The sequence below is a fragment of the Notamacropus eugenii genome, chromosome 3, assembly GCF_028372415.1.
Source record: "Notamacropus eugenii isolate mMacEug1 chromosome 3, mMacEug1.pri_v2, whole genome shotgun sequence".
Classification (NCBI taxonomy): Eukaryota; Metazoa; Chordata; class Mammalia; order Diprotodontia; family Macropodidae; genus Notamacropus; species Notamacropus eugenii.
Genome location: NC_092874.1, coordinates 143,331,620 through 143,475,798, shown reverse-complemented (window position 1 = coordinate 143,475,798; position 144,179 = coordinate 143,331,620).

Genomic DNA, 144,179 nt, shown 5'->3' with positions numbered 1-144,179 from the left:
GTGGAGGATTATTTTTAAAAATTAAAACTGAAAGGTTGTATTTGTTCTCCTGATCTGTGTCATTTTTTCTAAATGTGTCTGAAATGTGATTGCAAGGAGCTGGGGTTTCAGCAGGGATGGGGATGGAGGGTGAATTTTGCTACTGACTTGCTAATATTCTGTTTCTCACTTTTGTTTCTAATGGAAATAAAATTTTAAAATTTTATCATTTAGAGGCTCTCTGGGGTATTGTATTAGCAAGCACCTCAGCATACCTAGGTTGGGCTGCTAGCACAGGTTTTTTGATTTGCTTTATAAAGGAAAAACAGCTTCAAAGGAGTTAACAATCCTTCTTTAACTAAACATATACATACATACATATAAATAGGTAGGTGTTGGGGATGGAAGCTCAATTCCATGTGGACAGTCTCGGGCGGGTAAAGGTGGGAACTTCTAAATCTTAGAGTTCTCATGAGGCCCCCCATGAAATACCAGGGAATCGAGGAGAGAGACCGAGCTATCTCGTGTATTTCCGCCTCTTCCCATGAGAAACGTGATGGGAGAGGCATCCCCGCCCTCGAGACTGTCCCGGATCTGGGCACACCTATTGTTATCTAACAGGCATGGTATTCAGGTGCAAACTACGCAGCCGGAGAGCTTAATTAGGGTCACGAAAGCCTGAAGGAGCTCTTAGCGCGGGAGGGGCCCTTACAGGACAGAAGGCGCCTCTTCCCTTTTCCTCTCTTCGCTCTCCCTTCCCCCTCTCTCCCCACTTCCACTTCTGCTTCCAATCTCTTACTGTAAGATCTTTGCCTCCTTGGGAGACTTCTCTCTCCCTCCTAAGGAAGAGTTTCCCCTGAACATGTAACCGAGATCCTGAATAAAGCCTAACCCTTGTTCGACTCCGGAAAGTCTCTTCTCTCATACGTTTATCCGGTTTGGCCAGCGGAAGACCTGCAAGGTAAGGTAAGACTCGGATAGCCCTCAGGCCTCTAGGCCTGGCAGGTAGGTAGATAGATAGATAGATAGATAGATAGATAGATAGATAGATAGATAGATAGATAGATAGATAGATAGATATAGATATTATTCACTAGTTCAGAGGAAAGGTCAACATCCTGAATGTGGGGAAAATACAAGGAGAGAGACACAGAGAAATTAGCACAGAGATTCAAGAGACAGGGCTCCAACTGTCTGACAAAGTAATATAATCCCAATATACACCACCAGATGGGGGAGCACCAACAACATTTGAGTACTGAGGGGGAAGGAGCTCTTAACAAAAGGCTACTCAGAGTCCCATTCAGGGAATCAAAAGGTAAAAGCATAAGCAAGGTGCCAAAGCAAAATACCAACCTCCCAGTATATATAACAAAGATTCAACTTCTTATTGGATCAAAGACAGTAGGCACTGAAACCAATGTGGCTCAGCACAGCCATAAGCATCAGGGTTCAAAGACAATCAATCCTTTCAATGTCTTCAAAGAGCCTGGGAAACTGAACTCCAAAAATAAAACAACAAAAATCTCATTTTACTTGCTCTCACAGATGTGCAGAGCTCTTTTTTTTTTTTTTTTTTGGCATTTAATAGTATTTTATTATCTTCCAATTCCATGTAAAGATAGTTGTCAACATTCAGTTTTTAAAAATTTATTGATTTGTTTGTTTTCAGTTTTCAACAATCACTTCCATGAGTTCTAAATTTTCTTCCCTTCCATCCCCAAGACAGCATGCTGTCTTATATGGTTCTACACATGCATTCCTATTAAACACATTTTCACATTAATCATGTCGCATAGAAGAATTAAAACAAATGGGAGAAACCATAAGAAAAACAAAACATAACAAAGGAGAAAACAGTCTGCTTCATTCTGTGTTCCAAATCCAAAGTTCTTTCTCTGGATGTTTATAGCATTTTGCATCATGAGTCCTTTGGAAATATTTTAGGTCCCTACATTTCTGTGAAGGGCTAAGTCCCTTGCCTACTGTGGCTGTTACTATGTATAATGTTCTTCTACCCCTTCTCACTTCACTCAGCATTAGTTCACATAAATTTTTCCAGATTTTTCTGAAGTCCATCTGTATGTCATTTTTTATAGTACAACAGTATTCCATTATATTCATATAGGGTAGTTTAGGTGGTTGTCCATCATTTTTGAAGAAGACTGAATGGTCCGATAAAGTGAAGTTGATTGATGGGCATTCCCTAGATTTCTAGTTCTCGGCCACCACAAAAAGAGCTGCTATAAACATTTTTGTACATGTGGGTCATTTTCTCATTTTTATGATCTCTTTAAGGTCAAGCCCCAGCTCCAAGTCCTGCTAAGAAGAGGGAAGAGGACAGCCTCATACTCTGGAGTTATGATGTCTAGGAGCTCACACACAGGAAGAGTGCCTTATCTAGAGCTAAGAGCTCAGGAGTGATTGTGAAGGGAACTACTCTGTTGGTTCATGATGATTTGTTTATATTATTCACTATTCAGCTTGTAAAGGAAAAGTTTAAAATTTTGTCTTCCTTCAACTTAAAAACACTGGTCTTAACTACATGGATAGCCCCAGGAAAACAGACTAGGAAGAAGAATGTGCTTCTTTTGTTCATTTCTTCTCTTTATCTTCTCTTCAGGACAGCAGTATTTACAGACATCACATTATATTTTCATTTTCTCAATAATGTAGAAGTCTACATTTTGGAGTAACAAATTCATTTAACAACCCACAGTATGCTACAATGAAAGTTATGTTGACATCCATCACAAAACTGGATCTATAAATTACTCTGATACAAAACAGATCCTCAAAGTCCTGACTTTCACAATGGATGATTACATCTACACAGATCAGTTAGTTCCCTCCCTCCCCCTTCTGACAATTGCTACATTAGTAATAAATTACACTTTGATTTTTTTTGAACTGAGACTGTATGATATCGTGGAGTAATGAAGCCAGAATCATGAAAGACAGGGATTAATTCCTGATTCTGAGACTTATAAGCATTGTGGCACTGGCAAAGTAAATAAGCCTTTTTGAACCTCCTTGCCCTTTCTGTAAAATGGGGATAATAATAACTACGTCTTACTCAGCATAAGGGAAGGGATTTACATATATTAAGCCCTAAGCCTTAAAAGACCATTGGAAATTTTTTAAGTCCTTGAATTGAAGTTCTAAGTCTACCAGAAAAAATCCTCACACACTGTGGTTGTTGCTGTGTACAAAGTTCTCCTGATTCTGCTCCTTTTGCTCAGCATCAGATCATATAGGTCTTTCCAGACCTCTTTGAAGTCTTCCTGTTCATTATTTCTCATGGCACAATAGTATTCCATTACATTCATATACCACAATTTATTCAGTCATCTCCAATTGATAGGTTTCCCCTTGATTTCCAGTTTTTGGCCATCACAAAGAGTGCTGCTATATTTTTGTACATGTGAAACCCTTTCCCATTTTTACAATCTCTTGGGGATATAATCCTAGAAGCAGTGTTGCTGGGTCAAAGAGTATGCACATTTTTGTAGCCCTTTGGGCATAGTTCCAAATAGCTCTTCAGAATGGTTGGATCAGCTCACAGCTCCACCAACAATGAATTAGTGTTTCAACTCTCCCACATCTTCTCCAACATTTATCATCTTGATCAGTCTATTTTTTAAGGTGTTATTTTCTTCAGTGTGTTTTGGGAAGTGGGCCCTCCTTTAGCAAGTAGTTGACTTATTTTTCATGATTTTATTACATCACTATCATTTCTCTTCCCAATTTTTCTTCTACTTCTCTTACTTGATTTTCAAAATTCTTTTAGAGCTCTTCCATGGCCTGTAACCAATTCATATTTTTCTTGGAGACTTTTGATGTAGAAGCTTTGACTTTGTTGTCTTCTTCTGCTTGAATATTTTGATCTTCTTTATCACCAAAGTAATATTCTGTGGTCCAAGTTTTTTTACACTATTTGACCTTTTTCCCAGTCAAATACTTGACTTTCTAATTCTTTGACTCTTTGACTAAGTAGGACTCTGCTTCCAGTTGGGGAGTGCAGGGTACTCTCCCAAACTTCAGGGGTTTTGTGCAGTTGTTTTCAGAGATATTTCTAGGGCCCTGTAAATTTTAAGTTTTTCCAAGGTGGTATGATCAAAGGAAAGGTGTTTACTCATCTCCTGGTCTGTTCTGTGGTCCACAAGTACTCTTTTCCACCCTGGAACTGTGAGGATAGTCCCCTTTCCACTGTACCACAAGCTCTATCACACCTCCTCTCCTCCCCACCCCAGGACCACCATCGAGGACTGTGACCCAGATCCAAACAGGGCAAAGCAAGAGAATCCTGCCTCAGCACTAGCAAAGAGATCCCCACAATCACCCTCTGATGAGCCATTCAATCACCATACTGTCTGTGGCAGGGAGCTCTGTAAGCAGAGCTACTGCTCCTGCTGCTGCCACTACTGCTGCCACCACCACCTATGAGGTCCCAGGGCTGGGGTCAGACTATGTTCCTCTCACCCAGGTCCAATAGAGTTTTCCCCCTGACCTATTCCATAATTTTCTAAGGGATTCTTGCCTACCAAAGTTAATAAAACTTTGATAAAGTAATTATCACCTGAACTAAATTTGCTTGTTCCCATCCATTTATGTTCACTGACATCCAAGATGTAGATGTTCAATCTTTCCATCTCCTGTTTGACTACATCCAGTTTATCTTGGTTCATAGGTCTTATATTCCAGGTTCCTAGTCAATGTAGATCTTTTACATCACTGGACTTTCTTTTGGTTATCAGACATATCCACTACTGAGATTCCCAGCTTTGTCCCAGCTGCTTCACTTCATTAGTACTAGAGCTTTTCATAGTTGACCTCTACTCTTCTGAATAAACATCTTCAGGTTTTCCAGGCAATCATTCCATGACATGATCTTAGCCCTCCCTTATTTAGGTTGCTGTACTCTATAGAGATGCTCTTCAGTTTATGTGTGTCCTTCCTAAAATGTATTACTCAGAACTGAACATAAGAATATAGATGTGATCTGGTGAGGCCACAATATAGCAGAGATGTTACCTCTCTAGTTCTAGATATTGTACTTCTCTTAAGGTAATCTAAGAAAGTATTATTTTTATTTTTTTTACTGCAACAAGTTTTAATTGTTGTTACTTTTGGCTGTTACACATTAAGCTTCAATATCTTATCGAAGACCCCTAAGACACCCTTCATAAGCAAACAAGAAAATATTTTCCTTGAAGGAAATTATATTCTAATAGAGAAAGAAAATACCTAAAGGGAAACTAAAATCTTTGGACTGGTGAGGTAATGGTGTGGAGATGTCTCAGAAGTATCATGAAGGTTTGATTCTATGAATAACAAGATCTATGTTTATTTGGAGAAGTATTAGGTTCTGGTGAAGGAATAGATGGAGATGAGGATGACAGCTTGGAGTGCATGGTTTTTCATGGTCAGCAAGATCAATATGAGGCAACAGTGTGATTAGGCAATGAAAAGAAAAAGCTAATATACTCTTATACCACCTTTAAAGAAGCATAGGGTCCAGTTCTAGAGATGCAGTTATTCTGTATTATGCCATGACCAGACCACATCTGAAGTATTGTGTTCAAATATGAATAGTACATGTTAGGAAGGACACAGATAAGCTGAAGAGCCTCAAGCGGTGGGTAACCAGAATAGGGAAGGAACTTGAGGTCATGAATTGCTTGAAAGAACTGCAGATGTTTATTCTGCAGAAGAGATGAGCCCCCAGGAGACAAGAGAGATGTCTGTGGACCTCTCATATTGAAAAATGTCAAATTTGATTTGATTTGTCCTAGAGTGTACAACTAAAAACACTGGATAAAAGCATCAGGAATGTAGATTTAGGTAAGATTCAATTAATTCCCTAAACAACTAGAGCTCTTCTAAATTCATAGGATTATAGATACTGAGTTGGAAGGGGCCCCAGAGGCCAACCAATCTAACCCTGTCATTTCACTGATGGGAAAACTAATACCATGGGATAAATGACTTATCCAATTAAAGACAGAATTCAAACACACATCTTATAACTTCAGAGTCAACATTTTTTTTCTTTCCCATTGAAGCTCTAGAGATCTTCAAACACTGACTAGAAAAACATTTCTTGGGTATGTTGCAAATAGCCTTCTAATTCAAGTATGTAATAACCTTGAAGTTCTTTTCACCTTTGAATTTCTGTGAAAGTTGGGAAGGAGGTTATTCAAACAGGTAAAGTCTAAGGTTAAGGCTGTGGCAGTTTAATAATAAATAATAGGGTACTGAAGTAGAGAAAGAGTTGCTTTGGGTTTTCATGAGCATGGATGATTTTTCACTCCTAGTCATCCTAATCAGGCAACCATGCCCTCTACTTTCTTCTATTGTTTCTTCAGTCAGAGTGATCCAGCATCATCATGGTAACAGCCAAATGGGAGACCCCTTATTCCATTCTTAAAATGTCAAATATTACCCAATTTAAAATTCTGGGGTTCACCATCTTGTACCACCTTCCAACATAAGTGATTACTCAGAACTGCTTGCTTTCTTATTGAATCCTGAATATAATGTAGTTTCATCAGACTGATTGTGGGAAATTTCATTTTACAAGAGTTCACAGAATTTGTAAACTGATGTATCATTCATTCATTTTTATATCTCTCTTTGTTTGGTATATTCAGCAATGAAACTGCCCACTACAAAATTGATTTTTCATTCCAAAACCTTGTCCTTTTAAGAACTTGGGCTATGGCTATTGATAGAGAAACAAGGACTTGCCTTGCTTTGCCTTTTATATACAGAGATCACATCCAATAACACTCATCATTTCTAATTCCTTAATTGCAATAAAGATTAGAAAGTATAAAAATATTTTCAATTTCCATAGATTATTAGGCATAAACATTTTAAAGAAAGTTTGAAGTTCTTGTGGCAAAACAGTAGAACAAAATTCTAATGATGAGGAGAAAAGAAGAAGAAGAAGAAGAAGAAGGAGAAGAAGAAGAAGAAGAAGGGAAGGGAAGGGAGGAAGGAAGGAAGAAAGGAAGGAAGGAAGGAAGGAAGGAAGGAAGGAAGGAAGGAAGGAAGGAAGGAAGGAAGGAAGGAAGGAAGGAAGGAAGGAGAAGGAGGAGGAGGAAGAAGAAGAAGAAACAGCTAATCACTATTCCTGAAGAGAATCTATCAAACTACTCTTCCAAACTCTACTCACAATTCTAATTTTCCAGATCAAAATTTCCCTCCCTGATCAAGACTCCCTTTTTTGTATATTCTCCACTCTCTGTAGGGTTAATGGAACATAAGATCTTCCTTGTCCATTAATAGGTCTATCTGACCACATGCGTTCCTTTTGCCTGGGCCATGTTCCCAGTTCTAAAGGCACACAGGTATTTCAATCATGGATGTCTCGCTCCTTTGAATTTCAGCCCAGTTCACAGCTGTGACACATCTCACGTTAAATCACGTAGAGTCAATCAGGCTCTGTGTCATGGGGATTTTCACAACTTTCCAATTAAGTGCAGAAGCAGATAGATTTTTGGGCTTCTCAGGGCAAGCCAATCAGTTGCTGAGTCTTTGTTAGAAAACCACATATATTCAAGGAAATTTATATTGATTGGAAGAAAAGGAACTGGTGGAGGGAGGAACTTGCCTAGGGGGACTTGCTTGTGGGGAGGCTTGCTTGCAGGGGAGACTGGACAAAAAGAAACAATTAATATGTAGCTGCTCCCTGGACTGATGATGTGTACAAATATTTCTATTACTTTAAATTTTGCTTTCTGGTATCTCAATAGTGATATTCCAAATAAAATCTTTATTTTGGCCTTGGATAAAGAGAACTTATTACATTTTACATTTCAACCCTGGAAATATGTGTGTATATTCATAGCAGCTGCTACGAATATCACATTGATGTTATACCTCTCCCTTAGAATTTAAGCTCCTGGGGCAGGTAGGTGGTATAGTGGGTAGTGCACTGTCCTTGGAGTCAGAAGGACCTGAGTTTAAATCCAGACTCAGATATTTATCAGCTTTGTGATAAAATCACTTAACCCTAACTCCCTCCCCACAAAAAAATACTCCCCTCCAAAAAAAAGAAAGAAAAAGAAAAAAATAACCATTAAGTTCCTTTAGTGTAGTAAGTCTGTTTACTTTCTCAATGTTTATCCTCAGCCCTTTACATAGTGTTTGGAACAGAGTAAAAGCTTTAAATGTTTTGTACTTTCATTCCTTATAGGATCATTTACTCCTCTAAATTTTTGTCTTAAAAATCATTTAAAGTACACACACACACACACACACACACACACACATACATACATACATACTCATTCACACATGTACATACATACATACGTGTATATATATATATATACATAAATCTTCAAATATTTAGTTGATATACTATCAAGTTTAGAACTATCTCTGCAAAGGAAAAAAATTAATAAAAAATAATGTGGGGAACAACAAAGTTGTCTGAAGAATGTGCTTTCGCAAAAAGAAATTTGAAAAAACATTGATTAGTCTTAACTTCCATGGAAAGACTTTGTTCTGTTTACATTTAGATATTTTTTATCAAAAACATTTTATCTTCATATGTTAACTTCTTTTCCAAAGCATCACTTAGACCACAGTTTATGTCAAATTAACTTTTATTTAAATGTGTCAATATCATCCCTTCATTATTCAATAAATGGTAAATAGTACACTATCAGAGTAATCACTTTTTTCTGTTTATAAGAAGATCAGTAATGTTAGCATGACCTAAGATATCAATCAAAAGAGCTACTTTCCTACTTTGAACATTATTTCTTATTACTCTCCAGCTATGTTCTCTATTTGAGTATCCTTTTGAGACAGACTGAAACTAATTTACTACAACTTAGGTTAATGAACATGTTACTCCCCAATTTACTTCAGGATTGTCTCAAATTTAGTTTCATTTGGTTAGATTGACATTAGAAGTGCAGCACATAATTGTGGGCAGAATTATTCCCCCTGGAATCACATGAGAAGCAGACACTCACCATTGGTTATTCTTCAGGGTCATATGTAGCTCACCTTTTCAATTTATATAGAGCTTGTCTAAATGGGTCTAATGTGTGACAAAGAAAATTATCACTTTCTTTTCTAGATGACTATTTCAAACTTTCTCACTTTGGGATGTAATACATGTGAACATGACCACATGGGAAAACATATTTTGTTGAATGAGGTAATTTCTCAAGGGCAATGTTTCCCGGTACATTTCAATCTTTTCTTTACATTATAAATCCATACATAGAGCAGGGCTATGAGATAAAGGAATTATCATCAAAAGAGAGAAAAATAGATGTTATGGGGTAATAAACCTGGAAGGTGTCTTAGAGATTATTTTATCCAATCACCTTATTTTAAGGATGAAGACACCAAGGAACCAATAGGTTCTTGCTGATTTGCCCAAGATCACAAAGCTAATTAGTGAAAGAATAAGAACTCAAACTGGAGTCTCATCTATTAATACACAACTGCAGGTCTCCAGTGGTTCTCCACTGTCTCATCATTCTTTTGGATCTTCCCCTTAATGCTTCTAGGTAAACCTTGGAGACTCAGAAAAGGGCTACCAGTATTCTACAGGGAAGATTTTTTTTTCAGATTCTGATTCTATAAGTGGACTCACCAAAGAACCTAGCAATGAGCTTCAGGAAACCCTGACTGACCATTCAGTTTTGTTTTGTTTTGTTTTTTTCTGTCCACTGGACAGGTAGAAATAGCTCCAGAATACCTCTCTCACTGTTAAGTCCTTACTCTCCCTCAAATCCGTCTGAGGCTATGACGTAGCCTAAACATATGACTTTGACTGTATTGAATAAAGTAAGTCAGTCAATGCAAATTTATTAAATGGCAACAATATGCAAGGCATCATGCTAAGTACTGAGTGTACCAAGAAAGGGGGGGAAAGCATGGAATCAGCCATTTACGAGCTCAGATTCACAAAAATGAATATTTCTAACAATTTTAGCTAATAATGTAATCATCTTGGTCTCATTAGGTAACTTCTCAAGCTAAGGGAAGATATAAGAAAAGAAATTTTCCATTCCTCATTTGTTTAATAGTCCTATGGCACTAAATGCAAATGTCCTTCAATAAGGGGTCAACAGGGATTTCCAAAAAAATGAAAGAAAGGCAACCTGAATGGTCCATGCTTTTATCTAAAGTAAACAGTTGTATTTCTGCATGTGATAATCAATAGGGAATAATTAGCATTGTGAGAATAATAGCAGTTGTTCATTTAATTACAATACTTTTTTTTATCAAATCATAATTCTTGAGAGTCCAAAAAGATAGGAGGAAAGTTACTGAGGTTGAAATAAATGAAAGGACCAAAGAAGCCTAAGTTGATGTTTTTATTTTTGTATTACTCATGAGATATTCAAACATATAAATAAAGAATCAGAGGAAAAACATATTTTGTTATGGCACTAAAAGAAGAAAAGGGAAGAAATATTTTTAGACAAGGGTTCCACTAGACTAACTCTAATTTTAATGTCACAGCTTCTCATGGTAGTATCATTGTTCTTTTTAGTACTAATAAGCTTGCAGAATTTTATAAAAATGTAAATAAAAAATGCACAAGTCCCATCAAATTTCCCTTTGTAGTACAATTGTAGATCACATAGTGTTTTTAAACTTTTTATTCAGTATTAAAATAGATCTATCAATATTTTATGTGCTCATCCTTATTTGTCGAAGAAGACCATGCCATCAGAGAAATGATGACATGATTTGCACTGGACTTTGTTTTGAGTGAGGGAGGGCTGTGCAGGTCACCAGCCTCACTTCTCCTCCAGAGACATCTGGCTCCAGTCACCAGGTATTCATCAGGATGACTGGAGATGACCCAGGATGAGGCAACTGGGATTAAGTGACTTGCCCAAGGTCACACAACTAGGGAGTGTCAAGTGTCTGAGGTGAGATTTGAACTCAGGTCCTCCTGACTCCTGCACTGATGCTCTATACACTGCACCACTTAGCTGTCCTTCCATCAATATTAGTTTTATAATAAAAGTAGATCTCATGACTTACTTAAGCTCTTAAGTTTTCCATATGATTTGCTTTAAATAAGGGGGGGGGGGGAAATAGATATGCAACTAACTATTCTTTGCCTTTATTAAATATGTAAATTCCTACTAGGTATGCAAGATTGTTTTCTATGTAATTATTTAATTGTAACCCTCTCATTGGACAGATCACACCTGCAAAATTACCTGTAAAACTACATGCCATGCATGAGTACCACTTACTGAAGAAAAATGAATTTAATCTGTTATCTTTTTTTTTAAACAGAGGACTATAAAATGAAGCATAGTCTGCCAGGTGATAGAATGTGGAATGTCAAACAAGATGACTTGGATTCAAATTCTAGTTCTGCCACTTACTATCTTTGTGACATGAAACAAGCAACCGAACTTCTGCCTCAGTCTTTTCATCTGTAAAAATATATAGAAGGTCCCTTTCAATCCTCAAACTATGATGCTATAATCTATCCTTCCCAAGCATTTTATATTCTTCTAGGGGCATTAAATATGAATAAATGAATGGATGAATTAGTGAATAATGATATATTTATGAACTACTTATTATGTTCTAAGAGGTATGCAAGGACTGGGGATACCAATATAAAAGAAAGACAAATGAGAACAACAACACATTACAGAGGAATTGTGGCAAAGGAAAAGAATTTTAGTCTGGAGAAATTATGAATTAATATATAGGTCAGTAAACTGATATAACCCCCCTTCTTTGAATAACAGTTTCTGTTTATTTGAAATACATAATGATGGGGGAGGGCAAAGAATGATTAGCAAGTGAAGAAATCAAGAAAGACCTTTTGAATGAAGTGGCATCTGAGCAGGATCCTGGAGGGAGCTGTATTTCCAAGAGACAAAGGTGTGAAGGGAGATCATTTCAGGCAGTTATAGTGTGACATGGAATACTAAGTTTGGCCAAGGGCAAGTCCACCAATTTGGTAGAAGTGTGAGGTGGATGCATAAGAAGGAGAGATAGTTTGGGGTCAAATTATGAAGAACTTTAAATGCCAAACAGAGGAGTCTATGTCTTATCCTTAAGCAATAGGGAGATACTAAAGTCTCTTAAGCAGAGAGCAACCTGTGCTTTGGGAATATCATTTTGGAAGGTGTGTCAAGAATGAATCAAATGGGAGACCGGAGGCAAAGAGATCAATTAGGAGGCTCTTGCAATAGTCTAGTTTAGAGATGATGAGGAAATTTTAGAGGATACAATGTAAGTGGAAAGAAGGGGACAGTTATGAGAGATGTCAAGGGAGGTAAAATCAACATAATTTGTCAACTGATTGGATATAATGGTGAGTATATATAAAGAGTGGAGAATGACTCTATGATGAAAACCTAGATGACTGGAAGGATACAGGTTCCCTTGACTGAGAAAAAGAGAAACAGATCTTTCATGGGAAAGATGGCAAAATCAGTTTCGGATACGATGAATTTCAGATGCTTATAGGATTATGAGGATGGGAAATCCAGCAATTAGACATATCTGACTAGAAGAGTTAAGTCAGAATATGAGGGTTAGATGTAAAGATTTGGGTATCATTCGTATAGAGATGATAATTGAGTTCAATAGAACTGATGAGATGATCAAAAGGAAGTATAGTGAAAGAAGAGGGTTAGAGAGTTCCCTGGAATACGCCCCTGCCGAGGGGGGTAGAATATAATTGATTATACAGCAAACGAGACTAAGGACTGGCCCTACAAGTAGGAGGAGAACCTCAAAATAACAGTGTCACAAAGGAGAGAATATCAACAAACAGGATGGTCCACCTTGTGAAATGCTAAAGAGAGGTCAAGAAAGATGATGTATAAAAGCCATTGAATTTGGCAATAAAGAAATACTGTAAATGGTGACCTTGAAAAGATTAATGTTAATTGAGTAAAAGAGACAGAAGCCAGATTGCAAGGGTCTGAGAAGTGAGTGGGAGGCAAGGAAATTGTGGCAACAGTTTAGACAGTTTTGTTTTTCTTTTCTTTTTTTAGCTTGGCTGTGAAAGAGAGGATAGAAATATAAATTTAACTTGATGAAATAGCAGGGTCAAGTGAACATTTTGAAGTTTAGGGGAGACACAGATGTTTGCAGTCAACATGGAAGGAGTCACTGAATAAGGAAACTTTGAAAAGTAGGGAAACAAAGCGTATGACCAAAAGAGAAAGCTCTTACTCTCTGGATACAGGATTACAGAAACAAATGGAAGAGTTGGCATTACCAAGGAAAATAGCCAACTCATCCTATCACTTTTTTACATATGTAGTTTTATAGTTTTATTATTTTATTTTTAATTTATTGGGGAAAATTTTGTAAGCAGTTTCTCAGATAAAGGTCTCATCTTAACACTTTTAAAGTTAAGAATATGGAACAGAAAAATGTTTCCACAATAAAACAAAGGATAAAAAAGATCAAGTTGGAAGTACTGGTACATAATTGATAAATGAATGGTATATTTTTTGTTGGTTTATTTGTTTTTTGGATTAGAAAGGACTGAATTGGAGATGTGAGGGTATAGACAACTCCCAATTTAAAAAATGTCATTGAGAAATGTAGGCCAGGTCGTTCTAACTCTATGGCTGGTTTTTTATTGTTAAAATACTGCTCACTCATTGTGCACTACAAAATCTTGTGATGCAAGACTATGAATGATAAAAAAGTGTTGAAAAAAAGATTAAAATTAAGTGTTCATCCAGTCTCTATTCAAGAACTTCTATTGATGGAGACCTCATTACCTGATATGGCAATCTATTCCATTTTTGGAAAGCTGAAATTAAAATATTTTCCTTACCTTAAAACAAAAACTACCTTCATATGACTTCCAATAATTGGTCTGTTTTCTGGTTCCACAAAGAATGAATTTATTTTCTCTTATTCATGAAAGTCCTTCAGATATTAAAAAATAGGTATTATTTTACCTTTTAACCTTCATTTTTGCAGGATAAATATTCCATTTTTTCAACCTTTCCTAATATGTCATATTGTCAAATTCCCTCACCATCATGGTTACACCTTTGTTGGCCATGTGCCCAGTTGTCAATATCTCTCTTAAAATATACTTTAACACACACACACACATACACACACATACACACATGCACCACAAACACATGATATAGATATCTATCTATTCAGGTATATCTATACATACCTAAATATATCTATACATATATGTGTAAATACACATATACATATGTGTATATGTATACAGGTGGGCACACACATGTGCACATATGTGTGTATATATAATCATATTGCATATGTTTGCATATACATCTACAATATAATACGTGTATATACACACATATACATAAGTACATGCATTCATGCATATACAAAGATGTGGGTGTGTCTGTGTGCATATGTGTGAGCCAATACAAAGGCACAGGAGCTAATGCTTAGACATCAACCTGGGAATCACTAAACAAATTATCTTCCATGAAGGTAATGGAATATTATCATTGTGTTGTAATAAACAGCAAACATGATGAATAATATAGAGAAGCATGAAAAGACTTTTACAAACTAATGGAAAGTAAAGTAAGCAGAGCCAAGGAAAATTATGCACAATGACTACAACAATGATGATGGAAAGAATATTACAGAAATGTAGAAACTGGATGTTGTCAAATTACAGGCAGAAGCTTGGCCCCAAGTAGAGGTAGAAGACCCAACCACATTTCATTTTAGAAGCCAGTATCCTTCAGCGTGCAGTGTTGCATATAATTTCAGCTTTATTTTTTGATATATTACTCAGATGAGTGACTTTTTCTTCTTTTTCTTTAAAAAATATATAATATGCATTTTCTTTAAAAAATATATAATAGATGAATCTCTGAGAGGGAGATAAAAAGGGAAATATAAGAAATGTAAAAGCAGAAAGTAGCAAAAAAGTTGCAGAAACTAGCAATAAAAATTCCATTTTTTAAAAAAAGACATGGTATCAGAAGATATGGATGAATAAAGGAAAAAACCATGAAAAATTCATGGAGCCAAATGAATAAGCAAACATCTATATCCTTAGTTTCCAAAGTTCCTAATCCTCATCTTGCAGACAATAACTCAGGTAGTGATTTAAGTATTCTAATTGACATGAAATCTACATGGATCTTTCATGATCTTTAGAATAGACCTGAATTTTGTTTTGTGATACTGCCTGCCATTCAGCCATAGTCTTTCTGGTTGATATCTTCATAATAGGAATCCCTTTGATCACAATTCTCAGATTAAATCCATTAAAATTCCATTGTGGGTTGTGACATTTTATTTGCTTCATATTCATCTACCCACCCTTCTCCAGTTTTGTTGTTATTGTTGTTGCTGCTGCTGCAGTTGTTGTTGACACAAGGATATTAGAGGATGATGAATTTCCATCTCAAGTCAATACATCAGCCTGGGGAATTCTTAACCTTATTTTACATATTTTCTTAGGGGCTGCTAATTTCTGGAAGAATGGTGCTAGCTGCATCATTGGTTCCAACAAATCTAAGATAGAAATCTCCCTCTTTCCCTCACACAATGCTGTCTCTACCCATATTCTCTCACTGAAAAATCTACCGGAAATTCTTATGAGTTAGATTTTGTTCTTCTGGGTTAGATATTATTATATTGTATGTGCAGTCTAAGAATTTTCTATCAAACAAGGGGCTGCTTTTTTTGGATATTCAGGTTCTCTCAATGGGCTGATTGAAAACAGTGCTGACTGAATTACAAAAAATACAACGAGGAAGTCAGCATATACTTGAAGATATATTGTCTCAGAAAACCATTAACAGACAAACTTATGAGCTGTGGCAAGGCATGCGATTAGTGTTAATGAATTTTGGAAAATGAGCTAGATTTTCCAGTGGAATAAGTAAGCCTTAGTGGAGCAATCCCAAGAGAGATTGTTGAGTTCTATCTGGGATAAGCTTTCCAGAATAGAAAGCACATCCCTCTCATATTTTATACAGCAGAATCTACATAGAGACGTACCTTCACTGTCATCAAAGGCAGGTCTCAGTCACCCACACAGACTAACAGAAGCTATCCGAAATGGAGAATCATTCAGATGAGACTGAATATGAATTCAATCTCATAGTTCCAATGTGAATGACAGAATGGGAAACATTCCAGTGACTTGCAAATCTAGGGTACTATCAGGAAAAAAAAATGTTCTTCCTAAGTAAGGCTTTTGGGATAAGAAGTAGCCCCTAGGAGGACCATGACAACTATAATCCATTTTTTTTCAGCCATAGGCCAATCAAATCAGACACTAACATTTGTTAGCTCTGATTAAGTTAATAATCTTTAAGTAATAACTGTCCTGTATTTCTTCTTTTACTGATTATATGACTTGGGAGTAATATCTTGAGCCTCAGATCAAAACAAAAGGAGAATACTGTCCCAAGCCAATCATACTGGCTGATAAGAGCTTTCAAATAAGATGGAAGTGCATCACACGACCTTACTGCTTGCACACATTTGTCTATATTACTTCTATTTCTAACAGGTAGTGAGTTAATGAGCATTTATTAAGCACCTATTTTGTTTCAGACACTGTACTGTATACTGGAGATGCAAAGAAAGACTATCATGAATATATAATATGATTTAGTCAAAGAAGGCAGAGCAAAGATAGCAGAGTAAAAGCAGGGACTTCCCTGAGGTCTCCCCCAAAACACTCCAAATATCTGTAAAAATTGACTCTAAACAAATTCTAGAGCTATACATTCCACAAAATGAAAGAGTGGAACAAATCGCCAGCCCAAGAAAACCTGGAAAGTTGACAGGAAGGGACTATTGCACCTACCAGCAAGTGGAACTCAGTCTGGCATGGGCTGCATTTGCAGAGATGGGCCAGAGAAGACTTCATGGGACTGAATCATTTGGCAGCTGTGGCAGTTTTCAGACTTGTCAACTTACAAACACCAAAAAGATCGGTGGGAAGACTCTGTGGCACCTAGGTAAAAGAGGAGCACTTGGCCAGGGTGGTGGGGGTGGTAGGGGTCACAGTCCAAATGTCAAAAGACATTCAAAAAGGCATTGAGGAGAAAAATGACTTAAAAAGAATTACCCAAATGGGAAAGGGGTCCAAATGCTCATGCAAGAAAATAATTCCTTCAGAACTAGAATAGAGCAAATGGAAGGTAATGAATCTATGAGAAATCAAGACATAATAAAACAGAATTAAAAGAATGAAAAATAGAAAGACAATGTGAAATACTTCATTGGAAAAAAAACACTGACCTGGAAAATGGATCCAGGAGAGAAAATCTTAAAATTATTGGACTATCTGAAATCCATGATCAGAAAAAGAGCCTAGATATAATCTTTCAAGAAATTATCAAGGAAAACTGCCCTGATATCTAGAACCAGAGAGTAAAATAGAAATGGAAAGAATCTACCAATCAACTCTCAAAAGAGATCTTAAAAGGAAAACTAGGAATATTGTAGGCAAATTCCAAATCCCTGGTCAAGGATAAAACATTGCAAGTAGCCAGAAAGAAACAATTCAAGAATTGTGGAACCACAATCAGGATGACAAAAGATCCAGTAACTATGACATTAGGAAACTGGAGGGCTTAAAGTAGTATATTCTAGAGGTCAGAGGAGCTAGGATTAAAACCAAGAATCACCCACCCAGAAAAATAGAGTGCAATCCATGAGGGGAAAATAATGATATTAAATGATGTAGAGGACTTTATTGCATTCTTGAGAAAAGACCAGAGCTAAACAGAAAAACTGGCTTTCAAATACGATACAAGAGAAGCATGAAAAGGTAAACAGGAAAGAAAAATCATAAGGGAATTATTAAAGTTGAATTGTTTACATTCCTACATGAAAAGATGATATTTGTAATTCATGAGACCTTTCTTAGTATTAGGTTAGTGGGAAGAAATAAAGAGATGATAGATAGATAGATGATAGATAGATAGATAGATAGATAGATAGATAGATAGATAGATAGATAGATAGATAGATAGATGGGTAGATGGATAGAAAGGCAGGCACAGGGCAAGTTGAATATGAAGGAATGATGCTTAAAAATAAATTAAGGGGTGAGAGAGGAATATATTAGGAGAAATAGAAAGGGAAAGATAGTATGTGGTAAATTATCTCACATAAAACAGGCAAGAAAAGGTTTCACAATGGAGAGGAAGAGAAGGGAGGTAAGAAGGAATGAGTGAGACTTACTCTCATTGAATTTGGCTTAAGGAGGGAATAACATACACACTCATTTGGAATAACATACACACTCATTACCCTACAGGAACGTAGGGAAAAACTAAAAATAAAGAAATAAATTTTTTTTAAAATATGATTTAGTCATAAAGAGTAACTTTTTCTTCCAGGTCAGATTCAGTTACTTATCAACTGTCTGTTGTTAGGCAAGCATCTAAGCTCCATGTGCCCCCATTTCCTCAGAATTATCATGAGTGTCAAACAAGATAATATACATATAGAACTTTATAAAACTTTATGCAAGCTATCATTATTTTAATTATTATGATCAAGTTGTCCCAAGAGATGCTGAGATCTATCAAAAGCTTTGTTGAAATGCATATCAATTCTATATAGGGTGTCCTCAAAGTTTTAGTATAGTTTTAGATTTTAATTGGCTTCTCTTTATTATTATTTTTATTATCATCATCATTATTATTATTCCATTCTGTTTGTGAATTCATCATCTTGCTTTAAAAAGTCGTAGAATAAAAAATGTTCAGTCATTTGTCTCACTCATTAAATAGTAATGTCTTTCTTATAATAATGTAGTGCTCATTCTACCTCTCACCTCTTGTCTCCTATGTTCCTATCCTGTGTCCCATTTCAACGGGGTCTTCTATGTTATATGTTAACTGGAAAAAATATTGAACATTTCTCTTCCTCCAAATTCCTATGTCTTAAATTAGGACTCTGGAAGAACAAAAAGCCAATTATTCTACTAGGTTCGACCCATCTACTGATACATGAATACTGTATTTATGTATAATAAGAATACTATTTTATATTTCATTGTGACTTGTAGTTTTCAAAGCTTTTATGCAAAGATCATGTGTACTGAACTTTCTTCCTTTAAAAAGTGCTTTTAAATAAGAACAGATTATTCAGAGATAGCACATTTCATTTTATCTGCACTGAAATGTTCATGCAAGAAGACTGACTTTTTGAACCTGATTTTACATTAATTCAACAAACTTCTCAACATTCTCTGCCTAAAGTGGCTCATGACTTAATAGATTCCAGGGAGCCAAATTACTATCCGTGACTGCCTTAAAAAAAAAAAAAAGATTAAATAACAAAAAGGATTGGAATTAACAAATCAGAAATGAGTCATTTTACAGTTTGATTCTTTCACATACTAAAGAAGCAGTGGAGAGGGTGCCCTTTACATAAAGAAACATCATGAAATTAATTACAAATTTCTACTAGTTCTAAATAATAAGAAAATGGCCACAGAAGGAAAATGAAAAAGAACAATTATTGCTAAATAATAGTCTGTTAAGATATAGAATCATCAGAGAATTAGTGGCAGACTTTGTCTTGGCTCTGGAGAAGTAATATGTTCAGGAACTAATCAGCATACTACTCTTAATCATTCCATTATACCATAGACACAGAACTCTAAATTAGAAACTCTGTTAAGTCAATATACCATCCCAGTACTATTTAACATGGTGCAATAATAATACATTTCATTATAGGAGACAGAGATTGGACTTGTTATTTCAAGGGTGAAGAAAATCCCTTTCTGCAGGAGACATTCTTTGCAAAATGTAGTCTTAAAGAGTTGTACAAGGCACTGAGAGGTAAATGTATTTGATCATAATACCTAGCCAGTATGCGTCAGAGGCAGGATTCAATCTTCTGCCATCTATCTATTCACTATAGCATGCTTCATTATTTTTCTAATAATTAATTAATTTTAGTTTTCAACATTCATTTTTTGAAGATTTAGACTTCTCAGCTTTTCTCCGTTTCTTGCCTCCCCCCAGCCCCAAGAAGGCATGCAATCTGATATAGGCTATACATATACAATGATATTGAATTGTTTCCTCATTAGTCATGTTATGAAAGAAGAATCAGAACAAAAGGGAAAAGACACCAGAAACAAACAAACAAAAAAGAAAACATTATGTTTTGATCTTCATCCATAGTTCCTTCTCTGGATTGTGGATAGCATTTTCCATCTTAAGTCTTTAGGAATTGTCGCTCTGCTTCATTATTTTCGAAAATTTTTCCTTCCTTGTATTTCAATGGTACTATCATGGGGGGAGGGCGGTTGAGGAGAGGGAAGTGCTTACTACCTTCTCTACTAAACAGGTTTGCTTATTATGATCAGTTAGAACTGAAACTCCTCCTAATACCATGGTTCCCACTGTGAGTACCTTTTGTTCTAAGGAGCAGCCCTTCAGCATTAGAAACCATTTTGTCCATACCGTTCATTTGCCCAATTAATTATTTACTCATTTAAAATTTCAGTTAATTATTTCATATAGTTCTGTTTTCTTTTCTCAACTATACTGAAAGTGATACAAAGGAAGGTAGAGACCTCTGTAGCTTCTCCACCCCACAAAATGAAGGAGCCCTAAAGAAGAGGTCACCATGCCAAAGTAAAACCAGCAGTAAGTGCTGAAAAGTTCTTTCCTTCTGGTGGAGAGTCTGAATAGAAATTAGGTAGTTCTCCAAAGATTTCCCCCAGAATGAATCAACACCAGCACTGAACCTTGACCTACACCCCACCTCTGCCTCATTCTTTGCCCCTAATCTTGATCCTATTTGAATGTGATAAGAACCCCACCAAAATCTACTGTTTCACCAGTTGGTAACAATCCACAGGACCCCAGTAGACTGTCCCACATCTATCCACCCTACTCCTTTATATTGTGTTTCTCCTTAGTAAAACCTGCTTCCTTCTCTCCAGTCTAACTATCAGCCTTTCCTCAGTACTCTGACTAAAATTTCAACAGCTGTATATACCTCCTAAGCATCAGTTTAAAGAATATACAAGGGAAGGGACAGAGTGGCAACCCTCATACCCTGCTGGTAGGACCTCTCTCTTTCTCTAGACACAAAACCACTCCTTAGGGATCCTGCTCCAAAGCCATTTCCCTCTTGACAACATAGTAATACATAGGGGAGAGAATCATCTTTCTAGGTACTGATTTTGGGAACCGTGAGACTTAATTTTTTTATAAATTATTTTGTTTTCAGTGTTCTACAATCACTTCCACATATCTTAGACTTTTTTCCTCTCCCTCTTCTTCCTTCCCCCCTCCCTCCCCACTCCCTCCCTGAGATGGCATGCTATCTTACATAGGTTCTATGCATATATTCCGATTAAATACATTTTCACCGTAGTCAAGTTGCATAGAAGAATTAAAATGAATGGGAGAAACCATAAAACAAAACAAAATATAATACAAAAGAAAATGATCTGCTTCATTCTGTGATCCAATTTCATAGTTCTTTCTCTGGATGTGAAAGGTATTTTGCCTCAAGAGTTCACTGGGAATTTTTTAAGTTCTTGCATTTCAATGAAGTACTAAGTCTACTAGAAAAATTTCTCACACACTGTGGTTGTTGCTGTGTACAAAGTTCTCCTGGTTCTGCTCCTTTTGCTCAGCATCAGTTCATATAAGTATTTCCAGGCCTCTCTGAAGTCTTCCTTTTCATCATTTCTTATGGCACAACAGTATTCTATTACATTCATATACCACAATTTGTTCAGCCAACTCCCAATTGATGAGCATCTCCTTGATTTCCAGTTTTTGACCACCACAAAAAGAGCTGCTATAAATATTTTTGTACATGTGGAAACCTTTTCCTTCTCTATGATCTCTTTGGGATATAGTCCCAGAAGTGATATTGCTGGGTCAAAGGGTATGCACATTTTTGTAGCCCTTTCGGCATAGTTCCAAATTGCTGTCCAGAATGGTTAGATCAGCTCACAGCTCCACCAACAATGAATTAGCGTTCCAACTCTTTCGCATCTTATCCAACATTTATCATCTTCCTGTTTTGTCATATTAGTCAATCTGATAGGTGTGATGTGGTACCTCAGAGTTGCTTTGATTTGCATTTCTCTAATCAATAGTGATTTAGAGCATTTTTTCATATGACTATAGATAGTTTTAATTTCTCTGAAAACTGGCTGTTCATATCCTTTGACCATTTATCAATTGGGGAAAGACTTGTATTCTTTGACTCAGTTCTCTATATATTTTAGAAATGAGGCCTTTATCACAGATACTAGTTATAGAAATTCTTTCTCAATGTTCTGTTTCCCTCCTAATCTTGGTTGCATTGGGTTTGTTTGTGCAACAACTTTTCAATTTAGTGTCATCAAAATTATCCATTTTGCACTTCATAATGCTTTCTACCTCTTGTTTTGTCAAAAATTTTTTCCATTCTCCATAAATCTGACAAATACACTATTCCTTGCTCCCTTATTTTGTTTATTGTATCAGTCTTTATACCTAGATCTTGTATGCATTTGAACTTTATTCTTGTGTACGGGGTCAATCATTTGTCTGTGACCAGTTTCTGCCACACTGTTATGCAGTTTTGCCAGTAGTTTTTGTCAAACAGTGAGTTCTTATTCCTATGATAAGGCTGGTGTTTAATACTTTCTTCCTCAGCACCTATATCAGTGCTATAAATGGAGGTAGATCAAGGAAGGACTCAAACATCCATTTACCATCTTTTCCAACTAGAGAGAGGGACCAAAAAAAAATGGTTCCTTGAATCTTGCTTCTGACTTTATGACCACAGGCAAGTCAGTCATCCTCTTTGAGTCCCAGGTTCTTCCTCTGTAAAATGTAGATAACAATACTACCTGACTCCCAGGTTGATGGCAAAGAAGAAATGAAAAAAATACATATAACTTATTTTGTAAATATTAAAAGCCTAGGTAAGTGCCAACTATTACCCTGTTCTACCTCCTGAAACTTTACAACTCCTTGATTCCAGTGAACAGGTACTAAGCTAATTGGAGGACAGAAGGGGATGAAGACGTCTTTTCTAAATCCCCTTAAAACCCAAGGGACTTTCTTGGCAGTTGATACAGCTGAAGAGCTGGGTGTTATAGAACAAAGTATATTTCCCTATACTTTGTAAAATTGGTACTTAATGCTTTTTTCCTAATCACATTCATTCCTCAGTAGGTATGATTCTCAACTTCCCAATCCCTCTCATCCCACCCCACCCATATTCAATCTGTTAACAAATTCTGTGGATTTAGATTTGTAACATCTTTCATATATCTTTATCACCTCTGACCACCACAACCCTGATGCAATCCCCTTCAACTACTTCAAGAGCCTGGCTGGTCTCCCTGCCATAAGTCCAGGATTATGCTCCATTGAATTGTCAAAGTTATCTTCCCAAATGTCAAGTCTGACCACATCTACCTCTCACCCCAACTCCTATCCCTAATCCCCCTCAATAAAAAACAGTGGCTTCCTATCATTTCAAAGATTATTATAAAATTGAAAACTCTTTATAACTTGTCACCCCATCCCACACCATACACACACATTTCCCAATTTTCTTAAAATCTCATATTTATCCAAATACTCTTTGATTCAGTGACACTGTTCCCCTTGTTGTTCCTCATACAAGACACTTCATCATTCCACTGGCTATCCCTAATGCTTGGAATGTTCTCCTTCCTCATCTCTGCCTCCTGGCTTCCCTAGTTTCCTTCAGGTCCTAGCTAAGGGCTCACCTTCTACAAGAAGGCTTTCTGTATGTCCATTTATTTTAGTGTGTTTCCTTTTTTGATCAGTTCCAATTTGTCCCATTATTAATTCCCAGTTATTTTCAATTTAACTAATTTGTACATTGCTGTTTGCATGTTGTCTTCTCTACTAAATTGTGAGCTTCTTGGAGACAGGGATATTCTTTTTTGTTTTGTGGTTTTGTTTTTGCTTTCCTTTTATCCTTAGCATTTACCACAGTACCTGGCTTATAGTATACACTTAGACATAAAGTTGTCATGAAGTTGGCCAAATCGTTTGACTTCCCAGGACCCTGGTTTTCTTAACTGTTAAAGGCAGGGATTAGATTGTCTCTCCAAGTTTCTTTCTAGCTCATAATCCTAGGATCTTCCTTGAGTACATAGGATTTACATTCTCTTCTTCCTTATGGGATTCTGAACTGAAACTCATTGTCACAAATAAGGACAAAAGATATAATTGAAAGGGTAGTCATAACAAATCTGTAGAGCTAACAGAATTTTCTAGCATGATATATTATTTTATGTGTCTTCTATAATAAGCCAAATCTGTGAAAATGTTATTTCAGAATATTACACAAAAGTAGAGTTGCTAATGTCTGCATTTTTGCCTCAGGGTTTTTAAGATTACTGTTACTGCACTTACTTATACAGTAATCACAAATAAAAAAAGTGTGAGAAAACTACAGCTAAATTAACTTTATTGTATAGTTTATGTATTCAGTGCACATGCAAACATTTCTTCATTTCCATAATGTGCTACATATAAGAAGACACCCAGAAATGAACGAAAAAATCCATTCACTTAGGGGGTTGTTAGCAAAGAGTCTGTGGATACTGGAATAAATGATCAGAGATACTTTAGGTACTTTAGGAAAAGGATAGAGCCCTCTTCTTAGAGATTTAGAAATGTTCCAGGCAGGGCAAACCTTCAGCCAAATAGTTTTTTTTTTCCTAATTAAATTATTTTTGTTTCCTATTTAACTTACAAATATTACCACCACTCCTATTGATAGAAAAAGAATAAGAGTCTTATAAAATATATGAGTAGTCAAAGAAAATACCCATATTAACTATGCCCCAAAACTTCTATTTCATTTTGCACAGTGAGCAAATCAATTCTCTCTCAGGAAATGGGTAACATTCTTCATTATTACTCCTCAAGAATCATGGCTGATTCATGCATTGATGCATTCATCACAGATCAAAATCAAAGTTTCTTTCAAAAGTAGTTTATCTTTAGAACTCTGGTTTTATTGTATAAATTGGTTTCACCTGATTTTGCTCTCACCATTCCATCAGGTCATACAAGTCTTAGGATTCTCTAAAATTCTTCCTTTTCTCACTTCTTACAGCACATTACATTCTGCAGAATAATCGCTAACAGTCTTTCTAATGATGTGCAAATGTCCATTTTACTTGTGTGGTGTGTGTCCAGAGATAGATGCAGAGAGAGGATATGATATATAAGGGGAATATGAGGACTTTGAAAGCTTTTTAGAGAAGGTCAGAGATACAACTGACAACCAACTTGAAGTAGTCTTGCTCGGCCTGAGGCATTTCAGAGAGTTTGCATCCCATTGTAATACAGTTCTCTAGCTGGTTTACATAGAAAAGAGAATTATGATTCTTATATTAATTGAAATGATATATGTAATGAATATAGTAATGATTTAGTTTTCTCAACAGATGACTCTCTGGCTTGGGAGTCAGAGCTCACAATGCAGTTTGCACTGATCAACAAAACTTTTGACAACTAACAATCACTGGCATACTTGTGCCTTATGTATATTAAATGAAAAAATCAAAGATTGTAGAATCACTCCCCAAAAGAGAAGTCTGGTTCTGTGTCCCAGGGGAGGTGATCATGATTCCCCAAAGATTTGACTCCCCAATTGTTGTATTGTGTGATTTCTGGGTTTCTCAAGGGAAACCACTAAATGATTATTTGCAATCCTCCTACCCCACTTGTGATTTAAATATATAACCTATGCTTTTACTTCAGTTTAGAGAGCATTTCTCACTCTGAAAATGATTAGTTAAACTGACCCTCCTATTTCTAGACCTGCTTTGTTTGGCTCTGAGCATTCTTAGGTTAGACACTGGCTCAGTAAAAATCCAGTATAACCACACTCTTCAGCTATCCAGTTTAGTTCTACAAAATATCAGCTCAGATAAGATCAGGTTTTCAGCATTTGAAAGGGCTGAATATTCTAGGACCTAGGAAGAATACATATTATTTCTAAGCCTTAGAAACCAGGAAGGAAACTGTCTCAAATCCAGCATACCAACACAGAGAAAGAGACATAAATTCAATGCAAATACTTGATAAAATTAGAGATTCTGGAACAGAGGTGTGATTGCTTGGGAGTGAGACTGAAATTGAATCTTGACCTGTTTGTGAAGAAACCTGGCTATTCTTTAGAAGAAACTAGAACATTCTGTATTCCTATGTCAAGAACTTGTACACTGATCTACTGAGAAAGCTTGCTGTGAGCAAAAAAGTGCTGTCCAAATCCTCTGGCAGGCTCCCCAGTGGGAGCAACTCCTGAGAATGAAACTCTTGGGCTTTCTGCCTTACCTACCTCTCAGAGGTTGATTCAAGGACTAGAAAAGGATCACTTAGATTGAGAATTGCTTGAATTCTGGGTACTTTACTGACACTTTGATGTGATTAATTTCTATCATTCTATTTTGAAAGGCTGCATGGATTCAGTGAAAGAATATGAATGAGATGAAGAAGCCAAGTTTAACTAGGGTGCAGACTAAAAACTATGCCTCTGATTGGTTGATAATCCACAAAAAGGCTAGAAATAGATGAACACAGTGAAACCACCTACAAAGGTCTGAATGTCAGGTTGTTAGATAAAGTCACATAGGGTTTGTCAATTACCTTAGAATATTCTGTTTTGAGGCGATGTGCATTTCAGATGAGGCTGAACACCTGATTGACAGCCTCTGGTTCTGACTCCAGAATACAACCAAAGACTGGTCCCACAGCCATCTCCCTTCCTCTCTTTCTACTCCCCACAGCCATGGTGTCACATGAAAAAGTAAGTAAAATATGTCATTGGTTTTTCTTAATCTTTATCCTCTTCTCCAAGAGATCATAAAAATGGGAAAGGGATCCCACATGTACAAAAATATCTATAGCAGCACTTTTGTAGTAGCTAAAAACTGGAAATCAAGGGGATGCCCATCAATTGGGGAATGGCTGAATAAATTATGGTATATGAATGGAATAGAATACTATTGCACCATAAGAAATGGTGAAAAGGAAGACTTCAGAGAGGCCCGGAAAGATTTATATGATCTGATGCTGAGCGAAAGGAGCAGAACCAGGAGAACTTTGTACACAGCAACAACCACAGTGTGTGAGGACTTTTTCTGATAGACTTAGAACTTCAATTCAAGGACTTAAAAAATTTCCAATGGTCTTTTAAGACAAAATGTCTTCCACATCCAGAGAAAGAACTGTGGAATTCAATCGCAGATTATAGCAGATCATTGTCTTCTGTATTACATTTTGGTTTGTTATATGATTTCTCCCATTCATTTTAATTCTTCTGTACAACATGACTATGGTGAACATTTATTTAATAGGAATGTATGTGTAGAACCTATATAAAATTGTATGCCATCTGAGGGAGGAAAGGGAAAGTAGGGGGTAGGGAGCGGAAGGGAGGGAAAGAAAAAATCTAGGTTGTATGGTAGTGATTGTGGAACACTGAAAATAAATAATAAATAAATAAAATAATAAAAAGAAAAGCCAAAAAAAAAATCTTTATCCTAGTTGACCATTCTATAGATTTTGTCATTGTTTATCTCTCTTTTGCCTCCTGGATGCTCTCTACTCTCTGGGTTTTCATGACACTGCTGTCTCTTGGAATTTCTCCTATCTCTCACAACTTTTTTCAGCCATCTTTCCTGGATGTTCATTCATGTTATTTCCCCCAAATTTTAGACCCTCTTCTCTTTCCTCCCTGTATTCTTTAACTTGGTGATTTCATCAGCTTACATGGTTCTAATTATCATCTTTACGCCAATGATTCCCAGATCCATCTACATATATGTGTGTGTAAGTATATATATATATATATTCAAACACATACACAGACATATGTATATATGTATCTGCATATATTTGTGTACATACACACACATACATGCACACACACATGTACCTAGCCTTACTCTCCTTCTTAACTTCCATTCTCACATTGGCAACTGCCTTTTTGAATTTTTTAAATTTTCTTGGACTTTTGAGAGAATCATTTCTATAATCTTTTTGGTTTCTAATTTATCTATTTCTCATCTAATTTTCAATACATCCTTTTTTGTGATTATTTTGAGCTTTTTTGTTGGTTTAAAAAAATTTAAGTGTATATTCAGTTAATCTCTTTTTCTGTCCCATTAACATATTTTATTGGGGACATATTTTTTCTTATGGAGACTGCTTTAGCTGCATCCTAGATATGTGGGTATGTTATATCATTATTATCATGACTGTTTTCCACAATTATTAATTGCTTCTTTGACTGGTTCTTTAAGCCACTCATTATTTGATTCCATTGTTGTTTGTGTGGATCTGTATTCTGTTTATGGTTCCTGAACTGATTACTACTTTCATTGCATTATAGTCAGTAAAATACATATTCATTATTTTTGCCTTGTTACATTTATGTGCAATACCTCTATTCTCATATAATACATGGTCACTTTTTAAAAAATTCTATGTGCTGCTAAGAAATAGACATATTTTTAAATCTCACATAAAAAGTGCCATAAGTTGTTTAGTTCTTTCTTTTGTTAATTTCTGTATTACTATTGAAATTAAACCTTATAAGGTAACCATTTTGTTTCCTCTTCTCCACAATGTCTTTCTTATTGCCTTGGAGATCTTACCCCCTTCTCCATGGTTTTTCCTTTGTGCTTCAATCTTAGAAATATAACTTTTTGTAAGATATGAGAAAGAATAGATGCCCCTGATTATTCCTGTGTTCCCATTTCATTATTACCCCCATCCCTTCCTATGTTTATTTTCCTCCATATGCCATGGAATTTTATCTCCAGATTCATATTCTTCCAACCTTCTAGATTCTAATTCACATATTGAGGTCTGATTCACTTATCCTGAGGCTGGAAGCTATTTGTGATGGCATAGCACTCTCAGAGGTAGTAGTCTAAGTACCAAATTCCTACACATTATACTCATTTGATTCCCATCTGCTATTGAACAATACTTCCATATTCTCCTTGAAAATATTCTTTTGTGGGACCCCCTTCCATCCTACCCTCATATTAAGATTCCCCTCTTCTCTTTATTTCAACTCTTTCTTTTGTCACCTCATTTATCTTCCTATAGGCTTGTACAGAGAGCTTTAAGAAGTGAAAAAATATAAGGATTAGTAAGTATCTAGAAATTATTGGGTCAGTAAGGCTCTAGAAAGAAAAAATGTCATCGCCTCCTCTGCACTCAGTCATCACTCTAGTTCTAGCCCTGATCATGTTTCCTGTACAATTGTACTTCATAGCTTCCTTTAATAATCAGCTCAAATGCTACCACCTAAAGGGGTCTTCCCAGACCTCCTGGCTGTCAGTAAGATACACTGCACTGAAGTTAGCTGTATCTATTTTATTTTATTTTGCATATGGTTATTTATGCCCACGTTATTTCACCCAATTGAATGTAAATTCCTTGAGGAGGACAGGAATTATTTTGCTTTTTCTTTGGATTTCTAGTGCTTAGCACAGTGCCTGGACACTTTGTGTTTGTTGATTAATGTTTGTTGATAAATTTTTTTTATGTTTGTTTTAACGTTTTTTAATGTTATTTTTTTAATGTTTGTTGATTAATTGAGAATTATTATTATAGATGAAGAACTATAAGGAACCTTAGAGGTCATCTTGTCAGTAAACATTTATCAAGTGCTTACTACATGCCAGTCACTAGGCTAGGGATAAAAAGAAATGTAAAAAACAGTCTCCACTCTCAAGCAGTTCACAGATGAATTGGAGAGACGACATGCAGACAAGCTACATATGGGATAAATTGGAGATAATAAACAGAAAGAAGGCACTAGCAATTATGAGGGATCCAAAAAGGCTTCCTGTAGCAGCTAGGGTATTACCTGGGCCTTGGAAGAAGCCAGGAAAGCTAGGATGTGGAAATGAGAAGGGAGAACATTACCAACAATGGGGATAGTCAGTATAAAAGCCCTGAGCTGGAAGATATTTGGTATTGTTCATCCTTCATTTTCAAAGGGGACCAATGACGTCACAATGTCGTGGGTGATATCTTGACTTGCACATGAATGGATTTAATTGAGACAGTTATGCAAAGTTATCTTGTATAAGGAAAAGTAGGGAGGCCAATGTCAGTGGATCATATTTTATATATTGGGTAAATTGGAAATGTGGGGAAAGGGCAGATTATTATGGGTTTTGAATGGCAAACAGATGATTTCATATTTGATTCTGAAGGTGATAGGGAGCCGCTGCAGTTTTTAGAGTAGCAGTAGAGAGTGAGCATGGTCAGACCAGCACTTTAGAAAGATTGCTTTGCCAGCTGAGGGAAGGAAATACTGAAATGGGAAGATTGTGGCAGGGATACCAACCAGCAGATTATTTCAATAATCTAAATACAAGTCCCTCATTTTATGCCAACTTCACTGAGTTCTTTCTTACTATAATTTCTACCATACACACATACATCAAATTCCCTAATGTAAACCACTGTATTTTCACTTAAAATTGTTAATAATAATTTTTTTTAAATACTGAAAGAATTATTGTGTTATTAGGAAACAGGAGAAAGATAGGAGAAGAAACTCCTGGGATCTTTCCCCTTAAAAGGCCCTATGAGCCCAGGAATCTAAAGTGTGTATCATCAAACTAAGGCCTTGATTTGCTGATGGAAAAAAAAATAATAGTGAGGTAACAGGAAATGAGATCCAATACACCTATACCAACACACTGAATCCAATGATGAAATTTAAGATATGACAGCCTGAAGAAGATATTTTTAGTTAGTAGTTGTTCCCAGTATATTTCTAATCCCAATATAATGACATCATTTATTTACTCTAGTTCTAATCTAGAGGTCCTTTTTTGACAAATTTTCTCCTATTCAGCCTTCCTTCCATATGTAAGGCATAGAAATAGTCAGCTGGTCCACTGGGCATCCAGCTGACCACTTCAATTAGGCAATGCAGCTGCTCCTTCCCTTCCTTGTCCTTTCCTTTTCCCTTTCCCTTCCCTTCCCTTCTTCATCTCTCTTGGTCCATATAGGGTATAATATCCTTATCCTCAGGTGTTCATCCCAAACATTTCTGTCATTGAAAGCTCACAAGATACCTTAAGGTTTAAGGCTAGATTTCTTTCTTAAGGACCATGCCTTAAACCCAAATCTCTCCAGCTGTCATTGATTGGCCAACAATAGATCCCAAACCAAGCCTACCTGATCTAGCAATTGTTTCTGGTTTTGGCCAGAAACCCTGAGGGTCTTCCCCTCACAGATTAAGATTTTCGTTTGGTTTGGTTTGGTTTTCTGACTAGGCAAAAGAGACCATTCTTTGCCTCATTTCTTATCTAGCCTTAATTACCAAATGGACATTGCCTCAGTCAAACTGAGACCTGGGGAAGACCTTAGTTTAGAAAGACCAAGGTCTCCCACTGTGTCCAAGACCATTTCCTGTCATCCTGATTTATATCTTGCCACTGCACCTAGATGGCTCTGGAGAAGAAAGTGAGACTGGTGACTTTGCACAACCCTCCTTCACTTAAATCCAATCCACTTGAAAGTCATGATATCACTTTCCACTGCCATCATCCTCTTCAAGGACAAAGGACAAATAACAACAATACAAATAGCCACAACTTAGACACATAGCTCAGAAACTGCTGATTATTTTTTCTGAACATACAAAGAAGAAGATTTCTTCTTAAGTTACTGATAGAGTATTTTTAACCTCAATTTCACCCCTGACTCCTGGGAAATTGAGGAAGGCATTTTCAGGTTATCTATCTTACTATCAAATACAGGTGAAAGTCGTCCGTGCCTCTTGGCCATAGATTCCAGAGCCAGCAGCTACAGCTGGAGTTTAACTCCTTTGTACTATTTATGGGAGTTAGTTGTCAGAGAATTGCTTTTAGGGAGACTGTGAAAGGATTCCTACCTACCACTTATATATTCATCTATAAAGTGGTTTGGTAACCTCAGGGTCAATTGCTGAGTCTAATTTGTACTGTTGAAAGCTGAAATTCAATGGGACTTTCACGTTGCCAGCTTAGGAAGAGAAAATTAATTTGCATGTGAAATGATCAAACATACATTGAGTCCATTTATCTTCCTGTTATCCTATCTTCTGCTAGCATCTAGATTTACATTTTAAGGATATTCCTCCTCTTAGATGACTATTAGAAATATTCCATTTTCTTTCTAATCAAGGTTCCCACAAGGCTTACTCAATCCTAATATATCAGTGCAAATGATATATATGCATATAAATGGATTTCAAAGAGAATGTTTGGAATTCTTGTAGTTCCTCTCAGAAAATTTGCCTAAAACTCACAAAAAGAGGTCACCTCATTTAGAAAGGTGCTTACTGAAAGCAGATTCTCAGCAAGAGAAATATACATATCACTTTGTAAATAGTCTGAAAGACTCTGGCAGTGGAGAAAGGAAGATTTAGATCCTGATTACCACTTACTACTCTTTGACCTTGGGGAAGCTGCTCTACCTCTGTAGGCTTCAGTATTTTTATTTGTATAATGAGATGCTATATAATATACCTTCCAGCTCTAAATATTACATCCTTTTTCATCCTTTCTTGATCTCTCATGGACTTTCTTGGCTTATAGGTCACATTCCAGAAAACAATGTCATATACTATTCAGTGAATACTATCATGTTACAAATAAAGCAATAAGAAATGTCAAAATCTGATTCTCTGTTATAGTGACATGAGTGGCAGGCCTATTCAATAAAAATTTCCCAGCATACTGTACACCAAAGACTGATTTAATGAAGATTTCTGTACTAACTAACTGTGTGACTGTGGACAAGTCATAACCTCTGTTGCCTCAACTCAACTGTGAAATGGGGATAATAATAGTTCTTACTATACAGCATTGTATATGTTCATCTTTCGTTGCCGAAGAAGACCATGCCATCAGAGAAATAATGACATGACTTGCACTTGACTTTGTTTTGAGTGAGGGAGGGCTGTGCAGGTCACCAGCCTCACTTCTCCTCCAGAGCCATCTGGATCCAGTGACCAGATATTCATCAGGATGATTGGAGATGACCCAGGATAAGGCACTTGGGATTAAGTGACTTGCCCAAGGTCACACAGCTAGTGAGTGTCAAGTGTCCGAGGTGAGATTTGAACTCAGGTCCTCCTGACTCCTGCACCACCTAGCTGCCCCTATACAGCATTATTGTGAACATCAAATGAGATAACATTTGTAAATGACTTAGCACACTATCTAGCACATAGTAGCCACCATATAAGTAACTTTATTATTATTGTTATTATTATTTATGTTTATTATAAAGCTCTGATTCATATTCTTTTGTTTTAACTATGGGGGTCTAAAATACCACTAAACATACTATTTGGTTGTCTACGGGTCTTAGGAACTTCAAAATGTAAGGGCAAAAGGGCACAGGTCTGCATTGAAAGAATTCAATCACTCAAGCCTTCTTTCAGTCCAAATAATTTCTTAAAGCAGGGGTAGCAGTGGGCAAGATTCCTAGTGAGTTTAGCCTATTTGTGACCCCAATACAAAGCAGTACATATTTTAAGAATCTGGGCAATTTAATGGGGTCAAGATGGACACTTTTATACAGAAAGCCGTAGGAAGATCTGGATATGGTCTAGCAGTGGGAAGTAACCTGGGGTGGGGCCAGGTGCAGACAATGGAAGGAATTAAGTGGAGTAAGAACCTCAGTGGAAGTGCTGGGTTGGGCCAGGTGCCTTAGGCAAATGCCAGAGATCTGAGTTCCAGAGTCCAGATCTCAAAGATATGGTGTTTTCTGTTTAGGGGTTCAGCTCCCATCCCCGTCAGTACCACATTTAGTCTTGGAAAAACAAAGTTCTTAGATTAAAGTTTGGAAACAAAATTTGCATCCTAGATCCTTGGCTAGGTTGTTATTGTATTACCTGTCAGTCCTGTCCAACACTCCACATTTGGGGCTTTCTAGACAAAGATGCTGCAGTAGCTTGTCATTTCCTTCTCTGGCTCATTTTGTGGATAAGAAAATTGAGGTAAACATGGTTAAGTGACTTGCCCAGAGTAACACAGCTTGAAAGAATCTGAGGCCAGATTTGAACTCAGGAAAATGAGTCCTTCTGACTCCAGATCTGGTCCTCTGTCCACTGAACCACCTAATTGCCTTAATTTACACAAGTCCTTCAATAGCTGGCTCTCCGTTTCCTTATCTATTAATGAGCACGTTTGAGCAGATTATTTGTGAGTTCCTTGCTGGAGACAGGCATACATTTATTTCACAAATGAATAGTTCTACTGTACTTGATCATAACCTGAATGCAAACGGAGAACTATGTCCACATAGGCATTATATTTTAGCTAAAGGAACGTTAAGATTGAGAACATCCAGAGTAAGGCTTATAATATGATGTTGCTGTTTAGTTGTTTTTAGTATTGTCTGACTGATCATGACCACTTTGGAGGGTTTTCATGGCAGAAATCCTGGAGTGGTTTGCCATTTCCTTCTCCACCTCGTTTTACAGATGAGGAAACTAAAACAAACAGGTTTAAATGACTTGCTTAGGATCACACACACAGCTATCAAGTAACAGACATCATATTTGAACTTAGGTTTTCTTCACTCCACTGTGCTACCTGGCTGAACTACTAGGATCATAAGGGTCTTTAAAATCAAGAAAGCTTATCTTTTGTTTAGTACTTTATAGTTTACAAATGTTTTTTTTCCCACAACAAGCCTTTGAAATGGTACAAACATCATTGTCCTCATGTCACAGATGAGTAAAGTAAGACTCAAAAGTCTAGTAAGTGGAAGAATTAGAAGTTAAAATGAGGTATTCTAACAAAACAAAAACAGTCCATACAACGATTACCAGAACAAACTTGGACCAGTTTGCCTGGAGGAAAAAAAAACCAAAAACTGAACATTTATGTAATGGTCACCATGTGTCCAGAAGTGTGTTAAATTCTTTACAATTATTAACGCTTCTATTCTGGGAGGTAGGTGCTATTATTATTATCCTCATTTTATAGATGAAGAAACTGAGTTGAACAGGGTTAAGTGACTTGTTCAGTCACATAGGTAGTAAGTTTCAGAGGTAAGATTTGAACTCAGTTTCCTGACTGCAAGCCAAACTTGGTGCTACCTGCTGTGCTACCTACCCTCCAGAGAAGAAAATATCAAGAAATAGTTGTCTTCAAACATTTGAAGAGTTATTAAATAGATGGGAAGTGAATTTCTTCTTCTTGTCCTACACAGGAAGTAGAAGGATTAGTGACCAGATGTTGAAGAGAAGCAGATAATCAGTTTCATATAAAGAAAACCTTCAGCCTTACATCAGGCTAATCTCATCCATCTAATCCATGCTAGGAAATTCAGAATTCCAGTTAATTCTCCTGAGAAGGAACTGCCTGGAGAAATAGAAAGAAGTCTACTTTTGCTTGACTTATCTCCTTTTCTCCTTCCTACTACCCCCACCCAGGTGGCCTCATAGGGTCAAGGAAACACCTCACAAGTTTTGTAGTACCCTGATGATTTCATGCTTCTTGTCTATCCATCAGTGTCTTAGTAGACACTGTAGTAGATAATAGATCAATTGGTGGCAGTATCTGCTTTGGAAACCAAGGTCACGTTGGATACTGATTACTCACTCCATAAAGAGCCCAGCAAAGAAGCAATGTGACTAAAGGAAATTCTTGAGCAGGACGTGAATAAGAGAAAAAGACTCCCAGAAACTATGCGCTATCAGTTGCCCCTTTGCCACATGTGTTCTTGAAGTATGACTCAATTTTCCCCAGGATTCTGTGTGCACATTTCAGAGACTGTATCAAAAAGGATGCTTTGGAAAAGACACTTCAACAAGCTTGGCACCAACTATTCTTGCCTTCTTAGTAAATACCCTTTTCTGAAAACTGCTAAAGCCTGGGTGCCCAAAAGGATTCTCAATGGACAATGTAAGAGGGAAGTGCCTCAGACAAGGTTACTCTATAAAATCATCCCCAAATCTTCAGGATTTCCCCTATAATCCTAAGGGAGAGATATTGCCTTGTTCTAAGCCTCACATGGGAGAGTGGGGGTTGAGGTAAAGACCTTCAGAGCTTATATGGGCTACAAAAGTAAGTTAGATATTGGGGAGACTTCAACCCTGAGACCAATGGGAAAGCATTTAGTAGGTGCCTAAGCACTTAACTAATTAACAGAGAAAATAATCACTACTCATTTTTAACTGCTTTTAGGTTTGCAAAATGTTATCCTTAAAACCCTGTGAAATAGGCAATAGAAACAATATTATGTCCATTTTTCAGAAATAATTTGTACTGTCCATTTATTAATATAGAGAACTTTTAACACCTGATCTGCAACTTGGAGTTCATAGCACTGAGAGGTTAGTTAAATTTTGTAGCATCATGCATTCAGTATGTCAGAGAAAGAGCATGAATCCAAGTTGTACTGATTCCCACATCAGTTCCCTAGGCCATGAGTAATATTATTTCTTAGAAAAATAAAATAGTAAAGAAAATATTGTGTTTCTGTGAAATTGGATTAGATTTAAAAATGTGTGGGCATAGAATGTCTTTATTGCTTTCCAACATGTCTGAAAGAGTCTCTTGTTTCTCCTAACGATTATGTCACATCCAAACACTCTACTTTGTGAAGGGAACTATGTCAATTAGTTACTTTAGGGGTCAAAACATCTGCATTGACAGCCATTCAGAATAACAGAAGAAATGGCTATTATGGAGAGTTAGATAGAGTCAGCATAATCAATGATAATACTGTCTCTAAAATTGAAGTCAGAACCTGAAATAAATTCACTATTCTAAGATAAATGCATTCCTTCGGACCAACCAAAGCTTCTCTCATCTCCAGTATAAGTGAAACATTTGATTTCATTCAGAAACCTACTGAGACATAAATTCTCTTTTCAGGGATGTCCTGTTGATGATGGCATTATGGCTCAATAATATATAAATTGAAACCCAACAAGACAACAGGCAATACAATTTAGGTTGCTGAATGTAATTTGTTTTTAAATCTGCACTTAATCACTAGCTACTGTGACTGTCTTGAAGAAGGACTGCTTGTCCCAAATCCCTCCTTCATCTCCCTCTCCCTCTCTCCCTCTTTCCCTCAATCCTTCTCTCCCTTTCCCTTCCCCTCTGTCTCTTCTCTCTCTCCCTCTTTGTTACAACTTAAAAAAAGAGATTCTGGAATACTATACATCTTTGTTTTTCCTGACAATGAAAACATTATGGCTGAAATTTTCATAATTTATTGCATACATTTATTATAATAGATCAGATTTTTATAGCACTCTAAGGCATAGAATCTATCTTATTACCTTCAATAATAAACTAGTCTTAACATATGTTTTCTGAATTGAATTGGACTATGGTTTGGAAAACATTTTCTTCCCAAAAGTAATTCAAGTACTATCTCCAATATATGGATGAGGAAAGTGATGGTGAGAATAAGTTTAGCAATTTAGCCATTCTAACTTAGCTTGTGCATAATTTGTGATTTATTCTACTTAAAAGAATAAAACAGCTAGCTCTTTGGTGAATAAGAAAGGAAGGGTTTGCATTTAAGTAACTACAATGAATCACAATTTGGTCTTAATAGCCATATTAGCTGGGAGATAACTTTCTTAATTTATGGGCTTTTATTCAAAGATTTTGTTTTGTTTTGTTCTATTTACCCTTGGCATACCTAAATCTTTATCATCTTGAGAAGATGTAATCTAAGATTTTGTATTTTCCAAAGGTAAAATAGACTTTTCTCTGTGTATATGTGAAAAAAGTGAACTCAAGGAAAATTGTGGATTCAGTTCATTAGCCAAATATTATAGTAAGTCTCTGATTCTGACACTGATACAGGGTACCCTAAGTCATTAGCTCAGATGGGAATTGCATCCATCTTTGGGTGCTGAAATCCATCACAGTGAAAGTTTATTTATCCACAGAGTCACGTGAACATTTTTTTAGGCCAATTATTGCACAGAGAATACCACAAAATCATGCCACCAATCATTCATTGAATTATTTAATAAATATTCCTTTGATTCACTTTGCAAAAAGCCATGCTTCCTATCAATGAAGATACAACTAAATATTGTTGACATTAAAAGAAATCTTATGTACATCAATTTAAATTGATTTTGAAATTAACATTTTTTAGACTCTAGATAAAATTTGATGGTGAGAATGTCAAGATTTGTTTTAGGAAATTTTTTCTAGTTTTGTTGAAGTCTTTAGCTTTTATAATATTTTGGGTTGAATAGCAGTTTGAAGTAGTAGAGAGGCCAGCCTCTAAGTCAAGATTTGGAAACAAGTGCTATCTCTGAAAAGGCACAGTTATAATAAAAGGTATCTAGGTGACTCAATGGAGGGAGTGCTGGGCCTAAAGTCAGGAAAGCCTGAGTTTAAATCTGAGCTCAGATACCTACTACCTGTGTGAATCTGTGCAAGTCAGTTAACTTCTGTTTTCCTTAATCCACTGGAGAAGGAAATGGCATGCCAGTTGGTATTTTTGCCAAGATAGCAGTGGTATGGTATGGTCTACCAGGTCATGAAGAATCAGACATAACTGAACAAAAATGATCTCTGACACATATACGACATTGAAACTTTTAAGTTATAGAGCAGGGGCTAGCCTGATTCTCCGTAAGGAGATTCTTACTAGCAGCTTCCTACACCAATGAAATGATATTGAGTATCCCACTATCCATTTTTTTAATATAAATCCTTCTCCTCTCTCTGAGCTTGTGTCCCCCTGTACCTTTCAGAGAGAGAGAAAATGTAGTTAAAAACAACATATAGAAACATACATAAAAACATTTCTGATATCATGGGTTATATTCCACATCCCTAGTATTCCATCTCTCTAATAAAAGAAGGGAAGTCTGTTTGCTCTTCAACTACCTTTTCTTTGTAATATTGAAATTGTCCTCACTATTAAAACAAGGTAGGAGATATCCATAAAGATGGTGAGTTTGGAAAAATCAGCACAGCCTCATTCATCCCACAAGTACAATAACAACAACCAAATAAATGAAAGATAAGAATTTTGAGAATATAATTTTTAAAAAGTGGAAAGAAATGTGGACTAGAGTACATCTCAAACTAAATTAAATATCAGCAAGTACTTTATGATTTGGTACTGGTTAACAATAGAGAAGTAAATCAGTGGGTCAGTTTGAGTACACCACAAAGGTAAAGGAATGTAATAGCTTACTGTTCTGTATACCCCAAGATGCCAATTATTGGGGTAGGACTCGCTAATGATAACAGAATTTGGAGAACCTTCAGAATGCTTGTGTTTAGAGTGAAGTGAGAAGAAGTGGGAGAAGAATTTATGTAATAGCAACAACATTTTCAAGACAAACAACTTCAAAAGACTTACGGACTCTGATGAATTCAATGACCAACCATTATTCTAGAATGAAGACTTTTGTTAAAGCATGCCTATAGAGAAATTAGAGACTCAGGGTATAGAATGAGATACACACAGACACACACAGACACACACACACATTTAAGTGTGTGTACATATATATGTATATATGAATGCGTAATGTTAATGAGGGCCAAAGATCTTTCCCATCCATTAATGGGCCTGCCCATTAAGTGAAGTTTGGTTAGGGGAGATTTGTTTTGTAGGAAGGCCCACAGCTTTTGCTAATTTGTAAAAATGAGGCACTAGTTCTCAAGGATCATGATGGGCTTTGGGTCTGAAAAGTCAGGTGAGGTTTTGTTTTGAAGTTAACTCATTAGAAGTATTTGTTTGGCCAAATGAGAGTCTTAGTTGCTGCTAAGGAGCCACTGCCTTAGAAAACCCAGGTGTTGGTGCTTCTCTCTCTTAGTTACTACGTCTGTATTGTCAGATAGTTGGATCTGTCTGTTGATGTGTGATGTATGTATTGCTTATGGTCAGTCTGTTGGTCTTCATTTCTCTTTATTTTCTCTGAAGTTCAGGGTACTGACTTTTTCCTTTGAACTAGGTGAATGATTTATGTGCTTGATTGAAGTAGATTGCTGACCCCCTTAAAAGTGGTTTTCCTTTTAGAAAAGCAGATCTAAAAACTGTATTGCAGGCCTTTCTGTGTATGCTGGGGTTCTTGCTGTTATAGCATGTATGTGTAGATGTGTATATGTGTGTATGTGTGTGATGTGTGTGTATGTGAATATATATGGTGTATAAAAACATGGCCACTGTGGAAATGGATTTGACTCTGTACATTCATTACAACATTTTTTTCTCTTTCTTTGTCCTTATCCATGATGGGGGGATGGCAGGTAAAGAAAATGCATGCTTATTAAGTGGAATAAGAAGATAAAATAAATTTTAAAAAACCCAAAGAATAATATAAAGAAATATTTTTCATGAAAACCAAGAGAGTGAGCAGAAATTGGTCATTTCAATTTGTGCATTGAAGTAGATATAGAGCAAATTTCATCTTCTTATACCTTATCCCACACCCCAGTCCTTCAACATACCAAATACACACACACACACACACACACACACACACACATATCACACTCATTTCCATTTACCAAAACTGGACTCCTTGAAGTTATATGAATAAGATGCTTCCTATCTGGGTTCTGGGCATTTTTACTGACTATCCTCCATGCCTGACATGTTCTCCCTCCTCATCTCTTCTTTCTAGCTTCTCTGATTCTTTCAATTTCCAATCTATCTTTTATATTAAAACTTTTCAAATCCCTCTTAATTCTAATATATTTGTCTGTTAACTATATCCTGTGTGTGTGTGTGGGAGGGGTGCATGTGTGTATGCACACACACACACACATGCACACATACTCTGTCTCTCTATCTCTGCCTTTGTCTCTTTCTCTCTCTCTCTCTGTATATATATATATATATATATATACATATATACATGTCTGTGTGTGTACATATGCATACACACACCTATACATATATGTGTATATATATATCTATACGTATATGTGCATATGTATGTGTGTATACATATCATATATATGTATATAAAATTTGTACATAGTTGTTTGTTTGTTGGCTCTCTCATTAGATTGCGAGGTCTTTGAGGGCAGGGTTTGTCTTTTGCCTCTAGATTGACTAATTAAATGGTTATAGTGATATTAAGTTTATGATAAATAATAAAGAAAATAACTTCTCCAGATTATAGAACTGCCTAGTGGTGATTGTTTTCAAAGGTCTTAGCTTCTTACGTTGTAGATTAAATTTATTGTTTAAATATTTTTATAGAATACTGTACTCATTTGATATCCAAAGAGTGATTTCACTACATTATTTTCATTAATGAATTACATTTAATTAGAAAGTGATATTTCTCTAAATAAATGTTAACTGCCTGAAGATCCTATATTTTCTGTTTAACTGCCTAGGAATCCTTGGCAATCAAATGCTGAGCCCAAATTGTAGAACAACTCATTAGGAAATATGCAATAGCAGTCTCAAAATTTACTACAAATATGGTAGAAGTGCTTTAAAATTAATATTAGACTGCAATGCTTAGTTTAATTAGCTTTCTTCTTCATTTAAAGAATATATCTGTCTAGTTTTTTGAAACTAGTCTCGTTTCCTTTTCTTACCAACCTGTTTAATTAAATTCTAACAGCTATGTATGCTTTAGAAAAACCAGAATGGTTTTGCTTTATCAAATTGCTAAATCTTTCTTTAAAATGTTATCCTTCTAAACATATAACAGAAGGGTAATGGACAAGGCATAATCCATAGTACCAGGAAAAAAAAAACACTCAAATAAATATCAGTGGTTCTTATCCAATGATTAATTCTCTGGATTTCTAGTCACATGCAGTTTACCTTCAAGCCAACAAGAGACTTGTGATTTATGCAGACTTTGCAAGGTCTAAATACTTTAAAATGCAGCTAAAAAGAGACTGCCTTATGACATATGTTGTTTGTGTTCCTGTGATATACATCAATGGAAATAAATAAATTCAAGGAATCATAGTTATAGATGGTGTGTGATTTAAAGGAATAAGAGAAGTGTTTATAGATAATTGATAATTAGTCAAATTATTTTCTAGTTTTATCCTAGTTAATAACAATAATAAACAGCTAACATTTATCTAGCACCTACTATGTACAGGCACTGTGTTAAGTACTTTGTAAATATCATCTTAGAACCTCACATAATAGCTCACATATCAATAGAGATTTAATGTATGCAAAATACTTTTCTGATATTATTTCATTTGATCCTCACAACAATGCATGTATTATTATAATCTCCATTTTACATAAGAGGACTCTAAGATTCAGACAGGATTAATAACATTGAGGGTCACTCTGTTAGCACATGTCAGAGGTAGAATTTGAACCAGGTATTTCCTGTTATAAGTCCAATGTTTTATCTATGTGGCATACTTTTCTACTAATGATGTGATCTCTAATAAAATTTTGAGACTAAAAAAATCTCAGAGTTTAAGAGCTAAGTAATGATAAAGACATATTCTATGTCAATACACCTATGTAACTGAGATCTAATGAAATAATGGTGGCAATTGAATCTAGACAACTGAGACTAGTGATTGTTAATTGTTAATAGAATGGTTTACTGGAATATAAACAGGAAAAAAAAATGGACTTGGCATCAGAAGACCTGGGCTCTAGTATTGGCTTGGCTAGTCATCAATAAACACATATTAATTGCTTTAAGAGCACAATCATCTGTGAACTCTAGCAGCAAAAAATGTGCACAAAATCTCCCTCCACTTTGGTCTTGGCTTGTAGCCTTTTCACGTTAAATAATTTACCATCAGTGTAGTAGTTGATCTCGGTGCCATTTTTTGTCCTCCTTAAAGGCATCAGACAACACTGTGAAAACATCATGCTAAAAAGCATGGGAGCAAGCATACTGCCCTTCATTTCATCGGTGTTTGGGAAAGTGGAAGAGTATATTATGTTATCCAGAATAAGCAGGACATCATGGAACTGGAATACAGTACTGATGAATTTCCCTCAGCAACCAAATTTCACCATGATCTCCCACAAGCCCCCACAACTGACAGCATCAAAGCTCTTGGTCAGATCAACAAATATTGTGTACAGACCTCTGTTCTGCCCCTGGCACTTCTCCTAGAGTTATCAGGCAGCAAACGCCATACCAGCTATTTCTCAGACCTTTTTGAAGACACACTAGCTCTTGTGGAGATGACCATTTTACAAGTGAAGGATGAGTCTATTTTGGCGAACTCTAGCAGGAATCATTTTGGCAACAACTAAAAGAGAGAGGAGACCTTGCCCCCTACAACTGCCCTAATTATCACAGGACAATCTATTTCCTTTTCCTTTATAGAGACAACAGAGGCATCTTTGATTTTTGGGGGGATAACTTCCTCTTGACAATAAACCAGGAATATTTCAATCAGCTTTTGCACAAAACAGGAGACTCACTGTCTTGTAAATCTCTGCTGGAATGGAATCACTACCAAGCACTTTGCCACATGAGAGAAATCTAAAGGCATTTAAAAACTCTTCTTCATTTGGAACTTCATCTAGAGAGGGACTTACCAGTCTGAGATATATAGTCAATGGCTTCAGCACTGATTGATGACAATCTGCTGAGAACACCATGGAAGTGTTCAGCCCATCTCTCCAGGATCATGTCCCTATCAAATATCAGTGTGGCTCTATCATTGCTAAGTAATTGAGATGTACCCAAGGTGTTTGACCCATAAAGAACCTTCAGGGCATCATAGAAGCTCTTTGGATTGTTACTATCAGTATAAAACTGAATTTCATCTGCCTTCTTACTAAGCCAAGAATTCTGTATATTTCTAAGTTTCACTTGCACTTTATTTTTAATAGAGTTGAATATTGCCTTGTTAAAGGCACATGAACTATCCTACTGGCAAACTCTGTGGAGTTCTTGTTTTTCATTTAGTAGATTCTGGATTTTCCCATAATTTTTATCAAACCAGTCTTGATATTTGCAACTATTCTGGCACAGATGAGTACATGTGGTGCTGTACACCAAATCTCTGAAAACTCCCACTTCTTTTCTGCTCCACTGTTGCCAACCACATATTGGCTCAGTTTTCCAAGTCAGTCCTGTTCACACAAATCATGTTCACACATGAAGAAGTACTCTAATCTGTGGGCATTAAGTCATCTGGAAGTCATCTTGCCTTATGGCTGTTGCTTTTGGTGAATGTGAATGCTCAGTTTGCAGAGAATAAGTCTATGAACAGTCTCATCACACTCCTCTGGGTGGTATTAGGCTTTGTAAACAACTGTGCTGACCTCATTGCTGTATGCCTGAGAAATCTGGTCAGAATACCAATGCCATGCCAGGAAACTGAATTGCTCCATTTAAATTGTCTTACAAAGATTCTGAAAATTACCTGGCAAGAGAAAGTACCAGACACTGAGGGACTTTCTCGATGTCAAGTTTTTAAACGCTACTGCAGAGAGGACAGCTCCAATGGGCTGGTCATTTTGTTCCAATATCAAATGCATGTTTGTCTAAAAATCTATTTTAATAAGAACTCACACAAAGAAGGCTCTATCATGCTCTAAAATTCTGAGTTACAAATTAATACCAAAGTATCATAATAGCCAGATTCATGTTGACCTTTACAGAAGTACTTTGTTGGTCTCCTTAAATGAGAGCCTTCCCTTCAAAGGTTACTTTCCATCTATTCTATGTATCTTTTATGCATCTAATTTTTACATACTGTTGTAAGCACCTTGTAAGCAAGTAGTGTTTTTGGCTTTCCTTGTATCTCCTCCCCACTTTTATTATGTAGTACCTGGTCTATTTTAAAGCAGTTAATAAATGAGTGTAAACTCACCGATTGAAGGCTGAATGGATTGCAGTGAAGAGAGGATAATGACAATAAGACTAATGATCTACTCTAGTTGGACTTTCCACCACTACCAAACTACTCCACCATTATCATTGCCAAGAAAACCTTGAATGGGGTCATAAAGTGTTGGCCATAACTGAGACAACTGAAGAACAATAACAAAGATTAAGGGGAAAGTAATCCCTCATTTTATGGATGAGAAAATTAAGTCCCAGAGGGATTAAGTGATTTGTTCATTGTCCCATAGCTGTGACTGTCACACAATAGCAGATCTGTGGAAGCATGCCAGGTGTACCATCCTACCACCATCACCCAATTCCTTCACCATTTAGGTGATATAAAATAATATTAGGATATTACTTTATTCTAGACTCTAGATTCTATTTTATTAAAAAACAATAATACCTTATCTCTCTTTAATTACCAATTACAAAACAACGTACAATACTGACATTCTTACTGTATGCCTAACCAGATCTTACCCCACCCTCCTAGATCCCCCTAAAGGCCAAGAGATATAACATGGTCAGTGAAGGAAGTACTCCACCCTGAAGTGATTAGGCCCCAGAGGTGGGCAACTGCTCTTTGACTGAATCCTTTAATAAAAGGATTTTTTCTGTAAAACTTTTGACTCCCTCAAAAGGGCACACCTAAGGATCTAGAAGGCCAAATGTTCTCCACCCCTGGACAATAATGATAAGAAGAAGAGAGGAAAGAAGTCTGATTTATGTTAGTGCAAAAATATCTTAAGTTTTTCTTTATGGAAAAGCAGAATCCCTGGAAAGAGGGATAAATGATTCTTGTTAAATGATTTTAGGTTACATCTCTATGGGACAATGACATGCTAAGATGCTCTTGTTCAGAGACCACAGTCTAAAGTTTTACCCTTAGCTTAATCTTTACTGTGGAATTTTTCTATGGTTTTAGAATATTGTAAATAATAACTCCAAAATGGCTAGTATTAGAGAGATTTTTAAAATTTATTTAAGATTTTATTATTCCCGAACTACATGCAAAAACAATTACCAACATTTCTTTATTAAAACCTTGATTTCTGTTTTCCCTCCCTCAATCTCTGCTCATTTGCTTCACCAAGAAAGCAAAGAACCCGATGAAGGTTATGCATGTGCAGTCATGCAAAACATATTTCTACATTAGTCATGTTGCGAAGGAAAAAAAAAAGAAAAAAATAAAGTATAAAAATATAAGCTTCCATCTGTATTCAGACTAATTCTGTTCTTTCTATGGATATAGAGAGCAGTTTTCATTGTGAGTCCTTTAGAATTGTCTTAGATCATTGTATTGCTGAGAATAGCTAAGTCATTCACACTAGATCATCATACAGTAGTGCTGTTACTGTGTACAATGTTCTTCAGGCTCTGTTCATTTCACTTTGCGTTGGTCCATGAAATCTTTCCAGGTTTTTCTGAAATGTGCCTGCTTATAATTTCTTGAAGTACAATAACAATATGTCACAATTACAGACCACATTTAGTTCAGTCATTCCCCAATTGATGGGCATCCCCTCACATTCCAGTTCTTTGTTACCACAAAAGAGCTAATATAAATATGTATATATCTATATAGGTCATTTTTCTTGTTTTTTTAAATCTCTTTGGGATATAGACCTAGTAGTGGTATTGCTGGACCAAAAGGTATATGTGGTTTTATAGCCCTTTAGGCATAGTTCCAAATTTCTCTACAGAATGCTTGAATCAGTTCATAATTCCATTAACATATATTAGCATCTTATTTTTTTCTATAAGCCCTCCAATATTGTTGTTTTCCACTCCTATCATATTAGCCCATCTGATAGGTACAGGGTGGTACCTCAGAGTTGTTTCAATTTACAATTCTTTAATCCATAGTGACTTAGAGTATTTATATATATATATGTATATATATGAATATAGATGTTTGTCAGAAAACTGTCTGTTAATATCCTTTGACTATCAATTGAAGAATGGCTCTTATTTTTATAAATTTGACTAAGTGCTCTATATATTTGAAAAATGAGGGCTTTTAGAAATGATTAACAGGAAGACTTCAGAGAGGCTTGGAAGGACCTAAATGTTCTGATGCTGAGTGAAAGAAGCAAACCAGAACTTTGTATACAGCAACAACCACAGTGTGCGAGGAGTTTTCTGGTAGACTGAGTCCTTCACAATAATACAAGGACCTAAAATATTTCCAGTGGACTCTTTCCCAATCCTCTCCGTTCTATCACCCCCCTCCCTACCTTGTCTTATCCTCTACCTCTCCTACTTTCCTATCAAAGAAGATAGATTTCTGTTCTGAACTGAGTATATTACTCTCTCTTTGAGCCAATTCTGATGAGAGCACGCCCCCATCTTCTTCTCCATTGAAAAGCTCTTTTGCACCTTGTATATCAGATAATTTATCCCATTCTACTGCTCTCTTTCCCCTTTTCCCAGTGCATTCCTCTTTCTCACCCCCTTATTTTTTAAGATAATTATCCCATCACTTTCCACCCATACCCATTATCTCTATCTATGTATACTCCTTCTAACTGCTCTAATACGGAGAAAGTTCGTAGGAGATACAAGTATTATCTTTATAGGTAGGAAGGTTAATGAATTATATAGAATCTTTTATGATTTCTCTTTCCTGTTTATTTTTTTATGTTTCTCTTGAGTCTTGTATTTGAAAATCAGATTTACTAATCAGCTCTGGCATTTTCATCACAAATGCTTGAAAGTACTCTATTTCATTGACTATTCATTTTTTTCCCCCTTGAAGAATTATACTGTTTTGCTGGGTAGGAAATTTTTAGTTGTAATCATAGTTTCTTTGCCCTTTAGAATATTACATGCAAAGCCCTCTGATGTTTAATGTAGAAGCTGCTAAATCTTCTGAGATCCTGACTGTGATTCTGAAAGTTTTAAATTATTTCTTTCTGACTGCTTGAAATATTTTCTACTTGACTAGAGACCTCTGGAATTTGACTATAACATTCACGACACTTTTCATTTGGGGATCTCTTTCAGGAAGTGATTGGTGGATCATTTCCACTTCTATTTTACCCTCTCATTCTAGAGTATCAGGGCAGCTTTCCTTGATAATTTCTTGAAAGATGTTGTCTAGGATCTTTTTTCTTAATCATGGCTTTCAGTTAATCCAATAAATCTTAAATTAGCTCTCCTCTATAACTTTTCAAGATTAGTGTTTTTAGTTGTTTTTTTAATGTGATAGTTCATATTTTTTTTTCATTATTTTGGTTTTGTTTTATTACTTTTGATGTTTCATGGAGTCATTATCTTCCAGTGGTCCAATTTGAATTTTGAAGAAATTATTTTTTTCACTGAACTTCTGTATCTCTTTTTCCATTTAATCAATACTACTTTTAAGAAGTTTTTCTTTTCTTCAATAAATTTTCTATATCCTTTCTATGTGGTCAATTGTACCTTGTAAGAAATTCTCTTCATTGGATTTTTGTGCTCCTTTTACCATTTGACCTATTAAATTTTGAAGATATTATTTTCTTCGTTATTTTTTGTGCCTTCTTTACCAAGTTATTGACTCTTTTCATGAGTTTCTTGAATCACTGTCATTTCTTTCCCTAATTTTTCTTCTCTCTCTTTTATTTGGTTGTTAAAGTACTTTTTGAGCTCTTTCAGGAATTATTTTTGGACCTGACATCAATTCATATTTTTCCCTTGAGGCTTTGGATGTAGCACTTTTTTCTTTGTTATCTTTTCTTCTGAGTTTGTGTTTTGATCTTCCCTGTCATCATTGTAACTTTCCATGTCTAGGTTACTTTTGGTGTTGTTGCTTGCCCATTTTTTCTAGCCCATCTCTTAACATTTACTTTTGTATTCAAGTTAGGCTCTGCTCCTGGGTTGGAGAGAGTGCTGTCCCACGATTTGGGAATTTTTTGTACAGGGTCCCCTTTCTGGGTCTATAAGCTTTCAGTTTTTCTAAGGTGATATCTAAGGAGAAGTGTATTTACTACTCTCCTGGCCTGTGCCCTGGAAGTATGAGCAGGGTCCCTGCTCCTGGGAGCAACCCAGATCCAACATAGGCAATGCAACAGAGTTTTCACTCAATACCAGCAAAGGGAGCCTTACCTGTAATATCCTTCTGATCACTTGTCTGATTCCCATTACCTTCTGAAGCAGTCTCTTCTCCTATTGATTCAACCTCCCCCAAGGCCTGCATCTTGTTTTGCTGGTACACGGCCTACACTGACATAGCCTGCCCTCTAGTCTCACCTCAGAATGACAGACTTTTCCTGCAGATCTTCTACTTTTGCTTGGGCTGGAAAATAGTTTCATTCTGTCCTTGTATTGGTTCTTTTGCTCCAGAATTCGTTTTGAGGCATTGATGTTGTTTGGAGGAGAATTTGGAAGAGCTCAAGCAAGTCCCTGCCTTTTCTTTGCCATCTTGGCTCCATTCATATTATAGAGATTTTCAAAGATGTGGGCAACTCCATTTTCAGATCTCTGTCTCTCTCTGTCTCTGTCTCTCTCTGTCTCTCTCTCTGTCTCTGTCTCTCTCTCTCTGTCTCTGTCTCTCTCTGTCTCTGTCTCTCTCTGTCTCTGTCTCTGTCTCTCTCTCTCTCTGTGTCTGCCTCTCTCTCTCTCTCTCTCTCTCTCCCTCCCTCTCATAATTTTGATATAGCTAATTTTTTTCAGGCAAGATTGTTTATTGAATGGAAGTTAGAACCTTTCTTTCCACAGGTAAGACCAGAACCTAGATCTCCTAATGCTAATTTCAGTATTTTTCCATTATACCACAAAGTTTTGCAAACCATTCTGAAACACACAAATTCCAAATTTTGAAGATCTACTTCACTGTTTTAAGGATCTAAAAACATTTGAGAGAATTTTTATATGATCTTTATGAAGAAATTGTAATTACTTTCTTTACATAAATAAAATTAGCTAAATTTTTCCTTCTTGAAATCCCTTACTTTGTCTCACCATCTGGAGGCAGAAATAGTAAAATAAAATTTTAGTAAAAATATTTTTTTGAAATTTTTATATGAATAAAGACATTTATGGCTCAGAAATAATCATAAAGTTATGAGTCATTTCCATTTTTTATCATATGGTAAGTGTTCTCTTGATTGTAAAGACAGTTTTACTACATTTAAAATTCTGGAAAAATTTAAAAATCTCTCATCTATAGCTCTTAAAATTCATTAGAAGTTATTTTACCTTTTCATACATATGCATACACATATGTATGCATGTATGTATGTATGTACAAACTTCTAATCTGCTCAATATTTCCTTTTCTGTTATTACATCTCATACTCTTATTTAACCCAAAGCTTATTATGTTTTCATCTCAAATAGAAGACCTCTGTACTTTGGCTTCTATCCTATTAAAATATATTTCAGAATGTGTCACTAGCTCCTCTTTATGTTATAACATTAAATAGTCACTTTTTTTTTTTTTTGGTATATGTAAAATTGAAATACAGTCCCTAGAAATGTTTCCTAGTAATCATGAATATACCTAGAGGTTTAGCAATGTTGGATACAAAATTTATCATTGCCTGTTTCAGGCTGAGTATTCAAATTGCTTCTTCCATAATGGCCAGTGAGTAGAACTTATTTGGGTAATAAGCATCAATCATGTATACCAAAGCAGAAAATCTCATTGGTTCCCCAGTGCAAGGATGCAGAAGTCCCAAGTTAATGACTTGCCACCCATCAAACCCAAAATATACTACAGTTTCATCACACAATTTACTCCACAGAAAAAGAATATCAACAATAGTCAGCTCCATAATAATGAAAACTGATATTAGTCATTTTTACTCCTATCCTCATTTGAATCTCATAACCACAAGGGTGATCAATTTCAAAACCTTATTAGTTCTGCTAGTGTGAACTATTCAGATTCTCATTTCAAGATCACTTTGCAGTGCAAAACTAGAGAGACAATCTTCTTAATGAACAATTTTCAATTAATATTTCTGCCAACATACATTTTCCAATTTTGTAAAACAGCAAACACAGACTTTAAACTTTCAGCAGTTAAAATATGGAAATAATTGCTGTTTCTGCCTAAGATACTACTGGGTTAGAGGTATACCTCATTATAAGATGGATGTTGACATATGGAATTTCTCCCTTGCTTAATTAGTAAAAATAGGGTATTAATCTGACTACATACAATATTCCCAATCACTCAGTTTTCAGATTTTTCAGCTCCTAGTATTACCTAGTGCTTCCTACTACTAGAACTTTGGAAGGACCTACAAACAGCCACCCCAAAAAGTGACTGAAGCACTATAGCTATAGGTTATTTGGGAATTAGATTATAACAGAATAAGATTAGCCAAAATACAAAATCTCTTCCATTGAACTACAATTTCTTTGTTTGTTTGGATGTTTAAGGGAAAACTTTTGATAAAAAAGAATGGCCATCCCACAGGACTTCATGGTAATTCTCTCAGTTATTGTTTAGTTTAGTTACTTATGAGTATTTCAATTGATTTTTTTAAAGTTCTTTTGTTGTAACAGAACCATTGTAAGTACTTACTTGGGGTTGTTATAATGGTAATTTAAATGGAAAAATCTTCCCCATTTATTAATAAGCCCATGTGACCTACTTAAATCAATGGAAGCTTAAGTCACATGTGGTGGGAGGAGCTTGCTGAAAGAGTAGAACAGGAAGGGTAAAGCAGAGCTTGGAAGAAGTTGATCAAGCCAGTCAGAGCTGGGAAGGTCACAGGCAAACAGGCACAGCTAGTCTCATGAGTGTTTGTTTGAAGGAAGGCCCCAATGGGGGAAGTAGGGGTGGGGAAGAAAGCTTGGAAATGCCTTTGTCCCCTGCAGTGCTAATGTATATTGACTTCTTGGTTACTAGAATTGATTTGGCTTTTTGGTTTGGAGATTTGACTTTCTAGTGTCTGAATAAATGTTTTCTTCTGCCTTCTGTATGGAGAGTCTGTTATACTTTGCATTTGAGAACTATGCTGGCATGCACATAGTCACCACGAGTGCTGTGAACATTGCCTTGGTGATACATTTGGTGTCACAAACAGAATTGCTGGGTATAAAATCTCTATTTAGAGGCAGAAAGGATGTAGATGAAGAAATGAATATCCCAGGATGGGAGAATTTACCACACTCCTCACTGGCAAGGGAATAGATTAAAAGCATTGGATCCTGTGAAACCTGGGAAGCAAGGTTAGAGGAGAGAGAACCTAGAGACCTGGAAAGGTGTTTGCAAGGTATACCAATAAGACCAGGAAGGAGCTGGCAGGGGTACATAGGAGAGGCTGGGTTTTAGTAACAAGTTACCATATTATGTGTGATAGCAGAGACAAGCTGCTGAAGGAAAAGAAATTCATTTGGAAAAAGAATGTTTGCATGGGAATTCTCAGCATTCAGACTCTCCTTTAAAACTTTGTGCAGACCCATCATAGTTGCCATGACGACGACTGCCTGGAGACTGCATGGGCAGAAAATGTACCTAAGTCAGAGCTGGAAAATGAAACAATATTGCAAAGGGAGACTTCTCAGGTGGAAGTTCACCCCATATTAACATGAAAACAAGAGAACCAAGCAAGGAACACAGTGGTTAGGGAGATAATTGAGGAGTTTACTCAGCAGGAGGTCACAGATATTTTGAATCTGTTCACCCAAAGGATAGAAGAATTATTAATATCTTGGAGGGTGAGAATCAGTGATGAAGAAGCTGGGGGAGTATCAATAGATGGCATGGATTGCTTGAAATGTATAGGTATCAGTCAGAATCCTTAAGTGCGATGCATCTTTACAGTATGCACAGAGGTGACAATAAGACTAATCTGTTGATTTTGGCTGCAGAAGGATGCAGTAAGCCATATATTACTGATTCTATGTGACCTAATGCTGATAGATCTTGGTATTCACTTAGGGACTGCATAAGAAAGTTAAAGGAGGTAATGAAGACTATTAAAATGATTGGAAACTCAAATACATAGCATGAAACCCCCTTAGCAGTTTTCCATAGGAATACAAGAGTGAAAACGACTCCTCCTGCTTACAAGCATGTACTTTTGACTCTAATAATTAGAGAAATAAGGCACCCTCTTTCAGAGGTGCTGGATAAGATTTTGAAGTTAGGGAAATGGGGAAAAGATAAATTTCCTGGGGAAAAGATAAATTTCCCTGAGAAAAGAGGAAATAATTGATTCAAAGTCAGAATGGATTGACAAGAAAAGAATTGTTTACTGCTCTATTGAGAGCAGGGATAGATTTTGAAAGCATAGATGGTATTGCAACTAATGAACTATACAAAATGAACTAAGAAAAGTACCTTGATACTAGACAAAATAGAGAAGTATGAACTGCCCCTATAGATCTCCTGAACCCTTGTTTCCAAGTTTGTCACATCTTCAGGGAGAATAAGAAATTGGCCAAGCCCTAGCTCAGATTAAAGAAATAGACAGGATCAGATCCCATATTGATTTGACCATATATTGGAAAAATGGATCAAGTCCTATAACCAGTGCACTAATAGATAATGGGGCAGAGGCCTCCCCTATGTACAGAAGCCCTGATAAATTTAACATAGATCTGCTATCACAGGACTGGGAGGGGCTGAAATATCAGCCAGACAAGTCAAACCAATGATGAAAATTGGACAATTACCTAAGAAAGAATATACCATGGCAATTGTACCCATTCTTAAATACATCATTGGAACAGATATAATATTGAGAGGTATGACTCTAACTTTACCCTGAAGGGAAATAACAATTTGTGGTAAGGAAGATAGGAATCAATAGAGTTTTAGTGGGCAAAATAAAAATAGACCCAATCAATTTACCCGAACCTTCTGAAGAAATTACTTTAAAGCACTATCCTGTCTCAGGTGTGCAAGATGAAATTACCAATGACTTAAAGGAATATGTTGAGGCAAGAGTGTTAGTCCTTACAACCACTCTATGGAATAATCCTGTCTGGCTAGTAAGAAAGTCAAATGGGACATGTATGATGACAGTGAATTATAGATAATTGAATAAGGTGACTCCTCCCTTGTATGCTGCTGTTCCAGATGCCATTATCTTAGTAGAAAGGATCCAGAAATATGATGAGACTTGGTAGGCAGTTATTAATTTAGTCAATGCTTTCTTTAGTATCCCACTAGATTCAAAACAATGGGACCAATTTTCTTTCACTTGGCAGGTCCAACAAAACACTTTAACATGCTTGACACAAGAATATTTGCATAGCCCCACTATTTGTCATAGAATTATGGTTGAACATTTAGATGAATTAGAGCTACCTGGTGTACAGCTTACCTATTACATAGATGATATTATGAGATAGGGGAAAAATATAAAAGAAGTAGAGAAGAGTTTGATGCTTTTAATGGAGTATATGAAAAGCAAGCATGGGAAATTTACCCTGCAATGATTCAAGGGCCAGTTCAAATCATAAAATTGTGGGTTATACAATGGAATAAGGGGCTGCAAGAGATTCTCCCACATGCCTGACAAAAGATTCAGGATTTTTTTATCCCCACCAATAAGAAAGAGACCAAAAATTTTATAGGGATGATTTGGATATTGGTACCACATCTAGGACAAATTTTGAAACTTTATAGAAAATTAGTAGGAAAAAAATATGATTTTGATTGGGGACTTGAGCAGAGTAAACCTTTTGAAGAAGCAAAGGCCACTATACAATTGGCCCTAGATTTATGGCCTATGCAAAGTGGCCTGATGAATTACAAGTGACTGAGCAGTATGAATATTCAAACTGGAGTTTATGACAAAAACAATAATATTGAAATGTACCGTTAGGATTTTGGTCTGGGAAACTCCTTTCATCTAGAATTCGATATATGCCTTTTGTTGTTAACAGCATATTGGGCTTTAATAGAGACTGAATAAGTGATTTTGGACCATGAGGTAATATTAAGGTCTGGAATCCCAATTATGACCTGGGTAATGAGTACTCCAGCTTCTCACAGAATTGGACATGTGAAAGAGGCTAGCATAATTAAATGGAAATAGTATATTCAAAATAGATCTAAAATAGGCAAAAGTGGATTTTCTGCTTTCCTTGAATGTATAGGGTTCTGGAGCAAACTTAGATACTAATGGAAATGAAACACCCCCTGAACAAAAGGAACAGTTAATACTGTCCTTGGTAAAACTGAATGAGGGATATGATAGCTAAACTGAAGAACAAAAGAGACATGCATGGTTTACTGATGTGACAGCAAAATTTCTGGGCCACAAAAGACTTTGGAAAGCAGTAGCCTATAAACCATGTACTAGGTGGACTTTGAAAAGCACTAGGATAGGTGGAAGTAGTCAATGTGCTGAGCTTATGACAGTATGTCAAACTTTCAAGGAGTATAGTGTCATATGTTCACAGATTCATAGGCAGTAGCTAATGGGTTAACTACATGGATGCTTATGTGGAAAACTCAAAATTGGGAAATTCATGGCAAACTTGTGTGGTGCAAAAAATTATGGGAAGATATATGGGACATGTCTTTGCTTACTAATTTGTCAGTTTTTAATGTAGATGCTCACATGGCCCTCACCACACCAGAACATAAGTACAAAGCACATGTTGATTGACTAGCAAAGATTGCTACTCAACATATTGTCCCTAATCTGACACCAACTGATGATTTTGTACTATCAAAATGGGTCCATCAAACAGCTGGCTATTTAGGAGCCCTGCCACATACCAGTGGGCACAAAACTGAGATAGTAGTAACTCTCATTCATTGTCAAAACAAGTAGCAGAAGCATTTAAATATGTCTTTTGGAAAAGGAACAAACTATAATAACTGGAGAGATAGCAAGCTGAAATCTGGAAAATAAATTATATTAGACTCTTACTCTAAGATAAAGGATGCAAATGTATGTTTACTTGTGTTGACACCTGTTCAGGTGTACCAGTGGCTTGTCCCTATAAGAATGTGATCCAGAAAAACACCTGTAAAACTCTAGATATCCTAAATTTATGTTATGGCATCCCAAAGCAGATCTAAAGTGACAATGGGTCACCTTTCAAAGGTAATGGAATAAAGAGATACTGTGTATGAAAGAATAGAAAGGAAATATCATATTCCACATTATCCACATGCATCTGGGTTAATTGAAGGAATGAATAGATTATTGAAAGAAGAGTTAAGGAAGTTAAGTTTTAATAATTCTTATCAACATTGGACAGTTAATTTGTTCATTGCTTTATGTAATTTGAATAATAGACTGTTGGGAGGTGGTACACCACTAGCCAGAATGATGACCCCAAATCTGAAAATTAGAAAACAACAAACACATAAGATCCGAAATGTTGAGTATTGGACTGTGAGACCAGATGTTCCAGCACCATATTCAGGGACACCTGGCTTGGCAGGATATGATTTACATTGATTAGAGAACATTTGGTTAGATAGGAAAGAAATAAGAACAATCTCTACTGGAATAGGTATGAGAATCCCCCAAAGTGATTTTAGACAGATATTACCTAAATCTGCAATAATATCTCAAGAACTCATGTATTGGCTGGAGTGATGGATTCTAATTATCAAGGAGAAATTATTGTGGCATTCCAAAACTTAGGTGAAGAATTCAAAATGATAGAATAATTTTTTTGTAAAACTGATAGAACAGTTTAAGTGATTATTATTCCTTGTGAAACAATACCCCTTGTGAAAACTGACCCTCCTTTCAAAATAATTAGCAGAGTAACTGAACGGTTGGGTTCTACTGATAGAATAAAATTGAGAGCTAAAGTGTGGGCAAAATGGAAGACAGATGATGTTCCAAAGGCTGTGGAAATTATAGCCCATGGGAAAGATAATTCTGCAAGTATTGTTTATTCAGGAAAAGATGATTACCAAAGTGCAACCCTAACTCATATATTCTGCCATGAATGAGGCTATGATAGTGGGTTCATGAACTCCAGAAGCATGGCTAACCCTACCTACCCTGCTTCTGGTTATTGTCTCCTTGTTTCTTTTTGTTTGTCAAACTTGTTTAGATTTGTTTTCTTTAGGCTTAGTACCCTCCATCTGCAGATGCCAGGTTGCTTGAGTTGGATGTCTCCATCTGTCCACAACTGTGAAGTGTCATTCTTGGACCTGGTGTGGACCAAGCTCCAGATGCCTGGTAAAGAACTGACCTCAAGAATCAGACATCTTGGAGCAGGGACAGCTGTACTTCCAATCTCAGCAGAAAGTAGCTAGAAAAGAAGAGATCTTCACTCCTTACCCAAAGATTTTGGGCCCCATTCATTCGAGGGGGAAATGATGCAGTGCATATGCTCAAACCCCACCCTAAGATATTGTTTTATGTGTTTATTTTGTGTGATCCCTGTTATATTTCTGTTGACACAAGTTGCCTAAGATGTTGTTTTACATGCTTTATAAATTTTCTGTTATTTCTGTTACAATTCTATTCATATCAGTTGCTCCACCAACCTGTGTAATGAATACAAAAGATCTTGGGGCCAAGTATGATAGTAATTCAAATGGAAAAATCTTTCCCATTCATTAGTAGACCCCTGTGACCTGCTTAAATCACATAGAAGCCTAAGTCATGAGGAGCTTGCTGAACAGGTAGAACAGGAAGGGTGGAGCAAAAATGGGAGGAAGGTGATCAGGCTAGTCAGAGCTTGGCAGGATACAAGCAAGCAGGCATGAGCAGGCTTATGAGTGTTTGTTTGTGTGAAGGCCCCAGAGGAGGTGGGGGAGGCTTGAAAATGCCTTTTTCCAGTGAGTGTTAATGTGTATTGACTTCTTGGTTACTATGACTGATGTGGCTTTGTAGTCTGGGGATTTGGCTTTCTGGTGTCTGAATAAATGTTTTTCTTCTGCCCTCTATATGGAGAGTCTGTTATATTTTGTAATTGAGAACTATGCTGGCATATTCATAGTCACTACCAGTGTTGTGACTATTGCCTTGGTGATACAAGTGTGGTTTCAGACATTCAACTCATGAAAGGTCTTCAGTTTAGCCATATGATTGTCATTTAAATAGTAATAATCTCATTTTACTAGAGGAGCCCAAATGCTTATTCTTCCGCTGATCTAGCTATGTAGTCAAGATACCCAAAGGCCCTCAATTCATTCTAAGAACTTTCAACACGCATGCATCAGACTTATTATTGCATTGTCAATACACAAATAATTTCTGTGACTTTCTAAATTAAGAAAGTGATGATGGAGGATAATAAGGAACAAACAACAGAAGCAGCTTTTAAGTGAAATTGAATACTAAAAAGTAAAACTTGGAACCATGAAGAAACTCAGAAGACTGAAATAATAATTGTAATACCAATGAATGTAGTTTTGGAAAATTTTTGAACTGGATTTTTTTCCTCCAAATTCATTTCAACAGAGTATGGAGACCTATTTTTCAGCACAAAGTGGACAGAGAGGATGAGAAATACACAATTTCATATTCCTACTATGTATACATATATATCTGTGTGAGTGTGTGTGTATATACATATATATATATATATATACACACACACACACACACACACACACACACAAAGTGTAGGCTTAAAAATTCTTTTTAAAGAACCCCTAAAGCATCTATTTTTGAGTAAGATTTCCTTACTTATAAGCTCCTTTTAAACAGTTTAAAAAACAATTAATGGTAAATGTCAAGTTATGGAAATATTGATGAAAACTCACAGAAAGAGATCTATATGTTCTTTCATTATTAAGTGATTATTCAGGTCTGAATTTTTTCTGTACCTTACTGACATATTGCTTAGTCTCATTTAAAAAGTATTTTATAAAGACAATTTTCAAGCTTCACATTAAAATAATGATGTGTATACATATATATTTTTTCTAAAACTCTTATAATCATACCTTATCTCAAAAAAGAACAAAATCAAAATTATCAATATGTTGAAGGATGATACAAGTATCTGTATCCATATATATGTGTATATATATGTATATGTATACACAGAAATAGAAATAGGAATACATAGACATCTTTCAAAATAAGACATGACTAGAATCCACAACTTGTCAAAAAAAAAATTCAACCAGAGATATAATGGAACCCTTTTGTTTATATCTCTTATTACCTAGATAACTTCATAACACAGAGCACAAAAATGTCTTCCTATAATATCTTAAGCTAAATTCATTAAAGACATATACCTTTATAGACTATGTTAAGGAAATTTGGAATCATGGATTCAAGAGTGCTATTTAGTACAGTGAAAACACAATTTAGTGGTGCTATGTCTGTCAGTCCATAAGCCATCTTCAGGCCCTTACAATGTTCCAGGCATTGTATTAGGGCAAAAAAAGAAACTAAAAGAAATGAAAATAATTCCTCTCTTCAACGAGTTTATATTCTGCTGATAATGTGTAAATTACTGGTACATTTAAGACATAAAGAGTATAGATGATTGGCAACCTCAGAGGAAAAGGCATCAGCAGGTCAGACCTGAATGTTGTATTTAAGCTGAGTCTTAAACAAAAAAGAGACATATAAGAGGAAGTACAGGCATTGAGCAAGATAAGGTACAAAGTCAGAATTAGGAAGAAGGAATGTCATATTCAAGAAATAGCAAGTAGGCTAGCATAGTTACAAGAACAAATAGATTGACCTTTTTGACAGAATTCAATAGCTCAACATTCAAACTTCAGCAACTTGTCATGTCCATGAACAAGAAGTCCTATTAGTTGTTTAGCAACTTTTTGGTTTTACTTAACCTGTCATTTCATTGGGAAGCAACTTCCAGTTCAAAAACTCTTAATATCGATAAAAATCAACACCATCTGGGCAACATATAGTTGACTATGGCACTGAAAATTTTAGTGACTTATTAAGAATTATACTGTCTTTTCTTGAACTGATTTCTTTCTGATTAAGACCAGATCTCAAAAACTTGATGCATTGTTTTGTTTTGTTTCCTTCAGTTAATTACATAAGTATTCATTTATATGCAGGGTCACCTTCTTTAAGGTGTCTACTATATGACAAGACAGAAATTGCACACTGAACAATTAGGAAAGGGTGCTAGACTAGTCTAAGTAAATGTAGATCAAGGATTCTTAACCTGAGGAAAGGAAGAAACAACAGAACAAGCATCAAGTAAGCACCTACTACATGCTAGGCATTTTACTTTATGAACAATATGAACCAAGGGTCCATGAATTTAAAAGCATATACATATACATATATATATGTATATGTGTGTATGTAATATATGTATGTGTAAATAATTACAAGTAAATCTCTCTCTCTCTATATATATATATATGTACTGACAACTATATTTCAGCAAAATGTGCTCTCTTTTTTGTAATATTTATTTTATCTGTTTAAAGACATTCCTATGAAGAGGGGTTTATAGACTTGACTGAAATAATACTTATAGAGGGTTTCACATACACAGTGCTAAAATCATATGTAGGCTTAAAATTAGTACTTATTCCCTCATTTCCCTTTTCTTCCAACATGTATTGCAACTCTCCAATTTAGCAAGCTGTCTTTGTGAGTTCTTGTGGTCTGACTTTAAGAATCAATATGATTTAGTTAACATGCCACCTGATAGAACCATTATGGATCAGGAAGACAAAGTATTGGATGCTCAGGACATATTGACAAGGATGCCACAGTGAGATTTTTCCACAAGATGACCCTTGACACTATCAGAGCAAACTATTGGGTTAGGCAAACCACTGAATGCAGTCAGTATTGTATTTCTCTTTTTCTTATGACTCTCCATTCAATTATTAGGTAATAATTAATAAGACTAAGTAACATTTATATAGAAGTTACTATGTGTCATGCACTGTGCTAAGCATTACAGAATTAATTCTTCATTTTATCTTCACAACTCTGAGAGGTAGGTACTATTATTATCTCCCTTTGACAGATGAGGAAACTGAAGCAAGGAGAAGTTAAGTGACTTACCTGAGGTCACAAATCTAATAAGTTTTTTGTAATAATTAAATTATTTTGAGTTTTCAACATTCATTTCCTAAAAATTTTGAATTTCAAATTTTCTCCCTATCTCCCCCCCCCCCACAACAGCATGTATTCTGATTACCCCTTCCTCCAATGTGCCCTCCCTTCCATCACCCACCCCCGTCCCCTTCCCTTCTATTTTCCTGCAGGTCAAGATAGGTTTCTGTACTCCATTGCCTTTATGTCTAATTTCCAAGTTTCATTCATTTTTAAAGCTTTGATTTCCACATTCTCTCCCTTGGCCCCTCACCACCCACCCTTACTGAGAAGGCAAGCAATTCAATATAGGTTATACATGTATAGTTATGCAAAACACTTCCATTAACAGTAATATTATGAAAGATTAACTATATATCCCTCTATACTCTCTCACCATCCATTTATTCAATTCTCTCCTCTGACCGGTCTCTCCACAAAAGCATTTGTTTTCAACCACTCCTTCCCTCAATGTGCCTTCCCTCCTATTACTCTCCCTCTCTTATCCCCTTCCTCTTTGATTTTCTGTAGAGTAATATGAACTTCCATATCCAATTGAAGGTATTTGTTATTCTCATCTGAAGCAAAATCTGATGCAGCTAAAGCTCACTTATTTCCTCTCACCTTCTCCCTGTTCCCCTCCCCTGTTAAAACTCATTCTTGACTCTTTCATGTGAGATGATTTACTGCATTCTTCCTCTCCCATTCTCTTTCTCCCAGTACATTCCTCTCAACACTGATTTTATTTTAGATATCATCTCTTAAAATTCAGCTCACCCTACGCTCTCTCTCCCTCCCTCCCTCCCTCTCTCTCTATATATAGATAGATAGATAGATAGATAGATAGATAGATATAGATATAGATAGATAGACAGACAGATATACAAATGTATGTATGTAACATACACACATATATATGTACACATACATATGCACTGATACACACACACACAAACACACACACACATAAACACACTGATCTCTTAGTGCAGAAGCTGTTAAATCTTATATTATCTTGGTTGTGTTTTCATAGAAATTGAATTGTTTCTTTCAGGCTGCTTATAATATTTTTCTTCTTGACCAGGGAAATCTGGAATTTGGCTACAATATTCTTAGGAATTTTCTCTTTGGTATCTCTTTCAGGAGGTGATCAGTGAATTCTTTCCATTTTTATTTTACCCTCTGCTTCTGGAATATCAGGGCAGTTTTCCTTGATGATTTCTTTTTTTTTTAATTAATATTTCAAAATTATTTTACTCGTTTTCAGTTTTCTTCAATCACTTCCATATATTTTAGATTTTTTCCCCTCCCTCCCAACTCCCCCCCCCAGAGACAGGGTGCAATCTTATAAAGGTTCTACATATACATTCTTATTGAATACATTTTCACCTTAGTCATGTTGCGAAGAAGAATTAAAATGAATGGGAGGAACCATAAAACAAAAGAAAACAAGGCATAACACAAGACAAAATGGTCTGCTTCATTCTGTGATCCAATTCCAGAGTTCTTTCTCTGGATATGCAAGGCACTTTGCCTCAATAGTCCATTGGGAATTTTTTATGTCCTTACATTGCTGTGAAGGACTAAGTCTACCAGAACAATTCCTCACACACTGTGGTTGTTGCTGTATACAAAGTTCTCCTGGTTCTGCTCCTTTCACTCAGTATCAGTTCATAGAAGTCCTTCCAGGCTTCTCTGAATTCTTCCTGTAAATCATTTCTTATAGCACAGTAGTAATCCATTATACTCATATACAACAATTTATTCAGCCTTCCCCCAACTGAAGGGCATCCCTTTGATTTCCAGTTTTTTGCAACTACAAAGAGTGCTGCTATAAATATTTTTGTACATGTGGGACCCTTTCCCATTTTTATGATCTCTTTGGGAAACAGCCCTGGGAGCAATGTTGCTGGATCAAAGGGAAAGCACATTTTTGTAACCCTTTGGGCATTGTTCCAAATTGTTCTCCAGAATGGTTGGATCAGCTCGCAGCTCCATCAACAATGAATTAGTGTTCCAACTCTGTCACATCTTCTCCAATATTTATCATATTCCTCTTTCATCATGTTAGCCAATGTAATAGATGTGATGTAATACCTCAGAGTTGTTTTGATTTGCATTGCTCTAATCAATAGTGATTTAAAGCATTTTTTCATATGACTATAGATAGCTTTAATATTTCCCTCTGAAAACTGCCTGGTCATATCCTTTGACCATTTATCAATAGGAGAATGACTTCTATTATTGTAAATTTGACTCAGTTCTCTATATATTTTAGAAATGAGGCCTTTATCATAGACGAGTTCTTTCCCAGTTTTCTGCTTCCCTCTTAAACTTGGTTGTATTGGGTTTGATTGTGCAAAAACTTTTTATTCTAATGTATTCAAAATTATCCATTTAGCACTTCATAATGTTCTCTATCTCTTGTTTGGTCATAAATTTCTCCATTCTCCATAAACCTGACAAATACAATATTTCTTGCTCCTGTATTTTGTTTCTAGTATCAGTCTTTATACCTAGATTAGGTATCCATTTGGACTTTATTCCTGGTTACAGTATCAGGCATTAGTCTATGGCCATTTTCTGCCACACTGTTATCCAGTTTTCCCAGCACTTTTTATCAAAAAGTGAGTTCTTATCCCAGAAACTGAGGTCCTTGGGTTTATCAAACAGTAGATTGCTATATTCATTTACTACTGTGTCTTGAATACTTAACCTATTCCACTTGTCTACTCCTCTATTTCTTAACTTGTACCAAGTGGTTTTGATGATTGCTGCTTTATAGTACAATTTGAGACCTGGTAGGGCTAGAGCACCTTCCCTAACATATCATTTTATTAGTTCTCTTAATATTCTGAACACTTTGTTCTTCCAGATGAATTTTGATATTACTTTTTCTGCCTCAAGAAAATAATTTTCTGGTAGGGTTAATTGGTATGACACTGAAGAAGTAAATTAATTTAGGTAGAATTGTCATTTTTATTATATTAGCTTGGCCTATCCAGGAGTAACTTATGTTTTTCCACTTACTTAAATTTGACTTTATTTGTGTGAAAAGTGTTTTGTAAATGTGTTCATATAATCCTTAGGTTTGTTTTGGCACGTAGACTCCCAGATATTTTAAAGTGTCTACCTTAGTTTTAAATGTGATTTACCTTTCTATCTCCTGCTGTCAGGCTTTGTTAGTGGTACATGAAAATGCAGATGATGTATCTGGGTTTATTTTGCAACTCACAACTTTGCCAAAGTTGTTTATCATTTCAAGTAGTTTTTCACTTGATTTTCTGGAATTCTCTAAGTATATCATCATATCATCTACAAAGAGTGATAACTTAATTTTTTCCTTGCCTATTCTAATTCCTTCAATTTCTTTTTCTTCTCTTATTGCTATAGTTAGCATTTCTAATACCATACTGAACAACAGTGGTGATAATGGGCATCTTTGTTTCACCCTTGATCTTATTGGAAATGCATCTAGCTTGTCCGCTTTGCATATAATGCTTGCTGGTGGTTTTAGGTAGATGCTACTTATTATTTTATGGAAAGTTCCATTTATTTCTATGCTCTCCATTGTCTTCAATAGGAATGGGTTCTGTATTTTCTCAAAAACTTTTTCTGCATCTATTGAGATAATCATGTGGTTTCTGACAGTTTTGTTGTTGATTTGATCAATAATACTGATAGTTTTCCTAATAGTGAGCCTTCCTGGTATAAATCCTACCTGATCATAATCTATTATTATCATGAAGAGTTGCAGTATTCTTTCTGCTAATATCTTATTTAAAATTTTGACATTTGCGTTCAATAGAGAAATTAGTCTATAATTTTCTTGCTCTGTTTTCGTGCTTCCTGGTTTAGGTATCAGAACCATATTTGTATCATAAAATGAATTTAGTAGGACTTTACCAATTTGCCCAAATAATCTATATAGTATTGAAATTAACTATTCTGTAAATGTTTGAAAGAATTCATTTGTGAATTGATCTGGTCCTGGGGAATTTTTCCTAGGGAGTTCATTGATGACTTGGTCATTTTTTTTTTTTCTGAGATGGGGTTATTTAAGTATTCAACTTCCTCACCTGTTAAGCTGAGCAATTTATATTTTTTAAAATATTCATCCTTCTCATTTAGATTGTCAAATTCATGGGCATATGTTTGGGCAAAGTAATTTCTAATTATTAATTTCATCCTTGTTGGAGGTGAGTTCACCTTTTTCATTTTTTATATTGGTAATTTGGTTTTTTCTTTCTTTTTTAAATCAAATTGACCAAAGATTTATCTATTAGTTTTTTCATAAAACCAACTCTTAGTTTTATTTATTAGTTCAATAGTTTTCTTAATTTATAATTTGGCATTTACTTGGGGATTTTTAATTTCTTCTTTTTCTAGCTTTTTCAGCTGCATGCCCAATTTATTGATCTCCTCTTTTTCTATTTTATTCATGCAGGCATTCAAAGAAATAAAACTTTCCCTATGAACTGCTTTTGCAGTATCACATAAAATTTGGTAGGTTGTCTCATCATTGTTATTGTCTTGAATGAACTTGTTGATTATTTCTATGATTTGTGGTTTAACCTACTCATTACTTATGATTAGATTATTTAGTTTCTAAATAATTTTTGGTTTATCTTTCCATGCTCTTTGGTTATATATAATTTTTTTATTGCATTATGAACTGAGTAGGAATCATTGACTATCTGCCTTTCTGCACTGGATTGTGAGGTTTTTGTGCTCTAGTACATGATCAATTTTCACATAAGTGCCATGTACTGCTGAGAAAAAGGTATATTCCTTTCTATCCTCATTCAATTTTGTCCAGAGATCTATCATATCTATTTTATCAAGAGTTTTATTCATTTCACTAACTTCTTTCTTGTTTATTTTGAGATTAGATTTATCAAATTCAGAGAGGGGGAGGTTGAGGTCCCCCACTAGTATAGTTTTGCTCTCTGTTTCTTCCTGTAACTCCCTTAAATTCTCCTCTAAGTATTTGGATACTATACCATAGTTCTTTTTCTGAATGTGGAAGGCATTTTGCCTTAAGGGACCATTGGGAATATTTTAAGTCTTTGCATTGCGATGAAGTTCCAAGTCTACCAGAAAAAAATACTCACTCTGTGGTTGTTACTATGTTTAAAGTTCTCCTGGTTCTGCTCCTTTTGTTCAACATCAGTTCATATGTCTTTCCAGGCCTCTCTGAAATCTTCCTGTTAATCATTTCTTACAGCACAATAATATTGCATTGCATTCATATACCACAATTTATTCAGCCATTCCACAATGGGTGGGCATCTCCTTTATTTCCAGTTTTTAGTCACCACAAAGAGTGCTGCTATAAATACTTTTGCACATATGGGAACCTTTCCCTTTTTTATGATCTCTTGGGGATACAGTTCTAGAATCTGTATTGCTGGGTCAAAGGGTATGCATATTTTTGTAGCCCTTTGGGCAGAGTTCCAAATTGCTTTCCAGAATGGCTGGATCAGCTCACAGCTCTACTAACAATGAATTAGTGCTCCTACATCTTCTCCAACATTTATCATCACCTTGTTTTGTCATGTTAGACAATCTGATAGGTGTGATGTGGTATCTCAGAGTTGTTTTGATTTGCATATCTCTAATCATTAGTGATTTACAGCATTTCTTCATATGACTATAAGTAGTTTTGATTTCTTTTTCTGAAAACTGTCTGTTCATATCCTTTGACCATTTACCAATTGGGGAATGACTTGTGTTCCTGTACATTTGACTCAGTTCTCTATATATTTTAGAAATGAGGCCTTTATCACAGACACTAGTCACAAAATTTCTTTCCCAGTTTTCTGCTTCCCTCCTAATCTTGGTTTCATTGGGCTTTTTTGTGCAAAATCTTTTCAATTTAATGTAATCAAAATTATCCATTTTACACTTTGTAATGTTTTCTGTCTCTTGTTTAGTCAAAAATTCTTCCCTTCTTCATATATCTGATAAATACACTATTCCTTGCTCCACTAATTTGCTTATGGTACCAGTCTTTATACCTAGATCATGTACCCATTTGGACTTTATTTTTGTTTATGGTATCAGGCATTGGTCTATGCCCAATATGGTACTAGAAATGTTAGCTGTAGCAATAAGAGAAGAAAAAGAAATTGAAGGAATTAGAATAGGCAAAGAGGAAACTAAGTTATCCCTCTTTGCTGATGATAAGATGAATATTTAAAGAATCCCAGAGAATCAAGTAAAAAACTACTTGAAATAATAAACAACTTTGGCAAAGTTGCAGGTTACAAAATAAACCCACATAAATCTTCTACATTTCTGTATATTGCTAACAAAGCCCAATAGGAAGAGATAGAAAGAGAAATCCCATTTAAAGCTATGGTAGACACTATAAAATATTTGGAAGTCTACGTGCCAGGGTCTATATGAATACAATTACATCACACTTTTCACAAAAATAAAGTCAGATCTAAGTAAGTAGAAAAGCCTCAGTTGCTCATGGGTTGACTGAGCCAATATAATAAAAATGACAATTTTCCCTGAATTAATTTACTTATTCAATGCCATACCAATCATACTATCAGAAAATTATTTTGTAGAACTAGAAAAAATAATTCAAAATTAATCAGGAAGAACAAAAGGTCTAGAATATTAAAGGAACTAATGAAAAGAAAAGCTAGGGTAGGTGACCTAGCTCTACCAGACCTCAGTTTGTATCATAAAGCAGCAATTATCAAATCTACTGTTTGATAAACCCATGGAATCCAGCTTCTGGGATAAGAACTCACAATTCAACAAAAGTTGTAGGGAAAACTTGATGATTTCATAGAAGATATTGTACAGGCTCTTTTTTTCATCATGACTTTCTGGTTGACCAATAATTCTTAGATTTTTCTCTCCTGGATCTATTTTTCATGTCAGTTGTTTTTCCAATTAGATATTCTACATTTTCTTCTACCTTTTCATTCTTTAGATACTGTTTGACTGATTCTTGATATCTCATAGAGGCATTAGCTTCTACTTGCTCAATTCTAATTTTTATCAAATTGTTTTCTTTGGTTAACATTTGCATCTCTTTTTTCATCTGTTCAATTTTTCCTTTTAGGGAACTATTTTCTCCAGTTAGTTTTTGTATTTCCTTTTCCATTTGTCCAATTTTCCCAGTTATGTTTTATATTTACTTTTCCATTCAATTTTCCTTTTTAATTCTTCCATGATTTCTGTTTTTCATATTTTTAAAATCTTTGGCCAGTTTTTCTTCTACTTCCCTAACTTGACTTTTAAAATCCTTCTTGAGTTCTTCCAAGAATTCTCTCTGGGCTTGACAACAGTTCATATTCCCTTCTGAACTTTTAGATGGGAATCCAGTCTCAAAGTTGACCTCTTTGGTATCCATGTTTTGATCCTTGTCCCCATAGAAAGATTTTATATTGTTATCTTTTCTGGTTTGCTTCTTGCTCATGATGATCACTGCTTTCCTGACTTTTAAAGTAGATCTCTGCTTCTGGGACACAGAGGACTCTGTCCCACTATTCTTGTGCTTAGAACTTGAGGCTTTGTGTGTTGTGGCCTCTGGTTCTTTAAGCCAGAAGCTAGAATGCTCTAATGAGGCAGCTAGGTGGTGCAGTGGATAGAGCACCAGTGCAGGTATCAGGAGGACCTGAGTTCAAACCTCACCTCAGACACTTGATACTCACTAGCTGTGTGACCTTGGGCAAGTCATTTAACTCTAATTTGCCTCATCGTTGATCATCTCTAGTCATCCTGATGAATATCTAGTCACTTGATTCAGATGGTTCTAGAGGAGAAGTGAGACAAGTGACCTGCACAGCCTTCCCTCTCTCAAAACAAAGTCAAGTGCAAGTCATGTCATCATTTCTCTGATGGCATGGTGTTTGTTGGCAATGAAGGATGGACACACACACAGAATGCTGTAGCTTATCTGGTGATGTGTCAAAACAGAGGCCAGGTGAAGTCTTTCTGAGTTTCCCTGGACTTACTCTGGTGCTATCAGCGTTAAGTGCAGGGGAAAGGTTGTCTGGCCACAGGAGGTCTCCTTTCCTGAGCACAAGCAGGCTCAGTGGTTGGTGAACCCCCTTTGCCCTAGTGTCTCCTGCATTCCCCTGGCTGTGCTGAAGCAAATCTGAGGTTCCTAGTGTTGGCAATTGCTGGCTCCACCCCCCTGGGGCTCAGTATCTCCTAATGGTTTTCTGAGGTGGGGCTCTCTGGGACAACTCTGGTCCTAAACTGGTCCCCTTCAGCCATAGAAAGAGGGACCCTCACCCCTCCTTTGCCATTTTCCTAGCCTCACAGGCTAAGAGACTGTTTATCCCTTTGGCTGATACCACTGTTCCAGGACTCATCCTGGGGAAACATTCTCTGGGTTTTTCAAGGTCAACAAGGGGAGGGATAGAACATTACTGATCACTGCCATCTTGGATCTTGGAAGTTCAAGTAGGTGACTTACAGTCACTTAATCTGTAGGCTGATAGTCTCAGGAGCGACCTCTTCAGTTACCTGGTGTTCTGTGGTTCTCTCTGGCTCAGTTCAACTGGACTCCCATCCTGGGTTGATATGTTTGAGATTCTGCAGTGCTGCTGCTTCTTCCTATTGCCTAGGGCTTCCTACTTGGCTTTGCTCTGGTAGGGTCTGTGCTGGTATAGCCTGTGCACTGTGTGCTGTGCACTCCTCCAGCCCCATGCAACACATCATTCCAGTCAACCTTCCAGTCTATCCTCAGTTGGATTCTGCCACTCTAAAATTTGTTCAAATTCTCTTTTTAGGGGTATCTGAAAGAGTTCGTCTTAGAGCTTAGATGAGTAGTTGCTCTCCCTCTGCCATCTTGGCTCTGCCCTCCAAATTCCCTTGATAATTTCTTGAAAGATTTCTCCTCTACCACCTTGACTTTGCCCCACCCAAAGGTAATAATATCATGGTGTTCAAGTTATACAATAATTTTTAAATTATCTCTCCTGGATCCATTTTCCAGATCAGTTGTTTTTCCAATGAGATTCTTCATATTTTCTTCTATTGTTTTCATTCTTTGGTCTTGTTTTATAATTTCTTGATTTCTCATAAAGTCATTAGCTTCCATTCATTCCATTCTAATTATTAAGGAACTATTTTCTTCAGTGAGATATTAGGCCTCTTTTTCCATTTGGCCCATTCTGCTTTTTAAGACACTCTTCTTTTCATTGGCATTTTGGACCACTTTTGCCATTTAGGTTAGTCTAATTTTAAAGGGGTTATTTTCTTCAGCATTTTTGGGTGTCTCCTTTAGTAAGCTGTTGACTCATTTTTCATGATTTCCTTGAATCACTCTCATTTCTCTTCCCAATTTTTCCTCTACTTACTTGATTTTCTCTTTTTCTGAGTTTTATTATTTTTAATTTTTTCCCAAAATTTGTTAAATTATTTGTTTTCAGTTTTCAATGATCACCTCCATAAATTCCAAATTTTCTCCTCCTCCCTCTCCACTTCCTTCCCAAGATGATATGCAATCTTATATGGGTTCTATACACACATTCTCGTTAAACACATTTTCACATTAGTTATGTTACATAGAATTAAAACAAATGAGAAAAACCATTCTGACTCAATAGTTTCTTCTGTGGATATGAATGGCATTCCTCTGGAAATGTTTTAGGTCCTTATATTGCTGTGAAAGGCTAATCTATCGAAAACAGACCTCACATACTGTTACTCTTGCTGTGTACAATGTTCTCCTGGTTCTGTTCACCTCACTCAACATCAGTTCACATAATCTTTCCAGGTTTTTATGAATTCTGCCTGCTTGTCATTTCTTATAGCACAATAGCATTCCATTACATTCATTTACCACAACTTATTCAGTCATTTCCCAATTGATGAATATCCCATTGACTTCCAGTTCTTGGTCACCACAAAAAGAACTGTCACAAATATTTTTGTACATGTGGGTCCTTTCTCCATTTTAATGATGTCTTTGGGCTACAACCCTAGAAGCTGTCTTGCTATATCAGAGGCTATGCAATTTTTTATAGCCCTTTGGGCATAGTTCCAAATTGCTCTCCAGAATAGTTGGATCAACTCATAGCTCCACCAACAATGAATTGGAGTTCCAGCTCTCCCACAACTTCTCTCTTTCTTGATTTTCACAATTCTTTTTGAGCTCTTCCATGGTCTGAGATCAATAAATATTTTTCTTGAAGGCTTTGGATGTAGGAGCTTTGACTTTGTCACCTTCTGGTGATATGTTTTGACCTTCCTCACCACCAATGATGTGAGAAAATACCTTTTCACCAAGATGGTAAGAATCTATAGCCTATCCTCCCCACTCACCCAGCAGTGGTTGGAACTTCCTTGGGGCTGGGGCAGGCCTGGGGCTGAACCACAATACCCTCTCAACCAGGTGAAAGACCCTTACCATTGACCTTCAAAGCTGTCTTTGGCTTCTGTGGGTTTAAAAATCTGGAAACTGCTGTAGCCACCAGCAATTCACCCTCCTAAGGCCTTCTCCACCTCTGTCCACACTGGCACATCCCATGCCCAACTGCGCTCTGTTGCCAGCCCAGTGCCATAAATATTTCCTGCTAACCCTCCAGATTGTCTTGGTCTATAAATTTGTTTCTGTCTGTCATATTGTGCCTTCTGCTGCTCTAGAATTTGTTTAGAGTCATTTTTACAGGTTTTTTGAAGGGTTTGGGGGAGACCTCAAGCTGGTCTCTGTTTCTACTCCACCCCATTGGCTCTGCCCCCCAAAGCTAATTAGTTTTGAAGTAGGATTTGAACTCATGTCTTCCTAATCACAGATCCAGCATTTTATCCGCTGGTCAACCTAGTTGTCCTATGTGTTCACACATCCTCAGAGAAAACCAGAATGTAGTGCTTACTATTCTATGACTATTGAACAAGTGAATGCATTGCAAAGTGGATTTTTTTGAAAAAAATTCAAGGCTGAAACAAAAAGGGCAACAGAGAACCCTCTGACCTAGAGGTAGACATGTCCCCACAGCTGTCATGTTTGAGGTCATTCCTATTACATTTTGCTATGCTCCCAAGTAACTATCCATACTACCATTTGCCCACAGGAACCTGTGAAATAAGTCAAGGCTCTATGGGTCTCATGTTAAAATATACGGGACCCTGTGTACCAATCTCTTATAATGCTCCTGGACAGGAGTTAATTTTAACACTAAATTCCTTTGAGGGACACAGACAAACACTAAATCTTAAGCCACCAACAGTACTTTAAATCAAAGCATCATCTTCACAGACAGAAAGCTTGAAGTATTAGGCTTCTGTTATGCAGAGCTGCTGAACCAATGATAAAGGGGGAAGGAGAGTTATTAAACAAACATTCTTCCATGTTTTACTGGGAAAAATCTAATTTTACTTCTGTTTTTCTTTCTATAAAGCATCATCATTTGGTGGTACATAATATGACTCAACCATCTGTTATAATCTACTATTGATTTTTGTATCTTCAATAACACATTTAAAATTGAGGGAAGCTAAAACGTTTTAATTTCTAGTGATTCACTCTTTTCCTCACAATCTCCAAAGTTATTTTTTTAAATAAATTATAAAGTGCTGACATTTTAAAATGAAGCCTCTCCTCTTTTAGAAGAATTATCATTTAATCGGCAGAGCAAGGATCTTTCATATTTCCAATCTTCTAGATTGCTGTGTCATATTGATAAATGGTGAACATAGTCTTGAAATAAATTTATCATTGGTATAATGACCTCAATATGAGAGACACATAATTGCCACAATTGAAATTAACTATGAATTCTCCTAATACTTCTCCAGAGCCAGGAGGTGACTTGGCGTTCATTGCTCTCCTTCTTGGAATTCACCTGAAACAGGAATATCTGCTAACTTCAGGGAGTCAAATTACCTGTGATGAGTTTGTGATACAGTGTACTGAAAAGATTTCACTTCACTTCATTGGGGTTGCCAACTAGACTGGAACCAAGGTCCCAGAAGAGGAATGCCAGGAATCTCTCCACCAAAAGTACAACATATTTCAATCTGTAACAGCCAGCTTTAAGAGAGGAGAAATGATGCTGTGCCTCATTTCTAGCTTGGCAGAGAAAAGTCTGTGAAAGAGAAATATATTGGTCCCAAAGCAAATTGTTGATCCATTGTGATCACTGTGAACTGCAAATGTGATTGAGGAATTCAAAACTGCATTGGTATAATGTTTTACTTTCATTTTATATTTTTCCATGAAATGAATTTCAAACAGCTTTTAAACACAGTGCAAATCAAAAACATTAACAAAATATACCACAGACAGTCATGATTTTTAGGTGGAATTAATAGGACTGACTAAATACTAGTTTCATTATCGATGGCACTTAACAACTAGTCAAATACTACATATACTTCTTTTTTGGTTAATAATATGAAAATAACCTTGTTTCATTGGTATCCAAAATAAAAAAAAAACTCTGAGAATGTTGCCTAGTGAATTTAACCATGATTGAAATCAAGATGACCAATTTAGGCAGAAATGCCCCCTATTTTCCTAAATAGCAGTACAAGTATTGCCTTAGTTATTTGGATAACCATTCTGATGTTTGATGTCATTTTGAATCTGTACATAAAGTCTAACTGATTACCTTTCCTGAGCAGAACACCTCAAAACTGTCAAAATATATCTGATAAATAAAAACAGGAAAAAAAATTACTGAATGTTTTAAGAAAAAAATTGTTAGCTGCCCTTTTCCCTTCCATGTTTCCCTTGAACTAGCATTGGCAACTTTCCAGACAACAACTGTATGGCACATATAATGGTATGTTGACTGATCATAATGTAATCTCTGATAATCTACTTAGAATTTCTTTTTGTCTTCCTAACCTGAGATCTACTATAGTACTTCCTTCCATGTGTGGATTTCAGATTCTTACCCTACCCTCACTCCCATGATGCCATGGAGAATTAACCAACAAGATTTATTAAATGTAATCTATATGCCAGATTCTGTGTTAAACTGTGAGGATATAAAGAAAGGCAAAACCTCAATACTCTCCCTTAAGGAGTTTATATTCTAATGCTGCAAAAGTAATCACTGAGGAGAAACGTTAAACTGAGAAAAGCAAAGAAGACATGAAGCAGATGTACATATTTCCCCTTTCATAAGTTAGAGCTTTAAAAGCATACAGTATAAAAACTGATATCTTTCAAAAACAGGTAATCTATTGGACAGAGGAAAAAATGAATTTCTCCCACTGTTTTCATAAATCCTAGCATTTCGCAAAGCAGATCATAGACAAAGAAGGGAGGTAGCACAGTAGAAAATTGCAAAATTAATGCCTCTCCCACAGAAACAATTGCAATATACCATTAATGCCAAAATTTGACCACTTAAATTTTCCTTACATAGTAAGAACCATCAAACCAGAAATTAGTATAAAACATATTTAAATAGCTGTTAAATTGTTGTGTATAAAAATTAATAGTAAAAGTCTCTGCAGTGAGAAATTTACATTCTAGGATTGAAACAACATGTAGATGTGTCAATAGATTAACTAGATTTTCTGTTTATTCATACATGGGTTTATGCATATATAATACACATGGATTTCCAAAATGCAATCCATTATTTTCCAAAAGATAACAGCATAACAATCCATATAGGAAAAAAAAAAACAGATAAATGAAAACAAAACCTATTTAACAGATTATAACATGCAGTTAGATTACCAGTCCTTTATACTAGGAGATCATTGGTATAGTGTGAAAATTGTACTAAACACAAAAGTAAATAGACAATCTTGTTTTCATTTGGGAATATGTCTGTCTGAACTGGTCCTATGATTAAATTAAAGTAGGGAGCTCTTGGGGGAGAATTTCATTTCCCAATGTCAGTCTACTGACAGAACTGCTCAAAGCATTGGATGCTTAAAAGATTTGGTAAGGTCATACTATCTTATATGTCAGAGATAAGTCTTCTATCTACCCTCTAAACAGTGCTGCTTCTCAGATACAAAAAAATTAAAGTTGCAAGTAGCTATGTGAACACATGATCAGGGAAGGTTTCAGATAGTAACTCAATGTTACTTGGAACAGTCCATTTCAGCTCTCATTTTTATAGATATGTTCTTATGTCTAACCAAAATCTGTCTCTCTCTATTTCTTACCTGAAGCAAGTAAAATCAGTCATGGAATCACAAATCTAAAGTTGGAAGGAGTCACAGAGGCCATCTAGCTCAACCCTATCATTTAAGTCTAATGCTCTTTTCACTTAAGAACCTCTTAAGTTATTGAAGACAGCTATCAAGTGAATCATAAGCCTCTTATTTGGGCTAAACATTCCTATTTCTTAAATTATATACTCTATACCATGGGTTTCAGTCTCTGAACCATTCTGGTCCCACACGTCTGAATAAACTCTACATTCTTTCCTAAAATGAACACAAAACTCAAAAATGCTGTTTATTGAAAGCAAAATATCACATTTATTACCACCCTCATTCTGGGCACTATGCCTTTTAGAATGAACTCTAGGATAGCATCAGATTTTTTGTTTTCCATATTATACTCTTCACTAGCTTTAGGTTTGCAGATCACTAATCCTCCCCTCAAAGTTCTCTGTTCATATGAATTTTTAATTTCTGCCATCAATGAATAGCTTAGGGGAAGAGATACAGACTGAACCTATGTTTTCATTGGGTAATGTAGTATTCTCTGGGGAGGAAACTGTCTTCACCAATAAAAGTTGGCCCCTTCTTTGTCATTTGCACTCATAGAGTCTTTCCCAGTACACTGAGTTTAAGCAACCTGTTCTTTGTTCATACGAGTTTTTTAGTTTAATTTCATTCAAGACTTAAAAAAAAAAAAATGAACAACTTAAAAAGAGTTGCATAGAACACTAAGAGTTTAAATGACTTACCAGTTATCACATAGCCAGTATATTTCATTTAATACTGCTATTTAAAGGTTCATTTTAGCCCCATATATTTTTTACAAATCTATGTTTTTATGTGAAATTGAAAAATAATCCAAAGATATTTTTGTTTATTTTTGATTGCTGATTTATTCAACCACTATTGACTCATAGATCATCTAATAAAACAAAACAAAGGATGATTAAATTTTAGATGAAAAAGCTTTTTGACTACCACATGTATGTCCCTAGCCATAATGTGCTATTAATTAATCATGAAGTCAAATTGATGCCTACATTGTATAGTCCCTTAAAATTCGTTTTCAATTTATTAACTGGTAAAGGAAATGAGAAACTATATGGCTAGCCTAGGCACAACTGACATATTGTCACATTTTTATACCTACTATTCCACAAACTATACCTGCCCTTTCCAGATCATCCTGAGTAGAAATTATAAATGGAAACATTTCCTTTTTTTAAAAAATTCTCTTCTAAAATGGTAACTGGCTCTTAAATTTCTCTGGAGAATGAAAATTGTCCTTATTAAAACAGTAGTACATGTTTTGATCTTAGAAAACTATTTACTCTGAGATCAATTCAGAAGTTATGGCTCATTTACTCTTAATCTATATTTTCACTGTAACATAATTAAGGGAAAATAAGTGATGTCAATGAAATGTTTCTACGAAAAAAAGTTTTTAATTGTTCTGATATATAAGGGGTTTTCTCTTGATGAAGTGGGGACATTAAAACTAACAGAAGTGTAAGAGTCACTGGAAAGTCATATTTTTAAAATAAATAAATGGGACAGAAATGGAGACTGGAGCTGTGAATTCCTTGCTGGTGTTCGTTGTCAGTGTTAGTCCTTCATTCTCAAAGAGGACCAGAGGCATCAGGAGGTTGATGGCTTGACTTACAAGTAAATTGGATTTGTGTAAGACAAAAATGTGCAAAATAATCAGCCTCATTCTCTCCTCCAGAGTCATCAGAGTCCAGGGGCAAAATAGGTCAGGACTACTGGTGATAACACTGGATGCAGTAGGAGACCTAATCTTTTAAAGACCTCAGTTTGTCTGAAACAACACCTGTTCAGTAATTAAAGGCTAGGTAGGAATGGAAGTAAAAGATGGCCTAGTTGTCTTCACAAAAGAATCAATCCAATTTTCTGGATGTATGAAACTCCTAGGTGAGGATAAGTCCCTCTACTAAAAGAGGTCAGTAATTCCTTTTCATCTTAGAATGTTATAGAACTGCCTGGGCTACCATGAGTTTTAGAAATTTTCCCAGATTCATATGACAAATGTATCCAAATTGGGATTTGGACCTAGGTCCTCTTAGTTCCTAGTCTCCATTGCTAGACTGAGGTCATGCTGCCTCTCTCAATAAGTAGAAAGTCTACATTATTCCAAAGATGAGGAGGTGGGACAGAGACAGTGGAAAACACTGTTTAAGAAAATCACTAGTATCCTGTAAAGTGAAGTATCTGCCCAAATATGATTGATATCACTGCCAGAGAAATAAACCACAAACCCAAGGAAATACAAGCAATTGAAAACAGTAACAAATCCAAGCAATGCAAATGGTCTGTCTTTTACCTCATTGTCTGAAAGCACTTATTAATCCCATAGTTTGAATACTCATCAGTGAAATAGTTAACATAGTTTCCAAAAAGCCTTTAGCAATTCCCAAGGCACATCTTTGGTGCATTGTTTTTTGTGATCTCCGAACAAAGATATTTTTAACAAATAGTGGAATAAAAAACTGAATTTAAAAAATCTTCAGCTTTAAGATTCAAATTTAAAAACTATGGTTTAAAACACTTACTTGATAACATCTCCTTCAGGAGCAATCACTCATTTAATGATCTTTTGCTCTGGGTTTTTAGGAGACCTGGAATACAGGAACAAGGTTATACAATCAGTACTGTCTCTGTTACTTTAAGAAAATGAAAAGAAATTCAACAAAGAAATAGAGTATATTGAAGTTATTAGAGAAGCCTATGCTCCCCGTGACATGGCATCAATCCTAGTTAGGTCTGTGATGTTCCAAGTGATACAAAGTCACTACTGATGTCATTCTCATTTCAAGCATTTCATGCAGAGGGAGCAGGTGAATGAATCTAAGCTGGAAAAGATTATGAAAATAAGATATATAGAAATATATTTTTAAATTGATTGTTATTCATACTCTCAGATGTCATATTATTGAAGATAAAGGGTTTTTCTGGGAAAAAAAATATTCACATATGTTATGCTAAAAAGGAAGTTCTTTAAAGTGGTACATTTACAGCTTTCATGCTTTCACTCAAAATGAGAAAAATAAATGCTTTTTAGGGAACATTATTAAAAAACTTTAAAAAGAGAGCTTTGGGTGAAAATTTAAAGATGTTTTGATTTTGTATATGTTCTAAATTTAATAGTTCAACTTGAAGTTGTTAACAAGCATTTAATACATGCTTATGCATTCATTCATTCAATCACTCAGTGATCCTATTCAGCACAATAGTTTAAAATAAAGTGTAGTCTGATAACATACTCAATATCTATTCAGTTTATTTTTATCTACATGGATTATTATTTTTTCTTTTATTGGCAGTTTTGTTAGTTTGCCTTCATTCAGAATAAGAAAATTACCATTACTAACATAAAATTCGTATTGATCATTGTACCTTACGTAAGATATTTATTTTTGTTTCTTACCTCAAAATAAAAATTATAGTGAAGTCCAACAATCATTTAAAAAATTAACGTTAATATAAGAGAGGTCTGTTTTCTTCATCATGGAGAACTCCTGGAAAAATTGTAACTAGGGCAACGTTATCATGCCTTCGCTCCACAGTGAGTAATTTGGAAAGTGAAGACAACATCATCCTAGACCCAGAGCATTATTGCTTTCCTCGTTCTCTCCCCTAGCAAGGGAGGAATCATTCTTCACAGGCTGTCTCCTACAATTGCAGCTCAAAAAACTTTTGGTAACTTGAAATATTCTTCATCTCCTCTTTCCCAGTAACTATATCCCAGGTGAACCACCTCTCCCCTATATACTCTATGATGCACGTGTTAAAGTAATAGTTATGGCTATAACCAATAGGGGTGCATTCTATGGTGCTACCTGACATATGCAAAGATCAAGTGAATCTTCCAGGATTTAAACCCAGGTCTTCCTTATCTCAAACCCAGAACTATATTAACTCTTCCACATTGTCTCTACTTTCCATATATATATGTATATTTGATCAAATAGGTTAGTACTGAATAATTTTTGAATTCCTGAAGTACATTAATGAATAGATGAGAGAAGGATCAAAAAGATGTTTCTATTTTCATTCTTCAAAGCTCTTCCATCTTGGCTCTGTCATATTCAACAATTTGTGAAATAAAATAAAATCATAAAGGAATGCATATCTAATTTGTAGGTGATATTAAGTCATGGCTATTGTAGTAGAGGAGGAGATTAGAATTCAAAAAATTATCAAGGAACTAGAAAGATGCAGAGAAGCTAGCCAGGTAACATTCCCAAGTATTCATCCCTTGTGGACAAAATATTAACAGCACAACTGTAAGTAGAAGAATTAGCTTCATAACAATTCATGCCAAAAAAAAAAAGATAGGAAATCTTAATTGTCTTAAAATTATTTTTATGTTTATTTTCATATTTATTTTATCTTTTAATATATTTCAATATAATATAAAAATAATATATATTTAACATAACATATTAATATAAAATGAATTATGTTTATTTTTATATTTATTTTTATGACATTTTATTACATCATCATAAGACAACAGTGTGATACTATTGCCCAAAATGATCTTAGAAAGCATTCATAGAAGTATAATGTTCACAACAACAGAGGTAATTTTCCCACTTCATTTTTACCAGTATCTAGTTCATTGAAACTTGCAGCTTTATATTTGGTTCTGATTAATATATTTCATTAAGGTCATTGACAATAGAAGAACATCAAGAGAGGAACTGGCAGAGTGAGAAGATTTGAAATCATTATTGTAACAAAAAGCTGAAGGAATTCTGGCTGAGTCTGAGACCAAGATATATTTTTCTCTCGGGCATTGCTAATACATGTGTTGAAGTCACTCTCCTATACTACTTTTGTCTAGAGTGTTTCTGCCACCATAATCAACAACTACAAAGAAGGTTTTGGTTTTTTGATTCTTCAGTTTGGACTTAATGGTAGATTTGGGCTGGTTCTGTCACTACTGTCTTAGAATATTGAGTATTGTGTTATTCCACAACGTCAGGGACAGATTGGGGGCCTGAAAGCTTTTAGTGTTGTCCAAATGGCCTGATCTAGGTCAAAGTCTGCTTGCTGAACTCCTGGTCTGAACTCTGTAAGTTCTTAACCTGAGTGTGGTTCTGAGCAAGAATATATTGCTACTCAATGACACTACTAGGTCTGTATCCCAAAAAGATCCAAGAAAAGTGAAAATGACCTATTCATATAGGTCATTTATAGCAGCTCTTTTTGAGGTCTCAAAGAATTGGAAACTGAGGGAATGCCCATCAATTGGGGAATGACTGAACAAACTGTGGTATATAATTGTAATGGAATACTATTGCAAACTAAGATATGAGTGGGGGATGTTCACAATAACTTGAAAAGAGTTATATTAAATCATGCAAAGTGAAGTGAGCAGGATCAGGAAAGCATTTTACGTAGTAACAGTAATATTGTAATGATGGTTAACTGTGAAAGACTTAGCTACTCTCAACATAATGTTGCAAGACAGTTCCAAAGGACCATGATGAAAAACGTCATCCCCTTACAGAGAAAGAACTGATGAACTCTGAATGCAGAATAAAGCACACTTTTTAAAAATTTCTTTATTTTTCTTGTTTTGTATGTTTGCTTTTGCAACATGGCTAATATGGAAGTACATTTCACATTACTTTCCATGCATAACAGACATCAAATTCTTGCTTTCTCAAGGAGGAGGAAAAAGCAGGAGGGAGGAAGTGAATTTGGAATTCCATTTTTAAAAAAATTTTTAAAAAATTTGTTAATTCTTTTCTTGCATGCAATTTAAAAATATTTAATGAAAAGTTTTAAGAGAGAATATTAATGCTGCTTAACTCAGCTCCTATTAGACAGCTTGAAAGCTCTTTCATTCAGAGTGACAGCAGCATAGGCTTCCTTTTGACCTGCAATTCTGTTAGTTTATCTTCTTTAGGTCAGGCTAAATGCTGTGAGACCCTAATTTGAGCTTGAGATCTGAGCCACACAGCTACTGTTGTCTAATGAATTACACATTTCTCCATATACAGCCCAAGGTCTCACTAAGATTGTCACTCCCTTATGCAAGACCTTCTCTCACTTTCTCCTAGATCTATAAGCTGGAACTGTGTAGTTGGTAATAAAGTTTCCAGTGGTATCATTCTCTGTCACAGTTTCTTGATATGAATCTGGTATCTCCTTTGCCGTGGTTCACAATCTCTTCCTAGGTGCTACAGTGCTCTTCAGAGCTTTGCTTTCGACCCAATACTAAAGTTCACACACCTCCATGTCTGTCTCCAAAAGTCATGCTAAGATATCTGGACAAATGAGCCACTGTGTGTTTTTCAATATTTCCCCATAGAGACTTGGTCTCTTTCTGAGATCTGTTCAGAGAAGTTTTTGTGGAGGAAAGATTATAGCACTGTTTCTAACCACTTTATTATTTTGGCTCTGCCCCAGTGATTATGTCTCAAATCCAAATTCTAGAGTATTTATTCTCATTGGATTTTTTTAAACATTTTTTTGCCTTTTTTTAATTTGTAATGTTCTACAGTCACTACCATAAAACTTAGATTTTTCCCCTCTATCTACCCCCCATTACCCTCCTCCCTCCCCAAGATGGCATATAATTCTACACAGGGTCTACCCATATATTCCTATTGAATATATTTTCACTATAATCATGCTGTGTAGATGAACTAAAATAAATCGGAGATATTATATAATAAACCAAAACATAATACACACACACACACACACACACACACACACACACACAAATGATCTACTACATTCTGTGACAGAAGACCATTGGGAACCATTGGGACCACTGGGACCACTGGGAATTATTATTATTATATTTTTTTATGTCTTTGCATTGCTATGAAGATCCATGTCTACCAGAAAAAACTCTCGTATGCTGTGGTGGTTGCTGTGCACAAAGTTCTCCTGGTTCTGCTCCTTTCACTCAGCATCAATCATATAAGTCTTTCCAGGCCTCTCTGAAGTGTTCTTGTTCATCATTTCTTATGGTGCAATAGTACTCTATTACATTTATATACCATAATTTATTCAGCCATTCCCCAATTGGTGGGCATTCTCTTGATTTCCAGTTTTTGGTAACTACAAAGAATGCTGCTATAAATAGTTTTGTACATGTAGGACCCTTTCTCATTTTTATGATCTCTTGGGGATACAGTCCTAGAAGCGATATTGCTGAGTCAAAGGGTATGCACATTTTTGTAGCTCTTTGGGCATAGTTCCAAACCACTCTCCAGAATGGTTGGATGAGCTCACAGCTCCACCAACAATGAATTAGTGTTCCAACTCTCCCACATCCTCTCCAACATTTATCATTTTCCCGTTCTGTCATGTTTGCCAATCTCATAGGTGTGATGTGGTACCTCAGAGTTGTTTTGATTTGCATCTCTCTAATCAAAAGTGATTCAGAGCATTTTTTATATGATTATAGATATCTTCAATTTCTTCCTCTGAAAATTGCCTGTTCATATCCTTTGACCATTTATGAATTGGAGAATGACTTGTATTGCAGTACATTTGACTCAGTTCTGCAGCTAATCATCCTTAGAATAATCTGTTGCTATATACTGTGATCTCGACATTCTGTTCACTCTACTTTGCATAAATTCATATTGGTCTTCCCAGGATTTTCTGAAACTATCCTTCTCATTTCTTATACCATGGAATAATTCTATCATGCTATACCACTACTTTTTCAGCAATTCACCATTTGATGGATACCACCTCATTTTTGAGTTCTTTGCAAATGAAAAGAGCTGCTTTAAATATTCTTTTGTACATATGAGTCCTTCTCCTTTTTCTTTGATCTCCTTGGGATACAGATCCAATATGAGTATGACTAGATTAGAGAGCATGGAGAGTTTTATAATCCTTTGGACATAGTTCCAAATTCTTCTGAATTGCTGGAGCAGTCCACAACTCCAGGAATAATATATTAGTTTACACATTTTTCCATAGCCTTCTAGCATTTGTCATTGCTAATAGGTATGGCTTGGTACCTGAGAGTGGTTTTAATTTGCATTTCTCTAATCAACAGTGCTTTAGAATATTTTTATATGACTATAAACATCTTTGATTTCTTCTTCTGAACACTGCCTGTCCAAATCACTTGACCGATTTTCAATTGGGGAATGGCGCTTGCTTTTTATAAATGTAACTCAGTTCTCTATATTTCAGAAATAAGAAATTTTGATATTATTTTACCTGTTATGGTACCTTTTTGCAAAGTGTATTTTCCCTGATTATCTCTTCTATTTAGATCTATCTATCCCTTTGCTTTGTCTGAGAACATAATTGCTATCTCTTCCTTTTATTATTTCAACTGAAGAATAATACACTTTAACTCTATGCATATTTGTTTTAAACATGTCTCGTAACCAATATCTCATGGGGTTTTCATTTCTAATTCATTCTGGTATCCATGTCTGTTTTATAAGTGAATTCTTCCAATTCACATTCATAATTGTGATTACTATGTATTTCCCTCTATCCTATTTTTCTACTTTTCCTTCTTTGCTCTTTTTACCTTATTCCTTCCTCAAAATTCTATTTTGCTTCTGACCACCCTTTTATCACCTCCCCCTTTCTCTTTCCCTTTCTGCTCCTACTTTCCTGTAGGGCAACACAGATTTCTATAACCAACTGAGTGTGTGTGTGTGTGTGTGTGTGTGTGTGTGTGTGTACATCCTTCTACCTTTGAACCAATTCTGATGAGAGTGAGGTACAAGGGTTGCTTTCCACCTCCCCTCCAGTTTTTCTTCTCCATCATAAAATCTTTACCTTGGATACTTTTTTTTGTGAGGCCATTTACCATATTTTCATTTCCCTTTCCCCCTCCTAAGGCATTCCTTTTTCTCAGCCATCCATTTTTTTACATTATCCAACATAAGCAACTGTCTGCTGTGCCCTTTTTCCATACAAGATCTTTCTAACTGCCTTAAAATGATAAAGTTCTTAGAAGTTACATGCATCATCTTCCCACATAGAAATGCAAACAGTTTAACCTAGTTGAGTACTTTACAGCTTTTCTTTCATGTTTTCTTTTTTATGCTTCATTTGAAAGTGATATTTGAAAGTGATATTTTCTATTCAGCTTTGGTCTTTCATCAGGAATGCTGAAAGTCTTCCATTTCATTAAATATCCATGTTTTTCACCAGAAGGATTATACTCAGTTTTACTATTTAAATTATTCTTGGTTTTCACAAGTGAGAATTGGGTGACAAGTGGACACCAAAGGTGGATGAGCACTTGGGCAAAGGGCTTAGCAAGCCCTCATAGCAGAGATGCTCATCCACAGCAGCCACACCCTAGTAAAACTTTCTCAGCAGATAGTCTAAAACAGGTTGAGGTTAACCTGACAGGTCTGAAACTTGTCATTGAGTTAGGAAATGTCTGCAACAAAGCATGAAAGACTTCCCCTGGCTTAATGAGCAGATGTGAAGAATTTGTTCAAAGGGTCATGCAAACCGCCGGGACAGACTCTATGGAATACTTTGAGTCTGGTCACACACCAAGGTCATCTACTGCATCACAAGTCATCACCACTCATCTTAACTTTTGTATGGCTGCAGAACTTCTATGATTTTGAAGAGAGAGTAAGGATGATGACAACTGTGCCTTGCTTAAATACAATTCATGAGCACATCAAGACATTAACTGTCATCCATATCATGATTTCTTTGGTCCCCTTAGAAAATGGAGGACATGGGCAGAGCCAAGATGGCAGAGTAGAAGGATGGACCTGCTCTAGCTCTATCCCCAAAGCCCATAAAACACTTGTAAGAAATGACTCTAACCAAATTCTAGAGAAGTATAAGCCACAAAACAACAGAGGGAAAGAGATTTCCAGTTCAAGACAGCCTGCAAGTCTGACAGGAAAGATCTATCACACTGTGCTTGGAGTGGAGTGCAGTGAGGCCTGGGCTGTGAGGCGCAGAACAGAGAGGATTGGAGCAGGCTTCATGATGCAGAATCACAGATAACAACTACAGTTCCCAGATTTCTCAACCCACACACCCAAAGACAGCTTCAAAGGTCAGTTAAAAAGTTCTTTCACCTGGGTGAGAAGGGAGTAGACAGGCTGGTGGAAGTCACTGCAGCAGCATGCCCTTTTGGAGCTCTAGGTCTAAAGACCCTAGAGGAATCAAGTGGCTGATCTGAATCTCAGCCCAGAGTAGTGGTCCTGGGGTGAGGAGCAGCACTGGCATGGTGGAACTGGAGGTGGTTGTGGAGAGGGAACCCTACTTGTAGATCCTGGGCAGAAAAGGTAGTGGTTGCTCCCAGACCAGAATTCAGGACAGGAGAGGAGTAAACTCCTTTCCCTTGATTGTGCCACCTTGGAGGAACTGAGAACTTACGGGTCCCTGGAATATACCCTCCACTTCACAAAGGACTCAAAAGTCAAGTAACTTGTTGGGAAAATTCCCAAAAAAGGGAAAAAAATAAGATTATACAAGGTTACTACCTTGGTGAATAAGTATTTTCCTTCATTCTTTCGGGTGAGGAAGAACAAAGCATACCATTAGAGGAAGACATCAAAGTCAAGGCTTCTATATTCAAAACCTCCAAAATAAATATGCAATGGCCTCAGAACATGGAAGAGCTCAAAAAAGATTTTGAAAACCAAGTAAGAGAGGTGGAGGAAAAATTGGGAAGAGAAATGAGAGTGATGCAAGAAAATCAGGAAAAGTGAGCTAACAGCTTGCTACAGGAGACCCCAAAAAATGCTGAAGAAAATAACACCTTTAAAAGTAGGCTAACTCAATCAGCAAAAGAGATTCTAAAAGCCAATGAGAAGAATGCTTTAAAAAGCAGAATTGATCAAATTGAAAAGGAGGTTCAAAAGCTCACTGAAGAAAATAGCTCTTTAAAAATTGGAATGGAGGAGATGGAAGCTAATGACTTTATGAGAAACCAAGAAATTACAAAACAAAAGCAAAAGAATGAAAAAATAGAAGACAATGTGAAATATCTCATTGGAAAAACAACTGACCTGGAAAATAGATCCAGGAGAGACAATTTAAAAATTATGGGGCTACCTGAAAGCCACAATGATAAAAAGAGCCTTGACATCATCTTTCATGAAATTATTTATCAAGGAAAATTGCCCTGATATTCTAGAACCAGAGAGTAAAATAAATATTGAAAGAATTCACCCACCAAATGTTACCTACCACTAATGGGCCTCTTCTGTCCACCTCCTAAGTTGTCTTAGGCTGGGAAAAATATGTGTTATCCTGATCTATTTTTTTTTGCTCCAGAATTCTACTTGAGGCACTTCTCCACCATCTTCAAATTATGAAGTATTTTATTGTTGTTTAAGAAACATGATTTCTGGGAAATATATGGAATATTCCAATGACATTTTCAGCAACAAATTTCAAAGGAATTATTTGTATTGTTTTAAAATATTAACATTTTGTAATATTAAAAATAGACACTATAAGATGACCAATTTATACTTATTATAGCCATAACTACTGATTTGATGTTAAATCCATGAATTTGATCAAACGATCCAAAATTTAGAAATCACTCGTAATGTTATTACCATTATTTTGCTCAAAATCTATATCTACATTTTAATTACTATATTCCTAAAAATTCTACTTTAATACAATAGAACTAAGAATGAGGTTTTATGAAATCCCATTGGGAAAATGATTGAACTTCTTTTCACATCAATTTTCTCCTCTACTCAACTACTTCCCAAGATCTATGAATAATAAATATAACTGTAGTGATTGCCAAATACTTTAGCACAATATAAATATTATACAATATGGACAATGCTTTATCTTGACACTTTATCCAGAATACCTGTTCACCCAGCTTTCATTTATTGATCATTTTAGAATGCATAAAGGAATCTCAAAATTGACTTCATTCCAGAAAGGTGTCCTTGTGTCAGTGCTATGTATAAGCCATGACTCTCATTTGTCTGAATCACTATATTTCATTCTATTTAGATTTGCATTTGTCCATACACTGTTAAAGCTGTTAGACAATTTAAATTTTTATGTCTACTGTGGTTCTGTTTTCAACTAGTTAAAATATCCTTTCCCATGCCCCAAATATCCAATCAGTTGTCACATTTTGTGAATTCTATCATCACAGTATCTCCAACATCTGTCCCTTTTTCCCCACTAACATGGACATTGATTTATCTGAATAAACTCTCTATACTCTCCACTCTATTATCCATTCATGTGTGAACAGGAAAATTCTAACGTACATACATGTAGCTTACCTGATCAATAAATTCTGGTGAATATTATTTTTAGGATCGAAGACCAACTCCTTTGTTTGGAATTAAATGTTGTTTCCAATCAGCCTATATCTCTGTCCTTCTTATATCAAAATGTTTCAAATGTCTTTTTTGTTGAAGAGCTATATTCATAGATGATTAGACTCAACCTTGCTGGTTATGTTATCTGAGTACATGGTTTCAGCACCTTTTGTCTTTAGCAATATGCTATTAAATTGTCTTCTCTGATTTCTCATGACTATAGAATAATATTGAGCTATGATTAATTTCCTTTGAACATAAAGGATTATATCCTATCATCTTATGGAATTTATTAATATTGAAATAATTAAACCATATTACATCTAGTTGTAGAATCCTCTATTCCTATTTTGCACAAGGAACAATCAGTGGAATCCATAAATCAATGATTTTTTTTATCTCCATTATACATATATTTTCCTGACATATACTATTAAGTGTATATGTTTTTAGAAATAATTTTAATGTTTTTCTGGAAACCTATAATCTTTGCAGATGCTGTCTTCAAAATTGATTTCTTGGGCTTATACAGAATTCATCTTTTATTTTTCTAAATAATTTGCTTTTCTTTCTCTTCTGACAAATTTTCTTTCACTTCATTACTTTTGTGCTCCACATCTATTATTCTTACACGTTCTTTTTATTTTTGGTAAACGTTTTCCATTATGTTTTTTCTTGTTCTGCTACTTGTATGAGTTCTGAAATTCTGTTTGGAAAATCTTTGATATCTGAAATAATTTATGATAATTTTTAGATAAAATTTCCTTCCTAGGTTATTCTTTTAAAAGTTTATTCCTTTTGAAACCTTTTGGAGTTTTAAGCTAGTGTTTCATTATCTCTCTGGAGAGTCCATAGATCATCTTTTTTCCTCAGAGGTTTTTGGATCATTTCCCTGATAATACAATATTTTTGAAGTGTCCTAACGACTCTAAGATTTTAATCATTTTTCCCTTCTGTCCTTATGACCTTTCTTCATTTATTTGCTTGTGAACTACTTGTTGTTGTTGTTGTTGTTTTACTTCATGCTTTCTTTCTTAAACTTTTGTTCTTTCAGTTATATTTTTTTCTTGTATTCCTAGCCCTTGCCTTTGTTTTTCTTCTTTATCCTTTGACTGCTCCCAATTTCACTGCTCCAAAGAATCACAGGATGGTTTTATTTAATCCCATTTCAAGTAAATACTTTTTAAAACAATGTATATAATATTTTACCTTTTTCTAGTTAGCTCAGATTCTTTTTCAGTTTTTTTTCTTTTCTTAACACCCAGTTGTTGTGGTGCTTTTTTTTGTTCGTTTTTAATCACCCTTTAATTTTTTACCTTTAATTTTTACAAGAACTCTGACTACTTCAACAGACAGTGTTTCCTGAGGTCTTGCTGCAAATCTCAAAAGGCAGTTAGTGTATTCACATCTCCATAACAGAGATAGGAACACACAGTATATCTTATATCACATACTAATTGTAAATTAAATAGTAAAGATTACTAGAGCTGTTAGGCTTTAAGAGTAATTTAGTCTAATCCCTTCATTTTACAGAGCCTACAGTGGTAGAAATGATTTGCTTAAGGAAACACAGTAAGCCTACAGCATATGCAGAACGAGAAATCAGACATCCTGACTACCATTTAAATCTCTTACAACATTATGTGCTCCCACTCCACCCACACCAACTGTTCCATGTGTAATTTGCTGCCATGACTTGACTTCTCTATTAATAAGAAAAGACCGTCATCCCTGTGACTGTTTCCCTAGGCCTTCAAATGGACAATCAATTCCCCAAGTGATTACACTGGAGTTAAAAGCCTTGGGCATACTGTAAATGACATATAGGGTCATGAATTGAGGGGGGAAAATGTTTCTCAAACTTTTATAATTCTATACTCTCCTCTCTCTCCTTCCTTCTCTCTCCCTCTCTCTCTGTTTCTCCCTCTCTCTCCCTATCCCTCCCTCCCTCTCTCCATCCTATTCTCTCTTAATAATTCTTTATATGTGTATATATGAGGTAAATTAGAATAATTATAATTTAATTCTACTAGATTAGAGCTTCATAATTAAAAAGTGGTTTGTGTGAATGTGCATTTTATGTCATTTGATCTTGACAATGATTTAATGAAATAGATAGTTTACCAAAACAATATTATAACAAAGAACTATTATAAGGATTTTTATAAACTGATAAAGGATGAAATAGGCATAAACCAGAGGACAATTTGTAAAAGAACAAGACACTGTGAAAACAAAGAACTTTGAAAACTATAAGAACTCTGATCAGCACAATGATCATTTATGGTTTCAGAGGATTGACAATGAAACATGCTATTCCCTAAGCAGAAGTGATGGATTTAAGGTACAGAAATACACACACATGTGTGCATACATGTATGTATACACATATACATACACATATATACATGTATACAGACACATATACACACATATGTGTGCATGTGCATATACAAGCATTGAGGGAATTTGTTTTGTTGGCCTGTATATTTGTTACAAGATATTTATTTTCTTGCCTTTTCCCCTCATTAAGTGAAAGTTGAGATGGAAAGAAAATACATTTGTGTTAATTTTTAAAACAGAGAAATGGGGAAAGGTGCTTCCAGATATGAAATGTTGCTTTTGTTTTCAGATGATTTCAGAAAAATTTTTAAAACTGAACTAGGTAGTGAAAGTATTATTACTTTATACATAAAGAAAACTAGGATTAGAAAGGATGTCAATTGTCCAAGATTATATAGCTAGGATCATAAAATTATAGATTAAAAGTCATCCAATTCAAGTTTCTTTTTTTGCATGTGAGGAAACAGATGTGAGGATAAGGTAATATTCAAGGTCACAGGAATAATAAGTGCTCCAGAGTTTTTACTTTCAGCACAATGTTGCTTCTATTGTACCAACTGGTGAAGAGCCAGAACCTTAATGGCAGTCTCATAGATTTGTAGTACATGGAGCTGATGTTGTAAATGGTTTGACCTAAATAAAAGTAAATCCTGAGTCAGTTAAAAGTTGAGTGAGCATGGGTCAGTTTGTACATGGAGTACGTAACCAATTAGATGATTTTGATTAGACTAGCAAAATAAGGCTCTGCTTGAATTGGTCTTTTGCCCTACGTACCATTTAAGTACATTCAAATTGATCATTGTTAAAATATGCATGCCAACTAAAGTAGTAGAAAATGAAATTGATTATCATATTTCAATTCATTACATTACTGATTGGTTAGTTGTTGTCCTTTCTCTGAGAGGACTAAAATGACATCGCTATGTTGGAGTCAAGGTACAGTGTATTAGATTGCTGCTGATCAAACCAATACTAAATCAGAAAGTTCTACCACAGGTCATATGAACATTGTGGGTGGAAATGTTTCTAAATTTGTGCATCTCATTTTTTTTTGAGCTACTGAAGTTCTGCTTCTCTCATATAACACAGTGCCTTTTTTGAGGCAGGCACACCATGCTGGGCAGTCCTTTTCAGTGTCTCCTATGTCATATAGATAACTCCAAAGATCTTCAGAGGGACCTTGAGAGTATCTTAGTATTGCTTCTCCTGACCACCATGTAAGCTCTTGTTTTGTGTGAGTTCTCCATAAAACAGTCTTTTAGGCAATCATGTGCTTGTCATTTAAACAATGTGGCCAGTCCTTTGGAGTTACATTCTACAGTAGAATATGAATGCTTTACAATTCAGCTCAAGGAAGGATCTCAGTGTCCTGTAACTTACCTTGCCAAGTGATCTTCAGAATCTTCCTAATACAATTCAAATGGAGGTAATTCAGTTCCTTGGCTTCACACTGGTATCCTGTTCAGGTTTCACAGACATACAACAATGAAATACATGACAGCTTTATAAAGCTTCAGTTTGGTAGTAAGTCTAATTAATACCTCTTCTCTCCCACGCTGTCCTTCAGATTCTCCCAAATACTGAATTAGCTCTGAGAATGTGTATGTCAACTTCATCATCTATGTGTACATCCCTAGAAAGTATACTGCCAAAGTAAATGAACTTATCCACAGTATTTAAAATTTCTCCATTTGCTGGGATTGATGGTTCTATATGTGGATGGTGTGGTGCTGGCTGGTAGAGAATCTCTTTTTCTTTGGTGTTAATTGTTAGGTCAAAACTAGCAGAAGCAGCAAGAATCTATTAACACTTGTTGGATCTCGTCCTTAGAGGCTGCATTAAGTTCACTGAGTGCTTCTGAGAATAGAAAATCATGAACTAACTCTCCCTCCTCTTTAGTCTTAGATAATAGCCTTTTCAAGTTAAATAATTTAAATAATTTCAAGTTAAATACTTTACCAAGTACAGTAGCTGACTTTGATGCAATTTCCATCTTCTTTGAAGAGGTGTGACAACATTTCTGAAAAAATCATGCTAAAAATCATAGGAGCAAGTACATAGCCTTGCTTCATTCCATTGGTGACTGGGGAAGCACAAGAGCATCATCCATTATCCAGAACCTGGTCAAGCATGTCATCATGAAGTTGATGTACAACTCTGATGAACTTCAGGCAACCAAATTTTGACATAATTTTCAACAAGTTCTCACAAGTGACTATATCAAAGGCCTTGGTTAAATTAATAAATATTGTATGTATGTTCTGCTCCTGGCATTTCTCCTGGAGTAGTTGGGCAGCAAACACTGTGTCAACTGCTCTTAGCTCCTTCTGAAGCCATATTGGCTTGCAAGTAGATGAGTATCTTACAGATGAAGGATCAACCTATTAAGGCAGATTCTGGCAAGACCTCTTACCAGAAGTGACAGAGGGAGAGAGATCCCATTGTGATTGTCACAGGACAATTTCCTTTACCTTTATAGAGATGGAAAATGGAGGCATCCTTGAACACATGGGGAATAATTTCTTCTTGCCAAACAATCCGGAAAATTTCTGTCCATTTTTGCGCTGGCAATGGACCCTCTGTTTTGTAAATCTCAACTAGAATGGAATCAGCATCAGACACTTTACTGCACAAGAGAAACTTAATCACTTTAAAAAACCTCTTCTTCAGTTAGAAGTTTTACTAGAAAGGTACGGACTTCAACCTGAGGTATGCAGTCAATGGTTTCAGCAGTGATTGATGAAGGTCTGCTGGGAATACTATGGAAGCATTCAATCCATCTCTCCAGGATCATGTTCTTATCACTAATCAATATGGCTTGATTAATGCTGAGCAGCTGAAATGCACCAAACTTTGGACTATAATTAGCTTTCAGAGCATCATAACAGCTTTTTGGATTATTACTATCAGAGTAAAACTGAATTTCATTTGCCTTTTTACTGAGCAAGAATCTTGAATCTCTCTAAGCTTCACTTGCATTTTACTTTTGATGGAGTTAAATGCTGCCTTCTTAGAGAAAGATGAACCATTATTCATTTAACAGCATCTGAGTTCCCCTTACTTTTTTTAAACCAGTTTTGATGTTTACAAATGTTCTCGTCCAGATGAGTAAATGTAGTGTGTACACCAAATCTCTGAAAATTGCCCACTCCTTTTCTGCTTCACTGTTGCCAGCCATGTGTTGGCTCAGCTTTACCTCTGAGTTAGCAAAGAACTCCTCCCCCTCTGAGAAGTGCTCTAATTACTTGACATCAAGGCTTTTCATACTCCTCTTGCCTTCAGGCCTCTGTTTTTGTAAATGCAAGTATTTAGCTTTGAGAGAATAAGTCTATGATCAGTACAGCACTTTGGGCCACACATCACCTTTCTCACTCTCACATCCTGTTTGTCTCTTCTCCTTATAATGGCATGGTCTATACATGCCAATGTGTACTGCAAGGATTCATCCATCAAGTGTTATTGTGTTTAGGCAAATGCAAGATAGAGATGAGAAAGTCATGAGATGCACAAGTCTTCAGTAGTAAGTAACCATTGCTGTGGTTGTTTCTGACTCCATTTTTCCCAAGGACTCACTGAGATGTGTGATAGTCTGTGCCTAATCTTGCATTAAAGTCACTCAGAGTTATAAACTTGTCTTCATATGGGATATTGATGATGAGGCTCTCCAGATCATGATTTTTTTCTTTGACCTTACCAGGTCACGGTGCGAGCAGAGGCAATGATGATGGTGGCATTATACTTTCCTATAAGTGGCAACTGCATAATCATGAGTCTCATTCATTCCATTTGGCAAGCATACCAGCTTGTTGGCTACATTTTGATTGTAAAACCTGTACCAGCTTCATGGTGTTTCCCTTCACCACTCCAGAAAAACATACATCCAGCTGTGAGTTTTGTAGGTTAACCTTCAGTTGCCCACCTTGCTTCATCAAGGCTGATATTTGAATGCAATGTCTGTTGAAGCTTTTAGCAACAAGAGCCCTTCATCTTTCAGGTCAACTGAATTTCACATTTCCCAATAGCATACACATATTCCATGTACTAATGTTGAGTTAAATCTAGGGTTGAGTGAAGCAGACAATCTTTAGGTCACCTTTTCTAGCCCCTTACTCATACAAGGAGGTGAACAGTGTGGTCCTTACAAAAGCTGTTCCAACACCTAAGGGGTTACTGAATCCCATGGCTGTTTCTAGTGAGAAAATGACCTTATATCCCAGGCCATCTGTGTGCAGGGTTGTGACTATAGCTCCCAGGTGCTTCATTATTTGCCTGTCACCAAAGGACTTTGAAATGGGAAAGATAGTAAAATAGTATGGGTTATGTCTTTTGCTTCATGCATAAATTGGATTAAATCATGGCAGAATTGTGTGAAGTCATCAGCCTCACTCTTCCAAAGTCATAAAAGTCCAGTGGCAAAGCAAAGTTAAGATGATTGGTGATGACCCAGAATGTATCCAACCAAACTCTAAGAGATCCACAGTACCTACTTCAGCTGCATTCCTGACTGTTGGTTCAAACTGTTCTCATCTACCTATTTCACTAAGGGAAGTCTTCACATTTGGTATAGACACACCACTAACTCACTAACAGGTTTGAGATTCCTCAGGTACTCTTTACCTGGTTTAGGCTGTTCTGCTGAAATGGTTTAGCAGGGTGAGACCACTGCATAGGATACAGCTTCTTGGAGTCACAGGTAAGAGTTGGGTGAATCAGATGGACACAGAAAGCAGACCTGAAAAGGACTTGGCAAATTCACGCCAGAGGCAGAAGTCTTCCCTTAACACACCTAACACCCAGATCAGATAATTAGATAAAAAAGTATCATGCCATCATCATCAGTGCATGTTAGTATACAGAATAGAGGAGTTTCATTTAGGAAAAGAGAAGAGGGATGAGGAGGTCAAGAAAGCATGTAAATGAATAGCCAAGGGCAGCTGAAAGGCATCAGTGGGGTGCCAGGACAGATATAACACAGACAGATCACAATTTTGCAGTCTCTTCCACTGCCCATCCTATCTTCTACTATGATAGACAAATCATTTGAAAAACAAGAAAATTTCACACCAGGTGAGTATGAATGATGTACTTTATAATCAGCCAGACTTATGAATTCCACCTGAATGTGTATGACCAGAAACTGTGAGGGTCCACATAAGTTGTTGAAATCAAAAATAATCTTAAGTGCATTATCCAAGTTGGCTATTGTCTTTCACCTTCGAAGAGGACCAAAATGACATCACCTTGATCAAGTCAAATTTCAATGTGTCTGACTGTGGCTGACCAAACAGTATGAACTCAGAATGCTCTACCACAGGTTGGGCACAGATAGTCCATGTGAATATGTGAGGTGAATACACCAAATGTGCGTATCCTACATTTACTTTGTGCTATCTCAATTCTGCTTTGCTCAAAGAGCACAGCACCTTTTCTAATGCGAGCATGCCATGCTGAGCAGTCCTGTGCCAGTGTCTCCCATGTTGCACATCAAATCCAAAGTTCTTGAGAAACACCTTAAGAGTATCCTTGTATCACTTCTTCTGGCCACCACGTTATTGCCTTCCCCATGCAAGTTCTCCATAAAATTGTCTTTTTGGCAAGTGTACATTTTGCATTTGAATAATGTGACCAGGCCATAGGAGTTGCGCTCTCTGAAGCAGAGTTTGAATACTTGGCAGCTCAGCTCAAGCAAGGACTTCAGTGTCTGGTACCTTATTTTACCAGGTGATCTTCAGAATCTTCCTAAGACAGTTCAGATGGAAGCAAGTCAGTTTCCTGGCATGGTGATGGTAGACTCTCCATGTTCCACAAGCACATAACAATGAGGTCAGCACAACAGCTCTGTAGACCTTCAGTTTGGTAGTCAGTCTAATACCTCTTCTCTCCCAAACTTTTCTTTGGAGCCTCCCAAACACTAAGCTAGCTCTGGCAATGCATGCATCAACCTCATTGTCAATGTGTACATCCCTGGAAAGTACACTACCAAGGTAACTGAACTTATCCACTGCATTCAAAACTTCTCAATTTGTTGTAACTGATGGTTCCATGCATAGATGGTGTGGTGATAGCTGATGGAGCACCCGTGGTTTTTTTAGTGTTAATTATTAGGCCAAAATTAACACAGGCCATTAAGGAGAGAGGGTGGAACAAAAGAAGAGATACTTCCATGGAGAGGATATTACACAAATGACTCCCAGGTTCTCGACCACCTACCTGCCTCTTAGACTTTTGACCTGCATTTTCTCTGCAGCATCCCTTTGGTTTTCTGACCCTCTCTGTTTAATTATCCAAGTAACACATTTATAAGTATCATTGTGTGCATGGGAAATATCTTGGTGATAATCTATTGCCTAAACTCATTTTTCTTCCATCGTAAATTTTTGCATAGTTGATGATATACTTTCTAAAAGTAACAATGGGAAAACATAAAGAATATGACCTATGCTGGTTCTTATCTGTGTTAACATTGTTGAACTTACTATTTTTTTCAAATAATGTGCTATTTTTTGAGACTCCCTGCTGTGACAATAACTACACATAATATGTTCATTTGAAAATGTCACCTCCACTCCTAATGGTGCCCTGAGTAGCATTAGTAAATTACCTTCAGAAAAGCAAACAAACCAACCAACAAACATTAAATGAGGTTTGAGATGTTAAAAAATAATTTGTAAGTGGTCACCTTACAAGGCAACGTTGGCTTTTACTTGTTCGGTTTGAGAGTCATTTATTCAGGAGTAGCTGATGAGCCATCTGAAACATATTTATCAGAATTTTTGTGCAATTTACACTTTAAGCATTGCCAACACAACTGTTTTAATGTTGCCCTAAGCTTTAATTTTGCTTTAAATTTTTTTACTACTTAGCACTAAAATTAAATCTATAATAACCAGTTGGAATTGTTGCTATTGTGACTAGAAAGGAGGGTAATTTTGGCTGGGGTTGGAAGAAGGGATCTTCCTCACTCTCACTGCATTCACTAGCTCCTATTTTCCCCACCATTATGGGCATTCTTTTTATTTTGGAGTCACATGGAACAACCAAAAGGTTCTGACAGAGTAGGGCTATTAGGGCAAGAGTTTAGAGAAAACTTCTTTCTGATCAAGTCAGCTAGTCAAATCAAGTAATCAGTCAATAAACATTTAGTACACACTTAATACATACCAAGCCAATAAGAATTTGATGAAGATTTTTATGTGGATCTTAGGAGCAGTGAATAGGATGAATTTAAGTAAGGGTCCAGGAGTTGTATTAAGCCAGGAGCTAGGAGATAGATAGGACTCTGGAAGTGCTAGAGGGAAACAATCTCGAATCTGAGGTTGAGAGGGCATAGATGACAAGGCTATCAGGGAAAAAATGGAAATGAAAAATTGCAAAGGGAAAACCTTGTGTCTTGACCATAGTGTGAGGCTAGGGAGAGATTTTAAAGGACTTCAGTGTTAGATAGAAGTAAGTAGAGAAGAGGTAACAGCAAGAACACTACATTTGACAAGCTAGCAGGTTCGATATCTTTTTTATTTACTAGTTAACAGCATCAATATTACTAGGTAGTCCAAACCAGAAAAAGACAGGACCTGAGGACAGAGATGAGCACTTTTCATTGCTCACAGGTAGACCACCTTAAATAAATCCCTTCCCCAACCTGCTTCTCATTGACAATAAGTTACTGACATTGTCTTAGTAAAGAGTGCCTGCTTATGCTGAGTGTAAAAGTCATACCTAACCATTTGATCTACATTCTTGAGTGCTCTATCTGTTTGATAATTTGGACTCCAAATATATTGTGACTTTGATTAGTGGAACCACAGTAGCTCAGTAAGAGGCAGAAGAAAGTCACAGGACCATGTTGTTTTGCCTTTCAATCATGTTGAATTCTTTGTGATCCCATCTGGGATTTTTTGTCAAAGATACTGGAATGATATGCCATTTTTCCTCAAGCTCATTTTACAGATGTGGAAATTAAGGCAAACAGGGTCACTCAGTAAGTATCAATGGCTGGATTTGAACTCTGGTCTTCATGAGTCTAAGATCAACTCTATCTACTGCACAGCCTAGCTGCCAAACATGAAAATGTCCAATTCCTAAAGGTCCTTGTGCTATGTACAGGTAAATCCTATGAGGCAATGAAAGAAAAGAAACCATCTACCAAAGCTTTAATAATATCTCAGTTTTCCAGAACACATTCTAAATTACTGAGAACTAACCCTTTAAGTGTTGCTTGCTCCATTTCAGCACTTTTAGAATTAATTCAAAATTAATTAATTTAGAATAATTTCGTCTCATTGTTATGATGTCATTGATCACTGTGATTATTATATCACATTATAGTACTAAAGATTTCTGGCGCCAAGTCCAGCACTTTCTATCTGTTATTGTTGCAATTAATGAGTTCAAAAGCTAGATTGCTTTCTTTTTTTTTTAAATAACTATAAGCATAAAAAAAAAAAAAGAAGAAGGAAATTCTGTCAGGCTTTAATTCAGCAAGTATTTACTGAAAGCCGTAGTGAAAGGGCTGCCTTGTAACGGTACTAGCTCTTTGAGGTTTTTTACTCCCTTAAGTCATTTGTGGATTATAGTCCCCTGAATACTAAAATATTGGTGTTTTGGTCCCCATGCTTGTACTCTGGAAATTCAGTTCAATAAAAGTGAAAATTTTCTGGCTTGGAGGAGAAAGAATAATCTTCATGTTGAAATTAGAATTTAAGATAAGCATATTGTAGGGGACAGATTGTTAATTGATGAAAGATCCACTTTGAAATGATTTTCCTGGATTGTTTCAAGAACCCAATCTGGCCCTCAACCTAATTTCATTTGTCTTTCCTTTCATGATTTAAATAAAATAAAATTTAATCTTATGCTTTTCTGCATGAAGCTGAGTTGCCCTGGTGGGATGAGACCTTAATGATGACCTCAATTTGTATTCTGTCTTTATGCTGAATCATGCTCTTCATTGAACCAGCAGGCAGGACCAGAAAGATGAAATGTTCTCTAATTCCTAGAAGTGTCACATAAGAGATAAGGAAATAAGACATTCCTGCCTTCAGCACTTTCCTCCTTGCCATGCCTCACATATGCATTAGAACCATGACAGTCCCTTTAGTCCTAATTCTACTCAATCTGACCTCAGTTATTCATCATCCCTTTGTAGTGTTTGTGGTCTGCCTTTTAAGGTCAGGGAGTGGCTGCTCCAGTCTATACTTCACTGACTGCACATTTTCCATAAAAAAGAAAATTCTCAGGATTAGGAAAGAAGGATTTATCTAAGTGATTTATATTCATTAGCTTTGGACAGAACTAATGCTTTAGGGACATCTAAAAACATGCCTCTTGATAATATCGTACTAGTTTCTACATTGTCTAAGGGTTCCAGACTTCTAAATGCTTGTAGTACATGTTTTCATTTAGAAAGGTATTTGCAATATCTGGGGAAAGTCATCTTTTAAAAACATTTATGCTTAGAAATAAGTAAAGATAATGAAACATATTTGCATGCAAGTATTCCATATCCAAAAATTCAGAGCAAAGTCCCACATTGAACCTAAGCTAAATTGCTCCTATTTTACGTCCTTTGGGGGGACAAAGTTCTTAAGGATCTTACGTATTGTATTGTGTAGATAAACTATACCAGTTTGTGATACTCGGTGCTTATCACATATATTGTGTAGTTATGTTTGTAACAATATTCAATTTAGCTAATAACAGAAATACACTAAGCTAAAAACCTCCACTCCCCTATGAAAGTGTCAAAGTTGGTTGACTAAGCAGCATTACATGAATAAGGGTATTTCAAAAGCCTTGCATGAATTATGTCAAGAGATCGATGAAGGACAATGTTTGAAAGCACCAGACAGGTGTTACCATCACTTCGACAAGCACTTTAAGAACTTAGCTACGCAACAGCTTATCAATGTGCATCTGAAACCTGGCCTTGAAACATGCATTAATGAAGCTAACTTCATGAAATTAATTATCTACATTGGTATTCACAGAATCTTTGCACTGTTACACATGATCAATAGCAATTATAAAATACGCTCACAGCCATGATCTACTCTTAATATAAATCTCATCAGAATCATAATTGGTCAGAAAAATTTAGTTCACAATACAATCCATTATTTTTGACTCATTTTTCTTGAAGTCTATATCATATTATACACATGAGTTGAGCACACATTTAAATTGATTCAACATTTATTAATCAATTATTTTCTATAAGGCACTGGAGATATGAGGACAAAAATGATGGTCTCTGAGATGAAGGAGCTTGCATTCTAATGAATGACATAAGCGTGTTCACAAATAGGTCAACTCCAAGGGAGAATGTGATGAGGACAAAGGAGGTGTCCTGGCAAAATGCTATGCAAAATTTCAAGTGTAAGGGATCATTTTCAGCTAGGGGAGTCAGGGGAGACTTCATAGTGTGGGAAGGTATCAAACTAGCTGGGGATTTAGGGAAGAAACAAATTTCTGTAAGCTGAGATGAGTAGTTTATTTATCCCCTGCAAGAGCAATGGGCTGTGTGAATTCATGGCAGTAGGAGTAGGCAGAAGACAACTGCAGACACAGCTGTTAGTTCAGTTTGGCTAGAACATAACAGAGTAAGGAGTAGAGTAGCATGAAATGAAGTGTGGGATATGGGCTAGAACTCAATTTGGAGGGTCTTCCATGCCACATTAAGGACGTGCATTTGATCCTGTGGGAAATAGAGATCTACAGGTTTTCAAGTAGCAGAGACCTGGGTTGACCTTTAGAGTCTTTTGAATGCTGTTATCAAATTTGATTGGAGAAGAGAGAGATGAGATGCAGAGAAATGAGGTAAAATGGTAGCTCAGGAACAAAATAAGAAGGGTTTGAACTAAATGATGAATATATGATATGTATGGGTTTACAAGAGAGACAGAGAGAGAGAGAGAGAGAGAGAGAGAGAGAGAGAGAGAGAGAGAGAGAGAGAGAGAGAGAGGAGTGTTTTTCAAAAGCTTTTGTTCAATTTTTTTTGGATTGGATATCTTAAAACTATACTACAGGCTTTAGAATATCCTGTATACAAGAGATATACTCACACTGCCATTATCCTAGTATATGAATATGCATGCATGTATGTGTAAATAGACTACATATAGGTATGCATAAATATATAATCTCATATATATGCAAGCACACACACTGTTCCATGTTGTCTACCAAATAATTTGAACCTAGATTTCCTGATGTGCAACGCCCTCCTATGTTTGGCGATGACCTATAGTTCAGGTTTATGTATTACCGTTCCCATCCATTTACTCTATGTTCCAAATTAGACTAATCTCTGTCACTCACATATATCCTTTACCTTCCAACCTCCATGCCTTTGCTTTTACTTTTCACTATATCCACATTGCTCTTTGTCACTCTATTCACATCTTAACTTCTTATCTTTAGAAGCAAAGCTCAAATCCGAAGTCTGGCATGAAGTATCCTCTGATTCCTGTAGTTAATTATAATATCTATCCCCTCTGCATCTTGGTTTTCGTTCAGATATCCTTATCATGTATTATTTTATTTATTTATCTGTTTTCTCTTTCTACCAGTCTGTAACAGTCATGAGGTGTATGCCATGTTGTATATGTATTTCCTCTCCTTACCTTAGGGCTGCGAACACATTAGAAGTTTAAAAAAGTGTTTGTTGAATTGAACTGAATTAAATTATTGAATACAAGGAAATAAATCTATGAGGTTACTGATTTCCTTAAGCCTGCTTGGGATGATACTTGATGAGACTTTCATGACTACAAGACAAATGACAAACCTTAGTTTGCTACAATACAATTCGCACAAAGTAGAACACATGCAAAAACAAAAGTGGTTCTCCAATTGGTTTTAGAGGGTCTGCAGGTTGAGCTGGTTGAGGCATATTTCAATCCTAATGAAAGCTGATTCATGGAAACATATGTTCACCACCCACCATTTTTCATCTGATGATGGAAACTTATCAGTTTGATCACACTGGAGAACTGGAGCTTTGCCAAATGAGTTATACATAAGCATCAGTGATTAGAGCAATAACTCCAGTGTAAAATATGTTCGCTAGGGTATAATTAACATTAGATTGAGTTTATAGATAACTGCATAGTTCTTTCTTATATTGATAATATGGCTAGCTGTTCTGATCCACAAAATACTAAGAAATTCCATTTTAAAAGGGTAACTCATCTATACTTCCCATCTTCCATTTTTTATCACTCTAACTCCTCACCCTCCAATAAAGGATATTTCTGGGAAGCAACAAAATCAAAAAGATGTTAGAAATATTAATTCATTTTCCAACCAAAATTCTTTTATCCTGCTTTACTGTTTTTTTTTAATTTATGTTACACACCCCTTTGTGGTTACATCCTCTGTTCCCACCTTTACCATTTCTTCCTCCCCTTCCCCATCTGTTTCCCCTGCTCTTTCCAGCATAATCCCATCCTTTCAGGCTGTTCTCTGGCACTCAGATATGTCTCCCTAATTCTTTATGGCACTACTTGAGCCATGCTCTAGGAACTCTACAAGTCCTCTTTCAAGAGCCATCAGTCACCAGTCTGTATATTTCTTCCAGGTTGTTTCTGTTACTTGGAAGTATCAAAATTTGTCTTTGGATCTTGGTTTTGTGCATGATTGACTTCTATAGCTAGGTTATGTGCTATGTACCTGTGAAAAACAGTCTTTAATTTCATTCTCATTAAGTAACAATTCCCCAAATCCTGTTTATTTCATCTATTAAAAGTATAAATGTTACATCAGTGTCTACGTTGTAAAGTGGAGATTACTATTTGAAAAGTATCAGGGTAAGCCATAGTTTTTTACTTTCATTAGCTTTTAATGTACTAAAGTCTACCAATGCTTGAATTCAATTAACTACATGATATCATTAAATAGAGAATCAATATCCTATCAGAGAATTATCATTTACAGATTTAAACCAAATCTATCAAATGAACTAAAAAAAGAAAATGCAATGTAATAGAATGAAAATGTCCTAAGGCAATAGAGCTGAAGGTTAAGGCTAAAAAGTGAATAGTATAGTACCTTTCAAACTGCATCACTACACTTCTGAATTAAAATATCTCTTTAATTAGTCCCCGACTATCTGTTCTAATAACTTTCAAGTCAAAGACTCACCTGTTTAGGATTCAGACTGCATAACTGCTGTGGTTATGTGTACTTGACCTTCCACCTATTAACAGAGAAACTCAATTATTTGCCATTGTGAATGGCCATTCCTATTCACTTCTACTTTCTTCTAAAGGGTTAAAAGGCTCAATTGCTTTATCACCTTAACCTCTGCTTTGCAGATTGAACTTTGAATTTCTTATCTGCTAACTAATAAGCTATCATGTCCTAACTTCCAGGACCCCAGGTTGCTGAAGCTCTTATGCTGGAGTAAGCTAAAGTAACATATTGACTGGCTGTCACTTCATCTTCCAGTTGAGGGGCTGCAGTGTGGACTGCAACTTTGTTTCTTAACTGATCCCTTAATCCATGACCACAAACTGGGTAACACCAAACTGGGTTCTACTCTCTCATGTACACAAGGTAAAATAGGGTATGTTAGGAAAACTTGCCAATAGAAAACAAACAAGCAAACAAACCATTGTTCATTAAGCAATCAGGGTATATATGTTAATAAAAAATATAAATAATTTAAAATTATTATAATTGATCACATTAAGCTCAAGTGGATGGGCTTAAATTTCAGGCCTTCAAAAATAAGATGAATTAGATCAACATCTCTCTTACTTGAGGAGAAAACTGGCAAATCTAGCAAATTTAAAGTGATGTCAATGAAGGTTTAAATGGGAAAAAGGGAAGGACCCTCTTTATAGATCCACAATTCTATGACCTATAAAATAAAGAGAATATCAAAATAGTCTAGAATCAGTCAATCTTTTCTTCCTCTTTAACTCTCTTGTTGTCCATACCATTCATTCTTTTAACCATAGAATGTCAGATTTTAAGAGCTGGAATTTCCTCAGTGGCCAACTAACCTAATCCATACCCAAAGAGGTATACCTACTACAACATTAGTGCAAACCTAAAGGAAAATGAGGACCACCAAGCCATACATACTTTAAAATGTACTATCATCTATGGACGTATATTATAGAAACAACAAACATGAACTTGGAGAGACTTTGAGAGATTGTGGAGAATAGAAGGGTCTGCCATGCTATGGTCCATGGGGGCACAGAGTCAGACACAACTGATTGAATGCACAATAGTCATCTATATTGTATGGTATTTTAACTTATTTTGTTAAATATTTCTCAATTACTTTTTAATCTGGTTTATGCCACACTCAAAAGCATTGTGGGATTATTTATTTGACACCTCTGCACTACAACATACCCAATAAGAAGCCATTTGATGTTTGCTTAAGGACACTCGACGAAGGGGGAAGCTCATCTTGTGGGTCAACTCTCTGCTGATGAGCCAGTGAAAATTTTGGCATGATGGATTTCAGACAACACATGGGCTACCTTTCATATAAGTTATTTATCTTTGCATTTTCATGGTCTAATTCAACACTTAGTCTGTAAACTCACATGGTTCTAGAATTACATTTTCTATCTCTCTGTAGCCCCAGTACTGAGCACAGTGCCTCAAATATAGCCAACATTAAAGAAATGTTTAAAAATTATGAGACTGAAAGCATGATGAAAAAGATGCCATACATTATTGGTGGCAAATAGACAGAAGAAACATACAATTCTGTTTCTAGCAACAAATTCCTGTGGAACACTCACTGTACATATATCAAACTTTATACCACTAATGTGAGTTTAGTATAAAAATCATAATTACATGGGTCTCTTTGCAACAGATTTCATAGGATAAACAGCAACTATGTTTCCACATTCTGGAGTCTTCAGTGAAATACTGTGTTATTACAATTTCATATAATTAGTTGCAAAAGATATTATGCACAAAAGAAAGAATACATTAATTCTTAATAAAAATGCTAGAAAGAGTGTCTAGCACCCATATCAGAAGTTAAAAGACTTTCTTCTTAGACCACGTATGAAACTGGGACAGTTGCTGGATTCATTATATAAAATAAAAATTCAATGGTGTCTAGGACAAGAAATGTGTTTTTACTGTCTCTGTTTATCTAGGAAACTGTGACTTTTCTTCCAGAAGGAAATATCATATTTTCATGATCCTACATCTGGTTTCAATGATACTGCCCAAATTTGGGGCCTAGAATAGAAACTGCAGCTGGTAGAGCATCACTCAAGTAAGAAGAAGTAAGGCATCACATTATTCTCATTAATCTAGATTTAATATAGCATTTTTGACATCATCACATTTTTCAGAGTGATTAAATAGATACTTCCAAGATATTTAAAGGGCAAATGAGACTGTGAAAAAATTAAAGCATATTCTTGTCCCCCTTCTGAGACACTATTTTGGGAAATTAACAAAGAAACATTGCACAGGAATAAAAGGATATTCATAAGTGTATACAAGCTTGGAAAACCCTACTGTGCACAAAAGTGGTGATAAAAATTTAGACTATATCTACACGAAAGAAAACAACTGCTTTTACAGGAAGGAAACTAGTGTGTAAATACGTGCACAAAGACATTTAAAGGCAAGACAGAGCAGTAGAGCATTCGTCTTGGATTCAGGGAGACGTGGTTCCAAATTGGTCTCTAACTTTTATTAACTATGTGACATTAGGGAAGTCATTAAATACTTGGTTTCCCCAGGCAACTCTCTAAGATTGCAAGTTACTGATCTGGTTTGGTATAGGTAATTTCCACATGGGAGACTTGTACCCTAAGAAACTGATAGCTCCAGAACTCCAAATCTTCTCTCTCTCTCTCTCTCTCTCTCTCTCTCTCTCTCTCTCTCTCTCTCTCTCTCTCTCTCTCTCTCTCTCTCTCTCTCTCCTCTCTCTCTCTTTCTCTCTCTCTCTCTCTGTGTCTCTCTCACACACTATGTATATATGTATTGTGTATGCACATACATATGCATATGTGTTCATGTATATATGTATATACATATATATGCCAATCTATACATAATACATAGCAATCAATTAGTCAATAAGCACGTGTTAAGCACTGACCAAGGTTCTGGTATTGTGCTACATAATGATGCATTGTTCTAGGCACTGACATGTAGTTACATGCATTCATAGATACATGCATTAGCTTGATTAGCTGATGTACACACATCATCATCGGCAATGAAAAAAGTTTTAGTTTATCAAATTCATATATATGTATATCTATATATACACATACATTCACATTCATATATAGCAATAAAAAAAAATAAGGAACTAAGCAATAGAATAGGGTTTGGAAGCAAACTAGAATTAGCTCAATCAGACATTAAATTAGATAATGTTTAATAAAGACAGTTCCCCCATAGTATGAATGTACCAATTAGTTGTGGGTTATGGCCAAAATACATGAAAATGGTTATTAGTCTCAAGAGTATCATATTTCAGATTCAATTTTTTCTGTAAAGATCACTGTAGACCAGCGTCTCTAGAGATTTTTATCTGGTACATTAAATTCAAAAGGCAGTATGTCTACTCATACAAAAAAATGACAAAAAAGCAAAAACTTTCAAGTAGAAGGTTGAATTTCTCCACAAAAGACTGTCAAATGGGGCTTCACTACTATATCTTTGTTTTTTAAATATGAGAACTCTCTTCATGAAGCCAGTTGATATTGGCCTCTATACATGAGCAGTTCTTTGTAAATTACTAAATACAAAAAAAACACCAAAAATTAACCCAAACAACCACACATTAACAACCAAAACAATAGCCCATCTGCTAGCCAAATCTCTACTGACAGACGGATGGAGACTTAACTAAGTTAGTTCCCATACAACAGTCTATTGCTTAAAGCCTTTCCAGCGAAGTAGAACTTGTGCTATGATCACATGGCCTTTGAGAATATGAGTCTATTAAGCAGAACTAGTAGAAGCCTTCACTAATTGTTTTTGTGTCAAAAGATCATAGAATTTTAGTCAAAAGGGAGACTGGAGGGATTGAATCCAACTTCTTCATTGGCTAAAGGAGGAAAGTAATTTAAATTACTTGCCCAGGGTCACATAACTAATTAATTAAAAGGATATGAGTTCAAGTCTTCCTGACTCCCAAGCATCTAGATGCATTAAGCCATTCTGGCATCTAGAAACTTAAGGATCCCATATGTGACAAGTTGCTCACAAATTCTGTAGTCTACTTTTTTGTTGTCTTGTTTTTTGTTTTTCAATTATGATTCTGTGAATCCTGTAACTAAATGTTATCTATGTGGACAATTTAAAATTTTCATTTTATTTGAACAAGTCTAAAGACTTAGCATTGTTATTTGGGAGTGTGGGGCATATAGCTCCAAATAATGGCTCTTCTTTATTGCCTGGAATATACTCCCTCCTTACCTCCGCTTCAGATAAGACACGGATTAATCATTTTGTACATGAAGTTTTTCCTGGTACCCCTCTCCCCCATATATATGTGTGTGTGTGTATGTGTCTGTGTGTGTGTATGATCCTTTGACACAAAAACATTTAATGAAGACTTCTATTAAACTGCTTCTCTTGTTCTGCTTAATAAACCCATATTCTCAAAAGTCATGTGATCATAGTACAAGTTCTACTTAGCTGGAAAGGTTTTAAGCAATAGACTGTTGCATGGGAACCAGTATACACACACACACACACACATACACATATACACACAGGCACACATACATATACACATACACATGTACATATACACATATATACATATATAAACATATATATATCCATACATACTAGTAGACCTAAAAGGGAATCATACAATAGATCTTAAGGTCTTTCTTTTTCCTCCATGGCAGCTGAAGTCCCTATACTAATCTTTTAGTTTCCCCTCTTCTTTTAAACAGACAGAAAAGAAGCAAGGGTAGAGAGCGACATGTAAACATGAATGATATGGTGAAACTTTTATTAATCAAATAAATTTTTGATGAAGGAGCAGCTTTTTGAAACCTATTTTCAAGAGTGCTTGAAACCATTTTTTGCTCCTGGGTTTGCATTTTGAGAACCTGAAATACATTTTGCATCCTTTATCTCAACTGTTATGCTTAATAGTTAGTTGGTGAAATAGACAGCACATAGACCACCCACTTTTTATAGGAAGATAAATGCTATTACAGATGAAAGAGTCAAATTGAAAAGAACACAGACTTGTAATGTCAGAGCTCAGCTCCCAAACTGCGTTGACAATATTAAATTCAACTGTGAAGTTTTGTTTCACAAATAGTAATGTGAAGAAAATTCTAACTCCAAATAGACATTAATGGGATTATTGATGAAGACAAGCTAACTTTATTGTTTCATCTTTTTTATAAAGAACATATGTGTACAATAAATTTGGTGACAGAAAGTATGAGGCACATAACTGATCAAAATATCAGTTGCTTAACCAGGTAAAGTACATTCAGGGATTATCACAAAAAATAATTATTCCATAGGTCATTAATTAGAAAATGCTATTCAATCCTAATTTAAAGATATTATCTACAATGTCCATTCACCCCCTTAATATCAGCTTTTAAGCAAATATGTGAAAGCTCTATGGATTTTGCCAGTGTAAGAATCTCCTGGCATAGGAATCCCTTCCACTGATACAGATCACATACTGTCTATTACTTAACAGATGAGTTCAGTGGAGCAAGGACAGTTAAATGGTTTGTCCAGGATCCCTGAATTTATAAACGTCATAGGAGAGCTACGAATAAATTCTTTCTGACTCAGAAACCCATTGGACCATACTGCCTTTATGGGCTTATTATATGGAGAGATAAAAACATTACATGGTTATTTTTAGGAAAAGCAAAATTATTCCCAAAACATTTTTGGTTAAAATTCCTAGAATAGTATTAAAAAGTTTTCATTATTATTTTTCTTCCTTTTAAGATATAAGCATGCCTTAGGTTAATAACATGGTTTTTTTTTAATTCAAATTTGCTAAACTCATAGACTGTGTTATTATTCACTTGACAAAATTAGGTTTTACAAAAGAATATACAATTAACATCATTCATCATTACTCCCTTTGATATTAATAGGATCACAGAATTGGAGTTAAACCTGAAAGGAACTGTAGAATTCAATTATTTTAACTGAGAAGAAGGGAGGTTAAATGAATTTTATAAAGTCGCACAGGTATTAAATGGTAGATCCATTCAGGTCTTATGACTGAACCAATTGTCTTTCTATTGCACTACTATAAAGGCTCTCAAACTTTTTGGTCTCTTGACTACTTTCTACTCTTAAAATTATTGAGAACTCCTTCAAAGAGCTTTTGTTTCTGTAAGTTATAGCTATTGATATATGCTGTATCATAATTAAAATATCTTAGTATTAATATAAAAATAATTTTTATGTAATGAATCCCTTGAAAGGGTCTTGGAGTGCCCAAGGTTCCCTACATCACACTTTAAACAATGATATAATATCAACACAATAATGTAGTGCTGCAACAATGTATAGCAAAACATACACATAGAATATAGAGGTTGCAATCTGTTTAAGTAGGATTTTCCATATGGATAGAATCAGATTCTTTAATAATCATTAATAAATTCTTGCTACATACACTGAAAAATATGAAATGTTGTATTCATGCAGACAAACAAGAAACCATCCTTGTCCTTAAGGACTCATACTATTGTAGTAGAATAGAGCATATACACAGATAAGAAAATATAAACTATAAACTGCTAAATTAAATTAAATTGAGCCAGGGGTTCCAAGATGAGAAGGGAGTTCATTTCTGGCATACATGAACCACCTATACAAAGGTAGCATGTATGACATGGAACAGAAACTATCAAGCTAGTTTGACTGAAAAGGAGAGTACATGATGGGAAGTTATATGCACATATTAAGGGCTATACAGAGCTATGATACTGAAGAAAGAAGAGATTATCAAATCCAAGTCAAGAAATTTGACAATACATTTATATAACTTGCCATGAAATTCAAAATGAAAAGAATTTGAAATATCTATTCTAATGCCATTTTATAGCATGGAGAAACTATATGCTAGTAAAATAAAATGATTTGCCTAAGATCACATATATAAGAAATAACAGAACATAAATTTATACTCTTTCTACTATATAGCATCTTTCCTATACAACAGCACCACAAAAAATGCACAAGACAAAAAGAAAAAAATTTTAAATAAATTCATGGCTAAGAGATTTATAGTTAGCTACTATGAAAAAAGTAAAGAATATTTAAGACGCATCCTTAATTTTAAAATTTCATACTGTAGTGAATATCTATTTATCACACACATGTAAAACAAAACAAACAGCAACAAAAAAAATAAAAACTCTTTTGGGGCAGCATTCTGTGGCATAATTCTCTGCTCAATGAACTGTATATGACTCAGTATAGAACGTCTTATGTCATTATGATTTCTCTTTTTCCCTAGAACTTGCCCAGTATGTAAAGTTTACTCTATCCATTGTTTCACTCTCACATACAGCATCACCAGATTATCTACTGAATCAAGCTACATAAAAGACAGCACGTTTTTCTTCATTCCCAATTCTGAGCTGCCAAAATGATTAGAGACTTGAGGGAAATAAAATGAAAGTGAAGATTTTATGATTATCATTTAGTTTGATCAGTATTAATGATTACATTGAATAATATAGTCTCAAAATGAGATTTTTTGCAGATTGAATTATCTATTTGATATAAATTCAGGGTAGAGTTGTCAAAATTCACCTACAGAGAAGTCTGTAGCTGACAATGACATAAAACTGCCTGTAATCACAAGTTTCTGCTCATGTGGTATTAAGCTAATCCTTGGCAAACTAGAGGGACCCCATTTTTTTGGTTATTTTCTTTTTTCAGTCCAATTTATTCTCACTGAATTATATAATCACAGATTGAGACTACATATCAGTATGCAAAGTTAGAAATCCTTAAATTTTTAGCCCACTTAATCTTGGCTTCTTGGGCATCAAGAACTAGTGCTTGTTTCAGTATTCACTGCGTATCTTTCTTAGTACTGTGACAATCTGGGAGATGAAGTAATATAAAAAGGGTCATTCTATTTTATATCTTTCTTTCTTTTTTTGGTCAGTCCCTCATGCCCTACTTCAAATTCTCCCACAGTCATGCTTATACATGCACTTATACCTACATTTCAGTCCTTCAATCATTTGTTTGACTGAAGAACAGTGCCTTGATTTTATTCTCAAGATTGATTGTTTTCTGTTAAAGAGAAAAGATATCTACTGCTAAATCTACTTAAGTAGAAAATGCTGTGAGTTATTCATATTGTTGCTGTGAGAGCGGAGTTTCTTTTCCCCACATCTGGTCCTGTTCCATTGCTCTCTCCACTCTCCTTCTCTATTTTCCTTGGAGACAGACACTACAAAAAGACACCACCTGCCTCCTTCTCAGTTTGGTGAGTTGAGACAAATGCATTCAACGTCTAGAATAACAAATTTCTTCTTTTAACCTCTGTACTTTTCTTTTAGGGAAAAATGGATGGGGAATTAAATAGAAATGAGATAGTTATAAAATCTTGTTATAACCCATTACAAATAGTCTTCAATTAAGGTGAAAAATGCATCACAAAATCATTTTCAAAGTCTTTTAAAAACATTTGCAATGAGGTTTGGGTTGCTTATTAACAGTTTCAATTTAGAAACACCTGCATTTGAATTAAGGTTCTATAAGGAGGGAGCACAGCAAGTGAATTTTTATGTATGATTTCCATAACTTTCCCCCCACCATTCTGCCCTCCCCTTCAAAAAAAATAATGCAGGTAAATTTTGAGCTGTTGTCTTCCATTGAGGATGCCTTGTTGCATTATGCATATCTTTAGGTAAAGGAATGGAATGGAACTAGGTCAAATATCCAAAGTTCTCACCATAATGAAGGAGGCTATTGAAATAGAATTCCCTATTTAGGGCAAAGTTTTGAACTTTGGATAAATCAGTAGTTACTCTGAGGCAAGTAATTTTAGTTAAGTTCTTATGGCATAAGTATTCAAATTGGGGGAGGGGAGGATGTACATCAAAATTTGCACTTCTTTTGGCAGCCTCAAAAGAGAATTCTTTGTCTGAATAGGCATAAAGGCCATGTGACTCTCTGATCCCTAGTGATGGTCCCATTAGGTCAGGCATGAAGCAAATTAGCCACCCACCATGAAGGAGCTTACACAGTGGGTGCCCATGTACTACCTATAAAGATGTGACTCCAGTGTATTTGTACCAGGACTCTTCAGGAGGACTAGTATTCATTTGAATAGATTAGACCAACACACTCCATGAACAAAATTATTTCTGCCTTTTTGAAACTTAAGATTTTCCTACCACTTGAAGCAGGAGAATCTTAATTCATTCTCATTTTGCATCAAATGTACACATTGTGAGAGAAGATTTGGTAGGACTTGTTATTCAAATTCCTTTCAGTAAATGATGCACTTGTTAATATTTTTAAAATCTATAGTACTTCTCATCTGTTTTGTAAAACTTGATATTACTGAGGCCCATATCTTTCTAATAACTCTTCCAATCACTATGAACCAAATTCTAATTTATATGAGCTATAACAGTACTTCTTCAAATTAAAGTAGAAAATTTTTTTCCTCATCAACATTAAATTCTTTATTGAAAAATTATTATAGCCATGTTCTAATTGACTTCCAGGTGAGTAATTGTGTAGGAAAGAGACATATAGTTACACAGTGACTTTAATCAATCAGTCATGAGCATCTCCTATATTAAGCATCTCCTAGAGGCACAATATAGGAAGTAACATATTTTGGAAAGGTGATGGATGGTACCAGGGATCACCAAAAAAGAGTATGATCTCTGCCCTGGAAAATAAAATTCGTAAAGTAATTGAGGAGAAAATATATATTCAGGAAAAAAGAGCATCAAATATACTTCAAAATCTTCTCTCTTTCATATATAAACATACGTACATAATACTCACAGTTAAGCATTCTGAAATAATCATTTAATGAAAAAATATGAGACATTTGGTTTCAACTAGAATAAGCAGCAAGGTAGTGCAATGGATAGAGCACTGAGCCTAGAATCAGGAACATCATTTCTATATTCAAACACTAGCTTTGTGACTAAGAGCAAATTACTAACCCTCTCTTTGCTCCAGTTTCCTCAACTGTAAAGGAGGATAATAATAGTGCTTACCTTTTCAAATTGTAGTGAAGTTCAAATGAAAAAAAATTGTAAATTTCTTATCACAATGATTAGATATGATGTAAATGATTATTCACCTCTCCCCTTTCCTAGGAATTGTTTGTGGACAAACTAGTTAATTCCAATAAATTTCTGCTCCAATGTATGTTATTAGTTCAGACCTGAAGACTGAATGTGACATGTCCAAAAACCAGCCTAACTAAAGACAGACACAGAGATAGATACATAGAGAGAAGGAAATTCATTATTTGCTCATGGTGACTCACAAATGAAATAAAATACACAATGGTCTTTAGTCCAGAAAAGTCTCCCTCTACTTTCTCACTAATGATCACAGAATAGTCAACTTTGTTGCAGTCCTTGTAAAAATCCACAAAGAGCTGAACTATTGGTATTTCTTAATGTGTTGTGAAACTCTAAGAACACAATCAGCCTGGTGGGGGCAGGGTCAAAATGGTGGAGTAAAAGTAGGGGCTTGCTTGAGCTCTCCCCCAAACCCCTCCAAATACCTGGAAAAATGACTCTAAATAAATTCTAAAGCAGCAGAACCCATAAAATGACAGAGTGAAACAAATTTCCAGCTCAGGACAACATGGAAGGGCAACAGGAAAGTTTTGTTGCATGGGGTTGGGAGAGGAGCATGATCACTGCCACAGACAGGGCCTGAGAAGGTCAGAAAGCACTGGATCACTGGAAACTGTGGCAGTTTCCAGACTTGTCAACCCTGAAATGCCAACACCAACTTGGAAAATCTGTAAGAACTGTCTTTTGGACCTGTGTGAGAGAGGAGTGTGGTCTGACTCCAGACTTTGGGTGTTGGAGGGGTGGTGGAGCCAGTAGCAGCACAGTAGCAGCAGCAGTTTTTGGAGCTCTAGGCCCACAGATTGTAAACACCTCTTCTTTGATCACATAACCTTGGAAGAACTGAAAATTTTCAAGTCCCTAGAAGTATCTCTGAAAACATCTGCACAAAACCCCTGAAGTTTAGGACAATACATCACCCTCCCCACACTGGAAGTAGAGATCTACTTAGACACAGAGATCACAAGTCAAGTAATTGATTGGAAAATTGAGCAAATACTAGGAAAAAAATCAGATTATAGAATCTTATTTTGGTGACAAGGAAGATCAAAACATAGAAACAGAAGAAGATAAAGTCAAAACTTCTACATCCAAAACATCCAAAAAAAATACATATATGAATTGGTTTCAGGACATGGAAGAGGTCAAAAAGAATTTGAAAATAAAGTAAGAAAAGTAGAGGAAAAATTGGAAAGTGAAATGAGAGTGACACAAGAAAGTGATGAAAAATAACTCAACAGCTTGCTAAAGGAGATCCTAAAAATGCTGAAGAAAATAATGCCTTAAAAAATAGACTAACCCAAATGGCAAAAGAGATCCAAATAAGTTAATGAGGAGAAGAATGTGTTAGAAAAACAGAACCGGTCAAATGGAAATGGAGATCCAAAAACTCTCTGAAGAAAATAATTCCTTACAAAATAGAATGGAGCAAATGGAAGCCAATGACTTTATGAAAAATCAAGAAATTATAAAACAAAAACCAAAGGAATGAAAAAATAGCAGATAATGTATAATATTTCGTTGGAAAAACAACTGACCTGAAAAATAGATCCAGGAGAGACAATTAAAAAATCATTGAGCTACCTGAAAGCCATGATCAAAAAAAGAGCCCAGACATCATCTTTCAAGAAATTATCAAGGAAAACTGCCCTGATATTCTAGAAACAGAGGGTAAAATATATATTGAAAAAATCTGATTGCTTCCTGAAAGAGATCCCAAAAGGAAAACTCCTAGGAATATTACAGCCAAAGTCCAGAGTTCCCTGTTCAAGGAAAAAATATTGCAAACAGCCAGAAAGAAACAATTGAAGCATTGTAGAAACACAATCAGGATAACACAAGATCTAGTAGCTTCTACATTAAGGGATCAGAGGACTTGGAATATGATATCCAGAGGTCGAAGGAGCTAGGATTAAAACCAAGAATCACCTATCCAGCCAAACTGAGTTTAATACTTCATGGAGAAAAAATATATATTCAATGAAATAGAGGGCTTTCAAGCATTCTTGATGAAAAAACCAGCCCTGAATAGAAAATGCGACTTCAAATACAAAAATCAAGAGAAGCATGGAAAAGTAAACAGGAAAGAGAAATCATGAGGGACTTACTAAAGTTGAACTGTTTATATTCCTACATGGAAATATAGTATTCATAACTCTTGAAACTTTTCTAGCTGGAGGGAATACACACACACACACACACAAACACATATACACATACATACACACATATGCAGAGGGTGATTTCAATATCAAGGGATGATATCTCAAATAATAATATTGGGAGTGAGAGAGAAATATATTGGGACAGGGATAAAGAAAGAAATAGAATGGGGTAAATTCTCTCACATTAAAGGGCAAGAAAAAACTTTTACAATGAAGAGGAAGAGGGGGAAGATGAGAAGGAATGACTGAATCTTACTCTCATTGGATACAGCTTAAGGAGGGAATAACATACACACTCAGTTGGGTATAAAGATCTATCTTACCCTCCAGGAAATTAGAGGGAAGAAGAGGATGAGAGGGGAGCAGAATGATAGAAGGTAGGGCAAATAGGAGGAGGGCGTAATTGAAGCAAAGACTTTTGAGGAGGGACAGGGTCAAAGAAGAAAACAGAATAAATGAGGGGCAGGATAGGATGGAGGGAAATAGTCTTTCACAACATGACTACTATGGAAGTGTTTTGTATGACTACACATGTAGAACCTATATCAAATTGCTTGCCTTCTCAATGGGGGTGGGTGGGGAGGGAAGAAGGGAGATAATTTAGAACTCAAAGTTTTAAAAATCAATGTTAAAAATTCTGCAACTGGGAAATGAGACATATAGGCAATGGGGTATAGAAATCTATCTTGACCCACAAGAAAAAAGAGGGAAAGAGAGTAAGGAAGTTATGATAGAAGGGAGGATATTTTGGGGGAAGTAATAATCACAATGCATACTTCCTTGGGGCTGGGGAAGGGAGAGATATGGAGAAAATTTGGAACTCAAGTTCTTATGGAACTGAATGTTGAAAACTAAAAATAAATTAATTTTTAAAAAGAATCATATCTATACTGACATTTTCACTATAACTGAAATCAGAAATATGAAACAAGATGCTGCCATATGGAAGTATGGCATATAGGTTCTTCTTGGGGAAGCAAATAAAAGAGTTGAAAGTGTTGTTTTTATCATATAGCCAAAGAGGGAAAGGGAGTAAGGAAGTTATGATGGAAGGGAGGGTATATTGAGGAAAGGAGTAATCAGAATGTACACTCCCATGGGGTTGGGGAGAAGAGAAATGGGGAGAAAATTAGAAACCCAAATTCTTATGAAATTGTATGTTAAAAACTATTTTTTTTTTTTGTAGTCATTGGCAGCTTTATTGATGCAAAAGTAGAGGACCTGAGATTTAGCAAGGTGTTAAACAAAGGCAATGGCATAGGAAAAGGACCAGATTTATATAGGATGATTTTAGGGTTTCCTTGTGGGGGTTGGAGATCTAGGGTAAGTCTTACAAGATAAAGAAGTCTTGGAAGATAAAGGCACAGGATGAGCACTATGAATGACACATGATAAGGAAATCCCATTCCCCAGGATGAGGGGTGGGGACAGGGAATCTTATGGTCCAGGATAAGGAGAAGTTGTGGTAAGGGGAGACTTTAGGGCACCAAGGGCTTCACAAAGTCAATCAATATTATTTTAACTCTCAGGGCACTGTTTCTATCCACATCATTTCCCCAATCAACCACTAAGTAGGAGAATTCTTTCAGGGGAAAAGGGGAGAATGTCATTGTCTTCAGTAGCTGCTTCCTGCTTAACGGATAAAGAGTCCACTTCAGGAGCCAGAATAGGTTGGGGGGCATGATCAGTGTGAGGTGCAGAACACAGTGCCAACTGAGCCCAGGGTGGAGAAAGGCAAGCCACTTGGTGACATCAAGGGCAGGTTTAGGCAATCCTAAAATTTGTTGTGGGTGAGAAGACACAAAGCAAACCAGGAGGTTAAATAAGCACAAACCAAGTATAAGAGTGAGTAAAATGACAAATAACAGCCACAATGAGGGGAAAGAAGGGAGAAAAGCCATGACCCCCAGGAGGAGGTAGGGGGAGATATCAGGCTGGAGTGGATGTCTTACATCCAAGAAATTGCCTATAATATCTTTTGAGTGCTCAAGGGAAAATTTCCACGTAGGACCTTCAGGGAATATAGGGGGAGTAAGCTAGTATCCCCAGAAATCATGTACTCTGCCCACCCCACAGAGTTTCCCATTTGAATTAAGGCATTAGACTTCCAGTCCCAAAGAAGCAGGGCTAACCCTTGGGACAGGGTGGACATCAGGAATCAATGGGCTAGAAACAGAAGTGGTTCAAGGTAGGGTTCAGAATACAGCATAGCTAGAAAGCATACAGGCAAGACTCCAAGGTGAGGGGCTTCAAGGCAAGGTCTTCTTTAATCACTTTTCTGGACAGTCATGCCCTACATCTTATCTCACATCCTGTCTCCTGCTTGCTTCTCTGTCTGCTTCACCATCCAACCCAAATGCTTTTGGGAGAGGGACAAAGACACTGTCCCTGTCTAAGTAGGGTTGGGGAGAAGGGTAAAATGAGGCTGAAGCAGCATGCAGTGGATGAGGAGAGTGTGGAACCGGTATCCTTGTTGCATGACCATCTGTGGACAGTATAATCTAGAAGACACAAATCCTTCCAGATAGGGCTTTCAAAGGTATGTGCAGGTCCATGGCCTCCAACCACTGGACCCAGAGACTTCCAGTTTTGACTGGAGAGAAGCTGTAGTTGGTTGTCTCTTTTACATTAGCGACTTAGCAGACTTTTCCCAGTGGCTAGAAGAAGATCATCGGAGTCCAATTAATATTTGGACTCCAGGGTTTAGGCACCATTATGTGGAAGAGAGAGAGATGGGAGAACTGGTTCAAAATGTAAATGAATTCACTTAGACTTTCTCTGTAGACATTGGGAGTCTTACTGATGCAAAAGCAGTGGGCCCAAGATTTAGGAAGGAGCTAAATTAATTAGCCAATTATTGGTCAATTAATTAATTGACCAATAAATTGATTTTTAAAAGGAATCATATCTATACTGATATTCTCACTATAACTGAAATCAGAAATACTAAACAAGATACTGCTGCATGGAAGTATGGCACACAGGTTCTTCTTAGAGAAGCAAATAAAAGAGCTGAAAGTGGTATTTTTATCATACAAAAATAGGCAAAACCACCACTATAATAACCATGGTATATGCACAAATATCTGCTGTAAAGGATGAGAATATGCACAAAAAGCTCAATGAAATTCTCCAAACCAAATCAACAAATATCTTAATACCTTGAGACCTCAATGCAAAGGTTGTTATAGAAAAGAATGAACAATCAACAAAAATATATTAAGTGCTTACTCTATCACAGGTAATATGCTAGGTACTGAGATGATAATATGTGTGCATGTGTTTCTCTATATATGTTGGAAGGTATGCTTAGAGATAAATAATGAAAAAAGGCAAAAAGACATAGTCTACACAAAAATTGTTGTTCCTATATATCATAAATCCTTTCTTGAAGAAGAGAGTTGCAAAGTGCTGGTAATGGAGAGCATTATTCAACATCATACACAGGTATATGTACAAGTAAATTTGATTATGTAACAAAAATAAGAAACCATTCTTTTCAGATGTGGGAGTCATTTTTGAATCAGTACTCTAAGTGTAATCTGGCCATTGTCTCATTAGAGAAATTTTTAAAATCGACACCAAATTAGTATACAGGATAAAGATGAAAATAATATGTAGCACACATTTAAGTGAGATCCAACTGAATCTCTCCAGACAAGTTATTGATTCCCTCCCTACCCAAAAACTGGAAATGGATAAAGGAGAAGAAAAGAAAACAGACTATCATCATTTCCTACAAATGTTTCACTGATATCCAGAAATCATTTCAGCCAGGAAAAATTTGACCTTCTGGCTAGAAAGAAAGACATGGCAGTCAAAAAAAATAATAATTCGGAATATAAACTAATTTGAAAAATATTATGAAAGAAGAAGTTGAGGGGCTACAAGTATCATAAAACAAGTACTGGAGGGAAAATGAGTTTGAAGAAAGTTTGGCATAAAAATAAGTGTCAGATGATCCCAATACCATCTAAATATAAATCTAAAAAGACTACACAAATGAAAAATGTAATGGTTCTATGAGCAATGCTATAATAAACTGCAGTCTAAGTTACTAGGAAGCATAGAGGATTGGACTGGGAGTGCAGAAAAACTGAGCTCAGATCCCATCTCAGAACATCCTAGTTGCATGGCACTGGTCAAATCATTTGGATAATTGCATCCTCTTTTTACCTCATCTGTAGGATGTGCATAATAAAAGCACCTATTTCACAGGTTCATCGTGCAGATGAAGGTAGACAACATTTGTAAAACCTTTTAAAAATCTTAAAACTCTACATAAATTTAAGTTATTGTTAATAATATTACATAACAGTTTACTATTAAATTATGCTGGAAATGCCACATTTGGATTCTTCAGTATTTATTAGGTCATGTAAGAAAGTGGATATGGAAATAAAGAAACAATTGAGAAAAGCTGTGCCAATTCATGTCTTCACTGAGTAAATGAACAGAAGGGACAATACAATTTAAGGGATGTTGAGGATTTGGTCCTCAAGATTATTTGAAAGGGTATAAGACACTGAATGGATAGAAAAAAGTATATGGTGTCATTATACCTCCCCCCCAAAAAAGACATGAAAAGCACTTCAATAATTACCAATCGATTTGCCTACGTTTGTATTTCTATAATTTTTATGAGAATGATCTGCATATGTTTCAAAGTTGTCCTTGTTAGCAATATGAAAAGGGAAATGTATAATTTCACACAATTTTCTGTAGCAGACCACATATTCATAGTCAAATAGATTTTGGTAGTCTAACAATTAATAAATTGAAGGTTTATTGAGTTTCAGATATTTGAGGTTTCTAAATTTACTTTGTCAATTAGTTTAATTTTAATATTTAAGTTTAGTTTGTGATGATCATTAAAAAGCATTCCAACCTTAATGACAAAATGCTCCTTCAGAAAGAAGTCTCTCCTGCCTATGTCAAGATCATACATGATTCTATGATAAAACAGCAGCTATAACTTCATTTGATGATCAAAGTATATGGATGTTTACTGTAGGAATTGACTTCTCCCATGGAGGATGTCCACTGCAGAGTCTAAAGGCGGAAAAAAGATTCTTTACACATATTGAGATACCCTAATGTTTTCACTGAAATGACTGAAGAAAAGAGAATTCATCTCACAAATCAATATATCCATGCTTCCATTTATAATTTAGGAATTCACTAAATAGAAATTAGAGATAAACTCCACCATTGAAAGTTTACATGAAGAAATATTTTAAGTAGGCAGAAGTAGGAACTGGTCATATAAAGGCCATAGTGATAAAGATGAAAGTTGTGAATTTCCTTATGGATATGAAAAATGGTGAGGTCAGACTATTAGGGACCTGGCATGCAGCAGGAGGTTTAGGGCCAGTATTGTGTTTTGTCCTTTTCCTTATAAAAGGAAGATCTTGGGCATCCTGGGAATAGATGTCGAGTGATCTGAGGCAGGACTGGTCAAGAATGTGAGGAGAAAAAGGCAATAGAGTGGGTGTGAAAGAGTAAAACTCAATACTTGCCAGCAGAGCAGATAATCTTGATGAGTAGAAAGGAGGTCAACTCTTGGAAAGAATAAATATTAGATAAAAAGATGAATAGATAGATGAGTTCTCATAGAATCACAAATTTAGAGCTTGAAGTAAACTCATAAGTCATCTATTCCAAATACCTCATTTCATAGATCGTAACTATCAATATTTATATACAAGTACAAATTTGAAGCATGTCTGTGAAGTAAAATAATACATATGTGAGATTTTATAAATACACAAATATGTGTGTACATATTACATATTACATGTATATATATAATATGCATATTTTTTCCTTCTCACTTGAGCTTATATCAACTTTGTGAGGCAGGTGTTAAAGTTATATTCTTTATTTTTTTTAATAGATGAAGTGACATCTGAAGTGACTTGCCCTGAGTGCCAAAGTTAGTAAATACCTAGGGCTGGATTGTTGGCTCAGTGGACTTCATCACAATTGAAGGTTGCCAAAAGCTGAGCAGGTAAAGATAAGACCAAGTTTGGAAACCACAGCCTTGACCTAATTTTTGGAAGGGTAAACCTGCTGTAAGTTAGGGCTTACACAGCAGAACCATGAGTCTGAACTACTATGAATCTTTACAATTCTCTTTTGAAGTTTTCAAGCTTCTGGAATTAAGTAATACAGACATAATTTCACTTTGAACTACTGCATGTGATTCTATCCACCACTGAGGAAACAAAAATAGAAAATTTAGAATGAAATTGGAAAAATACAGCTTTCTTTCAATATAACATGTTCAATAAAGAATAATGAACTTTTCAGAATAATTTAACTCAGTATAAATATGCAGGACTCCAATTTATTAAACTTTAGCTAATGATGGTGTACGTATAGTTCATTATCTGCAGATATCATCTGAAAGTTTGCAGATATCTTTAATAACTGAATAAAATCACATTATATGAAGACAATACATTTAAGCACAATACTTTTACAGCTAAGAAGATATCATATAAAAGCTATTTTAGGATCATTTAAGAGTCTGTCAAAATACCTTATTTATACACCTTGTGATTCTTATGTACAGTTATTTCTAAAACTAAAGTTATAACTAAACCTAAAGGCTTCAGTTTATCTAAATCTTATGATACAGCAAAAGCTGTAAAAACATTTGTCGCTGTCATGGAAGGTATAGTACTCAGAGTCAAAATGAAAGAAGCCTTTTTTGTGCAGTGAAGCCTAAAGAAACTGCAGTTTGAGGATGTTGTTCTAACTGCATCAAATCCCAGAATACTACAGGGTTCTCTCAATAACATTCACAATTAATATTCACAAGAAATTGGTCTAGAAATCAACCAAGGCAGGTTGGGCAGTGGATGTAGAACATCAGTACCCTAGATGAGAACTTGCAGCTAGACAAGCAAACCATTGATCATAGCAGTAAATGACCATAGTTTGAAGGAACTTTAGAGGTTATCAAGTCCAAAGTCTTCATTTTACAAATGAAGTCAATTTAAATAATTTCCCTAGGCTTACACAGAAAAAGTGCCTGAGGCAGTTCTCAAACCTAGGTCCAGCATGCCATGCTTTATCTCTGAGTTGTTCTTCATATTCTTGGATAGACATTCCAAACTTTGACAGACACATGACATCCTTGGTCTCAAATTGAGGAAAGGAGTTAAATTTATTTGGAAAATGGCAGAGTTCACTTGTTGATATCACATTTCTGAATGAAAAAAAGTCTTATTATTATTTTGATGTCATGTGGCTATGAACCATGGAACATCACAATCCTTAAAGAATCAGAATTGTGATGAACCCAAAGGGCAATGGAGAAATGTATGGAAACTTAAAATAGGCTACAGTGTATTACCAATGGTACCATTTTTGGAAGTAGTGTAAAAAGTCTTTATCCAACATTATTAGAAAGGGAAGAAGGCTGATGTAGTGAGGGTAAAAAAGAATAAATGGACTGCCCAGGAGCAGCACTAGTATTCAAAGAATGTTAAAAGTCCATAGGTGGTACAGTAGATAGAGAGCTGCTTTTTGAATTGGAAAGACCTGAATATGGTCTTTCTGACCTGATACTTCAGGGTGTGACCTTAAGCAAGTCACTTGAGGATTCTCATTCTCAGTTCCTCAATATGTAAAATAGGGATAATAGTAACACCTTCCTCCCAGGGTGGTTGTGAAAATGAAATGGCAAAGTATACGTAAAGCACTTTAATACATGAAAAGCAAAGCCTGAAGTGCCACAACAATGCAGTGATTTCAATCCCTGGAGTAAAGCCTCTACCACAGTGATATGAGGCCCTGTCAAAGATGTGTAGGAGGATGTGCAAAATAACCAGATAGCATAAAAAGGCATTTTTTGAATTATGATAAGATAATCGATTTTCTGACATATTATGAAAGGGAAAAGAAAAGTTGGCAAATTCCCCTTCACTTCCCTAAGATCTTGTAAGAGTCTGATCAGTTCAACCCACATTCATTAAACTGTTATTCTTTGCAATGGGCGATTACCTTAGATGCTGAGGATGACACAAACAAATTCAGAAAAGACATAGTACCTGCCCTCAAGGAGCTTAGGATCCAGTAAGTGAACTAAGACATATATGCAAAAACAAACAAAAACTCTTGCTCCATTTAGAATATAGGAGCACACAAAAGCCCAACCAGAACAGCATGGAAGATTCAATGCAAAAGCACATAAAGCTGAAATCATGAGGGATAGTTAAGGCCTCAATAAAGTACATGAGTGTAATATAAAGATCAAGCTTCCCCAAGTGTGACTCAAACTTATGTTTTAGAATATGGTAGATTTCTTGCATACACTCTCAGCTGATTTGTTAACTTTCTCTCTATTCCAGGCAGGCTAGCCCTAGGCGGATTAAATTGTAAGTTAGTTCAAATTTCATTGTACTTTTCACTATGCTGATGTCCTTGCCTTTTAGAATTGCCTGTAAGGTTCCATTTCTTTAGAAACTCTTGTTGTTATGTTTGGAAAGTGACAAAAATAAACCAATCCTTGATAAGAATTTGTCAATGATTCCACAATCTCAGGAGATATCTACATTGAAAAGGAATCTCTAGAAGACTGAAAGTCCTCAGTATTCAAAAGAATAAATCTTTCGTGGCAAAATTTCAAAGAATATGACAGGTAATGGCAGTTCTATGATGGGAATGAATATATGTGTTGTGAGAATGTTTTCAAGGGTGGTGAACCTGCAGCCTTGAGCCCATATGTGGCGTTCCAGATCCTTAAATGTGGTCTTTCGAAAAAATCAGTCAAAAGACCACACTTAAGAATTGAGAAGGCCACTTGTGGCCTCAAGGCCACAGCTTCCTCACCCCTGGGTAACACATTATCCTGAAACTCCTCAAATTCACAACTATTAGGCCAATATATAAGGCTGGTCCTGATAATGAAGGTGTTACAAAGTGGGATAATAATATACAGTATTATTTTAGCACCTATAAGAACACAAATCCTATACTTTTGCATCTACATTCAATCCTTCAGATATGTTGCTTGTTAGAATTCTATATTAATAAAATTCACCTCTTTTCTAAGAAAAACAGTATAAAACTAAAAATATTTTTTGACTTTGGCTTAACTGTCTCTTATGAAGGCAGCACATCATAGTGGAAATAATAATGGACATGGAGACAGAGGACTGGGTATTTGAAACCAGCTATGGAAATGACTGTGTGAGTCATATTAACTCTTTGGGCCTCAGTTTCCTTTTTGGGAAGTGAAAACTAAATGATCTCTAAGGTTCATTTCAGCTGAGAAAACACTATTGAGATTACTATTTTAAAATTTGAATCTAGTTATTCAAGGCCACAAATCTGGTCTCAGTCCAATAGAGTCATCACTGAGTTTTCAACAAGTGAATTTCTAAGAGGCATATGTTTCAGAACAAATAACTGTGAAATCAAGAATAATATACTTTAGCAAAAATACATAACTGCTCTCCTGGAAAGTAAAGTGTTGGATGCTATGAAAGTAAAAGAAACATATAAGGAAGTTTTGATGGAAATTAAGAAAGTCTCACATTTCTCAGTTTTCTCTAATACAGATCTGCCCATATCATTAGAAGAGCATTAATAATTCATTACATTGATCACAAACACGAAGGTCTCAAGAATTCTCTTTCATTGTTTTACAAAGTTAAAAAAAATATGAGTAAGTTTTATTATTTATCTCTTGAGAGCTACATATGTGCATGCACACACACACAGAGTACAGGTGATCATTACATCCCTGTATAATTGGCTAAAATCTATATAAAATATAGACAGACCTGAAATGAAACAAGAAGGAGAACTGTACACCAAATTTACAAATTCTTAGAAAAATGGGACAACAGTGAATGTAAAAGGCAGAATAAAATTGTATATGTGTGTGTGTGTGTGTGTGTGTGTGTGTGTGTGTGTATATATATACATATATATATATATAGCATATAAGTATATAGTGATGCTGACACACTGAAAGTACATCATTGCTTGCTTCATTCCTCATACTATGCAAAGCCTCCCAAAGTTTATTTTAATACATTTAGACTATTAAAATTATTCTGGTCCAAAGAGTTTTATCGGAATCTATTCATCTCTTGGTTTTATAGTTGTTATAATTTTCTTATTATGCTTCCCTAGTCATTCATTCATTCAATGCTTATTGATCGAGTCTTTACTCTTTTAAGCAGTAAGAGATGAAAGAAGACAAGTAGGATATGTTACCTACCTTAAAATAGTTAATAATTTAGCCTGTAAAGAATAAATATACTGATACAGGGAAAGGAAATGGATATTAAAATTAATCAATGTCTATTTAAATATGCATCCATATACATGATACTATATAGTACAATGGTATTACTTTCAAGGAGAAATGGATCATTGTGGGCTGCATGTTGAATTAGAAAACCACAAATTAGCATTACCTATGTTTTATTGTATTTCTATTTATTTTGCTAAACTTTTCCCAATTATATTTTAATCTGCTTCAGGCAACTCTCAGGCATTTGATAGCTTGTAGTCCATAGGCATAAGTTTGACACCTCTGTTACAGACAGAAAGCTGAACTTGGAATCAATAAGATGTGAATTCAAATTCTCCTTTCAGATACTTAACTATTTATGTGACTGTGAGTAAGTCACTAACATTCTTTTTTGTTTTCATTCGTCATTTGTAAATGAAAGAAATGAGTTAGATAGCCTCTAAGATTCCTTCCAACTGTATTTCTATCATTTGATGACATTTGACTTACTGATTTACTTATAGTTAACAATTAGTTAGTGTTCACAACTTGCTTACATGGATAATAACTGTTTAATAAGCAAAATCAAGCAGTTCAGTCTAAGTGAAAGAATAGGTTTCTTTATATAAGGATAAGCCAAAGTCACTTCTTGTCACTAGTTGTTAGGATTTACTGATAGCATCAGTAGATATTCCTCCAAAAGTGGTGCTTAATAAAAATACAATATGTCACTTTTTCTTATTTTTTAATCCTCAAAGTAATTATAAGCAAATAAATAAGATTTATAGTGGACCACTTAAATTTTAAAAAATGTGTTCATATTGTGCTAAATGAATGTACAATTTCAAAAACATAAACTGGGATAAGATCTCCCCATAACAATATTATCATTAAGTAATCTTTATTAATTATATTTATTTCTATACCTCTGGTACCTTAGACCATAAAATATGAAAGCACATCCTTCCACAGGTGAATAGTAAACTACAAGTCTGTAACTGTGTATTTACTAAGACAAAGGATTTTATAATGTGGGGGACGTGAACAGGTGATTTTGGAAAGTGGGATTCTGAATGCGGATTTAAAATATAGAATAATACACTCCTAAACATATCTTTGTATATATGGATGTGTATATTTATGGAGAAACACACATACATGTGTATGAGCACACACATACACAAACATACACACGCAAGTGTTGACACTAAACTTAGATGCTACAATGTATAATGATGACCAGTAGTTGAGGCATTTAGAAGTTTGAAAGAAGCAAAATCTAAGAGAAGATAGAAGAACGCTCTTCTTCAAATGCTTCTGTACAAAAGCCTAAAAGTTAAATAATAACCAAGATGAAATAGAGTTTATAGTATAAAGAGAAAAATAAGGTCTTAAAATGCACATTATGCAACAGAACAAGATGCACAAACAAGTACAAGAGTGAAGGAAATAGGTATATACACACAAACATACATGCACACATATCCACGTATGTATCTGTGTGCGTGAGAACATATGAATTAGAAAATGATGGGGATATAAAACCAAATCATGTTAGAATTTATTCCTAAAAAAGTCATACAAATGTGAGGAAATCCAGGAATAGAAGAGAGAAGTACAGTAGAAAGCATTTATGTGAAGATCAATAGAAGAAGAACAAATGATTTTGTTGTGGAAATATAATATTGATCATCCAGATAGAAAGAAGAAACAAATGAATAGTAGTGATGAAGGACTAAAATTAACCATACATCTTCAGGAGTTCTCTCTATGCCAAAAACAGAACAACTAATAAATTCTTCACTTGCCCTAAAGATAATTTCATCATTCAGAAGATGAAAGAACCAAAAAAGTAAAGCTCCATTCTGGATTTGAGACTCCTTAACACAAGCTGGTTTCTACTATAGATATGATGGGAAACTTGGTGATGAATCAGAAGTGAACAATCACTTAAGAGAAAAGGTTCTTTACCTGTTTGGGGGGGGAAGGATAATATAGTCCTCTTTGGCATTCTAATTAAGCTTATATATAGCTTCTGAAATAATTTTTTTTAAATTTATAAAATAAATATGATGGATTACAAAGGAAGCCAATATATTAAAAGATGTTTATATATAATATCTATATTGATCTATATATGTATGTATATTTATACATATATATGTGTATGTATACACACACACACATATATTTTTAAAGTTCAAACTCCAGATTAAGAGTTTGTGATAGTGCAAAATGGCAAGCCAGGAATGGTATAACATTCACCATATACTTCAAGAAAGCAAATTTCAAAGACTTCAGTGGAAGGATGGATGGGATCCTATGGATCAAAATATCACAGGAAAAATCAGACAAGGAGGGTTTAAAACATTCAAGAATTAAATGTTGAGGAAACAGGACCAAAAACTGCTAAAGAAGGGGAAAAAATCTCCTTCTCCAAGAGAGAGTGTCATTTCAGGAAGACCTGGGTTTGAAATTTCCCTCCGCAGCTGCAGGACTGGTCAAGTCACTTAACATCTCTGAGTCTTGATTTCCTCATCTGCATAAAGAAGGGTTTAAACACAATGTACTCCAAAATCACTTCCAACTCTAAATCTATAATTTTATGATGCCTGCCTGAAAAATCCAACATGGATGAACAGGACTTACCAACCAACTTAGATCCTAAAACAAACAAACAAAAACAAAGTTTGCCAAAAAGATGAAATCAAGAACCAATAACAAAGAAAGAATACAATTGTGGCACAATGCTATAAAAATGGTGGCAAGAATGCTAAGTTCAAAGTAAAGTGAGGATAATATAAAGGAACTGTATTAGTTATATTAATGTAACAGTTGTATTATTATTGATTAATGTTAATTAATAATTTAAATTATTAGTAAAATAATCAATTAATAATTAATGTGAATATGTTGTTAATATAATAGCTATATTAAGCTATTTCAGGAAAAGAACAGGATAAGATAAAGGACTGCTGTTTAGGGTGTATAGTACAATGATAAATGACAACAGAGAAAAGGCAAGATCGCTTAATTATTATTTGGCTTCTATCTTTTTCTGCCAACAAGGATAACCTTTGCATTGAAAATGACAGAATAATTTTTTAATAGGCAAGTTTTCACCTGAGGTCAATAATATTAGAAGAGACTATTTAGCTGCCCTTGATGAATCCATCCTTTGACCCTATTCAAATGAATCCTAAAATCCTGAAAGAACTGGGAGATAGAATTTATGCAGCCTAGTCTGGAGTTTCTGAAAGATTATGGAGAAGGGTTCCTTCCTATCCAAATATTTTCCTAATTTGCAAAAATAAGAGAGAGTAGAATGGATAGAGTTTGCACACTACATGCATACGGGTTTAGCTTTCATGCTTGAGAAAATTCTATAATGGCTGATTAAAAAGATTAGTGAACAACTAGAAAAGGAAACAGAGATTACCATGTTCCAGCTGGTCATAGCTGACATTTCTTTTTTTTACATTGTTACTAAAATGACAGATCAGTCCAATGTCATAAATATTATACTTTTTCAAAGGCTAGTAATAAAGTATTTCATATTATTCAGGTACAGAAGATGTAGAGATGTGGCCTAGGCCACAATGACAAATACATGATAAATGATGTCCTGACTACAGAACTGGTAGAATTGCTGACCCCAAATTGTAATTAGTTTCTTGTGTTTTAATGTTAACTTGGCAGACAACGTCCAGTGGAGTCCCATGGGTATCTGTGCTTGGCTTTGCGGTGTTTATCAATTTTATTCATGACTCAACTAAAGGTATTGTTGCCACAATCATCAAATGTTCGGTTGTTACAAAGAAGGGAAAGATAACTAACCTACTAGATGACAGTCAGGGCCCAAAAACATTTTGCCAACTTAGATTATTGTGCCAAATCTAATAAAATAAAGTGCAATAAAAAGAAATGCAGTTTTAAACTTGGGTTAAAAACAAATTTCACAAATATATTATGGGGACAGAATGACAGCAGCTGGACTAAAAAAGATTTAGGGGTTTTAGTGAATGACAAACTCCAAATGAATCAGCATTAGTTAAAAAAATCTAATGAGATGTTGGGGTTTGTTCAGAGAGGCATAGTTCTCAGGAATAAGGAGGTGAGATTTCCTTTGTTGTGGCTGCTTGTCCTTTATTTTTCAGAGGGCCAATGACATTACAGGTGATGTCATGACTTGTGCATGAATTGGATTAAGTGAGGCAGAGCTGCACTGTCATCAGCCTTGCTCTCTCTTCCCGAGTCATTGAAGTCCAGTGGCAGGAAAAAAGTCAAGATGAACTGGTAATGGTCCAGGATGCAGTGGATAACCTTGGTGTCTTGGATGCTTGACCAAGTCCTCATCACTCCACAGTATGTGTTTCAGCCACCTCAATGGTCATTGGAACAAACTGTTATCATGTGCCCACTGCACCAGGGAAAGTCTTCATATACTTGGTGCAGACATCCCCTAACTCACTTTCAGTTTGAGGCCGGTCAGTTACTTCCAACATGCCAAAATGGCTACTATGCAAGCTACAGCTTCTTGGAGCTACAGATGAGAGATGAGTGAAGGTGGATAAGAAACCCACAAAAGGGTTTGGTCCTCACACCAGAAGAACTAGTTATGCCTGAACATCTCTTTTATACTCTACCCTAGGCAGATAACATCTGGAATATTGTGTTCACTTCCAGTTGCCACAGTTTAGGAAGAGAACTAATTAGAAGGACAATGTCCAGAGGTGGAGAACAAAGTTAGCAAAGAACCCTGAGCTCATATTATAGGAGTATTAGTTAAGGAACTAGTGATATTTAGCCAAGAGAATACATTCAGTGCATACATGATGGATATCTTCAAGTATCTGAAAAGCAGTCATGTGAAAGATAGACAGATTGTTCAATTGGACACCAGAAGATTGAAACAAGAAATGAGTAGAAGTTATAAGAAAGTACATTTAGATTTGAGGTCAGGAAAAATAGATATATTTTATGGTCAGGTCTATACAAACATGGAATCATCAGCTTGTGAAGTAGATTACTCCTTAATGGAACAGAGAAGTGAATATATGAGATATTGTGAAGGTAGAAACAAGTTTTGACAAAGTCTACAGGTTCTTAGAAGACAATGGAGTCATCACCTGATATGGGCTCTTTTCACCTGATATAAACAGCTGTACTCTTCTTCCCAATCCAACTTCTTTGCCTGTAACTGTGGCTGTACATTTATGCTTTCCTTGCCTCAGTTTGTCTTGGCTGCCTTTCTCCCAAGTATGTGCTAAAAAGTACAAACAACAAAACAGTGCAGAAAACCACTAGAAAACTTTGTCCTTTTTGGCACAGACCAAATAGATTCCTTGTGTATGATGCACAGGACTTTGTATAATACTTGCTATTTAATCATCACTTAATAAATATTCCTTCCCTTAATTTGATTTTCTTAAGCTGCATACTATCAACAAAGTTTTCCTGAAGAATCATTGACCAAATGCATTCTCATTTGGATATGTGGTTCCTTTTATTAAAAAAGGCTTTTCAGTGGTGCTCTCTATTTCTTTTACTCTAAGAGCAGTTTCTGATTTTTATGCAATAAGAAGAAAATGTGTTTCATAACTAAAAGTAAATTTCATCAGTTACACTGGATTAAACATAAATCCAATGAACTATTTACTTACTACTGGCATGTCAAACCACATCATTTAAAATGATCAATGAAAGGTCTACAAAATATTAATAAATTTTAATTCTCTGTGTATGTATGAAAATGTTATATCACTGGCACAGGCATTTAACCAACTCCTGATTCATTTTCTAACTGTTGAAAGAGATAATATTACAGTTTTTATCAATAATATTAAGATGAATTTAATATATAGTTTTCTGGTAAATAATAACAGATTATAGTAAGATATATTTAATGAAATAAAAGCATTTCATTGTGGTATCTGAAATGTACAACTATATATTTAACAAGTGAAGTATCAAGTAACAAGATGAATAAATATTCATGTGGAATCAATGTTATACATTTCAGATAGCACATGTGTAGTGGAAAAAATAAGCAAAGGACAGAAATATATAATAAATTTATATATATACAACATTATATTATAATAATGTGATAGAAATATAATACAGTAATATAATATAATAATAATAATATATAAAATATAATAAATTGACCATAAACTAATGAAGCTTTTAGCACTGAAAAGTCAGATATTAAATGACTAATTTCTTTTACATGACATGAAGGTATACTATATCTGAAATTTCAATAAAGATATATTACTTTTCTTTTAAGTTGAGTGAGTTCCTAAATATCTTGGCAAGTATTTAATAATATATAACAGATTAATTAGGCAGCTTAATAAAATTACTCAAACATTTTTCTCATGGAGAGTTCATTCCAAAATATCAAAAATCTAAGCCAATATTAATATAATTATGATACAAATATATTCATTAGTAGTACCGTGTTTATGTTTTTCCTATTTGTCTGTTTCCCTGTGAAACAATTGATATTGTTCTTGCATATCACTAATATTTGGTCCCTGGAGCTGAAAGTGCTTTGAAAGAATTCAATGAAAGTAATTTTTAAAAATTTCATTTCTTTTGTGACTAATCAGTGAATCAAAAGAAGTAATATAAAGTACTTGCAACTTATTTTAACTTAATATTGTTATTCCTAGATTTAAATACATACACACTTACACATATGTATACATGTGATTCATTCCATGTGTTATGAAGATCCAACATCATGAAAAAAATATAGATTTTTTCCAAGATTCCTAAATCACCAACCCAAAAGTTTAAGAGCAATGTGGATAGAATATTCCCAACCAACTGAGGAGATTTAATCATTTAAATTAAATTTTAGTCATTTAAATTATATGTTTCTTGAGGGCAGGGACTGTCTTTTGCCTCTCTTTGTAATTCCAGAATTTAGCTCTATCCCTGGAATATAGTTGACAATAAATATTAATTGATTGATCAGCAGTTATTCTAAAAGGGGATTATGATAGGGTAGCACCTGAGTCAAGAAAAATTCAAGCATCCATTCATCCTTCTCTTCATCTTTAGAATTCTATTCAGCCAATGCAGAACTTAAATTAGGAATGGAAAAAAAGGAATCGTTGAGGAAGAGATGATTCAATAGAAGAGAATATTAAACATGTTAAAGATTTAAAGGGTTAGCCTTGGCAAAATTTTAAAAAAAGTAGCTGCATTTACTCATGCAGAGAAGTTTTCGGTTATGGAGCAAGAGAATGAGTGAGATAAAATTTAAAGTCCTTAAATACAAATATGTAAGTAAATACAAAGCAAGGTTATCTTTTCAGGAATAAGGTTAAGAAATTTCAGAGTGAACAGAAAGATTTGGAAGAACAGCTTCAAGAAAAATGATAACTTCTTATTGGTATGGACACCTGCTCTACTGGTAAAGATAACAATATCTACAATTTTTTTTCGTTCTGTTATTGCTATCTTTCTTGGCATGAATCCTTCACAGAGGATCAATTTAGTACTCTAGAGTCCTCCTTTTCATTCTTTATAAGAATCTAAGGTACCACTACAGAACCCGAACTGTTGATCTGTGGTTGTTCCTTGTTCTAATTGAGTGGCTCTGATGCTAATGGCTTTCATATCACTTTTTTTATGTTTGAGTTCAGAAAATTGATTTTATTTTACTTTTTTTTTCATTTTTAACACCGTTCATATCACATAAAACAATTCCAACTTTTGGTCAGGTGATACTTCTTTTAAAGTATTTACAATATAGACCACAAACGATTTTTTTTTTTTAACATTTAACCAAGACACAAATAATAACTATGTAGACTAACTTCCCAAGCCCTTGACCTAATTGTCTCCACAGTATTACTAAGAATTAAAGGACCCTAACTTATTGTTGTTGGTCTAAAGTCCTAAGCCTAATAGCTTAATTTTAGACAACCTCGGATGTTCCCCTACCCATAATCTGTAATTGAACAGATCTAGTATTAAGCTTACAAACCTTTTGACTATAGGAAATTGCCACCAAGAGTAGGGACATTGCAGGGATACAATATCTCCCCAACTTCATGTCAGTTCCAGGCAGGAGTAGATTGTCAACTTGCATTCAGTCAGGCTTAAAGTCTGCCAGGTGTCAGTGGGGAAATTGAATCAGGAGAACCCTACCTCAGCCCAGGCTGAAGAGTCGCTCTCCCACCCTTCCCATGAGATCACCTTTTTCAGTGCACACTAGCATCTCACAAGCTTACTGGCATCATGGATTGGAGAGTCAGACTGCCTTTCTTGCTATCCATACCTAGACTTAAATTCAGAAGAACAGTCTGTTAATAAGTCCCATAACATCTTAAAATAACAAGGTCTAATAACCAGGTTTCAGATATGACTATAATTTCACATTGGCTAGGGAACATCTTTTGAGGCAAGTCTTAAGTGGCTTACATGCCTTTCTATACATGTTCTAGTTCCTGCTTAAATAATAATCATAAAATCAAATTTACCATTAAAACCTTAACTTTTCCATCAATGCCAAATTTTACCCGAGGTTACCTGCCTTTAGGAAACTTTAACTAAAATTATTTTCCCTAAACTAAAGGTGTCTCTGATTTAGTTTCAGTAATTAATTCAGTCAATTGTTTTAATACTAATTACTTTTACATGACTTTGTAACATGTCCAATTTTTCTCCCCATCTCTCCCCTCCCCCTACTCCCTAATACCTTCCATTCTGATTACCCGTTCCCTCAATGAGCCCTCCCTTCTATCACACCCCACCCTCTCCTTATCCCCATCTTCTCTCTTTCCTTGTAGGGCAAGGTAAATTTCTATACCCTATCACCTGTGTTTCTTATTTCTCAGTTATGTGCAATGATAATTCTCAACATTCTTTTCAAACACTTTGAATTCCAACTTCTCTCTCTCCCTCTCTACGCATTCCCACTGAGAAGGCAGAGAATTCAATACAGACTAAATAGGTGTTGTTTTGCAAAAGACTTCCATAACAATCATGTTGTGCAATACTAATTATATTGCCCTCTATCTAATTCTATCCCCCTTATTTTTTTATTCCCTCATTTGACTTTGTCCCTTCCCAAAAGTGTTTATTTCCAGTTACTCCCTTCTCCCATTTGCCCTTCCTTTTATCATTCCCCTCACCCCACTTGTCACCTCCTCCTCTACTTTCCTGTAGTGTAAGATAGATTTTCATACCAAATTTAGTGAGCATGTTATTCTCTCCTTAAGCCATATGTGGAGAGAGTAGCTTCACTTTTTACCTCTCATCTTCTCCCTTCTCTCCTCCATTGAACAAGATTTTTTAAATCTCTTTTATGAGCCATAACCTGCCTCATTACATTTCTCTCTTTCTCCTCCCAGTAGTTTCCTCCCTTACCCCTTAATTTCTATTTTATTTTTTTTTTGCGGATATCATCTCTTCTGATTCAACACAGCCTGTACTCTCTGTTGTATGTGTGTGTGTATGTGGGTGTGTGTGTATGTGTATGTACAAACCCTCCACCTACCCAAATACTAAGAAAAGTCTCAAGAGTTATAAATAGTTTCTTTCCATATAGGAATGCAAATAGTTCAGCTTTAGAAAGTCTTTTATGATTTTTCTTTTCTGTTTACCTTTTCATGCTGCTTCTGATTCTTGTGTTTGAAAGTCAAATTTTCTCTTCAGTTCTGGTCTTTTCATCATGAATGCTTGAAAGTCCTCTATATCACTGAATGACCATTTATTCCCTTGAAGTATTATACTCAGTTTTGCTGGGTAGGTGATTCTTTTTTTTTTAATTCCAGTTCCTTTGACTTCTAGAATATCCTATTCCAAGTCCTTTGATATTTTAATGTTGAAGTTGCCAGATCCTGTGTTACCTTGCTGGTATTTCCAAAATATTCGAATTGTTTCTTTCTAGCTGCTTGCTGTATTTTCTCCTTGACCTGGGAACTCTGAAATTCGGCCACAATATTCCTAGGAGTTTCTCTGTTCAGGTCTCTTTCAGGAGGTGATCAGTGGATCCTTTCAATATTTATTTTTCCCTCTGGTTCTAGAATATCAGGACAGTTTTCCTTGATAATTTCATGGAAGATAATGTCTAGGCTCCTTTTTGATCATGGTTTTCAGATAGTCCTATAATTTTTAAATTGTCTCTCCTGGATCTATTTTCCAGGTCAGTTATTTTTCCAATGGGATGCTTCACATTATCTTCTATTTTTTTCAAACTTTTGATTTTGTTTTTTAACTACTTGGTTTGTCTCATACTCATTCATTTCCCTGAACTCAATTCTCTCTTTCAACAAACTATTTTGTTCAGTGAACTTTTGAACCTTCTCCTCCATTGGGCTAATTCTGCTTTTTAAAGGCTCCTTCTTCTCATTGGCTTTTTGGATCTCTTTTTCCAATTGAGTTAACCTCTTTTTAAAGCTGTTATTTTCCTCAGCATTTTTTTGGTTCTCCTTTAGCAAGCTGCTAACTTGTTTTTCAAGCTCTTCTATTGTGCGAGTCCAGTTTAAGTTCCCTATGGAGGCTTTGGAGGCAGGGGTCTTGACTTCCTGTGACAATATGCCTTGTTCCTCCTCATCTGAAAGAATGGGAGGAGACACCTGTTCACCAAGAAAGTAACCTTCTATGGTCATTTTTTCCCCCTTTTTGGGCACAAAATTGTTACTTGACTTCAAGAGATGCAACTCAGCTGCTCGTTTCTCCCAGGCTTTGGGTGGGGGTGGGGCCCTCACTCAGGGCTGAGGTTTAGATCTGCTGCTCCCTACCACCAGAAGTTTTAAGCTGAGCTGCCTGGACAATGGACCCAGGTTGCTTCCCAGGCCCATAACTGCCTGCAGTCTGCTGCTGCTGCTGCCTCTGCTGTTGTCTGGGGCTATTGCTGGAGGAACCCCTTCCCCTGTTGTCCAGCTGGGAAAGCTCTCCCACACTGACTTTTGGAGCTTTCTTTGTCGCTTGTGGGTTGATGTATCTGGGAACTTCCCTGCTGGGGATTCTGTCCGGGAGGCTTGTTCCCATCTTGTTTCTCCCTGTGCCATGTGGCCAGGGCTGGGCTCTACTCTGCTCAGAGTCCCATGAGATAGACCTTTCATGTTGGCCTTCCAGATTACCTTTGGCTGGAAACCTCTTTCGCTCTGTTGTTCTATGGCTTCTACTGCTCTAGACTTTGTTGAGAGTCATTTTTTACAGGTATTTTGTGGAATGTGGGAGAAGCGCTAGAGTATATGGGTTTTTCTATTCTGCCATCTTGGCTCGCCCCCCCCCCCAAGTCTATTTTGTCCATCATTTGCCATGTGCCACTGAGGCAGGGCTAATTGAATGAAGGGGCAGAGCCAAGATGGTGGAATAGAAAGACACTTGTACACAGGGTCTCCCCACACAACCCACAAAATTCCTGTAGAGAGGAACTCTCAACAAATTCTGGAGCAGCAGAAGTGGAGAAAAACAGAGTGGAGGAGATTTCCAGCCCAGGGTGACCTGAAAGACCCATGGGAAACATCTGTTGCACCAGATGCAGAGCAGATCACGGAGCCCAGCCTAGCCTTGGCCACACAGCATGGCTAGGGAATAGCCCTCGGGGTGGAATCTCAAGTCATGGAATCCCCAGTCGCAGCAGCAGCAGCGGGTCTACAGATCCCTCAACCCACATGCACCAAAGGTCAGTGACAGGGTTTTTTCAGTTGGCCGGGAAGGGCGAAGGACCTTCCCATAGCTCCAGCCTTAAGTAGCTGCTTCAGAGGTCACTTTGGCCAGCTGAAACAAGTGTTGGAGTATAAAAATCCCTAGGGGCATTGAGGAGCTGGGTCTTGCCTTGGCCCTGTGTGGAGGCCCTCAGGGAGCTGGTCTTTGTCTCACACGGAATGGTGGCCCTGCCCACCAAGCTTATCTGAAAATCAGTCCCCAGTGCTGACTTGGCAGAACTGGAGGCCAGGTGGCTGTGGAGAGGTAACTGCTAAGATTCTGGGCACAAAAATCCCTCTCTGCATCCAGACCAGTACACACCTGACTGTGCCACCTTGGAGGAACTGATATCTTACAGGTCCCCAGAGTATACCCTACTCTTGACAAAGGACCCAAAAGTCAAGTAACTGGTTGGGAAAAATGCCCAAAATAGGGAAAAAAAATAAGACTATAGAAGGTTATTTTCTTGGTGAACAGATATCTCCTCCCATCCTTTCGGATCAGGAAGAACAATGCTTACCATCAGGGAAAACTAAAGTGAGGGAAGGCCCATCCTCACTCAGAGGGAGAGTGGTCTGATTATGACTGGCAATTCAACAAGTATATATCCCAACCTGGATGGAATAGTGCCAAGGATATTTGGAATATTATAAACTCAATAGCTAAAGCAAGAAAGAAAACTGGTCACTGGAGTAGGAACTGAGGTTTTGAAGCTGATCCTGAATAATAAAGTCATAATTTGCATAGCAGGTCATTTATCTGACTAAAGTGTCTCCATTTCATTTTAATCCATTATGGGATTGGCTTATGTGCTCTAAACCAGTGGTGTCAATCTTCGACAGAAACAGATCCCTCTGACTCAGGGCTTCGTATTGACTTAATTAACATTATTTATGTTGTATTTTTATAAGTTTTTATTGATACTTTCTGTTTCTTTCATATCATTTCTATCCCAAGTTTCCATTCTCCTGCTCCTTCCAGAGAGTTATCACATAAAACCAATGGCATTCTTACAGAAGAAAAGTATCAACACAATTTATCTAAATAATATTTTTAAGGGATAGGTTGGGAGTTTCCTCTCATATCTCTTCTTTCAGTTGCTGCTTGATCTCTGTAATCTTGTTACATTCACTTTTGATTTTTAATGTATAATTATTCTTTCCATTTACATTGTTGTTGTTACTCTACATATTCATTTTTGTCTCCTTATTTCACTGTGCATAAGTTTATATAAATCTTCCCATGCTTCTCTCTATTCCTTAGGTACATAATTTCATATAGCACAGTAATATTACATTATATTAATGTACCACAATTTGTTTAGCCATTCCCCAATTAATGGGCATCCCCTCAATTTTCAGTTCTTGGTCACCACAAAAAGAGCTGCCTTAAATATTTTTGTTCATGTGGGTCCTTTTCCCATTTTTTTTTTAGCTAATCTATCCTTTATAGACAATAATGTAATAAAAACAGTCATTGGTTCAGGAACCACAAACAAAAAATAGAAACCAAAATGAAGGTTTGAAAATGAAATCCTAAATAATTAGTGAATCAAAGAACAAAAACTAAAAACAATCAATAGCAATGTAAAATAAAATGATCTTCCTTCCTTCCTTCCTTCCTTCCTTCCTTCCTTCCTTCCTTCCTTCCTTCCTTCCTTCCTTCCTTCCCTCCTTCCCCTCCGCTCCCTTCCCCTCCCTTCCCTTCCCCTCCCTTCCCTTCCCCTCCCTTCCCTTCCCCTCCCTTCCCTTCCCTTGCCTTCCCTTCCCTTGCCTTCCCTTCCCTTCCCTTGCCTTCCCTTCCCTTCCCTTCTCTTCCCTTCCCTTCCCTTTCCTTCCCTTCCCTTCCCTTTCCTTCCCTTCCCTTCCCTTCCCTTCCCTTCCCTTGCCTTCCCTTCCCTTCTCTTCCCTTTCTTTTCTTTCTTTCTTTCCTAAAACTTCAAACCCAGTTCACTCTGAAGCCTATAGATTGGATCACAATAGGTCCCTGCCAAAGTTCCACTTAATGGTTGTTTTTTGGACCATCCTAGTTTAGAGTAAATCTCAATAGTAACTGTTTCTCCTTCATTTGTTTCTTTTTCTGATTAAAGGGGCCATTCCTTGACTACTTCTTAAAGAGGCCTATTCACTGAATTGGCATTATCTCATTCTAAGTGAGTACCTGAAAAGGCTTTAGCCTAAAAGGGCCTGGGTCTTCCTTTGCACCGTGGGCCATCCTGGTCACTGGATACAGATGGCTCTGGAGGACAAAGTGACGCTGGTGACCTTGCATAGTCCTCTGTCACTCAAATCAAAGTGAACTGCAAGTCATGTCATCATTTCCCTGATGTAATTGTCCTCTTCGAAAACAAAAGGCTAATCAGTCAAAAAAGGTAAATGACACTTGCTAGAGGGGATGTGGGAAAAATGAGACATTACTGTACTGTTGGTGGAGTTGTGAACTGATTCAGTCATTCTATACAGCAATTTGAAACTGTACCCAAAGGATATAATACCATGTATACCCTTTGATGTGGTAATACTAGGTCTGTATTCCAAGAGAGATAAAAAACAAAAAGGAGAAAGACCTATATGTACAAGAATATTTATAGCAGCTCTTTTCTGTGAGTAAAGAATTAGAAATTGAGGGGATGTCCATCAATTGGGGAATGACTGAACAAGTTGGTGGTATGTAATTGTAGTATGTAATTATGATGGAATATTATTGTATTGTAAGAAATGATGAAGAGGATGCTGACAGAAAAACCTGGAAAGACTTGCATGGGTTGATGAAAAATGTAATTTACTAGATACAAAGTAACAGCAGTATTGTAAGATGATCAGCTATGAATGACTTAGCTATTCTCACAATACAACAATCTAAGACAACTCTGAAGGATTTAGGATGAAAAATGCTATCCTTCCCCAAGGAAGGAACTGATGGTGTCTGAGTACAGATTAAAACATATTTTTTTTTTTACTTTCTTCATTTTTCTTCATTTTTTGTCTGTTTTCTTTCACAGCATGACTATTATAGATATGTTTTGCATGACTTCACATATATAACCTATATGGAATTGCTAGCCTCATTTAGGGGAGGGAGGGGGAGAGAAAGGGAGAGAATTTGGAACTCAAAGTTTTAAAAACAAATGTTAAAAAATGCTTTTTACAAGTAACAGGAAAATTAAATGTAAAATACAAAAAAAATTTAAAATGTATAATGCCTTTTGAAATGTAATATGAGAAAATATTTATATCTCTAGTTCATCAATGCTTGACATTGTGATAGTCATGACAATCAATGAACAAAAGATTAATAGGAATACTCTTTATAATAAATGGTCAAATTTGATTACCTCAGGTATTAAGTGAGCATAAGCACTTATAACTTAGCAAAGAATTAGAAAACTTGAGAAGCATACAGGGGAAAAACTATATAATTTATATTATATAATCCATGTTATAATCATCATAAATATATTGTATTACATAGATTTTATATGTATTTTATATTATTTTATTATATATTATTTATAATATACTTAACATATATATAAGTATACAATATATTTAGTATGTACATATATCATATATTTAATATGTATACATAAGCATATGTTATATATTATATGAATTATATAATATACTGCATAGTGAACACATTTATTCTGGAAGGTTATTTGACCAAATGTATTATTGTTGGGACATTTTCTTATATCTTACTTTATAATCCTGTCTATGAAATAGGAAATATCTGGTTAGAAAATTTTCAATTCTATGACTTTCATTTATTTAAAAAGTAAATACAAAAACATCAGCAGATTTGTTTTATGCACATATGAATATATGTGTATGTATGTATACATATGTGCATTTGTGCTTTTTCCATAGAAAGATATAATTAAATAAAAGTATTTTATTCAATTATATAGAAAATATAGTTATTGTATATTATCTTTTTTTTTTAAACTTCTACATGTTATCTTTTTGGTTAGAGTTTTTTAGTATATGTCATCAATGTAAACTTTGAATCCTTAGAGATCTTATTTAAATGATGTTTTTCTCGAAAATGTAAATTATTACAATAGAGCTAGTCTTTAATATTTTTCAGATGCAAACTTCATTAGGTACTCAGACCTCTCATACATTGTAACAGAAGCCTCATTAGTGATTATTAATAGCAATACTTAGATGTACTGTTGATTAAGTAAAATATAACACTGAGGGATTCATTTTTGCAAATATTCTTTACAATACAATTATATAAAACCCATTTGTCATTCTTTTGTATTTAAAGATAGATTAATTATTCTTTTATGGGAAATTGAGAATATAGTATTACTCATCAATATTTTCACACCATCTTGTTTTCCATTTGTATTTAAGGTAATCAAATAATCAGAAAGACTGAATTATAATTACTTATAGATCTTATCTACATACATGCAATAGCTTTGATCAATTTACTCTAATTCTTGAAATAGTCTTAAAAGGAGACACAATTTTTTTTATAATGCCTGTGCTTGAACATTTAAAGATGGCATCAATGTGAGAAAGTTCAATTACATGAAGAATTCACAAAAACAGAAAGTATTTTTCTCAGTCCTTTTCTTTTTAATAGAGAGAGGTTGATCTTAAATCTCTCACTGTAACTCCTAATATGGAAACTCCTTCCACCTATGTTACCTCTGTAAGTTACAACTTTACAGGGTTCCCTGGGGCCATAAAGAGTTTAAAAGCCTCACAATCAAATGCAAAATAAAGCAGAGATATTAAATGCAAAGGTATAAAGACTGAAAGTAGAGCATGTTTAGAATTTGGCTGCAGTATGTTGTGCTTAATTCTCCTTTCCCCTTCCCCTCATCCTGCTTTGAATATTAACAACAACAACAAAAAAAAGGATAAAGCAGTTGAGATCAAATGATGAAGAATCTAAAATTTCATGGGTTCTTCATGGGGGAATTTTCAAAGATGATGTCCAGTCAAGAAAAATTTAAGATTATGGAATCATAAATCTAGAACTGTTAGGGACTTTGGAAGCTACCTAAACCAAAGGGTTCCCCTTTTTCAGATATGAAACTAAGGTCTAAAAAAATGAAGTGGCTTGCCTGAGGTCACACAGTATCAGAGGTAGAATTTAAACCTAGATCTTCTGGCTACAGAAACATTGTTCTTTCTTCTGTAACACACTGTCTCTCTTAATTTAGAAGCTGCCATCACTCCACTCAAGGAATTCAAAATAGAAAAGATTCCATATGATGAATATATTTTCGTTTGAGTTCCAAGTGGAAGAACTACATAAAGATATTGTCATTTCTCCGGAGGATGCTACTTGGCACAACTGTCATGTACTTTTTTTATTAGAAATATATCCTTCACTAAAAGAAAATACTTCTTTGGAATAAAAGCTGTGTTTGTGTAAGTTCCCTGTCAATATTCAAAATAAAACAAAAAGATTCTCATTCATCACATCCTACATAATTCTGGTCAGAAGGAAGCACATGTGGCAATCAGATCCATTGCAGCTGTTTGGCACATCCCAGGAGCTATATACAAGTTTAAAGTTCTCTTCACAATAATAAGGGTTGGCCCCTATGATTCTTTATTTTAAAATTCATGAATAATTCTCCCTTTCACTAAAGTTGTATTTTCTTAAAATCATGAAAGATGAACCACCCTTCTTCAATACAATACTATTTTAATTTTGCACTATATTTAGATTTTACTATCCTAAGTCTAAAACAAATGCCAAGCTCCTGTAATTGATTACAAGGCTTTTCATTGGTCTCTCTTAACGATTCTGCTATCTCTCCTATAAAGCAGGAGGGAAAAAAGCAGAAGTGCCATTTTTATTTTTCCGTACTGTATTTCCTGTCATTAGAGAAGGCATTCAGTGGAACCGCAAACAATTTGTTCTTACAGTGCATAATTGACTTTAATTAGCTAAGGATAGATTCATACCTACAGAAGGATACATACACATGAGGAAGTTAGACAGTTTTGTGGCAACTAATTAGATTCAACCTAAACATAACCAGTATGAAAAATTACTACTATAAAACTATAGAAACTTAGCAATCAGAAGGAACCTTAGAGGTCATGACCAATCCCTATTTGCAGTATAAATTCCCTCTATAATATTTAACCTAATTAAGACAATAACAGTAACCTCATTTTCTCACTTCCACCTCTATCTGCCTTCTTCAATCAGCTCATTCCATTTTGGGAGAGTTCAAATTAAGAAGATTTTCCTTTTCCTGCATGAAAAATTGACTTACATCTATTCATTCACTGGTTCTAGTAGAGGCCTCTAAGATCAAACAGAAAAAGATTAAACTTATTGCAGGAATGCCGTTCAGATATTTGAAGATATCAATCATGTCCCTCCCTCCTACCAGATCACAAAGATTCAATTCAATTCAGTTTTTAAATAATATTTATTACAGGATAATTACATTTGCTAGGTGCTATAGATTTTTTAAAAAAGTGAAATAGTCACTGTGTCACATACCATTCACATGGGATATAATTTTTGATTAAATAATACTTTGTAATACATTCTAAACATTGGCTTAAAAATGTTAATCAATGAATTTTATAGGAGCATAGCTATCTTCTCAGTGCCTAGAAATGCACTAGCAATGAAACAGAATATACTTTAAGTAGAGAAGTGGAGTAAAGCCCAGGTGACATAGCATCATCTAAAAATGGATCATTCTGAAAAATGAAAGTTTTCCCTATAGTTACGTTATTATTATCATCATCATTATTATTATGGATCTCTTTTGAGAGCAAAAGTAGGTATACATGACATACAACCAAAATCTATCAATTAAATTACCTTATAAAACCTGCAAAATCTAATAGAAAGAAAACTGGAAGAGAAATCAGAAAAACTAATGCCAAAATCCATTACTAACTCATTGCATGTCTTTTAGCAAATCACTTAAACTCTCTAGGTCTCAATTTATTCATCTGTAAAATGAAGAGTTTGAGTTAGAAAATCCCTAAATTCTATTACAGCCTGAATATTCCATGATATGGATTACCATATTAGTGACCATAATTACTTATAGCTTTAATAAGAAAACAAAGTCAATGTCCCCTTTTTGAAAAAAAAAATCATAAGTATATATAATGTAATATATATATTTATTTATGTGTGCAGGTGTGTGTATGTGTGTGTGTTTGTGTGTATGCAGGGGTATAAAGCATTTTGAAGAAGAAACAAATATGACCTGACTCTAAAACACAATGTTTTCACATTAAGTTCCTAATGAATAAATGAGACTTTTAAAAAATGGCCTC